The sequence below is a fragment of the Neoarius graeffei genome, chromosome 26 (genome assembly GCF_027579695.1).
Source record: "Neoarius graeffei isolate fNeoGra1 chromosome 26, fNeoGra1.pri, whole genome shotgun sequence".
Classification (NCBI taxonomy): Eukaryota; Metazoa; Chordata; class Actinopteri; order Siluriformes; family Ariidae; genus Neoarius; species Neoarius graeffei.
The window spans coordinates 50,051,494-50,195,672 of NC_083594.1; the positions used below are offsets into that span (position 1 = coordinate 50,051,494).

Consider the following 144,179-nt stretch of genomic DNA (forward strand, 5'->3'; position numbering starts at 1 on the left):
ATAAAAAAAACAGCGGAAAAAAACGAAAATGAGACGTACCCTGCGACTGATAGAACATAAAACGAAAAATAAAATAAAATTTTAAATTTAATATGTGATTAAAAAAATCAAATCACAAAAATAAGCACATAAAACAACTGAACAGAATGTGTGAGGTATTTAGGAATAAAACGAAACAAACACACAGACACCATTTATTTTCAGATTTTTTTTTTGTCGATATTTTCTGTATTTCTAATTTCCGGATCAGTGCTTTTTATTTTTATTTTTAGTGATTTAATAATTATTTTTAAATGACCAAATACCATCCAGTTTGTGGGCTTCATTTACAAAACTCCCAGAATTTTGGTGATGGCTAATAGTAAGCATCATCTTGACCTGAAGTAAACATTTCCTCCAATAAACATGTGTAAAAGCATCAAATATTAAATATCGAAAGAGAAAACTTTTTTCATGGATCATTTCCAAAAAAAAATCTAATTCAGACTCCAAAATCTTCATTTCTTCTCGGTTCTGTCAGTGCTCTCATAGACCTGATGCCTTTATTTCTATGATGTCGTCGTTTTTCAGGTTTTTAAAACCCCAGTATGGTTAATAAACTCCAGACGACATGCTGAAGGGTTCTTTATACTGTCCTACATTCTCACCTTCACACTCTCTGAACACACGTCATTTTGTGATCAAACTCCATTAAAGGAATATTCCAGCGTTTTCCAACCTCATCCCGATCCACTGCACCTGTACTGTATGTTTGATTCTCAATTACGGCGAACACGAATTTCAACCCGTATTGAGAAAAGATATGAAAAACCGTTGACTGATATAATGGACAAAATTAAACGGAACTGGAACTACTTTTTACTGATTTACTTAAAGCGAGACAGCCGTTCGATTTCATAAAATCGGTGAAATTTAGTTCCCTCCGAAATGTGGTCATTGTGATATATGTTTATTTCTGTAATATCTTTAACCCCCCCCCCCCCCCCCCCCCCCCAAAAAAAAAAAACAGGCCATTCTGTGGCTGGGAAGTTATTTAATTTGAGAGGATTAAAGCAAATAATGTGCATGAAATCGCTCGCTTCGTGCAGTCAAGCAGACAGAGGAAGTCCGTGTGTGTGTGTGTGTGTGTGTGTGCGTGCGTGTGTGCGTGCGCATGCGCAGGTTTACATTTGCCCGTGCACTGACAGTTCCATCATTCTGTCGCTAAACGCACAGCTGATCACACCGAGGTGCTCGCTGAGCGCCCATATTTATTAGTTTGGTCCTGCGTTTCCTTTCTTTCGTATATAACATCACGTCTTTCCTTCTCGCTTTCTTTCCATTCCTGTAGTCGGTCTTTCACGTTTCATTCACACACTCACGTCCTCCATTTTTCTCTCCTGTTTCTAATTTGTATCCCACAATGCCTTGAGCGAACGGGGAAAGCCCACCTCGTGATGCATGACGTAGTATCTTGTATTGAGTCATGGTGAAGCAGGAAAAAATAGCGGAGAATTTAGGGCCATGTGGCCTTAAATTCATTAATTGTTCTATTTAAAAAAAATAATAAAATTGGAAGTCTGTAATTCGAATTCAGTAGCTTTCGGTCCACTGAACAAAAATAATTGGGTGTCGGGGAAAATTCTTTTTAGGCCCGACACTTAATCTGAAAGGCAGTCTAGCTAGGAAAGTTGAATAAAACTCCATAAGCACACCTTCGCAAAGACTTTCTTCACTTTCGTCTTACTGTTAACATTTTAATTGTTGTATTTTTTTAATGGGAGAATAAATGATTGAAACGTTTATTGACGGAATCCAACATCTGCCTTTAGACTTCTATAAGAAGTATGAACATTAAGTTTTTAGTTTTTTTTTCTCAGTACTGGGAATGATTTTTTTTTTGTCTGTCGTATTAACACATTCACTACAGATGTGGTGAGGAGAGATGAGGATGAGACACACTGGAGTATTCCTTTAATATACCCCCCACACACACTACCTTTCACTGTCGACACTATTCCATGCCATTTTTCCTCTCAGACTCCCGTTAACATTTGTATTCTGTTAATTTGTTCAGAATCCAGGATGTTACACGGTCACTGCGAAGTCTTGCCAACCTTTATCATTGTGTACAGCCAATCACTACTTCCTCTCGCTGCTTTATTCTCGAGAATTATCCTGAGTTTCCATTTTGCCTCCACTAACTTAAGCCTGTGTGATTTCAGTGGTCCTTTAAGATTAGTACTTGTCACACAGACTATTAGATGCTCCCAAAAATCTTCGCTGAATTCTATAACCGATTGTATGATGAAAACATATTCTCTTCATGTCATATTACAGTATATGATAAAGATCCTCTTGCGATAGACCTGTGATTAAAGAAAGCTACATTCTGCTGAAGTCATTGATCAGCAAGATCTGGTTCTCGACCCCTCCAGAACTTTGTCTTTGTGATTTTTTTTTTTTTGTCTGTGACAGTGTAAAGCCGGCTTAAACTGAGCTAGGAAAACATGACTTCCTTTCTACAAGACTCACAAATTCAACAAGTCCTCTTCAACATCCACAGGTCGTATGTATGACACCAACATGAAAGCGTAAGAGGTAAATACTTTTCCCATGTGTGTGTGTGTGTGGTTTTTTTTTTAGCTGCTGGTTTCTTAACGTCCTACCTATCTTGACTCAAGACAGTTTTTTCAATAAAGAAAAACACTGCACTTATTATAAAACCCAAAACTCGGCACGACATGCGAGACAAAACCACAATCCGTACATCGATGAAGGACGTGACATCTTTTGTTATGACTGTACATGAACAAATAGCCTGCGTTTTGAACAGGCGCCAATCCACAAATGGCTTTATTTGCTTTTTAAATACTTGTACAAAAATAAATGTGGAATATAATAAATAATTCAACACGTTTTGTACATTAGATATGATGTACATATCAGCTGATATTTACAAACATACAGCAGGAAGTCGGGTGATGGACGAGGGACGTTTCTTCATCGTCTTTGTTGTCTTTAGCACCACGTGGACAGAAGAACTCCAGGAGAAGAGAACGTCCTGAGGAAAAATCAGCCATGAAAATATGATGCGTTTGGATGTAAGCATATTTGTGAGAACATAAGCAAAATGATGAGTTATAAATCTTAAAAGTTTACTTTCAAGGTTGATGTCACTTCAGCACCCTTATTATACCGTATACATGAGGTTTACAATTTGGTACGATCTCAGCTGCATAATCCCAGGCCCGAAAAGATACAGACAGGTGTCAAATTAAAGGAAAAATTAAGGTCGTGATGCACAAGAGCTCACTAAATGGTTTTATGAGGATCAAAAAATGATGTAAAATCAAATGCTATGGCCTTTACATTCTTTTGGAAGAACAGTGATCATTTCGACAGTACAATTCTTGTCTCGAGACTTGTACAATCATAACCAGTGTGCAGTGTTGGATTTTTCCTTTAATTTGTCACGCAAATGTGTAGAAGAATGATGAATGTAAGTCGGGACCTGTAAGAAGGTTGAGACTCATGTAACTTGGATGAGAAGGCCTGAACTGGAGGCCGGAGTGCATTTGCCACAATAGCCACCACACATTCCTGTCACTCTACTGCCATCCTGTGAAACAAGAACAACACTGCATGTCACTGTTCCTGTATTTACAAAGCACATAAAACATGGAATATTTAACAATTATTCCACGAAATCAAGTCATACATGAGCTGTAAGCCATGTACAATGTGATTGAGTGGAATAACTGTTTTATTCTATCCACAGTCACTGGATTTTGAGAAACAGAGCAATTATTATTATTATTATTATTATTATTATTATTATTATTATTATTATTATTATCAAATCCGATAAAAAAAAAACTTGAAACAAAACCTCCGCCCAAATAATTTACTTCTGAAAAACCTATTGATGGCTGCACGAAGTGACTTTAGTGTTGCCATCTTGCTGTCGTGCCGAGGTATAGAATAGCTTTAGACATTTATTTAATTCTTCCTTGGACATTTCAGTTCTGGAATTTTCAAACTTCTTTGAGCTTTTGAACCAGTCTAAAAAAAAATTCAACAAATTTTAATGCTTAAAGGTGAAGAATGTAAACAAACCGGCGAAATGACAGGAGCAGTTTGTGAAAAATGTGATAATAATAATAATCTCATCTCATTCATCTCATTATCTCTAGCCGCTTTATCCTGTTCTACAGGGTCACAGGCAAGCTGGAGCCTATCCCAGCTGACTACGGGCGAAAGGCGGGGTACACCCTGGACAAGTCGCCAGGTCATCAGAGGGCTGACACATAGACACAGACAACCATTCACACTCACACCTACACTCAATTTAGAGTCACCAGTTAACCAAACCTGCATGTCTTTGGACTGTGGGGGAAACCGGAGCACCCGGAGGAAACCCACACGGACACGGGGAGAACATGCAAACTCCACACAGAAAGGCCCTTGCCGGCCATGGGGCTCAAACCCAGGACCTTGTTGCTGTGAGGCGACAGCACTAACCACTACACCACCGTGCTGCCATAATAATAATAATAATTCTTGAAAAAGAAAAGCTACGTTCTTACCATCAAATACTTTCATTCCAAATTTTGTTGCTTTTTTGTTGGTTTTGTTTTCGAGTAGAGATTTTATTTCGTCCTCGGTTGGTTCAGCAACACGCATCGCCATTTTGCTTTTCTCTACTCACGGTATATGAGGTGATATCCTAGTAGTAGAGTAGCCAATCAGAGCGCACGATTGCTCATATCCAGTGAATGTCTCTCATCTCATTATCTGTAGCCGCTTTATCCTGTTCCACAGGGTCGCAGGCAAGCTGGAGCCTATCCCAGCTGACTATGGGCGAAAGGCGGGGTACACCCTGGACAAGTCGCCAGGTCATCACAGGGCTGACACATAGACACAGACAACCATTCACACTCACATTCACACCTACGCTCAATTTAGAGTCACCAGTTAACCTAACCTGCATGTCTTTGGACTGTGGGGGAAACCGGAGCACCCGGAGGAAACCCACGCGGACACGGGGAGAACATGCAAACTCCACACAGAAAGGCCCTCGCCGGCCACGGGGCTCGAACCCGGACCTTCTTGCTGTGAGGCGACAGCGCTAACCACTACACCACCGTGCCGCCCCATCCAGTGAATGTGGATAGAATAATAAAGATTGTCTGGTCAGAAGCTCAAAAGTTTCAATTCAAATGATTTCCATTCATGCGCTCCTTCGAATACATTATTAGACCTATGTGTTAGCACTATCGTACACATGATCACTCTATCATCGAAATAAAAGAATGAAAAGAGTTTGGGTGGGAAGAGTAACTCTGCTTGGCATCACTCAAAGCTGTATAACATGAACAAATAACAATGAGAGACATGAAGTCCAGGAAACAGCATCACGCGAGAAATAGGCAGGCTTTCATCGGCATAATGATCCTATCAGTAGGGTTCTCTGCAGCTCTCGACTTCCTACAACAGATTTGCTGTCCTCTTTCCTCTGCATGTGGAGCGCTTTTCATTTCAAACCTTTTCACTCCCTGCCAAAAAAGGCGCCCCTGACTGACTTCAATTACAAGCACAGAAATGGAGGTCTTCTTGTGGCAAATGCTCAATAGTGCTCCCTGGCTGTGCACTTGAGGCACCAGAAGACGGAGAGAAATGAGGAAATGAGTACTTGCATGGAGAGAAGAAGTGCGTTCAGGTCAGGGAGGGTATGAATTGATAAGGTGTATGAAGAGATGTCAAGAACTCGAAAGTGAAGATTTGGGAAATGACAGAAGGTCATAGCGGGGCTTTCCACAAAGCGTGGACACATGGCACTCCACCGCACTGTGTAACATCAGCTCCGCACTGTCACTTGCACACCAAAAAACAAATCAATACCATAAACTGAACAATGTAGAGTACTTTCAGCACCTAAATATCTCCTATTCCCTTCTGAAAATGAGTAATAACTAGAGAAATAGGAATATATTGTAATATATAAGTCTAGATGATCCTGGTACTCAACCTAGACGTGAAAACCTTGACCTGCCTGATCCATCCTGGTGCCTTGTGTCTGGTTGGGGTCTCATCGCATCGCTCCTGTGGAGGACGGCCCCATGTGGACAGTTGGGGGTCGCGCCTGGAGGACGCTCTGGACTCTTGCAGTGGTGCTTTTGTGGCTGGGGACTGCAGTTGACTTGCTGACTTTGGGACTATGGTTGTCGTGAACGGTTTTGTGCTCGGGTTTCCGTCGGTGGGGGTTTATAGCATCAACGAATCTGACTTTGTTAGGACTGTTAATGTTATAGTCATGTTGTCTGTTGTTGCCCGGATGGGGATGGGTTCCCTTTTGAGTCTGGTTCCTCTCAAAGTTTCTTCCTCATGTCATCTGAGGGAGTTTTTCTTTGCCACCGTCACCACAGGTGTGTTCATTGGGGATAGATTAGGAATAAAATTAGCCCATGTTTTAAGTCGTTCAAATTCTGTAAAGCTGCTTTGCGACAATATTTATTGTTAAAAGAGCTATACAAATAAACTTGACTTGACTTGAAAATAAAGGGTTTCGCTGTGTGCACTGACTGCCATTTGCAACCATACATAAAACCACGTTCGAGGTGCTGGTCGCTCGATGGCACTGTTACATGATTTGACCTCAATTCTGTTCCTGGCATCCTGAAATTGGAAAATAAAGAGGCGTGCTACAAAGTGTTTTCATTTAAAATCTAATTTTGCCCTTTAACTTTGCCCCTTGTATATTTGACAAGGTAAAAAACAGCAAATTTAATAATGTTGAATTGTGCCTAAATCAGACCTAGATGCCACCAGAATGCACCATTTAAAGTCTCTAATTTAAAAAATTCCCAGGGAAGCATGCCCCCAGCCCCCTTTGGGGCCCTCCCAGCCAGGCCGCATCAGTAGCACCGCTCTGATATTTTTTTCTGGGGAAAGCCCTGTCATAGGAAAATGATTTGGTTCAACACAAGAGCAGATTCATGGATTGTTAGCATGTTCGCTTGGTACTTTTGTGCCATTATGAATGATGTACCTGGGATTTGTGGATGTCCGCCACGGCGTAGTTCCCTTGGGAAACCCACTGGGTACTCTCAGCCACCTGGAAGCCTGTTCCTGAGAGGTTGATTCTGAAGCGGCCCTGAAGATCCATAACAGAAATACATTCAATAAGCAGAACTTCAAACAGGACTGATGTTAGAGGTGTCTTTTTTACAGAAATAGTCAGCCATTAGTGAATATTTTTCATTGTGATGGTATTGTGAAATATAAAGGACATAACTATCGGATCCAAGGTTGTTTCTCAACCTGTGAGGGACTTGAAAATTGCTGTTTACGATTGGTCTCTGACAAATTTTAAGTAATTTTACCAAGAAGAATGGGCAAAAAACATCCAAATCCAGATGTCCAACTCAAATAGAGACATATCCTAGCTGTAATTACGGCCAAAGGTGGTTCGACCAATTATTGACCCAGGGTGGTGAATACTTACACAGCCATTCAACATTTTTGTTTAATGTGTCCTACATTTTTATGGGTCCCCCTGCTGGCTGACGAGTCCTAAGTGACTCCGAGAAACAGCCCTGGTAGTACCCACTAAAAATGAATAAGAATGAATGAATGAATAATGAATAAATGAATGAACTGCTGGCTCGAAATAACTAAAAGACTGAATTCAAGAATTTTAATTCACAGAAATACATTGGTACTGTTTGAATGGGATGCAGTGACAAGCTCCAAGCGATGCTTCCTCTCCAGTGACACGGGTAAAGGAAAAGAGGATGAAAGAAAGTCTGTTTCAGAATGTTTTCTCTCAGCTCTGGGGACCTGAGAGACGAAGGAACATGATCAAGAAGAGAAAAAGAGCGAGTGTGGTAAAGCACGAGAAAGAACACGAATATCAAAATATAGGACGCTTGAAAGAGTTGAGAAGTGAGTGCCAGATGTCAAATAGATCTCATTCTCATCTCATTCTCATTAGCCGCTTTATCCTTCTACAGGGTCGCAGGCAAGCTGGAGCCTATCCCAGCTGACTACGGGCGAAAGGCGGGGTACACCCTGGACAAGTCGCCAGGTCATCACAGGGCTGACACATAGAGACACACAACCATTCACACTCACATTCACACCTACGGTCAATTTAGAGTCACCAGTTAACCTAACCTGCATGTCTTTGGACTGTGGGGGAAACCGGAGCACCCAGAGGAAACCCACGCGGACACGGGGAGAACATGCAAACTCCACACAGAAAGGCCCTCGCCGGCCCCGGGGCTCAAACCCAGGACCTTCTTGCTGTGAGGTGACAGCGCTAACCACTACACCACCGTGCCACCCCTCAAATAGATCTCTGGTTTTAAATTTGATCAGGTGGGACTTGCAATAAATGCACACACACATTCCTCTTAAACTCCATACATTTCTCATGTCTTACGAGCTTCTTTAATCACCCGTTTCCAGCCAGTGCCACCCACATGAGTTTTATTCACTGCATGCCAACAAAGCCTTGATCAAATCTCAAGTAGCTTTCTATTACATTCCCAGAATGCCTAATTATCCAGAGAAGTCATTCCCACCTGTGGACAGCGGGCGGCGCTGTAGCAGTCTCCTGCTGTGGCGAAAGGAACCTTATGACCTTCTCGAGTGTATGAGTACTTCCAGTCTGTGGCTAAAGAGAGAGAGAGAGAGAGAGAGAGAGAGAAACAGAGGAAGAACTTATCCAGCAAGAATTAGAGTGTGTGTGTGTGGCTTAGTTGCTGTATCTGCTGTATTTATAACACTTAGTTAAGCTTGTAGTCCAGTTATTTTAGAGCTCGTGGATTATAAATAGTCCCAAATCTGACCACTTTTCCTCTCAGAGGTTGCCACCTATGGTATAATCAGGATAAGTGATATATAAGTGAAACATAATGCGAGGGCAATTTGAACCAATCAAGCCCTTGCCTTGTAATCATGAGCTTTTTAGCAAGCACAAACTGCGATCTTGAAACCATTAACCCCTTCACACTTTGTCCTAATTGAATCCTGGGCAAGCGCAGGCAAAGGTTAGCGCAGCAGGGCAGGCTACGTGTGTTTTAACGCTAATCTTAGGGCACTACGTCTGCCAATTCACTGACATTAGACAGAGCTGTAATTAACCACCATGTTTATTCTGGATTTGCTCATGACCCCACTTTCCAAACAATTCCTCCGCTGAGGAGAAGATTAGTGTCATTAACCTCTCCAGATGCCAGGCTAGCATTCTCTGACTTAAATAGGTCACATGGTGGGAATACGGAATACGCCCATTCACACACCCAGCTCTTTTTACCTTCAGGCTTTGACTGGTCTCCTAAAATTCTCTTATTTTTCTCTCTTTTTTTGATGAGAAGAAAGAGCTCTTCTGTTTAGATTATTTGAAGTTGGAAGAAATTTTGAAACTAAGATTTCACAAAAATATGGCCATGTCGTCATAGTAGCATCTAGAAAAATGTGCTTGTACCATCATCCTACTATCACTGCAGTACCCAAAAACTTTTAGCTCAACCAATATGATAGTGTCCAAAAACAACCATTCTACCATCTTCAAAGTAATGGTTCTATCATGATGATACAAAAAAATGGCCATGGAATTACCTTCATGGTAGTCTTCAAATATTCATGGTATGACTATCATGGTTGTTTAAAACGCCAAGGTTCTACCAGATAGTAAAACTGTCGTGGGAGTTACCAACATCATGGCTCTGCCATGATACTACCACCTTGGTTGTGTCAAAAAACATGGTTCTACCATCATGGTAGCATCTACAAATTAATTGTCACACCATCATGGTGATATCAGAAAGGTCAGAGGACAACAATCCTGGTTGTGTGCAAAACACCATGGTAATACCATCATGGTTATCTCCAAAAGACTATGCTACCATAATGGTTATGCCCAATGGGCCATGGATCTACCTTGGGACTAACATCATGGTTGTGTCCAATAATTCATGGTACTACAATTATAGTTGTGTGTAAAAAAAAACCCCACCATGGTAGTACATCATAGTTATATTCAAAAGACAATTGGCACTACCATAATGGTTTTGCCCAATGGGCCATGGTTGTACCTTGGTACTAACATCATGGTTGTGTCCAAGAATTCATTGAAACATTATCATGGTAGTGTTCAAAAGGTCATGGTATATTATAGTTGTGTGCAAAATACCAATGGTAGTACCATCATGGTAATCTCCAAAAGACCATGGTACAACCACAATGGTTATGCCCAGTGGGCCATGGTTATATCTTGGTACTAACATCATGGTTGTGTCCAAGAATTAACTGCAACACCATCATGGTTATGTCCAAAAGACCATGGTACTACAATTATAGTTGTGTGCAAAACACCAATGGTAGTAGCATCATGGTAATCTCCAAAGGGTCATCATACAACCATAATGGTTATGCCCAATGGGCCATGGTTGTACCTTGGTACTCACATCATGGCTGTGTCCAAGAATTCACAGTAACATTATCACTGTATTGTACAATAAGTCATGGTACTACCATCATGATTATGTCCAAAAGGTCATGGCACTACAGTCACAGTTGTGTGCAAAACACCATGGTAGTACCATCATGGTAATATCCAAAGGGCCATAATACTACCATAATGGTTTTGTCCAAAAGGCCATGGTTCTACCCTGATACTAACATCATGGTTGTGTCCAAGAATTCATGGTAACATTATCACAGTAGTGTCTAAAAGGTGATGGTACGACCATCATGGTTGTTTGCAAAACACCATGGTACTATCATGGTTATCTTCAAAAGGCCATGGTACTAACATCATGGTTGTGTCCAAGAATTCATGATCACATTGTCATGGTAGTGTCCAAAAGGTCATGGTACTACAATCATGGTTATGTGAAAAACACCCCAAAACATGCCCAAAAGGTCATGGTTCTACTACCAATGTATTGTCCAAAAAACCTATAGTCCTACTATCTTGGTGGTGTCCAAAAGGCTGTGGTTGTGTCATCTTGGTAGAGTTCAACAGGCCACGGTTCAACCATAATAAAACTATCATGGCAATGTCCAATAAGTAATGGTACCAAAAAACCCACTTATTTTGTAAGGGAATGCGCTGGTGTTTGTTAGCATGGATCTTTAACACTGCTTATTTTAAACTCACCTCCTGTATTCTATATTAGCTATTTCTATAGGTATAATCTTCCAGGTTATTTTGTAATTTCCAGTATAAGTAAATCAAGGTGACGACTTATGGTTTGGCATGCTTAGTATTTCCCATCGCATGTGTTTGTCTATAAAATATCAGCTATGAAGCCAGAAGCACTGCCACTCAACACGGCCTTTCTATAATCTCTGTTATTTCCTGTTCTTCTCATGGAACACGAGCCATATGTTTTGCTTTCGCAGTACATCCCTGTCTCGGCCATCCAATCGCAAGTGGAGTGACGAGAGGGTCCGTTAAGAGCTATTCCATTTCATAACTTTGTGACTACGACGCATGTGCGAAAAGGCACTTACGCCATGGCTGTCCCTCAGGGAGACGTTCTGGATTAGCACCACTGCTTATAAAACGTATTCTAATGTTATGTATGTTGCAGAAACTGCAATACTCGTTTGAAATGGTTCAGCATGGAAAAAAAACCCTTTTGTGTTGATGACAAAGCTATTAGTTGAGTCAATTTGACTGGATACAAAAGGCGTCTGTCATATTTCTGCTTTAAAACTCCTGCGAAGGCAGAGTAGTCATCTCGCCAGCCCGTGGGATGAGGCACAGCAAGAGGTTTCACGTTTTATTTGTAGGGTAGAGAAGTTCAGACGTACTCTTTCCTCCAGATGTGCACTGTGGTGTGCGGCTTTCCAGATCAGCTGTGTGTGTGTGTGTTTGTGCAGTCTGTCAGAGCTGGACGAAAGCAGATACAGCTGTTGGAGAATAATAGTGCACTTATAATCAGAGTTCACATGGTGCGAGAAATGAACCTAAGGGCAAAATCTGGTGCTGTAGCAATACTTGCATTAATAATGCTTATATTGAACAACAGGACTGAGTTGTATATGCTGATAAGTTCGGAATAAACACTTTGGGATGCGTGCTATAATAGGAAAATAATCAATGTGTAATGGGGCTCGATGCTAAGAGGATTTCCTGACACTGGAGCTACTTCCACAACTGTTTCCAGCTGCTTTAGTGTAAGTGATAACAGGAACTAACTACGTCTCGGACATTCTGCAATATGAAATGTAACTCATCTCATCTCATTATCTCTAGCCACTTTATCCTGTCCTACAGGGTCGCAGACAAGCTGGAGCCTATCCCAGCTGACTACGGGCGAAAGGCGGGGTACACCCTGGACAAGTCGCCAGGTCATCACAGGGCTGACAGACACAGACAACCATTCACACTCACATTCACACCTACGCTCAATTTAGAGTCACCAGTTAACCTAACCTGCATGTCTTTGGACTGTGGGGGAAACCGGAGCACCCGGAGGAAACCCACGCGGAAACGGGGAGAACATGAAAACTCCACACAGAAAGGCCCTTGCCGGCCATGGGGCTCGAACCCGGACCTTCTTGCTGTGAGGCGACAGTGCTAACCACTACACCACCGTGCCGCCCCTGAAATGTAACTATAAACGGATAAAAATTATGATGCGTCAATTCTTTAATTAATAAGCACTGTAATTCCTGGTTAATTCCTGTTTGAGGCATGTGTGTAAATTTGACTTCTTTTACTCAACCATTGTTTAAGCTACTGCAGCATCTGTGTGTGTGAGAAGGAGCATTTGACTCACTGATGATGGTCATCTTGCTCAGGTCCACTCGGACCCGGGTGAAAGTGGACAAGCCAGTGGCCGTGTAGTCTCTCCGGCACTGGCACTCCTCTCTGTGGATCAGATTTGACGGACACTGCGTGGGATCCATCAGCCTGGACGATAAATATAACAAGCAGCACAGTGAAATAGTTTTACTGATACAATCATGAATTGTAGCAGTAGAAACAGCAATAAAACTATGTTAAAATGCTTAAAGAGCAAATGCAAAGTTCAGATTAAGGCTTTGTCGTGTTTGTTTGTGAAGGTTCTCAGTCATCCAGGTCATCGTAAACCGTAGGTGCTAAAGAAGGCAACTGGACTTGCTTGAAATCCTTGAAGACGTTTCACCTCTCATCCGAAAGGCTTCTTCAGTTCTGTCTGACTAGTCAGGAGTTTCAGGTATTTATCCTCGAGTGGACCAAAAGCAACCCAAAGAGGGTCGGTGAGGTCACATGGGCTGTTGACCCTCTCAATCATCCTGTAGGTGATAGGGTCACTGGAGGCTGGGCGTGAACGGTGTTAGCACCCTAGAGAGTTGTTATGGTGATCTGTGGGTCAATGGCTCTCTCTGCCATCATGTGAGTCACTGAAGTCAGCTGAGTCTTGGTGTGGACCCATGTGACCTCAATGACTCTCTTTAAGGTTGCTTTTGGTCCACTAGAGGATAAATACCTGGAACTCCCGACTAGTCAGATAGAGCTGAAGAAGCCTTTCGGATGAGAGGTGAAACGTCTTCAAGGATTTCAAGCAAGTCCAGTTGCCTTCTTTAGCACCAATGGTTTGTCATGTTGTCAGAACATTAACACTTCATAACAGCCAAGTTTATGAGCTGCATTTCAGGGGATTACAATTTTAAAATGATGTTTTATCGAACACCATCTATCGTCTTCCTATTTTTCCATTTCTTGGAAATCCAACGATCCGGTTTTTACCTGTATGCAAAAACCTCGGAGAAGTTTTCACCCTCTCCGGTTGTGAGAGTGATGTATTCTTTTGGGCTTTCCGTCTGCATCTCTGAACAGTAGATCTAGAGAGAGAGAGAGAGAGAGAGAGAGAGAGAGAGAGAGAGAGGGATGATCTGGGATGTACAGTAACTGGATGAGTTTGAGGAAATGAGTTTATGGTGAACGAGTCTCACATTGCGTGCTTTGCCCTGTACACTGAGAAGCTGCTCTCCATCAGATACAACACCATTCTGTATCTGCACATCCCTGCAACTCAATGGCAATTCACCTGCGAGAGAGAGAGAGAGAGAGAGAGAGAGAGAGATGGATGCTTGGTCAGCACTGTACTTGCATTACGTTTCTAATCCAGATGACTGTAATCCAAGCCAGTCCTTAAACATGCAGGTTAAGTCAACTGGCTACTTAACAGTTATTCCACAAAATTGAGTCTATATCTTTATATTAACATCTGGTTAATTATTCATAAGATCCTGGTATCCAATAGCAGCTCATTATCTCTGTCTATATAATATTATTCTATCCACATTCACTGGGTATGAGCAATCACGTGCTCTGATTGGCTACTCGACTACGAGGATATCAGCTCATATACCGTGAGTAGAGAAAAACAAAATGGCGGAGCGTGTTGCTGAACCAACCGAGGACGAAATAAAAACTCTACTTGAAAACAAAACCCCAAAAATTGTCATCAAGTGTTGTAAAAGAAACAGAAATAACTAAAATAATATAGTTTTTTGGTTTGTATTTTTATTTCCAGGCAGCACAGTGGTGTAGTGGTTAGCGCTGTTGCCTCACAGCAAGAAGGTCCGGGTTCGAGCCCCGTGGCCGGCGAGGGCCTTTCTGTGCGGAGTTTGCATGTTCTCCCCGTGTCCGCATGGGTTTCCTCCGGGTGCTCCGGTTTCCCCCACAGTCCAAAGACATGCAGGTTAGGTTAACTGGTGACTCTAAATTGAGCGTAGGTGTGAATGTGAGTGTGAATGGTTGTCTGTGTCTATGTGTCAGCCCTGTGATGACCTGGCGACTTGTCCAGGGTGTACCCCGCCTTTCGCCCGTAGTCAGCTGGGATAGGCTCCAGCTTGCCTGCGACCCTGTAGAACAGGATAAAGCGGCTAGAGATAATGAGATGAGAGATTTTTATTTCCCCAATATCTCCTGTTCCACACTCCAGCCCAGTCAGTGGTGGTAATGCACCTTTAAGTTGGTTTGCCAACCGACAAAAAACCCAAAAGAAGAAGAATAAGAAGAAACCCCAAAATACAAAAAAGCAATAAAATATGGAATAATAGTATTTGATGGTGAGAACATGTTTTTTTTAATTTTTCAAGAATTATTATTATTATCGCATTTTTTCACAAATCGCTCCTGTTATTTCGCCAGTTGGTTTACATTCCAAGCGGAAATGATTTTGTAAAGATTTTATTTATGGAATTTGCAAAAAATTTAAATAAAAATGCATGAATGTGGATAGAATAAAACAGTTATTCCACTCAATCTCGCTGTACATGGCTTATAGCACCTCGTCGGCTATCAACTCATGTACGACGAGATTGAGTGGAATAACTGTTTTATTCTATCCACGTTCACTGGATTTTGAGAAACGGAACATTTTTATTTTTATTTTTTGCAAATTCGATCAATACAATTTTAGACAAAACTTCCAACAAAATCATTTCTGCTTAGAATGTAAACAAACCGGCGAAATGACAGGAGCAATTTGTGAAAAATGCAATAATAATAATAATAATAATTCTTGAAAAATAAAAAAATATGTTCTTCCCATCAAATACTTTTATTCCATATTTCGTTGCTTTTTTTTGTAGTTTTTGGGGTTTTGTTTTTGCTCTGCCATTTTGTTTTTCTCTACTCATGGTATATGAGCTGATATCCTCATAGTAGAGTAGCCAATCAGAGCGCACGATTGCTCATATCCAGTGAATGTGGATAGAATAAACTCAAGCACCTATAGGTGTGAATGTGAGTGTGAATGGCTGTGTGTCTCTCAGGATTAGCCCTGCGATTAGTTGCGACTGCCGACCTGTCTAGGGTGTACCCCGGTTCTCGCCCGCTCACCCGTGACCCGTAATGGATATATAGAATGGATGGATGGATAAATATACACAGTGAGGGTGTGATTTCCACTCACAGTTTGGGTTAGTGCAGGATCTCCTACTGTCTGGCTTCGAGCTGGGGTCACACTCATCACTGAGCTCCCCTTCTTCTGAATAACACTGCACCATACGCTCCATCCAGCCATCAGCGCAGCTCACTGAACACTGTCCACACACACACACACACACACACACACACACACACACACACACACACACACGAGACAGTCGATAAATAATATGAACTAGTAAATTAGACATCAGAGCTACAGAAGGATCTCAAATCTGAGTCCACAGCGAAGACATGTTTTTATTTCATAAGCTATGAAATCAACATTTCAACATAAAGCAATAGACTAAATGTTCAATACATGATCAATTCTCGATCAAATTCTGAGAGGATTTTTTCCTCAGTAATATGCATCACTTGTGCAGGAGTTGTGACGCATCTGAGTTGTGACCCGTGCGTCATCTCTGGCTATTATTAAGAAGTAAAAGCACTCACAGGTCCCCAGATGCCCACTCTCCAGCTGTACACATGACTTGAAGGGCACGCAAGGAGTCTGCACGCTTGGTAGCTCTCAGGAGGTGCCCCCGGGCAGTTGGATGACCCCTGGTGGCTGTATTCATAATTCTCGTTCCCAGAATGCACTTCACTACAGAAGACTCGCCTCCTCTGGTAGCCCTGACCACAGGTGACAGAACACTGAGAAGGAAAACAGAGGAAAAAAAAACCCATCAGCACTACAATTGAATAGATACACGACACGATCACCATCATCACTGGCTATGAGTGAGGCCTCAGTGTTGCCTCACTCGAATAACCCTTTTTTGTTTTGTTTTTTTACCTCCTCCCAGTTCCCAGTGATCCAGATGAATTCACAGGGTTGAGTGTTACATGACTCGCTGTGGTTTGGTCTCTTCTGTGCTGAACAGTGCGAGTCATGGATCTCATCCCCATTCCGATTCACACACACCACAGTGCGACTCCTCCGGCCAGAACCACACGTCACGCTACACTGTAACAACAAGAGAAATAAAACGGCTCATAACTAAATGTTAGGAAATGTCCAGATGATCATGCATAACAAAAAATATCATTGTCATCATCGGCTGTCCATCGCTAGCGATGATGACTGCTTCATTAGGATGTGCAGAAATGAAGATGGGCCACGAGGCCCACACCAGAGCTCCTCTCCTAACAAAGCACCTTGCACAGTAAGGTAAGACAAACCATGTTGTACCCCCATCGTGTTGTCTCTCTGGACCTCCAGACCTGATGCCAAGTGGTGCACAAAAGTGCTACAGACCTGACGGGTATAGAAGTTGCCCTGCAGTGACGACTGACTTGCCAAGTGATGCCATCCATTGGCCATTTGAGTGGCTCTTCCACATGCCATCTGGTGGTGCACCATTGACCCTGTTGGGCTCATCTGCCACACTGCACTGAAAAGCGCCCTGCTGCCAGCGCCTTATTGGTGATGGACTATTGAACTCATAGCTAGAATCCAGGCAGGTGCTACCACTCCGGGTCAGAGCGGACCTGGGAGCAATGGTGATTAACAGGGAACTCCACTTTCCCCAATACTCAACTCTTCCTGGACCTGAGACTCACCACCAGTTGCAGTTTAAAGTCACACCCAGGATTATAAAATATCGTGATTGGTTACAAGGCTAATTTGCATATTGTGACCTTTTGAAAGCTGATAATTTCTGGTAAAAGGTCGTTTCTGAGCCGAGCACAGAAGCACACGTCAACTTGTCTTGTTCAATTCCACCCAAGAAGCGGAATGAAGCAAAATACACTTTGATGAAGCAAAGTAAGGGTGTAAATCATGAACGTTTCAGAGCCATCCACTAAAAAGCTTACATCTGCGTGTAGAAAGATGAAGAAAACAACAAGAACTAACATTACATAATCAAGCAGTGATACTTTTATATGGTGTGTGTGTGTGAGAGATTTATGCCCTGGAGCTGGACTGATTATTCTAGCTGTGTTTTGTGGGACGATGCCTGCTCTCACATGTCACACACCGTAAAACACTTCAGCTCTGATGAATACGAAACGAATACAACATCTGCTCTTTCTCCAACTTCTCATCACCTCCAGGAGCCTCCAGTACATCGAGCTGGGAATCAGCAAACTCAGACTCTCAGGACATGACTGCGATTATTTCAACAATCAAATCAGATATCACGATACCTCCTGAACCCCGTCCAGTAATTTAATCAGAAATGTATAATTTGGGCGAATGCAACAATCAGTCATGTCTCCATATAGTAGCAGGGGTCTGTTCATAAGCAGAGGAATTCAACATGATGAGCGACGTTGTGAGAGGAAAATAATCAACAACCGGATGGGGTTATGGAGCCTGAGCTACTGTTACAGTTCTGATTATTATTCTCTAACAGCACTGTATATGACTGTGGTGTTTTATTTCTCTTATACGACAGGATTATTATTTTCACGCTGTTACATGTGAATATGAGTTTCCCAAATGGTGTAACAGAAGCGTTCGCCCCATCAGCAGATCACAAGTTCGAATCCCGATAACGCCACAGCCATCCAAGGAAGCAAAACTGGCCATGCTGTCAGGGTGGGAAGGGCATACAGACACATGGACACTCACCAATCAAAGGCATCTCTGAGATCATGTATGTGTAAGAGGGCAGAGAGCAAATAAAATAAAAATGCCCTCGCTTCAAATAGATCTGTGGTGTTTTATATCACAGATAAGTGACAACACATACAAACCTCAGACTTCTGATTGGTCGAGGGACTGAATAACAAAACACATCATTGGTCAAAACCATGGGACTGCTGTTTATAGGACAACTACAGTGGGGCAAAAAAGTATTTAGTCAGCCACCAATTGTGCAAGTTCTCCCACTTAAAAAGATGAGAAAGGCCTGTAATTTTCATCATAGGTACAATTCAACTATGAGAGACAGAATGGGGGGAAAGAATCCAGGAAATCACATTGTAGGATTTTTAATGAATTAATTGGTAAATTCCTCAGTAAAATAAGTATTTGGTCACCTACAAACAAGCAAGATTTCTGGCTCTCACAGACCTGTAACTTCTTCTTTAAGAGGCTCCTCTGTCCTCCACTCGTTACCTGTATTAATGGCACGTGTTTGAACTCGTTATCAGTATAAAAGACACCTGTCCACAACCTCAAACAGTCACACTCCAAACTCCACTATGGCCAAGACCAAAGAGCTGTCAAAGGACACCAGAAACAAAATTGTAGACCTGCACCAGGCTGGGAAGACTGAATCTGCAATAGGTAAGCAGCTTGGTGTGAAGAAATCAACTGTGGGAGCAATTATTAGAAAATGGAAGACATACAAGACCACTGATAATCTCCCTCGATCTGGGGCTCCACCCAAGATCTCACCCCGTGGGGTCAAAATGATCACAAGAATGGTGAGCAAAAATCCCAGAACCACACGGGGGGACCTAGTGAATGACCTGCAGAGAGCTGGGACCAAAGTAACAAAGGCTACCATCAGTAACACACTACGCCGCCAGGGACTCAAATCCTGCAGTACCAGACGTGTCCCCCTGCTAAAGCCAGTACATGTCCAGGCCCGTCTGAAGTTTGCTAGAGAGCATTCGGATGATCCAGAAGAGGATTGGGAGAATGTCATATGGTCAGATGAAACCAAAATAGAACTTTTTGGTAAAAATTCAACTTGTCATGTTTGGAGGAGAAAGAATGCTGAGTTGCATCCAAAGAACACCATACCTACTGTGAAGCATGGGGGTGGAGACATCATGCTTTGGGCTGTTTTTCTGCAAAGGGACCAGGACGACTGATCCGTGTAAAGGAAAGAATGAATGGGGCCATGTATCATGAGATTTACTTCTTTCTTTCTTTCTTTCTTTCTTTCTTTCTTTCTTTCTTTCTTTCTTTCTTTCTTTTACCTCTGCTAAGGAGGTTATGTTTCTGGTGTGGTTTGTTGGCTTGTTTATTTGACTGTAAGCAAGATGATGCAAAACATATGAACCTGATTTACATGAAGTCTGGTGGAAGGGTGGAGCATGGGCCAAGATAGAACCGATTACATTTTGGATCAGATATGAGTCACGGGGCGGATCTACGAAGCTATTTTCACTTTTGCTAACATTGTGTGATACGGCATTTGACTTTTTCAGAAATCTGCGCTCTGCAATGCCATCGATTTTAAAATCCAGTAGATGGCAGTAAAGTTAAAAAACATAGTCAGTGTAGAAATACGATGTATTTCATGTGGACCAGTAATCCGTGACACGTGTCGTCACATAATTCTAATAGTTTTGGAGATCTATCCAGACAGATAAAGTGCAGATCATAGAAGAGTCGACTGTTCTCTTGGTGGAGATCTGCGCTGTCTGAGTGACCGAGCTGACTTTTAAACCATGATGCTAGGAAGGGCTTTGCGATCCGAATCATGGGCGCCGCCAGGGGGGGAAAGGTTAGAACAATTCTAGGGGCCCAGCACTGCCATGGGGCCCTTTAAGGGGCTGATAATATGCTTTTAATGATTTTAATAAGACTTTTGAAATAATAACAATGCAATATTCCATCTGGTAAAATGAGCTAATTGAACAAGGTTGTCTATTTCTTGAGTTCTTCAACATATTGTCATTTAACCCTCCCCCTTTTGCGAAATGGTACAGTCCAGTTCTGGTAGACGCGCGATGCGTTAAATCTGTGTGCTGATCAGTGCAATGCAGCCAGCCAGCCAGCAGTGGAGTGCGTACAGTCTATGATCACTAAATATGAAGAGTGGCTGTCAAAAATGTAAAGAAAGGCAGCTGAAAGCTGAGAGGGACCGGAGAGGCAGGCAACTGGTCACTCAGTTTTTCCCAAAGAAAGGTAGCTATCGCTCACATGTGTGTTCAAAATATTAGCGAATGGTAAATGAACAGTATGAACGTGGTTGGATTAGCCTATCAAGAGAACACTTTTACAGTTTGTACAGTGACATTTTTTTCCATTTTAATAACTGAACTGACTTGTGCGATAAACAAGACGAAATATTACGTTATGCTGGTGCTAATAACTAGTGCTAATAACCAGTTTCATAACTAATGGGGTGCCCTAAATATGCACAGATTCAGCCTCGGGGGACCTCCGCCCTACCAAACCACTGAACCCCCCTTTGGAGAAGGAGGTAAGCAGCAATACAACCCATACATGCTTTAGGATTGAAGTTTTTAATGAGCGAGCGCCATATACAGTTTGCTAGATTAAAGTGTTGCTAATAACGGACACCAGTCAAGTGTTTGACATGGTTACATGTGTGGAATGTTCACACGTTCTAAACCATTGGTTTCAAATTGAGGAGCTGGAGAAAGCGCAGCACACATTAAAGAGGGATAGAGATTACAACATATGAAGAAATACGTACGTAATTGATCAAATTGAAATGTCACTCTGTGTCACTTTGAAATAAATTTATAATAAGATGTTTCCTTGCGGGCGACACGGTGGTGTAGTGGTTAGCGCTGTCGCCTCACAGCAAGAAGGTCCTGGGTTCGAGCCCCGGGGCCGGCGAGGGCCTTTCTGTGCGGAGTTTGCATGTTCTCCCCGTGTCCGCGTGGGTTTCCTCCGGGTGCTCCGGTTTCCCCCACAGTCCAAAGACATGCAGGTTAGGTTAACTGGTGACTCTAAATTGACCGTAGGTGTGAATGGTTGTCTGTGTCTATGTGTCAGCCCTGTGATGACCTGGCGACTTGTCCAGGGTGTACCCCGCCTTTCGCCCGTAGTCAGCTGGGATAGGCTCCAGCTTGCCTGCGACCCTGTAGAACAGGATAAAGCGGCTAGAGATGATGAGATGAGATGTTTCCTTGCAATTGTGACGAGGGTGGGCAAAGTTGGGGGGCCCAAAATTCTAATCTTTCATGGGGCCCAAAATTTCTGGCGGCGCCCCTGATCCGAATTATTATTTTTTGACATCCTATTAAGCCATGGATCTCTGCAACACGATGCAAGCCAACAAAACAAGATTCGTTCAGAATTAGAAACTGCAACACTCGTAATGTCTTCGGCTGAGAGTCTTAAACTCAGATCTGTGGAGTAAAATAGAATCCTTTGTGAAAATCTGTGAGTGATTTGCGAATGTAAAAATCTTTGAACCAGTACACGCTCTCAGAATAAAGACTTTTTCGAAGTGTTTCCTCTGTTGTGTCAGCATGAGTGTCATCTCTGATAAATATGAAAATCATGATTTAAAAAAGGTGCCATTTCTTTATGTGTGTGTGTGTGTGTTGAGAGGTCCGTGGGAAAAGTACCTGCAGCTAGGAATCCGATCACATGTTGTAAGTAAAAAGCTTCTTTTTTTTCTGCTCTAATGAACTCCAGCTGCTCCTCATTCTCAGTGCCAGGCCAGCAGGAGACACGTTTCCCAAAGCAACGCTCCTCTCCGCTAATTAGACCTTTCTTCTGTGTACTCTGATTTCACACTGCTAGCTGACCTAGATCGGAAAGCATCTGATCCTCAATTTCTTCGTTCCAAGAATTTCGCCATGGAATCTGCCCGACTGAGATAATGATTCGTGTTATTATCATGTTATACGCCGTAAAACAACACGGTTCCTGCTAACTCTTGTTATCGCAGCTCCATCACCAACATCTTTTTATTCTTCTCTTAAAGTTAGAAAGACAGAAAAGTTTTCCTGAAGCTGTCCTTTCCGAGAAATCACTGACTCTGGAGACTCCTTCCGTCAATGTTCATTAAACATTCTCCTTACAGAAAACGTCACCATGTCAACGATGATAGGCTTTTCTTTGTTCAATTAAAACACGTTCTCATCTGGTTGTTATTTGTTTTCGATGATGTCATATGTACGCCAGTCCTTGTGCCAACTGTAAGTCTGGAAATGCAAATACATAGAACAGATAATTAATCAGCAGCTTTTGAGCAATCAGAATGAAGAATTCAGCAGCACCTCGAATGAAGAAATGAGTCGTCATCTTTATTTTGTGGAAAGCTGGAGCTGTTTATGATCCATCAGGGATTATATCAGAGCTGTTTATTTCAACAAGTGTGAGCGTATGAGCTCACGGCTTCCCTTTGAGTCTCGAGCATTTCCATGTTGGGGGAAAAAAACAAAACCACAAAGGCATATGATTTTCATCAGAGCATGATCTCCTGTTACCCCTGTCCAGAGTCCTCTCTCTCTCTCTCTCTCTCTCTGTTTCTCATGAAACCTCTCTCTGCTGCACCACGATCCAACAGGAGGCCAAACTCTCTGGATTCTGGAGACGGGGTAAGTTCTTAGCACCTTTTTTTGCTACCGTTCTGAAAGTCTAAAATGATAGAGTGCAAAATGAATGGTCACTTTGACAAAATTAGTCATTCGTGAGTCAGGAAGTTGAAGTAATTACTTAAAAAAAATTCAGGTAAGTAACAGGATGGCATGAGCTAAACTTTGAATATATCGTGCTTCTATTCCCTTTCTAAATGTGACCATACTGAGAGACACTATGGAGTGAATAAAGTGCATTTAAAAAAAAAAAAATGACACGACTACACAGTGATCATCCTTCTTTATCATCTCAGACCTGTCTGGATTTTTATTTCAATAATACTCTTTATACTCTTAAAAAAAACAAAACCATGTTCTTATATTGATCCCAAGGTTTGTTCAGATCCACAGATTGTTTCAAGACTTTTGCTCACACGATGCTCATGTCGTTACGGGGAACAAAACAATCAGCTTTTAACTTGCATTCTGCACAAAGGTGACATAAATACAATCCGATTGCTGTTGAAACGTGCGGCTGATCCTGCAGCTGCTTCAGTAAATCCCTCTTTATCGTGCCGCATTATTGCTTTAATCATGTCACTGAAAGTCCATTCTGAAAAATGATAGATATTTCTCTCGCACTGTCGCAGTAATATTGAATATGACACAACTGTGCGTTCTCATTGTTCCTCTGACTGGAGCAATTATCCACAAGACGATGTGAGAAAATTCTTTGATGTTGAAAGAACACTAACTCGAGCCATTTGTTTTTGGGGTTCTTTAAAGAACACATATGAAAAAGGATCAGGAAAATCTCCAGTGAATAAAGTGTCTATTATTAGCTCACTGTGGGGTTGTACGGTACTTGAATTCTCAAATCTGATTGGTCTGAAGGTGTTGAGTCGTTTTCGGTAACAGCATCTCTGGCGTAGTATGCGATCAGTTGATGATGTCACTAGGTATGTTTACATGTACAACAAGTGTTGCCAGGCAAAACAAACCTCGCCCGGTAGCACTTATGACGAATATGAAGGAAGATATCGCGAAAAAAATAAGTACCCTATGGGTACATGTGGCTACTGCTTATAAATTAAATAAATAAATAAATAAAATAGTTTTCTGATCCCATGTCCATACAGTAAATATCGCATATATATTTACTCTATGAGGCAGTAGCCACAAAAATGAAGCACAATCCAAAAATGAACAATTTAAAAATCACAGAAATAAAATATACCAAGTGTCTGTACTTTATATTATTCTACTCTTACCTCTTACAGTTTCCGAAACTGAAAACTCTGAACCGAGGCTGACATACACACGCTGTTGCCATGACCCAAACTCTTATTTTCCAGAAATGGCCCGGCGCTAGAGCTCAGTGGAACACACTTTCCCTCTGTAATAAGCATAAACATGTCTGAAAGCAGTTTCTTTAGTTTAGTCCAGGGCTTTTCAACGTGTGGGGCGCGCCTCACCTAGGGGGCGCCAGAGTTCTTCGGGGGGGCGCAACTTGAGGAAAAATAAACCAGAATAAGTTACTATTGCGGACATTTAGCGAACTTCAGCTAGCCTTTGCCAGAGACAAAATGGATCGATTTTTAGTACCTAAAGCGACAGTGAGTGAGGAGACAGAGTCTGGGCCAAGCAAAAAAAGAAGGAAGTATGACCACGATTATTTAAAGTTTGGATTTTCATGGACTGGATCTGAAGATGCTCCACTGCCACAGTGTGTTGTCTGCCAAGAGGTGCTAGCTAACGATGCTATGAGATGTTTAAAATGTGTAAAACAAGATGTTTTTTAAAAAAAAAGCACAGATGTTTAAAATGTGTAAAAAAAAAAGATGTTTTTAAAAAGCACAGATGTTTAAAATGTGTAAAAAAGAGGTTTTAAAAAAGCACAGATGTTTAAAATGTGTTAAAAAAGATGTTTTAATAAAGCTCATATATTTTAAGTGTGTAAAAAAAGATGTTTTCAAAAAGCACAGATGTTTAAAATGTGTAAAAAAGAGGTTTTAAAAAAGCACAGATGTTTTAAATGTGTAAAAAAAGATGTTTTCAAAAAGCACAGATGTTTAAAATGTGTAAAAGAAAAAAAATAAATGTGTACAACAACCATTTTTTTTAAAAATACAAATGGAACATTAAGTATAGCAACAACAAAAATTGTAAGGGGGGGCGCTGTTGTTTATTTGCTCTCTGGGGGGGGGGGCCTGACTCTCCCACACTTTGAAAACCCCTGGTTTAGTCCATTTATTTTGAATGGTGAACCGAATTGTATACACTCAATGGCCATTTTAATTGGAACATGTGTATGTGTATGTACATGCACAGTGCACAATTGTTACACTCTTACATTCTTACAGCATGATGACGTAGTGGCTAGCGCCTCTATATGAGGCAGTAGCCACAACAAAAACGATTTTGACGTTTTTGGTGACCTTGACTGGATGACCCTCAAAATGTTGGAGGTTCTATTTGAGACCAATGCCCATCTATCCTGAAAGTTTCATGAAGATTGATCCAACCATTTTCCCGTAATATCGTTAACAAAAAACAAAGAAACCCAACCAAAAACAATACCTCGCCCCCTGGTGGACTCCGTTCCAGGCAAGGTAATAATAGTCCACTATTATCCTGAATATGACAATATCCTGAATTTGGGATTTGGTATGGATCATGTAAACAGCATATTCCGATAGGATATTCTGAATTCGGCCTTATTCTGATTAAGACATATGCTGATATTATTCAGGTTTTCGGAGCATTCTTTAGACATGGATACTGTGAGTTGGCCTAGTGGTTAGCGTGTTTGCCTCTTGATCAGGCGATCACAAGTTCTACTCACGGTCGGGTCATACCAAAAACCATCATAAAAATGGTACCTACTCACATCTGGCAAGGCACGCTGCAATGCAGATGCGAGTGGGGAGTCAAACTCTTGTGGTTACCAGAAGACTAGCCCCCCACTGTAACCCTAGCTGTATAGGCAAGAGGCTGAGAGCTATGGAGATTGGTTTTCAGACATGGACACAGTGCAGAGATTTTACAGGAGTTTGTCACACATGGTCTCCTGCCTATTTACAGGAATGTTTTATGTTAATTGGAGTAAGGATGGCTGCGTGTAAACTGGAATATTAGTGGAATATTCATTTTCATTCGCCATGTAAACAGCTGAGTAGCAATATTGTCTTTTTGGGAATAAAGGCAAAAACTGGAATATTTTGTGCATGTCATTGCTTCTATAGTAATAATTCGTTCATGTATGCCTGAATTCTCCATCTAATTTATAAAATATTTATTGAACAACTATTCAATTCGAAGGGCATTCAGTTGAGTGCATACCTCCGCCAAGCCATAGATTTGGATTTGTGTCAAAATCTAATCAATTGTTCCTTAACCCATTTCTTCATAATTTAATCAAAATCTGTTCACTACTTTTTGAGTTCCATTGGGAAAAGCAAAAAAAAATCCCAGATCCGCAAACATATCTAGATCCTGGATCCACAAACATATTTTACTAGTTGATTTGCATCAAAATATAACCAGTTGTTCCTTGGCCCATGGTCCACCTTTCCACTAAATTTCATCCAAATCCGTTCACAACTTTTTGAATTACATTGGAAAGCAGACAAACAAATGGAGACGAAAACATTACCTCCTCCAACAAAGTTGACAGAGGAAATAATATCATGACGTTTTCTGTAAGGAGATGTTTATTTCACATTTTTGGAAGGAGTCTCCAGTGTCAGGAGTTTTCACGGACATTCTGCAAGCATTAAATGTAACTGTAATGCGATTAAAAAATAAAACTTGTCATTCTTTAATGAATAGAAAACCATAGCTGTGTGTAAATATCTGTGGTTTAAAAGGATTAAAACTTTTTAGGACATGCTGTTACAGGAAGATAATCAACTTCAAAATGGTACCACTAACTTTGTTTTGCATCAACTCACATAATACCGCTCCGTCGTTGATTATTTTCCATTAACAACATCCCCCGAAATGTTTTAGAAGAGGCTGAATGAATGGTGAAAAGTCATTCCAGTGCAGGAGATTCAACAAAATACATTTTGCGTTGAGGAGAAAGATCTGCTTTCCCCTCGCTCGAGCTCAGGCAGAGTTTGTACGCCTGTGCGTGTTCAGTCTCGACATTAATAAGCAACAGACGACAGCTGGAGTCACGCCAGAACACAAGCACGGGGTGAAGGAGTTCTCGCTTCTCCCTGACTGATGGACAGACTCTGATGGAATGTGAAAGGTCAAAGAAGTTCTGAGACTGTCCAGATTTTACTGAATAACAGAGTCGAACATCAAGGTTCTATAACAATTAACCAAAGTACACAGACAGACAGATGGAGAGATAGATGGGTGATGGATTGACAGATGGACATGGAGTTTTATGAATATGGTTATGATTAATGGATGGAGGGATGGCTGAATGAATAATACACTCGAGATTAGATGGATGTGACTGATCAGATGGATGAGTGGATGGATGGACATGGGTGGATGATAAATTGACAGACTAGCATACAGCTACATGAGTGAAATAATAGACAGATGAATGGATAGATGAAAGGATAAATACATGACAGTTTAGACAGATGGATGGACAGGTACAGAGAGAGAGGAATAGGATAGATCAGATGGACAGACTGATGGATCGATGGAACATAAATAGACTCCAGCTTAGATGGACAAATGGGCAGATTGATACAGTAGACAGAAAGACAAGTAGATGGATAGGACAATAGAAATAGACTCCAGCTCAAATAGAATGATAGACATGATAAATAATTGGATAGATAGATAGATAGATAGATAGATAGATAGATAGATAGATAGATAGATAGATAGATAGATAGATAGATAGATTTTGGCAAGGTATTCAGATGGATGGATGGATGGACAGATGAATATGATAGATAGATAGATAGATAGATAGATAGATAGATAGATAGATAGATAGATAGATAGATAGATAGATAGATAGATAGATAGATAGATAGATAGATAGATAGATAGACTCCAGCACAGACAGAATGATAGACATGATAAATCAATGTATAGACAGACGTATAGGCATATGGAGACCAACTCAGACAAACAGATAGATAGATAGATAGATAGATAAACAGACAGATAGACAAACAGATGGATGGATGGATAGAACAGATAAATAGACTCCAGCTCAGATAGATGGATGGATGGACAGGTAAATAAAGTCCAGCTCAGGCAAACAGATAGATGGATGGAGGCTGCATAGACAGACAGACAGACAGACAGACAGACAGACAGACAGATGGACAGAAAGGATGGATGGAACATATAAATAGACTCCAGCTCAGATAGATGGACGGATGGACAGGTAAATAAAGTCCAGCTCTGGCAAACAGATAGATGGATGGAGGCTGCACAGATAGATAGATAGATAGATAGATAGATAGATAGATAGATAGATAGATAGATAGATAGATAGATAGATAGATAGATAGAGACCAGCTCAGGCAAGTAGATAGATAGATAGATAGATAGATAGATAGATAGATAGATAGATAGATAGATAGATAGATAGATAGATAGATAGATAGATAGATAGATAGACTCCAGCACAGACAGAATGATAGACATGATAAATCAATGTATGGACAGATGTATAGGCATATGGAGACCAACTCAGACAAACAGATAGATAGACAAACAGACAAACAGATGGACGGATGGACAGAACAGATAGACTCCAGCTCAGATAGATAGATAGATAGACTGCATAGACAGACAGACAGATGGAACATATAAATAGACTCCAGCTCAGATAGATGGATGGATGGACAGGTAAATAAAGTCCAGCTCAGGCAAACAGATAGATGGATGGAGGCTGCATAGACAGACAGACAGACAGATGGACAGAATGGATGGATGGAACATATAAATAGACTCCAGCTCAGATAGATGGACGGATGGACAGGTAAATAAAGTCCAGCTCAGGCAAACAGATAGATGGATGGAGGCTGCATAGACAGACAGACAGATGGACAGAATGGAACATATAAATAGACTCCAGCTCAGATAGATGGACAGGTAAATAAAGTCCAGCTCTGGCAAACAGATAGATGGATGGATGGATGGATGGATGGATGGGTGGGTGGGTGGATGGATGGGTGGGTAGGTAGGTAGGTAAATAAAGTCCAGCTCAAGCAAATTGATAAATGGATTGAGGCTGTATAGACAGACAGACATATGGAATGGATAGAATAGATAAATAGATTCCAGCTCAGATCAATAGATGGATGGACAGGTAAATAAAATCCAGCTCAGGCAAATAGACAGATGGATGGAGGCTGCATAGATAAATTGACGGACGGACGGACGGACGGACGGACGGGTAAATAAAGTCCAGCTCAGGCAAACAGACATATGGATGGAGGCTGCATAGACAGACAGACAGACAGACAGACAGACAGACAGATACATAGACAGAGAGACAGGTATACTGTATGGTTGGCTGTGTGTTCATATGGATAGATGGATGGATGCATGGATGGATGGATGGATGAATGGATAGGGCAGACATTCAGTACAACTCAGATGAACAGATGGATGTATAAAGAGAGAGACAGATGCATGCATGGACAGAGATGCCTCCAGATCAAAGACATAAACATTCAGTAATTGATCAGTCCCTGATCGGTCACATGACTCCTCATGCTAATGAACTCAGAAGTAACTGAACGTGTCCAACATGTGAACAGAGAGGTTTACATTTTCCCCCTGTGTGTAAAGTTCCTTCCATCCCAGTGTAAAACTACATCCTGTTTATTTCATGGAGCGCTCCGTCTCACTGCCAGCTCGAGTGAACTCACACATCCATTACCTAATGAGTGCACACTTTCAGAGGGGAGTGTTTATGAGGCGAAGGTGCAGCACTGTGAAGCTGTGGATCGTTACACATTGCTCTACAACTTGTTAAATGCTTTAATTTGGGTGTCACAATCTGGGTGCAGTCTGGCATATGAGAGAAAGAGAGAGAGAGAGAGAGAGAGAGAAGCCTGAAAATGTGAAGAATTGATTGTGTGCACTGAACAGATTTATTTCAAGAAATTCAAATCCTGAAGCACGAACACGGAAAGGGTACTTCAGGAAATATTTAGATTTTTGTTCTTAAAGTTTCTTCTTTTTTAGCTGAAACAAAATTAATAAAATAAAAACTCAATCCTGACATTTACACGGAATTGACATATTTGTCCTATTTAAAAAACAACAGAAAAAATGACTGTCAGTATTTCAAACATATTGTTGATCATCACTGTTTCCATCACTTATGTAAGGAATAAAACATCTGCTGGTATGCTGTAGTCTGAAAATAATCAACGACGGGGTGGTGCGATGCAGCCCGACATGCAGCGAGTTACTTTGATGAAGCGAGTTGATACATTTCCTATAACAGCACAACCTGAAGTGTTTTATTCCAATTATATCACAGTTCGCCCATTTTTATCCTCATTAAATAATGATACATCGTATTATTTTATCCATTTATAACTATTTATTGTGGAATGTCTGCTATGGTTACTATAGAAACCATAACGTAGGAGAACGAACAGATGCATACTGTATAATCCTGTGATTTGTTTTCCAGGCTGAACATCTGTCAGAGCTCCTGTTATGGAAAATGAATCAACCTTCTGAACAATCAGAACTGAGAACACAACAGCGTGGGGGTGTAAATCATAAATATAAAATATTTCCAAAAATCCCTCAGATTGTTGAAAGAAACGTCGAATGTGTATGATAACATGAGCTGACGCATGGACAGCATGTCTGCGATGTGAACACGTACACATACGGCTGAGGTGTGCGCGCCAGATGTGTGCACTTCCCAGTGCTCAGGGAGAGATGAAGAGAATTAGTGCTCTCCAGATGTTCAGATCTATTTTGGGAAAGGAAAGAAAGGTGCTGTCTTTCTTGTCTGATGCTGTCTCTACCTCTCGTTCTCTCTCTCTCTCTCTCTCTCTCTCTCTATCTCTCTGTCTTTCAGGATCAGTCTGATGTTCAGCACTGACACAAGAAGACGAGAAAGAAGTGAAGGAGGCTGAAGCAGGGATCTTATTTCTTGTATAATCTGTTCCTGTTTTGAAATTATCCAAAATTTGATCTTATGTGAAATACAAGTGAAGGACGAATGAATATGGGTGACACCACAGCGCTTGATTCTGATTGGTCAGAAGGTGTTGATTCATTTTCTGCACTCGTTACAACTTACACAAGGACTTGGTTAGCTGAGGTGCTAATTAATCATATTAATCTTGTATATCATCGATGTAAGGAGTCTCCAGTGTCAGCGCTTTGAACAGATGCAAAATAAACACCAGAGCTGCTGTTATAGAATAAATCGACGCCTTCTGACCAATCACGTTCAAGCAGTCAACAGTTCTGTGTTTTGTGGCTGTAAAACAGTATATTTAACAGTTATTCCACGAAATCGAGTCGTACATGAACTGATCGCTGATGATGCACGTAGCACCAAGTTGTACGACAAGATTGAGTGGAATAACTGATTTATTCTATCCACGTTCACTGGATTTGGAGAAACGGAGCATTTTTATTTTTTGCAAATTCTATAAATTAAAACTTTATACAAAACGTCCGACAAAATCATTTCCGCTTAGAATGTAAACAAACCGGCGAATTGACAGGAGCAATTTGTGAACAATGTGATAATAATAATAATAATTCTTGAAAAAAAAAAAATAAGCTATGTTCTTACCATCAAATACTTTTATTCCATATTTTGTTTCTTTTTTTTTTGTATTTTTGGGTTTTTCTCGTCTTCTTCTTCTTTAGGTTTTTTTTGGCTGTTGGCAAACCAACTTAAAGGTGCATTACTGCCACCAACTGGCCTGGAGTGTGGAACAGGCGATATTTGGGGAAAAAAATACCAAACAAAAAACTATTTTCTGTGAGCTATTTCTGTTTCTTTTAAATACTCGATAACAATTTTTGGGGTTTTGTTTTCGAGTAGTTTTTATTTCGTCCTCGGTTGGTTCAGCAGCATGCTCCGCCATTTTGTTTTTCTCTACTCACCCTATATGAGCTGATATCCTACTAGTAGAGTAGCCAATCAGAGCGCACGATTGCTCATATCCAGTGAATGTGGATAGAATAATATTATACAAAGGTAATGAGCTGCTATTGGACACCAGGGTCTTATGAATAATTAACCAGGTGTTTAGACAGTATAAAGATATTATCACATGGTGCTTGAGTTATTTTTCAGGCCGATTATCCATGAACACCAGGCACCCTTAAACCCAACACTAATCCTGCTGACACACTCAAATCCATGAGCATATACACTTTACACACTGCAACATTCTGGAAATGCCATCAGAACCGTCAGTATGTTTGGAATGATGGAGTGTGTGTGTGAAACCTTACCTCTCCCCAGATACTCGTCCTCCACTTGGGGCACTTCCCACTTTTGCAGGACTTCTCCTTCCGGGGGCGGGGCAGATGCAAGCAATTCTCTTCTGCCGTTGGTTGGCCGGAGCGTCTGACGCAGGTCACGTTGCGGCGCCTGAAGCCCTTCCCACATGAGGTGGAGCACTACGTTGAAACAAAACGAGAGAAAGAAAGAAAGCCATGCAAGGAAACAATTAGTCATGCTGATAAGAATTGTGCTGGTTGGTTGGAATTAAGGGTCGCTCGGGATACAGACAAATGAAGCTGTGATTTGGTAGAACAGATTTAGGTAATATCTGTCTTTTGGAAAGACTGACATAGAAAGGAGGTTATTTGAGAAATAAACCATTTGAGAAATTGTGCATTTTATGATAGATGAGATGAGAAACATGATGTGAATCTAGTCTGGTCTGATCTTGAAGCTATTTCCAAAGAATTGGAAAAAATGAAAGAAAAAAAGCAAAAATAGAAAGGTGATGAATAAACTTCCGAGACACCAAGTCTCGATGAAAAATATTATCTATGACATGGCCTTGCAAGATTTATTTATTTTTTTAATCCTCCAGGTTCAGTGAACATGGCGTCGTAAACCCCGCCTCCCGTGACATCGACGTATCTCCATGTAGAGCCGACAGATCCAGCAGCGAATCAAAGGCGCCGCTCTGATGGTGGATGAATGTGATGCGACAGGTCTACGAGGTCTACAAATGCACCGCACAGCGAGAGCAAGAACCGGCTGAACTCCGACCTATTTATGGAGGTCAAATTTATCATGGGGCGGGAGGGGCGGGGTGGTGGGCTGGATCTGATCTTTCACTGAGGCGGATCCAAGCAGAGGAGCGTGCAGGTACCTGCATCACGTTCGTTCTGGTTTTGTTTAATGCACTCTTTGATGGGGTTTTGAAATTGGCCCAGAAGCAGGTTTGAGGTTTTGGCAGTCGGATAGATTTGGAGATTTTTCCTACATTTGATTCCAATGAAACACGTCTATGCAGATTGAATCTATATATTTATATACATATGCAGATATATTTTTTAAAAAGTGACATTGAAATCTTTACATTAGCATGACATTACAGTGTACCTTTCATTGCGGTGAGTAATAAATCTTTGTACAAAGCCTGGCAGTCTTTCTACATCACCAGACACATCATCAGAAGGTTTAACAGCAGCGTAAGATCTGTGCCTGCTGTCCATATGCATTACACATGAATGTGTGTGTGAGAGAGAGGAACTGCACCACTGATGAGCGTATATATGGTCTGCACCATTTCACAAGTGTCACATTTGATATTATGAACAATAACTTTGATGATAACAAAGTTGTTGCTTTTCTCTGTGATTTTTTTTCCCTGTATAATATTTAATTAACTCCATCATGTCATATAAAAATAAAATGAAATTGAAAAAAATGTTAAAAACAAGAATAAGAAATGACAAGGTTGCATCATACAGGGAAAAATTCAAGACAATGACATCATTCGTTTCGAGACACGAGTCTCACTTGTACCACTTTTTCCATTCAAAACTCCTTTAAATTAGATTTTAAATTCTTTCTGAAGTTTTTTTTTCCCCCTCAGAACTGTAGAATAACTTTTCAAATACAAATGCATATTCTGGTTGGTGTGTTTGGTGTTACAAAATCCAGCACCTTAATTTTTTTTTTTTTAAGTAAACCTCTGGTGTTTAACGAAACGGTGTTTTTTTTTAAAGTTCAATTAAGAACTATTGTACATCTCATCTCATCTCATTATCTCTAGCCGCTTTATCCTGTTCTACAGGGTCGCAGGCGAGCTGGAGCCTATCCCAGCTGACTATGGGCGAAAGGCGGGGTACACCCTGGACAAGTCGCCAGGTCATCACAGGGCTGACACATAGACACAGACAACCATTCACACTCACATTCACACCTACGCTCAATTTAGAGTCACCAGTTAACCTAACCTGCATGTCTTTGGACTGTGGGGGAAACCGGAACACCCGGAGGAAACCCACACGGACACGGGGAGAACATGCAAACTCCGCACAGAAAGGCCCTCGCCGGCCACGGGGCTCGAACCCGGACCTTCTTGCTGTGAGGCGACAGCGCTAACCACTACACCACCGTGCCACCCACTATTGTACATATATAAATGATTTTTTTTCTCAAAAGATTGATTCTTGAAGGTTTGACCTTGAATTTTTGAGTCACCTCATTAACTAGGACTTACAGCACACGTTTGTGACACACACTAATAACACGACTTTACTTAAAGGTGGCATTCATAAATAAATACGCCCGTCATGACCGACATGTTATTCAACTCCAAATAAAAAAGTTAAAAGTATTCTATAAGACAGTACGCTTGTCATTCGTAACAGCGGAAACAGTTTGCTTAAGGGCGAAGTTCAAAGGGCGACATAAACCCTTCATGACTGACATAAAGCGATATAACCATTATAAAGGTTCATTCCAACAACTGTCAGTTGTCATAAATATTTTTTTGTCATCAGTCATGATGTAAAGTTCAAAGGACAAGTGTTATGACCTGATATCAAGCAAAATGTCAGATGGATTCAGGTGTTATGTCAGCTTGACATTACAATGGACGAAAGTATTCTATAAGACAACCGGTTCGTTTCATGATCTAAGAACTTGACTTCAGGGTGGCGTTTAAAGGGTGAGGATTGACCTAAACTGATATTAAGCTTCATAACTGTTTCGTCTGATGAGCGTCATCTGTCATCAAGGCTTTTTGTCAATCTTTATGTCAAGATGACATAACACATGAACACATGAGTCAAGGGTTATGATGACTTTTATGAATAAATCAGTGCATATTTTTTAAATCAATTTTCCAATTAACCTGAGTTACAGTGTCAGTTGTTATAACGTTCGAATGCATGGAAAGTGTCAACCTTATGCCAAACAGAATCTTATAAGCCATGAGCGTTATGTCAAGCTCAAAATAGAGAAAAGACAGTGTGTGTGTGTGTTGTTTTTTCTTCTTTTTTATTTTTGATTGACATAAGAGCGGTTTTCCAAGGACTCCACAGTTACCGTGACGCAACTGACATCAAGCTACATTATAAACATTTATAAAGGTTTATTCCAACACACATCAGTTTGTCATACAGACCGCTTTTGCGAATATATCACGATAACTCTGAGATAACACTGTAGCTCGGGATACTGTATTTATTTCTGGTCAGCTGTTATAATATTTGAATGTACATCAGCCTGGAAGGAGTTATAACGACCTTATGTCAACTGAAATCTCAAAAAGACTCCAGTGTGACAGTATGTCTAATATAACACCTCAATCAATGGACAGAAGTACTGTATTATTTACAACAACTTGTAGTAACACGTTTATGTCAATTGTCATGAAGGGCTTATGTAGCTTTTATGTCACGTTATGACCAATGAGTTGGACGTCAAGGTTACTGCATCATCTGGAAGAGTTTTGTTCCTGTGTAACATGGTGGGAAGCCATGACCTAATGGTTAGTGATGCAGCTTTGGGACCAAAAGGTCACCGGTTTGATTCCCTATACCAGTAGGAATGGCTGAATTACCCTTGAGCAAGGCATCGAACCCCCAACTGCTCCCCAGGCTACTCTGGGTATGATGTATGTCACTCTGGATAAGAGTGTCTGCTAAATGCCTGTAATGTCATGCCACATTTTAAGGTTGTATTTTCCAGTGAAGGTTGACAGAAGGTTGTCAAATGTCAGATCATTATTCAGCCTTATAAATGAACTCTGGAGGCATTTTAACTTGCATAAATCATGGCTATTTTTAAACTCCAAGTTAAAGTACCTTTCACTTCCTCTCATCTATAAACCATAAACTATGCCCAGGCTCAAGGTCTGGTATGTAATAGCTTTAAAACTGTACTGCCTTTCAGATTTTTCAAGTGTAGGTCATAAAAAGAATTTTCCCAACACCAAAATTATTTTTGTTTAGCGGACCGAGAGCTACTGAATTCGAATCAGACTTCAAATTTTTTTTTTTTTTTTAAATAGAACAATTAATGAATTTATCTCCACGTGGCCCAAAATTCTCTGGTATTTTTTCCTGCTTCACCATGACGCAATACAAGATACTACGTCATGCATCATGTGGTGGGCTTTCCCCGTTCGCACAAGGCATTGTGGGATACAAATTAGAAACAGGAGAGAAAAATGGAGGACGTGAGTTTGCGAATGAAACGTGAAAGACCAACTACAGTAACGGAAAGAAAGCGAGAAGAAGAAGAAAAGACGTTATGTTATATACGAAGGAAAGGAAACGCAGGACCAAACTAATAAATATCGGCGCTCAGCGAGCACCTTGGTGTGGTCAGCTGTTCGTTTAGCGACAGAACTGTCAGTGCATGCTCAAAGGTAAACCTGCGCATGTACACACACACACACTTCCTCTGTCTGCTTGACTGTGTGAAGCGGGCGATTTTTCATGCACATTATTTGCTTTAATCCCCTCAAATTAAATAACTTCCCAGCCACAGAATGGCTTGATATATATATATTTTTTAGATATTACAGAAATAAACATATATCACAATGACCACATTTCAGAGAAAACTAAATTTCACTGATTTTATGAAATAGAAAGGCCGTCTAGTTTTAAGATTTGGGTCAATAAGCTGCGTATACAGTGATACAGTAGGGTACAATGGATGGAAAACAAATCTTACAAGTGAATTCAAAGAAATGTTGCATTCTGAGGTAAGAGTCTTGGGTTTATTCACCTTTCATGAACAAATATGCAAAAAAAAAAAGTCCATCAGTCCAAGGGAAATCCTAGTTCACGCTGCATTCTGACAGAAAACAAGCGAAGGGGCCTCCATCAACCGAGAGAACTTTTTCCCATCGAGCACACAAACACAAAGCATTTTCTGAGAAGTGCATCCATACTGATTACACATGTGAGAAGGCACAGGAAGGGGCCCTCCTCCGGATCAAAGGTCACCTCTGACCCCACCCACGTGACCTCCTTAACCCTTGTCATTGTTCTGGCACAGTATTCGTTGGAGTGATTGTCAGCGCCACACCAGCATTGTACCACATTCAGAGAGGCAGAATCACCACAGAAATCCCTCTCGCTTGGAATGAGAGCAGTTTGAAACTGATTCTCCTTGCTTGAGACAAATTTTGGTTGGATGAATCGAGGCTTCAGAGAACTGCAGCCTGGGAATTTAAACCTTTTATCGGACACCTTTTCGAGTGATGGTCACGCATTTTATATATATATATATATATATGAGTGATTCCACGCTTATGGGTACTGAAATGGGGACATGAACTTATTTTTAAAAATTCACCTAAAACCATTTCTTTTTTTACCATCAGGTCACAAAACATGTAATCTTTAATGAATGATATGTTAAAAGATAACTTTAATTTTCTGAGATGTAATAAAAACATATTTATATGCCAAAGTCAAGCCTATGAGTTCCAAAATGATGTCTGTTACATTACTTCTGTTACGATTGTCCATCTCGCGTCTGTTACAAATTAATTACAATCTAGCTCTATACCATGTTAATCTTATTGAAAGAATGTGTATGTTTATTCTACTACACATGTTTATTAATTATATTTGCTAAAACATCACCTTCCTATGTTTCAAAAAGTAATTCTACATTGTTAAAATTGAGAATATATATGTCCACAACACTTCTGTTACGTTCTGACTTTGGCATATAAATATGTTTTTATTACATCTCAGAAAATGAAAGTTATCTTTTAACATATCATTCATTAAAGATTACATGTTTTGTGACCTGATGGTAAAAAAAGAAATGGTTTTAGGTGAATTTTTAAAAATAAGTTCATGTCCCCATTTCAGTACCCATAAGCGTGGAATCACTCATATATATATATATATATATATATATATATATATATATATATATATATATATATACACATACACACACACACACACACACACACACACAGTTGTGGTCAGAAGTTTACATACAGTGACATGAATGTCATCTTGGATATGAATGTCATGGCAATATTCGGGCTTTCAGTCATTTCTTTGAACTGTTCTTTTTCTGTGGCAGAATGATTGTACAGCATACAGCTTTAATGAAAAAAAAAAACCCACTTGAATTTGGTGCACAAGTTTTAAGTTTCTTTGGGTTTTCTGAAATCAACACAGGGTCAAAATGATACATACAGGGTCAAAAATTTACATACGCTCACTTCGATTATTAATTCAGAGGTGCTGAAACTTCCAAAACGTCTCTTATCTTGCCAAGGCCGAGGTCTCTTAACTTCCTGTTAGTGATCATGATTTACTCCAGCTGGTAGCTTCTCTGTGCCTTCATAAAAAGGGTTTGTTTACAGCATTCACTGGATTGACCAACACACAGTAAAATGGGAAAGTCCAAGGAGCTCAGTGCAGATCTGAGAAAGAGGATCGCAGATATACACAACTCCGGAAAGTCTCTTGGAGCCATTTCTAAACAACTGCAAATTCCAAGATCAGTTCAAACAATTGTATGTAAGTTATTGTGAGGTGTAGTCACTTTGCCAAGCCACTTTGCTTCAAGAAAGCCCAAACTGTCACCCTCAGCTGAAAGGAAATTGGTTTGGATGGTCAGGAACAACCTGGGAACCACCATGGCACAGCCCTGCCATGAACTGGAAGCTGATGGATCGCTGTCTACAGTTCAGGTCACCATGGACTAAGAGGCTGCTATCCAAGAAATAACCCCCTTCTCCAAAATTGACACCTTCAAGCTTAACTAACGTTGGAAGCTGACCACACGGACAAAGAAAAAGCCTTCTGAAGGAAAGCTGTATGGTCAGATGAGACAAAGATTGAGTTGTTTGGCCACAATGACTACCATGTACAGAGGGACACTGTACCAGCTGGCGGTGGTGGTAGGATTATCATGTTCTGGGGCTGTTTTACTGCCAGTGGAACTGGTTCATTGCACAAAGTGGATGGAATAATGAAGGAGGACTACCTCAGAATTCTTCAGCATAAACCATCAGAAACTTGAACATGACTTGGGATTTGGGAGTTACAACAGGACAATGAACCCAAACACACATCAGAGCTGGTTGTGGAGGATAAAGCAGACTAATATTAAGCTTAAAACAAGTCCTGACTTCAACCCTGTTGAAAATATATGGACCGTGCTTATAAGTCGAGTCCATGTCAAGAAAAAAACAAATTTAATTGAACTCTACCAAATTCTACCACGAAGAGTCGTGAAATATCCAACCAGAATTCTGCCAGAAGCTTGTTCATGGGAAACAAAAATGTTTGGTCAAGGTGAATCTTGCGAAGAGACATTTTACCTAAATATTAGGTGTGTTGTATGTATAATTTTGACCCTGTGTTGATTTCAGAAAAATCCAAAGAAAATTAAAACTTGTGCACCAAATTCTAGTGTTGTTTTTTTTTTATTAAAGCTGTACAATCATTCTGCCACAGAAAAAGAACAGTTCAAAGAAATTACTGAAAGCCCAAATATTGCCATGACATTCATATCCAAGATGACATTGACGTCATTGTATGTAAACTTCTGACCACAACTATATATATATATATATATATATATATATATATATATATATATGAGCTAGTTTTCAACATAGATATATCTCGACAAGAACTGCAAGCATGCGTTCATCCATTGACATCTTCAGCATTATTTTAATAGACAGATTTAAAAAATAAAAAATAAAAATAATGCAGCACTTCATAGACAGCAGACTTTATCGACATGCTCTCCAAGATCTACACCAGGCTTACGTTAATGGATATGGGATGGATATGTTGTGGAAAAAATACCTTGAAAGAAGTTTCAGACATTGAAAAAGAAAACCAAATGACATTTACATGGAAAGGCTTCGTGCATAAAAATTAAATATGGACAATCGAATGAATACACTGAGCAGTAGAAATAAATACAAAGTACTTACAAAAATAAACAGATTTCACCTGACACAACATTGTGTATTACTGCCATCAAGTTTGTCACTTTTCAACTCACAATATGAGGAAAAATACCAGAAATTTGGCACGCGTCTCATGTTCGTATGAAACGACAAGATCATGATCAAAGTCAGAGAATTGACTTCAAGTGATGATGAGCTATTTGTTTAGCACTAAAAATGAAGATGCGCTGAAAGTCAATGTCGTGTAATCCTAAATGGCAGAAATGGCACAAATATTGGTTCATGCGTCAAGGTTTTCAATTTCAAATGTTCATCTACATCATTATGTACAGCTTTTTCAAGAAAGTTGGAAAATACCAGAGGTAATGATCTTAATACAGCATTTCAGGAGGAAAAAAAAAAAAGAACAGTTTGAGTAAAGGTGATAAAGTTTGGTAACAGCCAGCAAAATGAAATGATGTTAGTGGATTAAAAACATGGCTCTTTCACGCCAAATCATTTTCAAACAAATTTCTACCTCAAATCAAATCGAGAAAACCACATCTGGCAAAGCTAAAGAGGCAAAATTTAGACACTTGGTTAATTGACTGCATTTTTGTTTGAATGTGTGTAAAAGAAATCAGGAAAATTATTATTATTATTAATTTTTTACCCCAAATTTGAACCATTCCTCTTCAGGGAATGACGAAAAGGCTGGAGGATGAGTGCGGGGCTTGTGTACATGATAATGAGGTAGATACTGATCACTGGCCATGAAAGAGAATAAAACCTCGGGGACACACAGTACCAGTCCAAAGTTAGGACACACCTTCTAATTCAGTGTTTTTTCTTTATTTTTTTAATTAAAAGACACTTCGTCATATCTTTAAGCAATGATGGACGTTGTTTCTCTTTACTTAGTTGAGCGGTGGGTGACACAGTGGTGTAGTGGTTAGCACTGTCGCCTCACAGCAAGAAGGTTCTGGGTTTGAGCCCTGTGGCCGGCGAGGGCCTTTCTGTGCGGAGTTTGCATGTTCTCCCCGTGTCCGCGTGGGTTTCCTCCGGGTGCTCCGGTTTCCCCCACAGTCCAAAGACATGCAGGTTAGGTTAACTGGTGACTCTAAATTGACCGTAGGTGTGAATGTGAGTGTGAATGGTTGTCTGTGTCTATGTGTCAGCCTGTGATGACCTGGCGTCTTGTCCAGCGTGTACCCTGCCTTTCGCCCGTAGTCAGCTGGGATAGGCTCCAGCTTGCTTGCAACCCTGCACAGGATAAGCAGCTACAGATAATGGATAGTTGAACAGTTCTTGACATAATTAACAGTTATTCCACGAAATCGAGTCGTCCATGAGCTAATAGCTATAAGCTGTGTATGACAAGATTGAGTAGAATAACTGTTTTATTCTATCAACATTCACTGGATTTTGAGAAATGGAGCATTTTTATTTTTTGCCAATTCAATAAATAACAAGAGTGCTCTCTGAGAGCACAATATCCCCTGCTGGTAACTATATCTATGCCATAAGTGCTTAATACACCCTCATGAAATTGTCAAAGTACAAGTTTGGTAATCAAGGGCTGTAACATTGGTAAAATGCGACTGAATTGAATGAAATTGCAATCTGCGTATTACCGACATATAACAAAGAATCCTGCCAAGTTTTGTGAAATTCCTCCAAGAATTGTGAGAGGAGTTGATTTCAGAAGGCGAGTACCCTTCCCAGGACAGATGGACATCACTACAACATAATCCCCCTTCAGGCCTTTCAGCCATCGGGGGCTAAAAACTTTATCCAAAATGTCCGACAAAATAATTTCCACTTCGAATGTAAACAAACCGGCGAAATGACAGTAGCAATTTGTGAAAAATGTGGTGATAATAATTTTTGAAGAAAAAAAAAGATAATATTCTTAACATCAAATACTTTTATTCCATATTTTGTTGCTTTTTTGTATTTTTTGGGGTTTTGTTTTCAAGTAGAGTTTTTATTTCGTCCTCGATTGGTTCAGCAACACACTCTGCCATTTTGTTTTTCTTCTTTAGGGTTTTTTGGTGGTTGGCAGACCAACTTAAAGGTGCATTAGCGCCACCGACTGGGCTGGAGTGTAGAACAGGTGATGTGTGTGTGTGAGGGGGGGAACCCTATATTATTTTAGCTATTTCTGTTTCTTTTAAATACTTGAGAACAAAGTGATATCTGACTCGATGCACTCCGCCATTCTGTTTTTCTCTACTCACGGTATATGAGCTGATATCCTCGTAGTAGAGTAGCCAATCAGAGTGCGAGATTGCTCATAATTCAGTGGATGTGCATAGAATAATATGGATTACAACAGTTGTAGATGGAATAGGGCTTTTTATTATTGGGTATTTTTATGATGTACTATTTACTGTTTGATGATTTCAAACGCATTAAGAAGGCAAGAAACTTGTCTACTAATTAACTTTTGACGAGACACAGCTGTTAATTGAAAAGCGTTCCAGGTGACTACCTCATGAAGCTGGTTAAGATAATGCCAATAGTGTGTAAAGCGTCATCAGGGTAAACAGTGGCTACGCTGAATAATTTAAAATATGAAACTTTTTGGGGTTTTTTTAACACTTTTTTTAGTTTACTGCATAATTCCATATATGTTCCAGATGTTATTTCATTGTTTTGGTGTCTTCAGTATTGTTCTTCAATGTAGAAAATAGAGAAAAACCTATGAGTAGGGGTGTACAAACTTTTGACTGGTACTGTATATGTACTAATCTCTGGAAAACTTTCCTTTTATATGTTTTCCTGACACTTCAAAAAATAAAAATAATTTTTGATTCTAAAAAATCAAGCACAAAAAAACCCTGCTACAATCAAAATTAACAATAAACATAGAACTTATTAAATGTACAACTATTAATAATACAGTATACAGGATATGACCGCTATCTATGAGTTTTAGATATAATCAGAAATCTATCTGTTTAATATGCAATATAATGTTTGTAATATACAAAAATAAATATGAAAAAAAAACAACAACACCAGGGTGAAGTGTCCCTTGTTTTGTGAAAGCACCATGATATGAGATTCAGAGTTGAATGGCGAACTGAGGTATGGTCGTGAGCGGAGAGTCGAGCAGATATGGCGATCGGATCACTTACAATAAAATACAGACGATAACACAGAAATAAAGCTCTCAGTATTTTTATATTAAGCACCGCTTGTGAAATGTGCCAGAGATGCTGGCAGTGTGTAATAATAATAATAATAATAATAATAATAATAATATACGACAGCAAAATGTGACTGTAAACCCACACCAGACTGCTGTTTGGTCACGAATTAGACGTTTAAGTTCATAACTGCTAAGCTATACTATATCTATTTCATACAGCAAGTATTAAGCCACATTACAGCTTATTAGTGCTTTATTTATTGTTCTTATATTCTTACATTGTATGTTAGGTGTTAAGCTGCACACCTGAAAATTGGAAAGGAGTAGGTCATAGGCATGGAACGATATATCGTATGATGATAAATCGCGACACAAATTTACGACGATTTGAATCAATGGAATAATAAATGAATCATGATTCTTATCAGGCTGCGTAATCGCTTAGTTTTTCCTCACTGTAATTGCCTTGTTCAGACAGCAGAAGGTGCAATAACGTACAATAGCGGGAATGCATGTGACTTCATCGTAGGCGGAAGTAACACAGCTCTAATGGTGTGAAAACGCACAAAAACAGATCGGAAATGCCAACGCGCTGTTGTGTCATTGACTACAAATATATTTAATAAGAAATCAGGGCTCTCTTTTTACTGGAAGTCATTCACTTTTTTCAGTTTTAATGAAAGGAATAATTTGGTTAATTGGCTATTATATTTTATGCCAACCTTTACAACTGTGGGTAAATAATTATTGTTGGTTATTAAGAAAATGAAACAAAAGTTTTTTTTTTAATTTAACAAAACAAGTATTCAAGTTCATGAAGAATAGAAAAATAGTCGATGAATTTTTTGGTCATAAAATTTTCTTCATTTTCTCTCTCTCTTTTTTTATTTTAAATATCATGAGAAAATCAAATCGTGAACCCAATATCGTGAATCGAATTGTTACATTCCTCATGTAAAGGCTTTCTGGACCATGCCAAAAGCAGTGTGCCATTTTTCATAAAAAATAATGCTAATTAATCTATATTCTGCCACAGACATCCATGGCATATCGAATATTTGACAGTTATTCCATGAAATCAAGTCGTACATAAGCTGATAGTTGACGAGGCACGTAGCACCGAATCGGCTATCAGCTCATGTACAATGAGATTGAGTGGAATAACTGTTTTATTCTATCCACATTCACTGGATTTTGAGAAACAGAGCATTTTTATTTTTATCTTTTGCAAATTTGAGAAATAAAAACTTGATATAAAACCTCCAACAAAATCATTTCCGCTTATAATGTAAACAAACCGGCGAAATGACAGGAGCAGTTTGTGAAAAATGCGATCATAATAATTCTTCAAAAATTAAAAAAAATACATTCTTACCATCAAATACTTTCATTCCATATTTTGCTGCGCTTCTTTTGTATTTTTTGGGGTTTTGTTTTCGAGTAGAGTTTTTATTTCATCCTCGGTTGGTTCAGCAACACGCGCCACCATTTTGTTTTTCTCTACTCACGGTATATGAGCTGATATCTTTGTAGTAGAGTAGCCAATCAGAATGCGTGACTGCTCATATCCAGTGAATGTGGATAGAATAAAATATATTATTATACATACAGGACATTTTTCCGATGGAATAAAAACGTGTTCTATTCCCTTCTAGCGGATTTCATTCATTTGGTTTGATAGGATACAATACTGTTAGCATATCGCTTATCCTACGTGTATTATGTCACTCTACCCAATGGAGAATGAGCGTTGAATATAATTTACGATATTGCATGGTTGTCAAGACAACATAACGTCACACGTCGGAGACGCAAAACTTCCGCGCTAGCGAGTGAGCGACTGTGACAATTTGTAAACAAACATGGCCGCCAGGTTTGCTTCGTTAAATACGGAAGATTTGAGAGAATTTTGAAAGAGAAAGACGCGTTGAACACCCGAAAGGAATGTGCATGAATAATAATAATAATAATAATAATAATAATAATAATAATAATATTGGCTGGCTTTTTATCGTGGTCTATCAGATATATTCCATTCAGCTACTCGTCTTCGACTCGTTCAATATCATTCTAGCTGAATAGAATATATCTGATAGACCAAGAAAAAAAGCCAGCCAATATTATTTAAATATAACATAATATGAGTCTGACTTATGTAGAATAATTTATCCCTTAATGCTTGGCCCCCTAAATGCTGCGAGCCTTTATACTATTTCCAGAAACAGTAAGAATTTGTGAACACTAAAAAAAAGCACTAAGAATCTTCCCACTGTCGCCAGATAACTGCTGTATTCTCTACATGTTGGTACATATTCAACATGTCACTGATTATTTCTGAAACACAGCTGTATTCGATCTGCCTCACATCAGGATTCTGCGAAAAAATGAAAACGGGAAGGAAAATGAAAAAAAAAAGATGGAATATAAGAATATGACAAGACATCTTCATTAACCGACTTCTATACAAAACTAATTTTTACACCTTTTCATCATTTCCTGGATTTTGTTGTTGTTTTTTCTTTCTTTTTTTTTTGTGGATGGAGTTCATGACGAGGTCATGATGAAAAGTCCTCCTATACAAAAACAAATAGTCTATGCTCCGTAACTATGTGTACAATGTTTGAAGAGAGTGATGTCATGTGCTATACACTTTCCAAAATCTTATATAATAAATTAAAAACAAAAATAAACAGGCACAAAACTTGACTGAATCTTGGCCTACTTTGGTATTTCTTTAAGAAGCAGTCATCACGGGCTAAGCAGCGATTCTGACACATACGTACTGTAAATCTCACACCCTCGTTCTGTTTGGCCCTTTTTCGTACTCAGTGAGAACTTTAGCGACTGTGTGTTTGGGGTTAGGATGGGTAAAGGACAGGATGGACAGAGACGGGAGGAGTGTTATTACGGGCGTACCGAGCTCCACGGGTCGGCTCTCCAGTGAGAGCACGGCTGCATGTTGCACTGCTCTCGATCGGGCGGTTTGTCCAGAATGTCGCAGCTCTGATCGCTAAAGCGTTCGCCGCTGGGCCGCTGACAAACCACGAGGCGCGTCTTTATTCCGCCGCCACAGGGTTTCGAACACTACAGACACAGAGAAATAAAGGTTTATTTTATTTCTTCAGTAGATCCTCACTCAGATATTCATTTAATCTGGTCATGTGACCGTCCAGGAAGATCAAGTTGTTGTCTCGTTACGTGGCTAAGAAGCCTAATCAAGTCAGTTTGTAATCTGATACCGGCTTATCAAATGTCTGTGAGCCTCAATATTTAAATTCACGAACTATATAGTGAAGAAAATCTCAAAATCAACCGATATCAAGGGTTTTCCCAGGTTGCCATATGGATTCAGAAATGTATCATGGTTAAAAAAAATGCTGAAGTCATTTTATCATGATACTCGACCAATACAGTGTGTGTGTGTGTGCGCCCACATGTGTGTGTCGTACCTTGCCCCATTCGCCGTACACCCACTGTGGACACGGTCCAGACTCACAGGCGCGCTGTTCTACAGGTCGAACGCTCTCATCACAGCTGTTGGCTGGGTAACCGTTCTCATCCTGGCACACCACTGCCCGCCTCTGGAATCCTCCAGCACACGTACTCGAGCACTGAGGAGACCAAGTCAGAAATATCAACACACACACAATCACAGTATTGAACATACAGTTAGGTCCATATATATTTGGACACTGACACAAATTTTGTTTTTTACCTGTTTACTGAAACATATTCAAGTTATAGTTATATAATGGACATGGACATAAAGTCCAGACTTTCAGCTTTTATTTGAGGGTATCCACATTAAAATTGGATGAAGGGTTTAGGAGTTTCAGCTCCTTAACATGTGCCACCCTGTTTTTAAAGGGACCAAAAGTAATTGGACAATTGACTCAAAGGCTATTTCATGGGCAGGTGTGGGCAATTCCTTCGTTATGTCAGTCTCAATTAAGCAGATAAAAGGCCTGGAGTTGATTTGCGGTGTGGTGCTTGCATTTGGAAGATTTTGCTGTGAAGAAAACATGCGGTCAAAGGAGCTCTCCATGCAGGTGAAACAAGCCATCCTTAAGCTGCGAAAACAGAAAAAAAAACATCCGAGAAATTGCTACAATATTAGGAGTGGCAAAATCTACAGTTTGGTACATCCTGAGAAAGAAAGAAAGAAAGAAAGAAAGAAAGAAAGAAAGAAAGAAAGAAAGAAAGAAAGAAAGAAAGAAAGCACTGGTGAACTCATCAGTGCAAAAAGACCTGGACGCCCACAGAAGACAACAGTGGTGGATGATCGCAGAATTATTTCCATGGTGAAGAGAAACCCCTTCACAACAGCCAACCAAGTGAACAACACTCTCCAGGAGGTAGGCGTATCAATATCCAAATCTACCATAAAGAGAAGACTGCATGAAAGTAAATACAGAGGGTTCACTGCACGGTGCAAGCCACTCATAAGCCTCAAGAATAAAAAGGCTGGATTGGACTTTGCTAAAAAAACATCTAAAAAAGCCAGCACAGTTCTGGAAGAACATTCTTTGGACAGATGAAACCAAGATCAACCTCTACCAGAATGATGGAAAGAAAAAAGTATGGCGAAGGCGTGGTACAGCTCATGATCCAAAGCATACCACATCATCTGTAAAACACGGCGGAGGCAGTGTGATGGCTTGGGCATGCATGGCTGCCAGTGGCACTGGGTCACTAGTGTTTATTGATGATGTGACACAGGACAGAAGCAGCCGGATGAATTCTGAGGTATTCAGAGACATACTGTGTGCTCAAATCCAGCCAAATGCAGCCAAACTGATTGGTCGGCGTTTCATAATACAGATGGACAACGACCCAAAACATAAAGCCAAAGCAACCCAGGAGTTTATTAAAGCAAAGAAGTGGAATATTCTTGAATGGCCAAGTCAGTCACCTGATCTCAACCCAATTGAGCATGCATTTCACTTGTTAAAGACTAAACTTCAGACAGAAAGGCCCACAAACAAACAGCAACTGAAAACCGCTGCAGTAAAGGCCTGGCAGAGCATTAAAAAGGAGGAAATGCAGCGTCTGGCGATGTCCATGAGTTCAAGACTTCAGGCAGTCATTGCCAACAAAGGGTTTTCAACCAAGTATTAGAAATGAACATTTTATTTACAATTATTTAATTTGTCCAATTACTTTTGAGCCCCTGAAATGAAGGGATCGTATTTAAAAAATGCTTTAGTTCCTCACATTTTTATGCAATCATTTTGTTCAACCCACTGAATTAAAGCTGAAAGTCTGAACTTCAACTGCATCTGAATTGTTTTGTTCAAAATTCATCGTGGTAATGTACAGAACCAAAATTAGAAAAATGTTGTCTCTGTCCAAATATTTATGGACCTAACTGTATACTATACCATACTTAAATAATATTGGCTGGCTTTTTTCATGGTATATCAGATATATTCCATTCAGCTAGCATGATACTGAACGAGTCGAAGACGAGTAGCTGAATGGAATATATCTAATATACCACGAAAAAAGTCAGCCAATATTATTATTATTATTGCTATACAGACACATTCCTTTTAGGTGTTAAACACGTCTTTCTCTTTCAAATTTCCCTCAAAATCTTCTGTATTTAACAAAGCAAACCTGGCGGCCATGTTTGTTTACAAAATTGTCACAGGCTGTCTGAAATCACTCACTCGTTCACTACTCCCTACTCACTATATAGGGAATTACTATATCGAGGACTATCTAGTGAGCTCATTGGTAAAATGAAAAAACACTTTCAGACACTGTTATTTCCGCCATTACTGTCGCACAATTAAAACGTGCCGGATTAGTCGGCTGGTGGGTTTTCAAAATAATAAACGCATGCATGTATTTTTGTCATAAACCCATATTATACTGAGCGTATTTCCCACATTAATAAATACAAAATACTTTGTGTCTGTTGCATCTTTCAGTTCTTTTAAAGGAACAGTCCACCGTACTTCCATAATGAAATATGCTCTTATCTGAATTGAGACGAGCTGCTCCGTACCTCTCCGAGCTTTGCGCGACCTCCCAGTCAGTCAGACGCAGTCAGACGCGCTGTCACTCCTGTTAGCAATGTAGCTAGGCTCAGTATGGCCAATGGTATTTTTTGGGGCTGTAGTTAGATGCGACCAAACTCTTCCACGTTTTTCCTGTTTACATGGGTTTATATGACCAGTGACATGAAACAAGTTCAGTTACACAAATTGAAACGTAGCGATTTTCTATGCTATGGAAAGTCCGCACTATAATGGCAGGCGTACTAACACCTTCTGCGCGCTTCGGCAGCGCATTGATACGGAGCTCAGATATCAACGCGCTGCCGAAGCGCGCAGAAGGTGTTAGTATGCCTGTCGTTATATTGCGGACATTCCATAGCATAGAAAATCGCCACGTTTCAATTTGTGTAACTGAACTTGTTTCATATCACTGGTCATATAAACCTATGTAAACAGGAAAAATGTGGAAGAGTTTGGTCGCATCTAACTACAGCCCCAAAAAATACCATTGGCCATACTGAGCCTAGCTACATTGCTAACAGGAGTGACAGCGCGTCTGACTGCATCTGACTGACTGGGAGGTCGCGCAAAGCTCGGAGAGGTACGGAGCAGCTCGTCTCAATTCAGATAAGAGCATATTTCATTATGGAAGTACGGTGGACTGTTCCTTTAAATCCAGGCTGAACACTTTTTCTTCTTCACTGCTGCCTTTTATTCAATCAAATTTGACGCTTTTGATTAATTCCTCGCTCTTCACTCTAATTTTTATTCTTGTTTTTTATCTGTCTAATTCTATTTTAGCTTTTTTCTATTCTCTTATTATTTTTAAATGGACTTGAATGTCCATTTATAATGTGTTTCTTCCTCCGTCCATTCACCCCAACACACTTTATTTTTCTTTCAGCGCGACCACAATGCATGATATTGCTTGGTTAGCGCCCATCGGTTGTACACTACTTTTCACGATGCATTATGGGATACTATGAGTGCACTATATAGGGTGTAATAATTCTCACTATACATTCAGACAGCACTACAAAATGGCGAACTCACTACATAGTCCACTATAGAGTGAGTCGTGTGAGATTTCGGACACAGCGACAGTCGCTCACTCTCGAGCGTGGAAGTTTTACGGTACATCTCCGACATGTGACGTCATGTTGTCTTGACAACCATGCAATATTGTAAACCATATTCAATGCTCATTCTCCATTGGGTTGAGTGATGTAATACACGATAAGTGATATGCTAACAATATTGCATGCTATCGAAGGAAATGAACGAAACTCGCTAGAAGAGAATAGAGCACGTTTTTATTCCATCGAAAAAGTGTCCTGTATGTATAATTATATACTATATGTCTGTAAATCATAAGAAATTTCTACATTCTCTCATCCTCGGTAACCATGAAGGAAGGGATTTACTCTTTGTGAGACACACCCACCTACCCACACACACGTTCTTCTTACAGTATTAAGAGGAAGCGCCTTCAGAAGTGCATCAAAAACATATCGTCATGCGAGTATCAATAAATCAAAGGATACGATCAAGCTCGAACCCTGTTAGTGAGGAGTTCGTACTCTCTTGTTGGTACTCTCGGTACCGTTTTAGTGACTGTGTTCGAATTAAATGCAGTTGGGTGAAATACAAACACCGCATTCCTCCATATTCTCAGCTGTCCATCTTGGCATCTTCATGCGCTTTATTATACCGGACTGTTTAATGAATACTAAAGTCTTTTTTCATCACTTAAGTGATCCATCTTCAAATGTCCGAGAAGTGAACCTGCATCAACAGTGCAAACTTCCTGCAGGTCTGTAATCTCTGTATGCTCAAGACAGGCATTTTATCTTATGCTTTTGGTGTATTGGGCAAAAAAACAAACATTTCCAGACGCTTTTGATTGGATCTGGTCTAATAACGTGCCATGAACTTCCTGTGTGTGGTCGAAAGTTTGAGGTTGTAATCACACTTACAGATCACATATACCTACATGCGTGTGCATACATGTCAACCTATACGGAATGTCCGTATTTTATCTCATCTCATCTCATTATCTCTAGCCACTTTATCCTGTTCTACAGGGTCGCAGGCAAGCTGGAGCCTATCCCAGCTGACTACGGGCGAAAGGCGGGGTACACCCTGGACAAGTCGCCAGGTCATCACAGGGCTGACACATAGACACAGACAACCATTCACACTCACATTCACACCTACGCTCAATTTAGAGTCACCAGTTAACCTAACCTGCATGTCTTTGGACTGTGGGGGAAACCGGAGCACCCGGAGGAAACCCACGTGGACACGGGGAGAACATGCAAACTCCGCACAGAAAGGCCCTCGCCGGCCACGGGGCTCGAACCCGGACCTTCTCGCTGTGAGGCGACAGCGCTAACCACTACACCACCGTGCCGTTCCATATTTTATACGGATTTGATTTAATAAACGTAGTATACGGGCGTACAAATAAAGTTATACGGATTCTTTAAAAAAAACTTCAATATTTATTTAGAGCTATAATCAATTCCCACGATGATTAAAGAGTGCATAACATTTACAAACGTACTGTACACCACAGACAGCCAGTAAAGAGTCTTATGAAATCGCACGTTATCTTGTGGTAGCGAGACTTCGTTCCACTTTTGATCATGCGCACACTGCATTGCGAGAATCCCGCCAACCGGGAAGTAACATTTTGTTTAAAACGTGTATTTCCACCTGAGCGACTTTCACTAGCGACTGAAAAGATTCTGAATGGGCAGTCCGGCAAGATCAACACAGACACTTGCTGTGACATGCAGCCTAGTGAGGTATTGGTGCAGAGCACTAAAAAAGCTGTCATGGAGTACAATTCAGAACATTAGAGTGACACTTTGTGTTTTTGTCAAACATTGGAGCTTTGTATTCATTCTGAAGGTTTATTGTTATTAATATTGAATAAAAAGTAACTGGGATATATCATTGTTCATTATCATTCAAATTTTAGGTAAATTATTTTAATTTGCATCTTATAAGGATTTTATAAGGGAAATACGGATTTTGGAGGTTGGTTATACAGGTTTGATTGACCAAAGGTTGACATGTATGCGTGTGGGTGTGAAATAGAGAGAGAGAGAGAGAGAGAGAGAGAATACACCAGGAACATGAACCAAAATAATATTTCTAAATCCGGTGTTTGCAGCATCCTTTAAAACAAGGACGACTTCAAGGAGGCAAAGTTTTTTTTTATTTTATTTTTGGCTTCTTTAAATATCTTCGACGGACGTATTTATAGATCAAAATGTCAACTCATTAGGAACACAATGGTCTTTATTTGTAAAGAGGAAATGCTGATGATTCACACAGCCCAAGTCTGTTTCAAGTCCTGCAAAAATGTTCGACAACCAATATATTTTCCTCTCGATGTGAAAAACTGAACTGAACTGGTTTGTTTTTTATGCATCGGATTTATTTATTTATTTTTTTGGTCATGTCTCAAAGCTCTAAGCAGGTCCATCTCCATTGCTGACACTCACCGCTCCCCACGGTCCAAACCTCCATTGCGATTGCGGACGCGCCCCTCGGATACGATCCGCCCTGCCAGCGGGTGCGGCTTTTTTATGGGGGTCTTGGTCGGGAGGGAAGGCGGCGTGGTTATTGGGGCGAGACGGGCACTGGGGCATGGCACACTCCTGCTCAGTCGCTGGCCGATCGTCTGGGTCGCACTCGCTCAGGTCCACGACCTGATCGCTGAAGTTCACACAGTGAACCTGACGAAGAGCTTTACCCTGACCGCAGGAAACCGAGCACTGTGGATATAAACACACACACATCAAATTAGTACACAGGCAGAGTGCATTAATGTAAATATTTCAGCCGCAACACCTTGCTCTATTCTCAGTTCAGTTAAAGCGAGACGGCCTTTCGATTTCATAAAATCTGTGAAATTCATTTTTCTCTGAAATGTGGTCATTGTGATATCTGTTTATTTCTGTAATATCTCACAAAATATCAGGCCATTCTGTGGCTGGGAAGTTATTTAATTTGAGGGGATTAAAGCAAATAATGTGCATGAAATCGCTCGCCTCATGCAGTCAAGCAGACAGAGGAAGTCCGTGTGTGTGTGCGCGCATGCACAGGTTTACCTTTGAGCGTGCGCTGACAGTTCCATCATTCTGTCCCTAAACGAACAGCTGATCACACCGAGGTGCTCGCTGAGCGCCGATATTTATTAATTTGGTCCTGCGTTTCCTTTCCTTCGTATATAACATAACGTCTTTTCTTCTCGCTTTCTTTCCGTTATTGTAGTCGCTCTTTCACGTTTCATTCGCACACTCACGTCCTCCATTTTGCTCTCCTGTTTCTAATTTGTATCCCACAATGCCTTGCGTGAACGGGGAAAGCACACCACGTGATGCATGATGTAGTATCTTGTATTGCGTCATGGTGAAGCAGGAAAAAATAGCGGAGAATTTAGGGCCACGTGGCCTGAAATTCATTAATTGTTCTGTTTAAAAAAAACGAATTAAATTTGGAAGTCCGTGATTCGAATTCAGGAGCTTTCGGTCACTAAACAAAAATAATTGGGTGTCGGGGAAAATTCTTTTTACGACTTTCACTTGGAAAATCTGAAAGGCCGTCTCCCTTTAAGTTGCTTAAATGTAAAAAGTACACAGATATTGATGTTGGAGAGAATCAGTGGTCATTTTTAAGCGAGATGTTTGGCGTTTCATACGGTATCTCCATTCCTGCCGCAGTGATACATCTGGGTGAGTGGGGTGGGGGGTGGGGTGGGTATTTGAGAAGCAAAGTCTGATTCGAGTTTTCAAAAGTGTGTAATTAACTTCAGTTTCATGACGTTTGCTTATTTAACATGGGGGCTTATTATTTTGCTTACACCAGCACTCTTTAGTCCAAAGAGGCCGTGCTGAATCATTAGAAAGCTTTGTGACACGGAGGAAATGTGTGTGTGTGTGTGTGTGTGTGCTGTGTTTACAGATGTTTCCCATCAGGAGAGCATGCTGATACTCCCACACTCTCTCTCTCTCTCTCTCTCTCTCTTTCTCTCTCTCTCACACACACACACACATGCAGAGAGGCCAGAGGAGGGTCTGTGTGTTATTTATGTCAGAGATACTTAGCATAGTGCTCCAGGAAGACATTCATTCCTGGGCTACAATCACATACACACTTCCAGCTACAATACCTCCCTTACTCTTCTTTCAGTGCCCTAATTGCAGCCTAGCAGTGATTAATATCGAAGCGATGCTCTTCTGTTCATGTCTCGACTAAGGCTACATCCACACGACAACAGCAACGAGATGTTATTTAAAAATATATCGCGTCCAAATGGGCAACGATCAGTAAAATATCAGGTCCATATGGCAACGCAACGCTTGCTGAAAACGATGCAATACACATGCCACACCTCTAGGGGCGCTGTAAGACGGTCCCTTCGGAGACACCAGAACAATAGAAGTAGTAAGGATGCATGTGCATAAACTATTATGCGCGAGACTTCATATTAGCCACAAAGTCAGGAAAATCTGTTCGTAAAATTACATTATAATGACCAAATACAATGAAAAGTATTTTTCCAGTCTCACCTGTGAAAGGTAATCCCATGTGATCTCGTTTGGACGACAAACCTGTTGGTACAGTTAAACGCAGCTAATCTTTATTCTCTGCTTTGACCTATCCAATATGGCGGCGAGGATGACGTATGATTCTACGCGGAAGGTGGCGTCTTTAATGGTCCGGAATAAATTGAATACTACACGTTGATGGATTAATTTGTTGTTTCTCACCTGTGAAAGGTAATCCCATGTGATCTCGTTTGGACGGTAAACCTGTTGGTACAGTTAAACGCAGCGCATGAATCTTTATTCTCCGCTTTGACCTATCCAATATGGCGGTGAGGATGACGTATGATTCTACGCGGAAGGCGGCGTCTTTAATGGTCCGGAATAAATTGAATGCTACACGTTGATGGATTAATTTGCTCCTCTACGCCCTTTTTGAGGAATGTATTGTCGGACTTAAACCAACATCTGAGGTGAGATCGCTCCTTTTTTTCCCTATTTTTGCTGGCGGGATTGACTCTGCCCTAAGGGCAGAGTCTCTCTCTCTCTCACTTTGCACCATTACACAATAAATATTCACAGTGAAAATATTTTGTAAGCGCGTTTCATGAACCAAGTTATAGGATTTGTTGACAATTCGCATCGCATCGCAATGAGAAGATCATTGGCACTACTGGTGTTAAGAATCAGACCATTTCATAAATGAATATTTTGCTGTAGAGCTGCAGTGTTTGTACAATTGCATGTTTTTGCTTCACTATTACTGTCACTATTCTGCTTCTTGCATTACTACTGTGAACTAACACTGAACATAATAATAATAATAATAATAATATCCAAGCTCGTGTTTCACTCTCACTAGTGCTCTGTAAGGCTTTTTCCTGGTGATATCCTGGTGATATTCGTTACACTTCTACCCGGCGTGAAGCACTCACAGTCATGTGGTTGTGACGTCATCGTAAACAAATCCGTTCTACTCATCCAGAAGACTTCACAACGGCAACGTTGCCAGATCTTTCCACTCTGGAACCCGTTCTCAAAAAGATTGCGTTTTGGGCACCCAAAATGCCGGTGCCGTGTGGACGCCAGGCCTAAACGATAAGCAATTGTATCGGAGTCACCTGAATCCGTTGCCGTGTGGACAGGGCCTAAGACGTGATATCAGCAGTCAGAGTCCTAACATTGTGCAGCACAGGTTTGTACAGGTTTCACACTAATCACACTCATTACCATGTCAGGGACGATTACTGTACATCGAATTCACGTCGGTAGCAAAAGCACAACAGCATCAATCCCCCGAAATCATATATTTGTCTGTCTGCTTCGAGAAAAATAAAATCGTAACATGTACGTCCTGCATTTCTCAGAGAGGTTCGTGGTGGACGTTCCATCTAAACTCCGCCTAGTGTTTTATTCATGTCTTGTTATTCAATGCAAAAATGTATCATGGTGAAATTCTCTGTAAGGATATTGTATTTATTTATGTAACATGAATCGAAGGAATCTTGAATGTGAGTGCTTTGTGACAAGACGTTTTCCACCATGGGAAAGTCTTCAAGATTTTCTTGTACTTTCCAGTAGCTCAGTAATTGGAATGAAAACCAAGCTCGTTTTTGCTTGTTACCATCAACAGAGAGGAAATGTACAAAGATGATGGTGATGGAATGAGTGTCTGTAGTTGTTTGAATGTATATTTAACAGTTATTCCACAAAATCAAGTCGTGCATGAGCTGGGAGCTATAATCCATGTACGACCAGATTGAGTGGAATAACTGTTTTATTCTATCCACATTCACTGGATTTTGAGAAACAGAGCATTTTTATTTTTATTTCTTGCAAATTCCATAAACGAAAACTTGATACAAAACGTCCGACAGAATCATTTCCGCTTAGAATGTAAATAACCCGGCGAAATGACAGGAACAATTTGTGAAAAATGCGATAATAATAATTCTTGAAAAATAAAAATAAAAAGATACATTCTTACCATTAAATACTTTTATTCCATATTTTGTTGCTTTTTTTTGGTATTTTTTGGGTTTTGTTTTCAAGTTGAGTTTTTATTTCATCCTCGGTTGGTTCACCAACATGCTCCGCCATTTTGTTTTTCTCTACTCGCGGTATCTGAGCTGATATCCGAGTAGTAGAGTAGCCAATCAGAGCGCGTGACTGCTCATATCCAGTGATTGTCGATAGAATAAAATCCCTTGTTTTGTGGGTGTTCCAAAATCATGAAATGTAACTTCAAACTAGGCATGTAACAATATATCGTGTGATGATAAATCGCAATACAAATTTATGACAATTTGAATCAATGAATTAAAAAATGAATCATAATTATCATCAGGCTGTGTAACCTCTTAGTTTTTTTGAGCTATAATTGTTTTGTTTTTGACAGCAGGGAGTGGAATAATGTAAAATACTGGCAATGCACATGACTTCATCATAGGTGGAAGTAACACAACACTAATGTTGCGAAAACACAGAGAAAAACTGATCTAAAATGGGAAAGAGCTGTTGTGTGATTGACTTTACAAATAGATTTAACAAGAAATCAGAGCGCTGTTTTTACAGAAAAGAGAAGCAGATGGAGGAAGTACAAATGTTCAGAAATGTTGTTATTCAGTTTTTCATTTTTAATAAAAGGAATAGTTTCGTTAATAGGTGATAACATTTTACTCCGACCTTTACAAATGTGGGGAAATAATTATTGTTGATTATTAAGAAAATGAAAAAGGAAAAGGTTTTTTTTTTAATTTAGCAAAATAGATATTTAAGTTGATAAAAATAGGAAAATAAAATGTTCTAATATTTTTGGGACTAAAATTCTGGTTAAAAAAAAAATCAAATCGTGAATCACAGGATCATGAATCAAATCAAATAGAAAAAAATACTGTTGGAATATTGCTGTGGTGTAAAAGGAATAAAACACTTCCGGATGCGCCGTTCCTGGAAAATAATCAGCTTCATGTTGGTATCAGTAACTCTGCTTCATATCATATCTCACAATCCGTCATTCATTGTTTTTGCATCTCAGTGAACCGGCAAGTGTTTTATTCCTTACAATAATCATATAATGCTAGTACGGTGTCTTGTCTAGTCCTAATTCACATCCCAACAGCCTCTACTGTCAAATATATCCAGTCGTCAAGGGTCAAAACTGAGATGTTACCAAGAAATAGAGCAGATAAAGACCAGTAGAGGATGATGTTGTCCTACCTGAGTCCATTCCAGCACCTTCCACTGACCGCAGGCCAACACAGAGCACACATCTGTAGCAGGAGGTTTGGGGAGATGAGCACACCAGGAATCCTCCGCCACGCCACCCTGAGTGTCACGACAGCTGACATAGCGCATGCGTATTCCCTTCCCACAGGTGGCGCTACACTGTAGCAGAATGAAAGACACAATGAGCACTTCAATCAAAAATATATGAACAAAAAAAATACCAGTAATCGCAAGTTGGACATTGAAGTCTCGATTCTGATTGGTCAAAAGTTAATATTCATGGACTCACTCTCATGCATTATTGTTTCTCCAGTCTCAGCTCAGTCGCAGGGACTTGTATGATTAAAGAACGTGGAATCGTTGCTATGGTGATGCTTATTTAGTGTTTACAGACGGAGTCTCCAGTGTCTGAGGAGTTTTTCCAGGAGATTATTTGGAAAGATGACAACATTTTCTGTTTCTTAATATGTAAATACTGTACGTGTAAATTGGTAATGCTTGGTTCACGCACTGGCGTATCAGGATACGTGGCAGTAAGAAAGGAACATCACAGCATCGCCAGCTTACGTAGCTAATACTCTAAGATGCGTCACACCATCTCCTTGTACGCCAGGGTGCGTAAGTCCGCGCTTAAAAATCCGTAGCAGGTTTGATACATCGCGTGTACGCCATAAAAGCGAAAGCTACGCAGCAGTGACGCAGTGGAAATGTTGATCAAACACCTATTACGCCGCGCGAACGCTTTAGTTTGCATGTGTCTGATGAAGGTGGCTCCAGGGCTGGCTGGGTGGATGTGGCTGATGTCTTCCCTCTTCCTTTTGCCCTTCTTGGGTCCTGACTTCTTTGCTGGCATAATGCTTTCTTGACTGTGACGAATGACAACGAACGCAGCGTGAACGCCACAGATATGCCACAGGTACGCAGCAGCAACGCCACATGTAAGAACGAAACGCCACACCAACAAAAGGAACGAAACAGTTACGCTGCGGCAGAACATCATACGCCACGCATACGCCTCAGTACGCTATAACTTTACGTCCCTTGAACCCCAAACAAACCCCAGATACACCACAGAAACGTCACACATACGCCGTGTACGTCATTTGGACAAAATACGCCTCATTTCTTGGGATCACATGCCGCTTACGTGGCAAGATACGAGACAGTGTGATAGTAGCCGAAATTGCTGTGGTATAAGTGGAATAAAACACTTCACGATGCAAGAAGAAAATAATCAACTTCTGGGCGATAACACCAAGTCATCTTGGTGTGTCACACCAAAGATGCTTACACACCACCCAACTCCTAATTTGTAAGATTTATTTATGATAATAAAATGCACCTTAATTGTGTATAAAGGAAGTGAAGGTTGTAATGTTGTACCTGAGTCCATGATCCAAAGCGCCACTGGGTTTTGTGGCCTGGATGAGGAACCAGCTGCTTGGTCTCTGGAGAAACAGGATGGGTGACGGGGCATGGAGAGACCTCACAGTCCTGCAAAGGGGAAATGAACACATCTGCTGTTTAGATATAAGATTAATATTTAGCTGAGAATGCAAACACTCATTTCTGAATATATATCCGATTATCAATGACTCTGTCCCTGTCTCTCACTCTCTCACACACACACACACATCTCCAGGAGTGCAGTGTTCAGGGTGGGCTGCTGTGTTCCAGACTTCACGCCTGACTGGCCGGCATCACACAGCCCGACTCGCTCCGGGTCACCGCCTCTGACGCAGTCATTCAGAAATGAAACGCGAACCTCACTGCTTCTCTGTATCTCTCTCCACTTTACTCCGTCCCTGTTTTCTGATCCAACCTTTCACTCCTTGCTTTAATTCCTGCTTTAACACTTTTCTTTTCTGCCCCTAATTCAATATCGTCTTGTGTAAATCCGTTCCCAAAACTCTCACAGATCCAGGGCTGGTGTCTCATTTCAACCATTACACTGTAAATGCCACTTTTGCCCTTTTCACACATTCAAGAAGAAGAAATGTTACATTTCGAACAGGAGCTAGGACGTACCAGGTCAGCAGGTTTGACCAATTTGCACTATAGTGTTCTGAAAGTGCACAAGAAAGAAAGAAATCACTTGGGAGTTGTGGGGGTGCTCATACAGGAAAATAATCAACAATGGGCGAGTGTAATGGCCTGGAGTGATTTCTTCCTTTTACACCACACCACGATTGTCTGACGATTATTATTTTTATTTCATAAAGAACAGAACATGATACTGTACATCGAACAAGTACTTTTTATCCATTTATAGTTACATCCAGCGTTGTGGTACGTCTACGAACATCTTGTTTTATCGTTATCTGGAAAACTATCATCATTAATTATTCTTCCATTTTTTAATTAGTCTTCCACTTAAGCAAGAGTTCCTGGTTCATGGAAAAACGTATCTAAACTAGTTCCTGGAGTCGGCTCTGGAATCGTGGGAACATGGCTGAATCAGTAACTTTATAAGCCACTTAACTTATCAGTAACACACACTGAATCAGTAACTTTATAAGCTACTTAACAATGAAAATGTTTCTGAAACACGTCTCAATTTCATTTTAACAAAGGTTTAAATCCAAACCAGCATGTACTGACATGAACTTTGCGTGTGTGTGTGTGTGTGTGTGTGTGTGTGTGTGAGAGAGAGAGAGATTCTCGTGCTTCTCTTTCCCTCGGTCACATTTTAAATATAAATCCTCTCAGCACGCACACACACAAAAGTGGATGATTGTCTCACCTGTGTGTCAGTAGGGCGTGTCGCTGCGTTACAGTCAGTATCATCCCTGACCGAGCCAGACGAGCTGACAACACACTTCACGACTCTTCTCTGATAGCCTGGGCCACAGGAGGTGGTGCACTAAACACACACACACACAAAACAGACGACAGACGGAAAGAAGCGTTATTGAGGGACAACAGTCAACAGTTATAGCCTCCATCCATGAGCAACAAAATGCAACGAGCATTCACTCTCTCTATCTTCCTCTCGTTCCTTTTCTGCCTCATTGACATCAATGAAATGAGGTCAGGCCTGAACTGCGTCGTTTTTCCGTCCAGCTCCATTTAATGTCTTCAAACGTACGTTTCAAGTGATGGCTCAATCTGCGCTACAGAAAAGTCTGATCTCCATCAAACTCATGGACTTGAATGGAATTTTTCGACTCCTTTTTTAGGTTGTGTGTGTTTAGGGTTTGAGGAAATATTTCTTGCACTGGTTGCTCTAGCTGAGGTTTTTGCATACAGATATAAACTGCTTATGTTTGCAGCATGCATGTAACACACACACACGAGTGCTGTATACAATCAGTGACTGATGGGTTTTGTTTTGTGTGTGTCTACAAAAACCAGATATATTTACTGTGAGAGATAGTGTGTGTGTGTCCTCACCGGGGCCCAGGAGCCAAACTGCCAAGATGCACATTCCTGCTGCTGACATGCCTGCACCGACTCCGGTTTGGCTGAGTTGCAAAACCGCTCGTCTAGCCGCTCGTCTCCGAACTGACACCACGTCTGACGGTGTTTGTAGCCCTTCCCACACGTCACCAGGCACTGCACAAACGCCCCAGTCACATCAACACATTCATTTGTGCATTATGTTCATTATAGGCAAGTGACATGAATGTATACATTACAAATAAAGTGGCCACATTCATATATATATATACACATGAGCACCTCCAAGGCACTTAATCTCATGTTCTTCTATGTAAGAGCACCTATAGGGCGGTTGATCTCATTTTCTCATATGTCAGAGGACTTACACGGCACTTCATCTAATTTTCCCAGATGACGGAGCACCTTTTGGATACTTTATCAAATGTTCTTGTATGTGGAAGCGCCGAGAGGGTACATCTTCTTATTTTCTTGTATGTAGGAGCCTAAGGACCTCTAGGGTACTTTATCAAATTTTCTCATTTGTAGGAGCACTTACAGGGCACTGTATCTCATTTTCTCAGATGTAAGCGCACCAACAGGGTGGTTCATCTCATTTTCTCATACGTAAAAGCACCTAGAGAGCACTTCATCTCATCTTCTTGGATGTAAGGGCACCTATAGGGTACTTAATGTCATTTTCTCATATATAGGAGCACCTATAGGGCACTTCATCTCATTTTCTTGCGTATAAGAGCACCTAAAGGGCATGTCATCTCATTTTCTTAGAGGTAGAAGCACCTAGAGGGTACTTCATCTCATTTTCTTGTATGTAGGAGCACCTATAGGGCACTTCATCTCATTTTTCTTGTGTATAAGAGCACCTAAAGGGCATGTCATCTCATTTTCTCATAGGTCAGAGTACATCCAAGGCACTTCATCTCATGTTCTTGTATGGAAGAGCACCTATAGGGCAGTTCCTCTCATTTTCTCATATGTCAGAGCACTTACAGGGCACTTAGTCTCATTTTCTCAGATGATGGAGCACCTTTTGGGTACTTCATCAAATTTTCTCGTATGTGGAAGCACCTAGAGGGTACATCTTATTTTCTTGTATGTAGGAGCCTAAGGACCTCAAGGGTACTTAATCAAATGTTCTTATTTGTAGGAGCACTTACAGGGCACTTTATCTCATTTTCTTGGATGTTGGAGCACCTAGAGGGCATCTCATCTCATTTTCTCATATGTAAGAGCACCAACAGGGTGGTTCACCTCATTTTCTCAAAGGTAGAGGCACCTAGAGGGCATGTCACCTCATTTTCTTGGATCTAAGAGCACCTATAGGGTACTTCTGCTCATTTTCTCATATGCAGGCACACCTACAGGGCACTTCATCTCATTTTCTTGTGTGTAAGAGCACCTTAAGGGCATGTAATCTCGTTTTCTCATTGGTCAGAGCACTTCCAGGGCATTTCCTCTCATTTTCTCAGATGTAAGAGCACCAGCAGGGATGTTCATCTCATTTTCTCATAGGTAGAAGCACCTAGAGGGCACTTCATCTCATTTTCTTGGATGTAACAGAACTAACAGGGTTGTTCATCTCATTTTCTCATAGGTAGGAGCACCTAGAGGGCACTTCATCTCATTTTCTTGTGTGTAAGGGTACCTAAAGGGCATGCTATCTCATTTTCTCATAGGTAAAAGCACCTAGAGGGCATTTCATCTCATTTTCTTGTATGTAGGAGCACCTACAGGGCACATCATCTCATTTTCTTGTGTGTAAGAGTACCTAATGGGCATGTCATCTCATTTTCTCATTGGTAAGAGCACTTCCAGGGCACTTCCTCTCATCCTCTTGTATGTAGGAGCACCTACAGGACACTTCCTCTCATATTTTTTTTTTGCATGTAAGCCTTTAGGGCAGGGGTGTCCAAACTGATCCATAAAGGGTCGTGTGGCTGCAGGTTTTCATTCCAGCCATGCAGCAGCATACCTGATTTGGCTTATTCAATCAACTGACACACCCACCCTTTAATCAAGGGTGGGTGTGGCTGCAAGTATTTGACTGTGTGAAGACAGTTCAGTTGATTGAATGAGCCAAGTCAGGTGTGCTGCTGCATGGCTGGAATGAAAACCTGCAGCCACACAGCCCTTTATGGATCAGTTTGGACACCCCTGCTTTAGGGCACTGCATCTCTTTGCTGGAAGGGCACCCTAGGGGACACATCATGTTTTCTCATATGTAGGGGTACCTTAGAAGGCATTTCATCATGCTTTCTCATTTATAGGAGCACCTTAGATGGTACTTCATCATGTTTTCTCATATGTAGGAGTACCCTAGAGGGCACTTCATCCATTTGAAGGACAGCCAATAGGGAACTTTATCATGTTTTCTTCACTCTGAGGGCAGCCCAGTGGGCATTCTATGATCATGTATCTATTGTAGGGCACTTTTGTTGCATTTTTTTTTCGACCATGGGGACACCAGGGAGGCAATTAGGTACTGTACTTTGGTGTACCACAATCTCCTAAATATACAGTGTAAAAATGCACAGGTGAATAAATGTGATGTTGACTGACTACACAGATTTCCCGAAAGCATATTGCCATCAGATCTGTGATATTTCCAAAATTTTTCTTCCAAGTAGTTAAACTGGTTATTAAGATTAAGATGTCAGAACTGGGGTGGCACGGTGGTGTAGTGGTTAGCGCTGTCGCCTCACAGCAAGAAGGTCTGGGTTCGAGCCCCGTGGCCGGCGAGGGCCTTTCTGTGCGGAGTTTGCATGTTCTCCCCGTGTCCGCGTGGGTTTCCTCCGGGTGCTCCGGTTTCCCCCACAGTCCAAAGACATGCAGGTTAGGTTAACTGGTGACTCTAAATTGAGCGTAGGTGTGAATGTGAGTGTGAATGGTTGTCTGTGTCTATGTGTCAGCCCTGTGATGACCTGGCGACTTGTCCAGGGTGTACCCCGCCTTTTGCCCGTAGTCAGCTGGGATAGGCTCCAGCTTGCCTGCGACCCTGTAGAACAGGATAAAGCGGCTACAGATAATGAGATGAGATGTCAGAACTGAGTATCATCTGATAATCATGTGTTCATCTGAATTGAAAGTTTGTTAATTAATTCAAGGTTTAAAGTCTGTACCTCTGACCACTCGCCAGTCCTCCAATGTGGACACTGGAACTCGTTGCAGGGCTGGACGACGAGTTTGTCCCTCGTGTTGCATTTACTCTCGTCGTTCTCAGGCGACTTGCACACGGCGCTCCGACGGCGCGTTCCCCCTCCACAACTTTTCGAGCACTACCCAAAGCAAGCAAACAGAACATACTGATGCTTTAATGTAGTAATTTATTAACATTATAGTTATACTAACACTCATGAGCAGAATTGTGATGTCAACTGATTTCATCCTCACCTCTGACCAGGGTGAGTACTCCCACACACCGGGGTTACAGTCGCCACGGCAAACCTCCTTATTGTCTGGTTTGTTTTGGTGGCTGCAGTTGCGGTCGTCAACTCTCTGGGTTTTGCCGTCATTTCGGTTGTATTTAGCGCAGTAGATTTCCAGCGTGCGGTAACCCAGTCCACATGTAGCCGTGCACTCACTCTTACGGGCCACGTGCCACCTGAGAAATAATGATCAAATGACACTTTCCATTGAACTGAAATGATCCAAGTGACAGTTTGAAGTCTCAGTGGTTTCAATAGTTAAAGGAGAACTGAAGGCAAATTTTTTATTCTCAAAATTCTATTTCTCTCATTTTATTAAATATAGGAATGCATTTTTGCTAGCTATTTTGTCACTGCTATAGCACGTTATGAGTGTTTGAAATATGCTCTGTAATAGATCAGTCCAGGGGCGGCACGGTGGTGTAGTGGTTAGCGCTGTCGCCTCACAGCAAGAAGGTCCTGGGTTCGAGCCCCAGGGCCGGCGAGGGCCTTTCTGTGTGGAGTTTGCATGTTCTCCCCGTGTCCGCGTGGGTCCCCTCCGGGTGCTCCGGTTTCCCCCACAGACATGCAGGTTAGGTTGACTGGTGACTCTAAATTGAGCGTAGGTGTGAGTGTGAATGGTTGTCTGTGTCTATGTGTCAGCCCTGTGATGACCTGGCGACTTGTCCAGGGTGTACCCTGCCTTTCGCCCATAGTCAGCTGGGATAGGCTCCAGCTTGCCTGCGACCCTGTAGAAGGATAAAGCGGCTAGAGATAATGAGATGAGATAATGAGATGAGATATATCAGTCCATATGTCAAAGTACATATGTCATATGTAGACAAGATTCGTGGAGACCTGTGCGAGACGTCATAGGACGGAAGTAAAACGTACAGCGGAAATCAAAGTGACCGACATCTGCCTACATCGTCAAAAGACTCGCGCACCCTTTTTCGAATGCTGATGTGATCAAGCCGGAAGTTTTGTTTGTTTTGATAGCAATCAGGAAAGTTTGAAAAAAGTAGGCAGTAATCGTCATTTAAACTCGTTTTTGTGCAACACTTCGTTTGGAAAACAGTTTTCAAAATGGCGGCGCTGACACCTGGCTGACGCTTCACATTTCGAAGTCTCGCACAAGTCTCATGAAGATCGCGCGGATAAGCGACGCCTGCCGTGGACCAAACGAACTAAATTCAACACGGCTAAAAACCGAATAGGCCGATAAGTATAATATTTAATTGCAATTAGTTGCCAATATGAGTCACGATATAAGGTTACTAAAATCGAAAACGTAATTGAATAACACGTTAATTAAGAAATAAAGCAAGTTTAAAAATGACTTTAGTTCTCCTTTAAGCCAAGATATGTGTACAGAATAAAGGTTTTGGATGAGAAGAACTTTTATTGAAATATTGAATCCATTAACAGCTCATAACTATAGCAGATAAAGAAGTGGCAGCAACTGTAAAAACCTATTGTGTCTATTTCCTTTAATCCTGTTTACTCGTGACACCATCAGCATTGCTTCCTTGTTCAGATATTTTGGTGACACGGCTTCCTAAATTTAAGCAGGTTCCAAGACGACAGTGGCCACTCCAGGGATTTGAACCAATGCACTTTCAGTTACTAGGACACAACCTTATCCACTGACCTACCACTAGTCCATTACTGTAACTCCAAACCTGGTTAACTAGCTGAATACCTCAGTTCACAGTCTGTGTTGCAGGGTTCTGTGATGGCTGTGGGTCGAGGTGAGGCGTGGCACCTTTGATCTGAAACCACCATGTGATCCGACTCACGATTGCACTGGATTTTCCTCTTACGCTCCCCTGAGTGATGGAACAACAAACAGAAACATGATCATGGGGCATCGTAGCTCAGGTGGATAAGGCGCCATACCATAAATCCAGGGACCCGGGTTCGATTGCGACCCGAGGTCGTTTCCCAATCTCTCCTGCTCATTTCCTGTCTCTACACTGTCCTATCCAATAAAGGTGAAAAAAGCCCAAAAATATCTTTAAAAAAAGAAACATGATCATATTTCAGACATACTAAGATATACCCAAATACAGTAGTATACACACACAATCTGATCTGTAAAAATCATTGCATTCTTGGAGAAAAAAAAAAGCTTCAACTCCTCTGACTTGAAGACTTCCCCATATTGGGAAATAAAAAAATACCAGATTTACTGTTGCAAAGTGCTGACACTCGAGACTCCTTCACCATATTACAGGTAATTACAGAAAGCTGTGATTTCCTCTGTGATACCGTGACACAAAATGAGTCAATGCCTGAACTGATAGTTCAACTGTGCTGTTCAGTGCTGTGCCAGTTTCTGAATCTTCAAAGCAGTTTCTTTTTTTCTTTTCAGGGTATCCAAAGATCAGCTCCTACGTGACAGATTTGCGATCTTGGCATATTCTGGACCATTACATTTCCAGCACTGGGCTTGAAGACTGTGTGAAGGCGGGACAGAGATCCGAATGCAAAATTGAAACCCAGATGTTTGGACTGTATGTGTGATCTCAGTGCCTTACTGTTTTTAATGGCCTCATTGACCTCACCAATAAATTCCTCTTGGTAGCCTTCCAAGTCATGTTCGGAAATCAGACACAGTCTCAGCGTTTAAGTCTCGGCTGAAAACGTATCTGTTTAGTCAAGCCTTTTGTTAATAGTGTTTATGAGGGAAAGGAGTAGATCTGGAGGGTCCTCAGACATAGAGTGTTTTGGTAAACTGGGATGTATGGATGCTGTCAGTCCCCACTCGCTTGCTCACTCGAGTTTGTTGACGGTGTAGTGGCTGCTGCTTTATGTCCCAGGGCTCCCTCATGCCTGTGTTACCTTCTGGCTCTCCCCTTTTAGTTATGCTGTCATAGTTAGTATTGCCGGAGTCCCTGCTTGTACTCAGCGCAAAATGTATACTGTTCCTACTTATTCAGGTGACATTGGGCATACCTAACAACCTGTGTTTTCTCCCCCCCAAATCTGTCCCTCTGAGTTACATGTTAATGCTGAGATCGAGATCCTGACCTCTTCTGCTCCTCGGACCTGCCTGATCCATCCTGATGCCCTATGTCTGGTCAGAGTCTCATCACATTGCTCCTGTGGAGGAGGACGGCCCCATATGGACAGTTGAAACTCACACTTGGAAGACGCTCTGGACTCTTACAGTAATGCTTTTATGGCTGACGACTACAGTTGACTTGCTAACTTCAGGACTGCGGTTGTCATGAACAGTTTTGCACTTAAGTTTCCATCAGTGAAGAGTTTATAAGATCAACGAAACTGACTTCATGTTCAAACTGTTAATGTTATAGTCACGTTGTCTGTTGCTACCCAAATGAGGATGGGTTCCCTTTTGAGTTTGGTTCTTTTCGAGGTTTCTTCCTCATGTCGTCTGAGGGAGTTTTTCCTTGCCACCGTTACCACAGGCTTGCTCATTGGGGATAGATTAGGGGTAAAATTAGCTCATGTTTAAAGTCATTCAAATTCTGTAAAGCTGTTTTGCGACAATGCTTATTGTTAAAAGCGCTATACAAATAAACTTGACTCCCTCACAGGAGACGCTGAAAAGATTTTAACAGCAGAAATGCTGCAGAATCCCGACGTAAACAGACTTATCTCTCTTCCCAACTGTAAATTTAGTATTGCCAAGGTCGGTTCTTTGTCCTAGTTCTCACAAACTTAAGCGTTGTAATACAATAGCAGCAAACGATTCACAATTATATCTTAATAATAATAAAGAGTAAAAAGAGTGTTTTTCGCCACAAAGAACATTGCTCAAAATAAATAAATAAATAAATAAATAAATAAACCCTCCTCACCTTGGCACAGACGGCTACACTCCTGCCACGGGCCGTATGTGTCCCAGATAAAGTGCTGAGTCATGTCTTCAATGGGGATGTTATAGGAATATCTGACATCTGGATTGAACAGGTTACCGACAGACAGAACCTGTGAGATAAGACAAACATATTACACTAATGGAATACATTTTAATAATACAAATTTAACCTCAAAGTAACAAAGTAGTGGTACTGCGAATACTCACAATACATCCAGAAAATTATTCTTATTATTTTTATCATTTCTACAGGAACAAGTTACACAGGGACTTGTATGATGGACAGCACACATAAATAGATCATCTGTGATTGTTAATGTTTATTAACGGTTTTGTAACGGTCAGATTTTAAAGTGTAAAGTTCAAATTTAAAACCACTGAAAATGTTCAGGACGGAGGAGTTTCCGCTTTATTGCATTACATTGTATGAATTAATAATTATTCACTGAAGGTAAAGTGAAGATCGGTGAATAATAACAGAGATGAAGTCGAGGTTATTCACAGATATTCACTGAGCCTGAGGCGGATAATTGTTTTAGTATAAATACACAGGTGATTATTTTAAAAATTATTTTAAAAATCATTTATTTCAATCTTCAAAAGCACAGACTCGTGTCACGTATCTATGCCGAGTCAAATAAAATACTTTGCTTTGAAATTGATGAAATAAATCACAATGCCACCTTACCTTTGAATAGTTTTAGACCAAACTTCGTAGCATCTTTAGTGCTTTTAGGAACAGCATTTTCTTTCATCATTTGTAATTCTTCCTCACTTACGGTGATGACGCAACTGGCCACCATTTTGCTGAGTCACTCGAGGTGATTATTGAGAAATAGTTTGACCAATCAGAGTGCATGTTTTCCTATAATCACCTGCATATTTATGCTAAAAATACAGTGGTGCTTGAAAGTTTGTGAACCCTTTAGAATTTTCTATATTTCTGCATAAACATCATCAGATTTTCACACAAGTCCTAAAAGTAGATAAAGAGAACCCAGTTAAACAAATGAGACAAAAATATTATACTTAGTCATTTATTTATTGAGGAAAATGATCCAATATTACATATCTGTGCGTGGCAAAAGTATGTGAACCTCTAGGATTAGCAGTTAATTTGAAGGTGAAATTAGAGTCAGGTGTTTTCAATCAATGGGACGACAATCATGTGTGAGTGGGCGCCCTGTTTTATTTAAAGAACAGGGATCTATCAAAGTCTGATCTTCACAACACGTTTGTGGAAGTGTATCATGGCACGAACAAAGGAGATTTCTGAGGACCTCAGAAATAGCGTTGATGCTCATCAGGCTGGAAAAGGTGACAAAACCATCTCTAAAGAGTTTGGACTCCACCAATCCACAGTCAGACAGATTGTGTACAAATGGAGGAAATTCAAGACCATTGTTACCCTCCCCAGGAGTGGTCGACCAACAAAGATCACTCCAAAAGCAAGGCGTGTAATAGTCGGCGAGGTCACAAAGGACCCCAGGGTAACTTCTAAGCAACTGAAGGCCTCTCTCACATTGGCTAATGTTAATGTTCATGAGTCCACCATCAGGAGAACACTGAACAACAATGGGTGTGCATGGCAGGGTTGCAAGGAGAAAGCCACTGCTCTCCAAAAAGAACACTGCTGCTCGTCTGCAGTTTGCTAAAGATCACGTGGACAAGCCAGAAGGATATTGGAAAAATGTTTTGTGGACGGATGAGACCAAAATTGAACTTTTTGGTTAAAATGAGAAGTGTTATATTTGGAGAAAGGAAAACAATGCATTCCAGCATAAGAACCTTATCCCATCTGTGAAACATGGTGGTGGTAGTATCATGGTTGGGGCCTGTTTTGCTACATCTGGGCCAGAACGGCTTGCCGAAATTGATTGAACAATGAATTCTGAACTATCCCAGCGAATTCTAAAGGAAAATGTCAGGACATCTGCCCATGAACTGAATCTCAAGAGAAGGTGGATCCTGCAGCAAGACAACGACCCTAAGCTCACAAGTTGTTCTACCAAAGAATGGTTAAAGAAGAATAAAGCTAATGTTTTGGAATGGCCAAGTCAAAGTCCTGACCTTAATCCAATGGAAATGTTGTGGAAGGACCTGAAGCGAGCAGTTCATGTAAGGAAACCCACCAACATCCCAGAGTTGAAGCTGTTCTGTACGGAGGAACGGGCTAAAATTCCTCCAAGCCGGTGTGCAGGACTGATCAACAGTTACCGCAAACGTTTAGTTGCCATTATTGCTGCACAAGGGGGTCACACCAGATACTGAAAGCAACGGTTCACATACTTTTGCCACTCATAGATATGTAATATTGGATCATTTTTCTCAATAAATAAATTACCAAGTATAATATTTTTTGTCTCATTTGTTTAACTGGGTTCTCTTTATCTACTTTTAGGACTTGTGTGAAAATCTGATGATGTTTTAGGTCATATTTATGCAGAAATATAGAAAATTCTAAAGGGTTCACAAATTTTCAAGCACCACTGTATTTAGCAGACATTGCTATCCAGAGCGATGTACAACAAGCTCACAGGGCCTGGGGTTAGATGCCTTGCTCAAAGCCATGGATTCTTCCTGCTGGTCCAGGGACTCAAACCAGCAACCCTAAGCACCCAAGGTTTCTTCTCTAACCTTTCCGCCACGGCTACTGCTCAAAGCCTTTATGTTTACAACTTGAAGAACTCAATAATGTGTATAAGTATAATGAGACTACTACAACAGTGGAACCGTCTCAGCGTGTACCTGGATGACGATCTCCTCCTCGATGCGGTCAGTACAGTTGAGTCTCTCGACGATGTGATCGGAGCCGCTGTACTCGAGGACGGCTCGCCCCACTTTAACTTCCCTTTTAAACATGCTGACCACAAAATCTCCGTTGAGTAAATATTCTCCACGACTGTTGGCCACGGCTGGGAAGGAAACAAAGGGGGAAGAAAAAAAAGAAATGTCAATTCAAAAGTGGGTTTCGGGATTTGGCATTATGATTTGGCAAGTTGTCTCGATCCAAGGCAGTGGTTAATACACGTCTGGAAGACTTAACATGTGCGAGTCTCATAAAGTCTCATAACATATACAGATATTTCAGTTTTATTCGTCTATTTTTATATTTATCCAGGATGTTTGATGTAAAGTCTGCAACTACAGGAGATTTTCATTCAAGTTTTGATCGCACTGAAAGAAAACGTGTCAAGAAAGTGTTATTGTGTCATAAGATATAAGAGCCAGTTGCGCTCCAGTATGCAAATACAGCACAAGCAGCATCAGTTTACTAAGAAAAGGGGAGGAGCATGTAAGATTTTCAATATATATGTTCATAAAATCATGACAAGGGCAAAGGTTTAGATGCTTTTATGCATTTTTTGCAAGACAAATCATAGGTTTATTTTCATGCTGTCATTCTAATATGATTTTGTGTCTATAGTAACATCATACTGAGAGACTTTATTGAGTTTATTTCGCATTTATGGGAGGAGTCTCCAGCTTCAGTGCCCATTCACAACCAGTTAAAGGTGTAACTTGAACATTTTTGACCACAGAAATGTCCTCAGTACGGAGGGTTTTCATTCATCTCATTATCTCTAGCCGCTTTATCCTGTTCTACAGGGTCGCAGGCAAGCTGGAGCCTAGCCCAGCTGACTACGGGCAAAAGGCAGGGTACACCCTGGACAAGTCGCCAGGTCATCACAGGGATGACACATAGACGCAGACAACCATTCACACCTACAGTCAATTTAGAGTCACCAGTTAACCTAACCTGCATGTCTTTGGGGGAAACCCACATGGACAACATGCAAACTCTGCACAGAAAGGCCCTCGCCGGCCACGGGGCTCGAACCCGGACCTTCTTGCTGTGAGGCGACAGCGCTAACCGCTACGCCACCGTGTCGCCCCACAGAGGGTTTTGTAAAAGGAAAAAAAAAGCAAACAAAACAAGATGTGTTGTTCTATCTGATGAACTTCCAGACAGAGACAGAGAGAAAAGCGAGGCTGGTGAGAGAATGAGCGTTTATCGCTGCTATAATATAACTGTGAAGAGAAACTGACTTGTTTTTGGCTGTACCACACCATTAAACGTAACCATAAATGGATAAAAAGTCTGATAAAATGTATCGCTCCTTCATAAATTTAAAAAGAAATGGTAGTTCTGGAGGGCACGGTGGTGTAGTGGTTAGCACTGTCGCCTCACAGCAAGAAGGTCCTGGGTTTGAGCCCAGCGGCCAACGAGGGCCTTTCTGTGTGGAGTTTGCATGTTGTCCGCATGGGTTTCCTTCAGGTCCTCCGGTTTCCCCCAAAGACATGCAGGTTAGGCTAATTGGTGGCTCTCAATTGACCGTACCGTAGGTGTGAATGGTTGTCTGTGTCTATGTGTTAGCCCTGCGATGATCTGGTGACTTGTCCAGGGTGTACCCTGCCTCTTGCCCATAGTTAGCTGGGATAGGCTCCAGCTTGTCTGCGACCCTGTAGGACAGGATAAGTGGCTACAGATAATGGATGGATGGTAGTTCTGGAAACTGCTTTGGAATAAAAGGAATAAAGCATTTTGTGATGTGCTGTGATTGGAAAAGAACTCCGTTTCAGCACTCCAAACCATCGTAAATTATTTTCCGATAAGAGCACATGGTCATTGTTTTATGCCTCACCTCATGTATAGATACGTTTGAAAAGGTCTTGCTCCATCACTTAGCTACATTATGGCATGTTTGCATCGAAATGTTGAGGATAAATGAAGCTAATTGGGTTAAAGTAGTTTGGCATTCCTCGGAAGAGCCGTCTACTCCTTTAATGCACACATTCACATCCACTAATGAGATTATGTCGCTTATTTCCTGCATTACTTTCCTCACCATTTCACACATCACAGATCCCACAGCCTTTGCGCAACCCGTAGATAATACACACACACACACACACACTCACTCTGTTATCATCTCCAGGGCACAGCGACCGACTCGTGCTCCAAGCTGAGAACAAGATTTATTTTCTCCTAAGGCTCACAGAAAGTTCCGGCCTGTTAAATTGTGAGCATGAGCTCAGCACGCGAATTGCACACAAGACAGCAGGCTGGAATCCGACTTCCTCAAAATCAAGGCTCTCTCTGATCAATCACACTCAGCTGACTGACTCATGGACCCTCTCGTGCCACACGATGGCATGCTGGATTGTCACATTGACCATGAGGATTTTTTTTTCCCATAAAAAGACACTCGCCAGTCCACTTACACAATAATACTGGACCCTGTTTGAGCCACAGCACAAGTGAAAGCAAAGATCACGCTTGCTTTCAACATAAAAAATAGTTCTGAGGTGGAAAATGGATGCAAAAATACTCCTGGACTGTTTTAGAAGATGCCTTTTTCATGTTTCTTGTTGGAAAGTAAATAATCACACGGCAGATGGGAAAAGGGATTTTTTCCTCCATACGAGAAGTAATTATGGTTGATGGAAGTAATAATGGAGCAGACTGGAAATTACTTTTTATCTGGTTCCAAACCAAACCAAATCCAGGATTAACATGCTTCTAGTTTACGCTAGTTTCGCTTAATTGAGTTTCCTGATCAAATGTTTTTCAGTTTCTTTTTATTTCATTTTATATTACAAAAACGTTCCATCCAGCACTCAAAAGCACCCAGTTAGTAGAACCTCTTAAGAAACCAGAACCACCCAAAGGTCATCATGACGTGCTTTCAGACTGGAGGAACTCTTTCATAGTTCTTAGAACTGTTGGAGGAAGTTCCTCCTCTTTGGCGTGTCCATGATATAGGACCTGAGGACGATCTTAGTTCTTAGAACGCCATTTTGAGGGACTTTTTTAGCTCCTACTTCAGGGTCGGTTCTCTCCCAGCACAAGAAGAACCCTGAGTGACATCAGTGTAGTGATTGGTACATTGATTGTTAGAACACGAGAACAGTAAAGCACCATCAACCGCCATTTTAAAAAATCTGTGCAAAACATTATCTGTGGAAATAACAGCTCTTAATATGAGTGTTAATGTTCTCCCCAGTGGCTCATCCCTCTCAAAAAAATCCCTCGAACTGTTTGGTCTGAAAGCGTGTACTATCAGTGCAAGAGACATAACAAAAAAGTACACTTTTAGTGGTAAAACAAAGAGTTCCTAAAGGTTCTTCAAGGAGGTGTTCCCTTTTAAAACAGGTTCCAAATCATCCCAAATCATTAACCATCCAAAGAACCCTTTTGTCTGAGAGGGTACACTTTAACTACAATTAATGTCGCAGTGAAAAAGAAGTAGACTTTTTGAAAGAAAAAAGTGCTCCTTTTGGTTCTTTGGACAGTCAGCGGGTTCTTCATATCACATAAGAAAATTGGAACTTGGAACCTCTTTGATAAGGTTGTAGCTTCTACATATAAGAAGGTCACACAGAAACCATTTACAGTCCAAGATTTTAAAGTTTCTTTGAAAGACTGTTTCGTACAGCAAATCAAGAAACCCTCAATGAAGGTTCTTCAGTTGGTCCCTCTTGGGGAAGCCTTGAAGGTTCTATCCAGGACATGGTTTCTTTATCAAGCCGAGCTCCAAGTCCAAGTTACACCACTTCTGAAAGTGAGGTATCCAAAGAACCTGAAGGAACTCCTATGAGTGTGTTATTTGGAATGATCTGTGGCACTAATTAATGGTCATTCCATGAAATCGAGTTGTACATGAGCTGATAGCCGACGAGACACGTAGCAACAAGTTGGCTATAAGCCATGTACGACGAGATTCAGTGGAATAACTGTTTTATTCCATCCACATTCACTAGATTTGAGAAACAGAACATTTTTATTTTTATTTTTTGCAAATTCTATAAATAAAAACTTTGTCTAAAATGTCCGACAAAATCATTTGCGCTTTGGCGAACTTTTTAAAAACCTATCAATGGGTGCATGAATTGACTTTCGTGTTGTTTTTTTGTAGAAAGTGCCAAGGTATAGAACAGCTTTAGACATTTATTTAATTCTTCCCTGGACATTTCAGTTCTGTAATTTTCAAACTTCTTTGAGCTTTTGAACCAGTCTAAAAAAATTCAACAAATTTTAATACTTAAACGTGAAGAATGTGAACAAACCATGAGAAGTTATTCAGTAATACAGTATTTCCATTATTACCATTCTCATTTTGGCATTTTACAAATTTTATTTCTGCTATCCTGCTCAGTGAAACAATAAACAATAATGAATTTGCCATAAAATACAATAATGGAATGAAAAATAAATTAAAGGGGCAGTCTGTAAAATTTTAAAATCTTACTAAACCTGTAATAGTCATATAATTTCAAACATACAGGATAAAAACTTTGATTCGTGATATTTAACAGTTATTCCACGAAATCAAGTCGTACATGACGTGATCGCTGATGAGGCGCGTATAAGCCATGTACGATGAGATTGAGTGGAATAACTGTTTTATTCGATCCACATTCACTGGATTTTGAGAAACAGAGCATTTTTATTTTTTGCAAATTTGATAAATAAAAACTTTAAACAAAACATCCGGCAAAATCATTTCCGCTTAGAATGTAAACAAACCGGCGACATGACATTAGCAATTTGTGAAAAATGCTATAATAATGATAATTCTTGAAAAATAGGAAAAGTTATATTTGTACCATCAAATACTTTCATTCCATATCTTGTTGCTTTTTTTTTGGTTTTGTTTTCGAGTAGAGTTTTTATTTCGTCCTCGGTTGGTTCAGCAACACACTCCGCCATTTTGTTTTTCTCTACTCACGATATATGAGCTGACAGCCTAGTAGTAGAGTATCCAATCAGAGCGCACAATTGCTCATATCCAGTGAATGTGAATAGAATAATAGTAGAGAACCTTTATAGAGGGTTTACATCGCAGGAAGCTCAGATCTATGAACTATCTGCATGTAGGTTGACTTTGAAGTCAGATCATTATGATATTTTCTCTAAAGCCAGAAAACTTTGGGGGGCGTCATGGCTCAGGTGGATAAGGCGCCATACCATAAATCCAGGGACCCGGGCTCGATTCCAGCCTGAGGTCATTTCCCAATCCCTCCCTGTCTCTCTCTCCTGCTCATTTCCTGTCTCTACACTGTCCTATCCAAAAATAAAGGTGAAAAAAATCCCAAAAAAAATCTTTAAAAAAAAAAAAAGCCAGAAAACTTTGCAAATTCACGGCATTACTGTATGTGCTAGCTACGCAATTTAATTTCTGGCAAATATGTGTTTTGCCCTACAAATGTTTGTTTATCAAGACTGTATTGAAATTGATAATATACAAACAATCATATTTATTTTAAATCTCATTGTACTTGTATAATGACAATAAAGGCTTTCTATTCTATTCTATCAACTCCTACATCTACTTCTTCGACTTCCTTAAAAATGTCATCATGCCCAAGGCTAATTTTAAAAGAAATGCAAAATGATGCTAACTCATGTGTTGTACCCCTTTAAGAAAGCTCTATGTAGATCGTAGCCCATCTACATTACCTCCTCGTCATCTAATTTTGTTCCTGTTTCCTTTTTTCCTCTGAACTCGGACGTCTCTGTGTCATGTACTATCTCAGTATTCAATCCGTCACGTGGAGGAAAAGGACATTTCCCTGTGTTTGGAGTGGGGGTGAAAAAGGATATATCATTGTCTCCTTTGAGGAAGAGAACTGTATTGTTTGGGGACACTCACGCACGACCATTACAAAGGAAATCCACTGAGTTTCCATAAATAGATGTTTATTAGCCTTGAGGCTGCATACACGCTAATTATACCGTCGTTTCTTCATGTTTTCCAACCTCATGAACCTTTTCTGAGAACTTCAACAAGTCTGGATTGACTAAACACAAAGTGAGTAAAGGTGTGTATTTCTTTGAACTCGACTCACCGAGGTAGTTATCATCCTCTGGTTTAGCTGAGTAGCTGTGCTGTCGCACGTCGATATTTGTAGCACCACTGGGGATTCGCACGACAAGATTGTAGCCTATAAAAGAGTTTAGGGCAGAAAAATGGAAAAAAAACATCTCTGAGTGAGTGAGTGAGTGAGTGAGTGAGTGAGTGAAAGAAAGAAAGAAAGAAAGAAAGAAAGAAAGAAAGAAAGAAAGAAAGAAAGAAAGAAAGAAAGAAAGAAAGAAAGAAAGAAAGAGTGAGTAAGAAAGTGAGTGAATGAGTGAGTGAGTGAAAGAAAGAAAGAGTGAGTAAGAGAGTGAGTGAAAGACAGTCAGTGAATGAGTGAATAAGAGAGTGAGTAACTGCAGGAAAGAGTGTGTGAATGAGTGAGTGCTTGAATGAATGAATGAATGAATGAATGAATGAATGATGGAGTCAGTGAGTGAATGAGTGAGTGAAAGAAAGAGCAAGTAAGATAGTGAGTTAATGAAAGAGTGAGTGAGTTAGTAACTGCAGGAAAGAGTGAGTGAGTGAGTGAGTGAGTGAGTGAGTGAGTGAGTGAGTGAAAGAAAGAAAGAAAGAAAGAAAGAAAGAAAGAAAGAAAGAAAGAGCAAGTGAGTGAGTGAGTGAGTGAGTGAGTGAGTGAGTGAGTGAGTGAAAGACAGTGAGTGAGTGAGTGAGTGAGTGAGTGAGTGAGTAACTGCAGGAAAGAGTGAGTGAGTGAGTGAGTGAGTGAGTGAGTGAGTGAGTGAGTGAGTGAGTGAGTGAGTGAGAATGAATATGTGTGAGTGAGTGAGTGAGTGAGTGAGTGAGTGAGTGAGTGAGTGAAAGAAAGAGCAAGAGAGTGAGTGAATGAATGAAAGACAGTGAGTGAGTGAGTGAGTGAGTGAAAGAAAGAAAGAAAGAAAGAAAGAAAGAAAGAAAGAAAGAAAGAAAGAAAGAAAGAAAGAAAGAAAGAAAGAAAGAGCAAGTAAGAGAGTGAGTGAAAGAAAGAGTGAGTGAGTTAGTAACTGCAGGAAAGAGTGAGTGAGTGAGTGAGTGAGTGAGTGAGTGAGTGACAATGAATAAGTGTGTGTGTGAATGAGTAAGAGAGTGAGTGAGTAACTGCAGGAAAGAGTGAGTGAGTGAATGGCTGAATGAATAAGAGAGTGTGTGAATGCGTACAAGGGTGACTGAAAAAGAGTGAGTGAATGAGTGAACAAGAGAATGAGTGAATGAAAGTGAGTGAGTAAGAGAATGAGTGGGTGAAAGCATGAGTGAGTGAGTAAGAGAGTGAATAAGTGGAAAAAGTGAGTGAAAGTGTGAATGGGTGAGTAAGAGAATGAGTGAAATACAGTGAGTGAATGAGTGCACAAGAGAGTGAATGAGTGAAAAAGTGAGTGAGTGAGTGAGTGAGTGAGTGAGTGAGTGCAGGAAAAGGTGAGTCAATGAGTGAGTGAGTGAGTGAGTGAGTGAGTGAGTGAAAGACAGTGAGTGAGTGAGTGAGTGAGTGAGTGAGTGAGTAACTGCAGGAAAGAGTGAGTGAGTGAGTGAGTGAGTGAGTGAGTGAGTGAGAATGAATATGTGTGAGTGAGTGAGTGAGTGAGTGAGTGAGTGAGTGAAAGAAAGAGCAAGAGAGTGAGTGAATGAATGAAAGACAGTGAGTGAGTGAGTGAGTGAGTGAGTGAGTGAAAGAAAGAAAGAAAGAAAGAAAGAAAGAAAGAAAGAGCAAGTAAGAGAGTGAGTGAAAGAAAGAGTGTGAGTTAGTAACTGCAGGAAAGAGTGAGTGAGTGAGTGAGTGAGTGAGTGAGTGAGTGAGTGACAATGAATAAGTGTGTGTGTGAATGAGTAAGAGAGTGAGTGAGTAACTGCAGGAAAGAGTGAGTGAGTGAATGGCTGAATGAATAAGAGAGTGTGTGAATGCGTACAAGGGTGACTGAAAAAGAGTGAGTGAATGAGTGAACAAGAGAATGAGTGAATGAAAGAGTGAGTGAGTAAGAGAATGAGTGGGTGAAAGCATGAGTGAGTGAGTAAGAGAGTGAATAAGTGGAAAAAGTGAGTGAAAGTGTGAATGGGTGAGTAAGAGAATGAGTGAAATACAGTGAGTGAATGAGTGCACAAGAGAGTGAATGAGTGAAAAAGTGAGTGAGTGAGTGAGTGAGTGAGTGAGTGAGTGAGTGAGTGAGTGAGTCAATGAGTGAGTGAGTGAGTGAGTGAGTGAGTGAGTGCAGGAAAAGGTGAGTCAGTGAGTGAGTGAGTGAGTGAGTGAGTGAGTAAAAAAATAGAGAGTGAGTGGGTGAATGAGTGACAGTCAGTGACATTTACTCACTTTCCTTCATTCACTCACTCACTGGGTCCAAAAGAGTCAGAGAACGAGGGAGTTTTCTGAGGTTGTAATGGAACGTACCGTAGTGCACTGTATTTAATGTCCCTGCCACTGTCTTACAGGACGAGTTGTCTCCCCCACACACTCCACATTTATCTCTCCTGGCCTTGGAGTTTAAAATATGGTCACAACCCGCTTGCTGCAGAAACACAGTGCAAATATGGAAGAGAACTCAGTTCCAAAGCAGAATGAATTACAGTCTGTGGTGGAACTTTAGAAACATAAACTCAAGCAACATCCAGTGGAACACTATCCTCAACAAACAAGAGGAATGGAGATGGATTCATGGAGTATAAAAAGGTGAGTACTAATCACCACTGGAGAACATGTCAAACTAATCATGATGGAGTGATGCTACATCGTAAAAAAAAAAAAAACACTCACCCTGCACAGGCCTTGCACACAGATGTCGCTGGTGTCGGGGCCACACGGCGTGCCATCAATCACTCGATCCTTGAGCTGATAGTAGGCTGTGTTTCCTGCCACTCTGCAGAAGAGCTTGCAGCGGTCCTTCATGAGAACTTCGGAGAAAGAAATAAAATCCAAGAAAATACAGGAACATCAGATTGAGAGAGAGGTGAAATGGAGCCACTGCATTGTGCTGGGAAATAATGTCTTATTTTTACTGATAGACCGATATACTCGGATATCCTACTTAAATCATAAGCTTGCATTATTTAGATCTAGACATAAATAAATAAACACTCCGCCTCAAGTTCCTGAGCTCCTTACAAAATCAAACACTTCCTACAAGTTGTGGAACTGCATCGATCAGAGACCATGCCGTTAAATCTGTCTCCAATTAGCACAATGACAGGGAACAGCCAACGAGGACTACTTACTCCTACTGGAAAAACGCTCACAAAATAAAGGTCTTACTTCCGCTATACTTGGGCACCCAGCGCACGTTCGGAGGTAGACTGTTGATGTTAAAATGGCGGCCATCGAAAGCAGAGCACTGCTCCTCTCGGAAGTCTCTTTGCAGTTTCGAACATGGCTCAGAGTTGCAGGAGCGAAACTTCATCCTACGTCCCACGCAGTACTTCCCCCCATTCCTCGGTCTGCAAAAAACCCATGCACACATTACCAAAAAGAATTAAAAAGAATAAAATCATGAGTGATCTTTTGATTAAAAAATTTGTTCTTATAAAGATGTCCTAATCTGACATTTTATTTCTATTTTCCAGGCTGGAAAAAAACCCATAAACAGAAGCCCAGCACACTGTAAAGGAACTAAGAAGATACAGAACATGATTCTATCCACATTCACTGGATATGAGCAATCACGCACATTGATTGGCTACTCTACTACAACGATATTAGCTCATATACTGTGAGTACAGAAAAACAAAATGGCAGAGCGTATTGCTGAACCAGCCGAGGACGAAATAAAAACTCTACTCGAAAACAAAACCCCAAAAAATACAAAAAAAAAAGCAACAAAATATGGAATGAAAGTATTTCATGGTAAGAACGTATCTTTTTTTTCAAGAATTATTATTATTATTGCATTTTTCACAAATTGCTGCTTTGTTTGCATCCTAAGCGGAAAAGATTTTGTCGGACGTTTTGTATAAAGTTTTTATTGATCGAATTTGAAAAAAATAAAAATAAAAATGCTCTGTTTCTCAAAATCCAGTGCATGTGGATAGAATAAAACAGTTATTCCATTCAATCTCGTCGTACATGGATTATAGCTGGCTTATAGCCGACTCAGTGCCCTGCGCATCATCAGCGATCACCTCACGTATGACTCGATTTCATGGAATAACTGTTAAATATAATAAATAAATAAATAAATTGTTAAATAAACTGTTAAATAACTGATCATGAATCAAAGTTTTTATCCTGTATGTTTGAAATTTTATGACCATTACAGGTTTAGGAAGACTTGAAAATTTTACAGACTGCCCCTTTAATTTATTTTTCATTCCATTATTGTATTTTGTGCCAAATTCATTATTGTTTATTGTTCCACCGAGCAGGATAGCGGAAATAAAATTCATAAAAACTTCAAAATGAGAATGGCAGTAATGGAAATACTGTATTTCTGAATAACTTCTCATGGTTTATGCGACAGTTACCAAGGCAACCAAAATGAAGCATTAAAAAAAAAAAAAAAAAGCATTCATCTCGAAACTGGATAACGAGAACTCAACAATCTACAGTGCTTACGCAGGTCTGTTGCAGTCCCGGTTGGCGATCTTGATACCCCCTCCACATGTGCGTGAGCAGGAGCCGAAGGGACTCCACATGCCCCACTCTCCATCCACCGGCCTCGAGTCATGCTCCTTCGGGATGCAAACACCATGCTTACAGTGCTGTTTAAAGAAAGACTGGGGTGAGAGACTGACGGCAGATTAATTTAAGCTTGATATACTACTCTGTACAGTCACTTTAGTTTCAAACTGAAGGGATTTGAACAAAACAAACATTAGAATCCTATTGTTACACTACCGTTCAAAAGTTTGGGGTCACCCAGACAATTTTCTGTTTTCCATGAAAAGTCACACTTTTATTTACCACCATAAGTTGTAAAATGAATAGAAAATATAGTCAAGACATTTTCCTGGCCATTTTGAGCATTTAATCGACCCCACAAATGTGATGCTCCAGAAACTCAATCTGCTCAAAGGAAGGTCAGTTTTATAGCTTCTCTAAAGAGCTCAACTGTTTTCAGCTGTGCTAACATGATTGTACAAGGGTTTTCTAATCATCCATTAGCCTTCTGAGGCAATGAGCAAACACATTGTACCATTAGAACACTGGAGTGAGAGTTGCTGGAAATGGGCCTCTATACACCTATGGAGATATTGCACCAAAAACCACACATTTGCAGCTAGAATAGTCATTTACCACATTAGCAATGTATAGAGTGGATTTCTGATTAGTTTAAAGTGATCTTCATTGAAAAGAACAGTGCTTTTCTTTCAAAAATAAGGACATTTCAAAGTGACCCCAAACTTTTGAACGGTAGTGTATTTCTCAGAGTTATTTAACAGTTATTCCATGAAATTGAGTTGTACATGAGCTGATAGCCTATAATCCATGTACGACGAGAATGAGTGGAATAACTGTTTTATTCTATCCACATTCACTGGATTTTGAGAAACGGAGCATTTTTATTTGTATTTTTTGCAAATTTGATCAATAAAAACTTGATATAAAACCTCCAACAAAATCATTTCTGCTGAGAATGTAGACAAACCGGCGAAATGACAGCAGCAATTTGTGAAAAATACTATAATAATAATAAATCTCATCTCATTATCTCTAGCCGCTTTATCCTTCTACAGGGTCGCAGGCAAGCTGGAGCCTATCCCAGCTGACTACGGGCGAAAGGCGGGGTACACCCTGGACAAGTCGCCAGGTCATCACAGGGCTGACACAGAGACACAGACAACCATTCACACTCACATTCACACCTACGCTCAATTTAGAGTCACCAGTTAACCTAACCTGCATGTCTTTGGACTGTGGGGGAAACCGGAGCACCCGGAGGAAACCCACGCGGACACGGGGAGAACATGCAAACTCCGCACAGAAAGGCCCTCGCCGGCCACGGGGCTCGAACCCAGGACCTTCTTGCTGTGAGGCGACAGCGCTAACCACTACACCACCGTGCCGCCCAATAATAATAATAATAATAATAATTCTTTAAAAATTAATAAAAAAGATACGTTCTTACCATGCTTTTTTTTTTGGGGGGGGGTTGTTTTTGAGTAGAGTTTTTATTTCGTCCTTGGTTGTTTCAGCAACACGGTCCACCATTTTGTTTTTTCTCTACTCACAGTATATGAGCTAATATCATTGTAGTGGAGTAGCCAGTCAGAGTGCACGATTGCTCATATCCAGTGAATGTGGATAGAATAAAGCTGGATGTAACTGCAGTTGACTTGCTGATTTTGGGACTGCGGTTGTCGTGAACGGTTTTGCGCTCGGGTTTCCGTCGGTGGGGGGTTTATAGCATCAACGAAGCTGACTTTATGTTAGGACTGTTAACGTTATAGTCATGTTGTCACCCAAATGAGGATGGGTTCCCTTTTGGGTCTGGTTCCTCTCAAGGTTTCTTCCTCATGTCGTCTGAGGGAGTTTTTCCTTGCCACCATCGCCACAGGCGTGCTCGTTGGGGATAGATTCGGGATAAAATTAGCTCGTATTTTAAGTCGTTCAAATTCTGTAAAGCTGCTTTGCGACAATGTTTATTGTTAAAAGCGCTATACAGATAAACTTGACTTGACTTGATGTCTGTTATCTTTTGATTAAATCCATACTCAAGCGCAAACTCTACTCCGAGTTCAGGGGTGTTCCGCGCAGATGTACAGCATCATTGTAAACGATGCCGACGAGCCTCTAACATGTGAGGATTAGTGACTGCTGGAGCTCAACTTCCACTAACTGGAAGAACGAGGAGGAGATTGAGTTCTAAGAGAACAGCAGGACATCTGTATTACGGGCTCAGTTTCCTAATCAGGAGGTTGTACTTGTTTGGAGCTTTCGTGTAAACTGTTAAAGTATGATGTAGAAATTTTGGTTGACGGTTTGTATTTTTGTGTGCTTGTGTAACTTGAATACTTGCCCTTCCGTGGCCACAGTCAGTGCCGTCAGCCCAGGGCATGTGCTGGGTTCGGCAGCCACGCTGAGCTCCTTCTGGACTCGTGCACCAAAGCCGTCGACACTGCATCTGGAGAAAACACACACACACATACATACACAAACTGTTAACCCTCAGTACCACCCCCTCACAAACATTCACAACACACACACACACACACAGTGTAACTATCCCTCTCTCACAGGGCTCACCCTTTAAACAAACACTTTAAATGCCACTAACTCAATGTACTACACTGTGCTGTTTAACAATGTTATGTAACTACTACTAAGAACTGGAACCTAAAATAGCTCTTCTCCATTCCTCTGTTTGTGCATGTCCATGTAGAGAGCAAAACTCAAGACAGTGAATCATTACAGCAGCAACAGAAATATGCTTAATCTGCATTTCATTCCAGTGCCTTGCTAGAAAAGGTGGCACTCGGTCATTAAACAAATCGGTAATGTTGCATACGACTGCTGTGTCCATATGGATCAATCTGGCTATGGAACATCAACTTATGGTTGACGCGAGCTCGAATTACAGTGTAATTTTTCTGATACAGAGCCTTTTTTTTAACCAATTTATCAACACATCTTGCGGTTATGACTGTGTGCGGTAGTACACATCTGATGAACATGAATTTTGCTTAAAGAATGAATTTATTAGTTTGGTGACAGAATTTTCATCGTACGGAGACTTTTCTTATGAATTTACCAACATAACTGAGAAAAATTGATATTCCTAACAGTTTGATGTAGCTTTCACGACATGTGCGAACTGCTGTATAATTAACAGCTATTCCACGAAATCGAGTCATACGTGAGCTGATCGCTGACGAGGCGCGTAGCACCGAGTCGTCTATAATCCATGTACAACGAGATTGAGTGGAATAACTGTTTTATTCTATCCACATTCACTGGATTTTGAGAAACAGAGCATTTTTATTTTTATTTCTTGCAAATTCGATCAATCAAAACTTTATACAAAACGTCCGACCAAATCATTTCCGCTTAGAATGTAATTTTTTTTAAAAAGATACGTTCTTACAATCAAATACATTAATTCCATATTCTGTTGCTTTTTTTTGTATTTTGTTTTTTTTCTTCTTCTTTCAGGTTTTTGGCAGCTGGCAAACCAACTTAAAAGGTGCATTACCACCACCAACTGGGCTGGAGTGTGGAACAGGAGATATGGGGGGGGAACTATATTCTTTATGCTATTTCTCATCTCATCTCATTATCTCTAGCCGCTTTATCCTGTTCTACAGGGTCACAGGCAAGCTGGATCCTATCCCAGCTGACTACGGGCGAAAGGCGGGGTACACCCTGGACAAGTCGCCAGGTCATCACAGGGCTGACACATAGACACAGACAACCATTCACATTCACACCTACGGTCAATTTACCGTAGAGTCACCAGTTAACCTAACCTGCATGTCTTTGGACTGTGGGGGAAACCGGAGCACCCGGAGGAAACCCACGTGGACACGGGGAGAACATGCAAACTCCGCACAGAAAGGCCCTCGCCGGCCACGGGGCTCAAACCCGGACCTTCTTGCTGTGAGGCGACAGCGCAAACCACTACACCACCGTGCCGGCCTCAGCTATTTCTGTTTCTTTTAAATACTTCATAACAATTTTTGGGGTTTTGTTTTAGAATAGAATAGCTTTACACATTTATTTAATTGTTCCTTGGACATTTCAGTGCTGTAATTTTCAAACTTCTTTGAGCTTTTGAACCAGTCGAAAAAAATTCAAGAAATTTTACTGCTTAAAGATAAAAAATGTAAACAAACCATGATCAGTTATTCAGTAATAAAGTATTTCCATGATTACCATTCTCATTCTGGCATTTTTACAAATTTTATTTCTGCTATCCTGCTCAGTGAAACAATAAACAATAAAGAATTTGCCATAAAATACAACAATGGAATGAAAAATAAATTAAAGGGGCAGTCTGCAAAAATTTAAAGCCTTCCTAAACCTGTAATAGTCATATAATTTCAAACACACAGGATAAAAACTTTGATTCGTGATATTTAACAGCTATTCCACGAAATCGAGTCGTACATGAGCTGATAGCCGACGAGGCACGTAGCACCGAGTCGGCTATAAGCCATGTACGACGAGATTGAGTGGAATAACTGTTTTATTCAATCCACATTCACTGAATTTTAAGAAACAGAGCATTTTTATTTTTATTTTTTGCAAATTCGATAAATAAAAACTTTACACAAAACGTCCAACAAAATAATTTCTGCTTAGAATGTAAACAAACCGGCAAAATGACAGGAGCAATTTGTGAAAAATGAGATAATAATAATAATTCTTGAAAAATAACAAAAGATACGTTCTTACCATCAAATACTTTCATTCCATATTCTGTTGCTTTTTTTGTATTTTTTGGGGTTTTGTTTTCGAGTCAAGTTTTTATTTCGTCCTCGGTTGATTCAGCAACACGCTCCGCCATTTTGTTTTTCTCTTCTCATGGTATATGAGCTGATAGCCTGGTTGCAGAGTAGCCAATCAGAGTGTGCGACTGCTCATATCCAGTGAATGTGGATAGAATAAAAAACATTAACATTATTACGAAGGATCTTTCATTGCTGTGGTGGATTTCTTTGTGATGTTGGAAGTGTTGAAAGTGAGGAATAAATCACTTGAATATTTAATATTGAATTCAACTCAGCCATGCAGCAGTCATGGCCTGAAGGATAGAGAAGCAGTCTTGGGTCCAGCAGGTTGCTGGTTCAGTTTCCGGAACCGGCAGGAAAATGTGAGGGGAGTTGAGTTAACGAATAGCACTTTCCCCTTCCTGTGTATCATGGCTGAAGTGCCCTTGAACAAGGCACCTGACTATTCCACAACTGCTCCCTGAGTGCTGTTGCATTGCTGCCTACTGCTCTGGGTGTGTGTGTGTGTGTGCTGCTTCGGATGGGTTCAATGCAGAGGAGGAATTTTGCTGTGCTTAAGTGTGCATGTGACAAGTAAAGGCTTCTTCTTCTTTTTGAATATTCCTGTCAATGCGAACAGTTTTATCTTCACTTTTAAATATTAAACACTTCTTTGTGGCGGCACGGTGGTGTAGTGGTTAGCGCTGTCGCCTCACAGCAAGAAGGTCCGGGTTTGAGCCCCGGGGCCGGCGAGGGCCTTTCTGTGCGGAGTTTGCATGTTCTCCCCGTGTCCGCGTGGGTTTCCTCCGGGTGCTCCGGTTTCCCCCACAGTCCAAAGACATGCAGGTTAGGTTAACTGGTGACTCTAAATTGACCGTAGGTGTGAATGTGAGTGTGAATGGTTGTGTGTCTCTATGTGTCAGCCCTGTGATGACCTGGCGACTTGTCCAGGGTGTACCCCGCCTTTCACCTGTAGTCAGCTGGGATAGGCTCCAGCTTGCCTGCGACCCTGTAGAAGGATAAAGTGGCTACAGATAATGAGATGAGATGAGATGAGATGAGATGAGATGAGAAACACTTCTTTGTCATCCCATGTCAAAAAGACAATTTCACAAATTCCTCTGAAATACAGTGATAATCATATAACGTAAGCAGATTTACTAACAAAGAGTTTAAAAGACCAAAATCAGATCATAATCAGTGCAATACAGTGTTGACTTACCATATATGGGCAGACCTGTGTCCCCGGTCCAAATATGAGTTCACATTGTTGATTGACACTGTATATGCGCCCGGGGAGCTGCTGGGGAAGGGGGTACGGCCTGGACACGGGCTCGTCGAGCAAGCACTCTCCATACCCTGTGCTGATAAGAGATGATAAAAAAGACTTCAAGAAGAAAACAAAACAAACAAGAGAAAAACAAGACACACACACACACACACACACAAAAATGCCTTGAGTGTGTGTTGATGGCCCTGAATGTAGTTTAATTCAAAGATTTGGAGGACTGGAGCTGATTGAACTAACTTGGTGAAAAAGATTACTTTTAAAACGTGCATTGAACCGTCTCTTGAACATGTCTCATTATTCTGCACAGAGTATGAGCTTATGACTGTGTAGAATTCACAGAAAGCCACCATAATTTGCAGTACGTACTCGAGGAACTCTGTGATGTATTTTCGGCTGCATTTGGACCACATCCAGGGGTTGGTGTAGTAGTTGAGTGTGGGGGCCATGACATGCTGCTGAATCTTAACACCGTCCTCTTTGCACTTATTACTGTCATCATGGGGCATGTTGAACCTGCAGAACACAATGTACACATGCATACACATGCATCAGTGACTCTTTCGATCAATTTATAGATTCCCAATATTTCCTTTCTACATTTGGACTTGAACAGCACTTCAACGACCCAGTAGCCAGAGCGGTATCAATGCTGTTTGTGAAGCTGAGTGGTTGAAAGGAGGTCATGCAGGGAATGGAGAGGGCGGGAGCGAGGTGTGATGCGTACAGCTTTGCACCTTATAGCGCCAGGAGCTCAATCCCCTGCTCAGCCTACAGCAGTGAGGTCACAGCCCTCCACCGGATAAGAAAAGAATTCCAAAATCCCATCTTGTGCACGCAATGGAAATAAATGAATGATTACAGTGCAAAAAGCTTCAGTGAGGAAAAAAAAAGCTGCATATCTGTAGCCTACTTCTGTAATCTCTGGGTGTTCAAGAATAAAATACTTGAGCATTCACAAAAAAAAAGTGAGTTCCTGATGTTATACATCCCAAATTGTTCATCAAGATAATTTTGGTATTCTGAAGTGGTAGAACTAGTTACGTGTTCAATGATCCATGACTCGGATTCAAAGAAATTCAAAGCATATTTTGCCTTGATATATATCCGGGCGGGGCGGCACAGTGGTGTAGTGGTTAGCGCTGTCGCCTCACAGCAAGAAGGTCCTGGGTTCGAGCCCCGGGGCCGGCAAGGGCCTTTCTGTGCGGAGTTTGCATGTTCTCCCCGTGTCCGAGTGGGTTTCCTCCGGGTGCTCCGGTTTCCCCCACAGTCCAAAGACATGCAGGTTAGGTTAACTGGTGACTCTAAATTGAGCGTAGGTGTGAATGTGAGTGTGAATGGTTGTCTGTGTCTATGTGTCAGCCCTGTGATGACCTGGCGACTTGTCCAGGGTGTACCCCGCCTTTCACCCGTAGTCAGCTGGGATAGGCTCCAGCTTGCCTGCGACCCTGTAGAAGGATAAAGCGGCTACAGATAATGAGATGAGATATATCCGGGCAAGAAGGACAAAATGTCTTTCTTCCCTGTTGGTCAGAGCGAAGATAGAGGGTATGTGTTTCAGACGAATCACACAATATGTTAGCCTTCATTGTTTCAGGTTGACAGTGATGGCATCATGGTGTGATCATAAGGTATCAACTGTCATCCTGATAAGCAAACCCTCATGAACATATGTTGCAATTTATTTTGTCTGGTAGATGTGATATCGTTTTTGCAACTGAAAAACATTGAACCTTATCTTAGTCTTCTGAGTGATGGATAGAGGAGGCTGACAAGCAGGAGGGAATGGGCTACGACGATCTAGAAGGAAGAGTTTGGAAGAATGAACACAGCAGGTGAAATACAGTCCCACTTTATGTTATTTTACAGCCAATGTGAAGATGGAAAAAACAATAATCCAAAGTCATCAATCTGCCCATCACCCAAAGGACTCAGCTCATATCCATGAGTGTTTGCAACCTGAGATAGTCTTGGGTTTGGAGGTGAACACATGATTCATCTGACACACATATCATCTCTCTGATCAACAGGGAAGAAAGAAACAGCATCCTTCCTTGTCATATATCAAGACAAAAGATGCTATCTTTGAATCCTAGCCATGGATTGCTGATCGTGGAACACTCAAAGGCTCAATGTTTTTCCATTTGCCTCCAACTTACATTGCAACCGGTAGACTCAACAAATTACAACACATATATGTTCATGAGGGTTTGCTTATCAAGCATAGACAGAGTTTATAGCTTATTATCATGGTATGATCAAGGGTTCACCAAAATATTTCAATGATCCAACATCTGTGCATTTGAGTTATTGTGTTGATTGGAGAAAATTGGAGAAAAGGGTAAAAAATTTGGACCAGGGTCGAGGACTGGTGGCCACTGGCGAACGCCTGGGACATGGAAAGTAAAGCAGGAACCAAGAAGGAAGACTGCAATGAAGAATGCCATGGACTAGTGAAGAAAATATGGGATCAAACAATAACACAAGGGACCAGAATAGAAGACTGGACTAGGACACTAGTAGAAGTAGAAGATTGTAGATCAGGGAGGCATTCTGTAACCAAGATAGTGTGTAAGGAACAGGGGAAATTATGAGGTGCCAGGAGAGAACACTGGAAATTAGAAATAAATTTGAAGAAGTGAATAAGCATCGAAGGTTTTGTACCAGCGGAGAACAAATGCTGAAGACCAGAGATCAGTCAACATGACTGAAGACCAGGATAGAAGGATAAAGCCCAAGAAAGAAGTTTGGGGACCAGCAAAAAAGATCTAAACCAGAGAAGATCAATCTCATCTCATCTCATCTCATTATCTCTAGCCGCTTTATCCTTCTACAGGGTCGCAGGCAAGCTGGAGCCTATCCCAGCTGACTATGGGCAAAAAGTGGGGTACACCCTGGACAAGTCGCCAGGTCATCACAGGGCTGACACATAGACACAGACAACCATTCACACTCACAGTCAATTTAGAGTCACCAGTTAACCTAACCTGCATGTCTTTGGACTGTGGGGGAAACCGGAGCACCCGGAGGAAACCCACATGGACACGGGGAGAACATGCAAACTCCACACAGAAAGGCCCTTGCTGGCCCCAGGGCTCGAACCCAGGACCTTCTTGCTGTTAGGCGACAGCGCTAACCACTACACCACCGTGCCGCCCCAGAGAAGGTCAATGAAAACCATTAAAGAAGAGGATGAAGCACAGGAAAAGACTCTTGACCAGTCTAGATGATTTTAGGGAATGGAAAAAACAGAAGCTAGCAAAGACTGTACATCTAGCTAAATGTATCGCACTTAAGATTAAAGCTTGTGGATCAATGGAGACCAAACACTCATGAAAACAGAAATTTGAGGTAATTCTGAAGGAGTGAATAAGGCTGGAGAAAAGAGAAGATTTTGGACTGGTAGAGAACATTTGGGCCCTGAAAAGAAACTGAACAAGTCAAAATTACAGCAACCAAAGGGGAAGATTGTGAATGAATGGAGAAGCGCAAAGACCACTCAAAAAGACTGAAGACCAGGATGGAAGGTTAAAGACCAAGAAAGATGAGAGATCAGTGCAAAAGACTTGGCGTAAGCAAGATAAGGAAGAACAGGAAAAGGCTCTAGACCAGTGTAGACAATTCTGGATGAAGGAAGAAAAATGGAGACTAGTATATAGATCTAGTTAAATCTAAAATTCTTAAGATTAAAGATCAGAAACCAAAGACCTGTGAAAAAGAATGATGACCAGGGTAGAAGGTTAAAGGCCAGGAAAGAAAACTGGGAACCAGTGGAAAACATGTGGACCAAAGAAAAGGATGAGAAACCAGTAAAGAAGACTCGGCAGCAAAAGAAAAGAGTCAAGAACTGTGGAGAAGATTTGGGGACAAAGAAAAAGGCTGGAGATGAGTATGTACCGTACGTGGAGTTAAGGGTTAAATTGGAACACCTGAAGGTTGTCTCTCCATGGAAAGCCTACAACATGGTTTTACCCTCTGAGAGCAGGTTCCAAGTAGAACTATCCAAACATCCAGCAACAAAACCCATTTGCTATGAGCGTAAGACTGACAATCAGTGGTAGCAGGTAGTGGAAAGGGTCACTTACACATGGCCGAGCTCATGAGCAATAGTGAAAGCGGTACTCAGGCCGCTATCTTCACTGATGCTGCAGCTCCTGTATGGATCACACACTGTGCCCAACTCTGCAAGACCTGGCAAAGCACAGAATAACTGGTATTACTGAAGTCGTAACTGTTATTCATAGGAATAGTACTATTAATCAAAAATAATCACCACTATGCTCATTATATTATGGATATTTAAAAAAAAAAAAAAAAATTACCTAAAGTGTCGCACTTGTCTTTTGCTCGACAGATATCCTGCCTGTAGAAGTACACTCAGGTTACATTTATACAACACATACACACACCTGAGCTGTTTTATACAATTCTACAACAACCAATTGGCCACTGGGATCCAGATTTAAACCCCCCAGTTTTGTAATGGTATACTTGATTATGGCACTTGAGTATTCAAATTTAATTTGCTCTGTAGCCACTGTGTTGAGTTATGCTAACTGTTGACATGTATGCCCTAGTTAGCCATGTTAGCATTTTGGCTAACCTTTCCTTCTAAGAGGAAGTAAAAGCTGCGGGACCTGGTGATGAGGATAGCAGTGTCGTAGTGGTCATGGTGTTCGTCGTCGAGGTTGTTCTGATCCAGCTGCCAGACACAGAAGTTCTTTAAAGTGGCTTGTGCATTGAAAGAGATAACTGGACCCTTCTGCGTAGAAAGAGAGAGAAGTGTATGACATGATCGAAGACTATCCGGACTACAAGGTAATCAGTAAGCTAATGACTGTAAGACGTTTTAGCAACAGTACAGTAGGCTTTGATTATAAAAAACAATGGATGATGAAACTATCTGAATGCTTTGACTCAGATAACGGACATGCTTTGTCTTGGATAAAGATGCAGGGCAGTGAAAACTTGTAAACGGCCAGCTGCGATAGCTGAGACTACGCAACCATGTACAATGTATGAGAATGCCGAGAGACTGTTATCTTACCAGCTCATTGTTTATTATGACTAGCTTCACAATAACAATGTTGATCAGATTGCCAATGCTGGGATCCTTATAGATTGAGGAAACCTGGATGAAGACAAAGCAAAACAGGCTCGTGTTGGTGACGAAATACCATTTTGCAAAAGTGTGTGGTTAGGAATGAAGTGGTTGGATTTGGTTTTGATGCTTGCAATGGGACATGAACAGAGCAATATTACGGTACCTTTTTCAAAATGATCCCCTGAGAAATGCTTTGGAAAAAAAAAAATCTGAACACCCTCCTGATGTGTGCACACACATTTCAAACGTTCTTTTACAAAGTTTCAGATTAAAATGTTGGCAAGAAGAAAAAATAAGATAACATGCATGACATTGACCTCCACGGATTTATAATTCTACGTCTGAAAGCCATTTTATCCTCAGATAACTCTAATTAATGCAGCTGCGTGGAGCTAAGATTCTCAAGGAGGACTCGCACAGCAGTTCTATTTATAATACAGTTGGTCAACTGCAGCAGAAATATTTCTCGGCTGTTGAGAAAGTTGATTGCACTCCCAGAAACCTGCAGAGAATGCAGCCTGTGCCAAGACAGAATTAGGTCAACTTCAGCTCCCTGGAAGCCATGCCAAAAAGCATGCATTTTATGTGACCATTCCTGATTTTATTCTTCATTTTTCACATTCATCATATCAGTCAGAAGAGTTTGTGTTGAAGGATTGGAGTTCGTTCTTGGGCGAATACTTGATCTATGCATAAAGTAACAGCATGCAAGAAAATCAAGGCCAGATGCCATACATCAGACAGAACTTACAATCGACATTAATGTTAGAATGTAGTGCTGGAGGTTGTTCCTGTGATGTTCCACCATCTTGTAGTCGGCAACAACCATGACTTCCACGAAGCGTGGGTAGGAGAGGAAACGCTTTGCTCTCCTGTGAGGTCCTGAGTCACTGCTGCTGTTGTTCGCTGATGGCTGCTTGTCATCTGTTGAGGGTAAAGAGCTGGAGAGAACCCTAGCACTGAGGCTCTCCAGATCAGACAACAAGCTCCCAGACACCATGTTTTTCTCAGCAGCTGCTTTATGACCTGGCATATGAACACAAACAACAAACATGACCACATTACAAATCAGCTCTGGACTCATTATGGAAAGCAAATTTTCGAGTAAAAAGAATTGAGCAGAAGGGCATGATTGGACAAAAACATTTAACAGTTATTCCACAAAATCAAGTCGTACATGAGCTGATAGCCGACGAAGTGCATAGCACCGAATTAGCTGTAAACCATGTATGACGAGATTGAGTGGAATAACTATTTTATTCTATCTGCATTCACTGGATTTTGAGAAACAGAGCATTATTTTTATTTCTTGCAAATTCGATAAATAAAAACTTTATCCACAGTGTCTGACAAAATAATTTCCGTTGAGACTGTAAACAAACCGGTGAAATGACAGAAGCAATTTGTGGAAAATGCTATCGTAATAATTCTTGAAAAATAAAAAAAGATACGTTCTTACCATTAAATACTTTCATTCCATATTCTGTTGGTTTTTTTGTATTTTTGGGTTTTTCTTCTTATTCTTCTTGAGGTTTTTTTTTTTTGGCGGTTGGCAAACCAACTTAAAGATGCATTACCGCCACCGACCGGGCTGGAGTGTGGAACAGGAAATTTTGGTGGGGGGGGGGGGGGGGGGGATTATATTCTTTTCGCCATTTCTGTTTCTTTGACATACTTGATAAATTTTGGGGTTTTGTTTTCGACTAGAGTTTTTATTTCATCCTCAGTTGGTTCAGCTACACGCGCCGCCATTTTGTTTTTCTCTATTCACGGTATATGAGCTGATAGCCTAGTAGTAGAGTAGCCAATCAGAGCATGCGGTTCCTCATATCCAGTGAATGTGGAGATCCACTATCCACTATCGTCCAAACAAAAACAAGCCCTCTAGCATCCTAAAGGGTTAAGTTTGTCTCTCTGCGAAAAAACCCCCTGAAGGTTCACTATAGAACTCTACAAGAGAGGGTTTACTGTTCCGAAAATACTCTGAGGAGAACTCTTTTAGAAAGCTAGAACACTGGCTTTTCTCCATCACGTCCTCATGAATAAGCGCAAAGCTTGAACCATTAAACATCTAAAGAATCCTTGAGGAACATTTTTCTGAGTCTTCGAGGAAAATCCATCCTGAAAGACTTGCAGATCAATCACTGTATTTTGCTGTGCAAAAGATTTATTTTATGATTCAATTCCAAGTTGACGTTTTTGGTTCAAACATCTTTTATTTACTTGGTCTGTTTTTACTTTGGTGAACAGCTTCCTACGTTACCTATAATACCATTTGAATACCAGCTGAATGTGGTACAGACTAACTTAGCCATCGTTTCATCTCCACGTAAAGAGAGTGATGCAGCGGCGTTTTAGTCCTCTGCTCAAACAGATCAGCTTCCAAAGCTTCAACTTTCAACACCACTGCGCCCGTTATCTCGTAGCTTGCTAACTCACCAAGCGCAACGGCATCGTATAGCTGCATTGCATTCTGGAACACTGAATCCAATGTTTGCAAATTGGATCCATTGTCAATGTTGATGGGAAATGGTGAGCAAGAAACAGAACTTCTTTTCTTTAGTCTTTAGGAGCTAACAACGAAACCTGACGGTTATCACTCACGTCCGAGATCGTCGAAATATTTTCATGGTATAAAAATGCCATTGGAACTGTGCTGGCAATAACAATGTTAGAATAGGGCACAACCACTAACTTCTCATAGGAATAACAAATTAAAAAAAAATTAGCATCAGAGTCATGAAACATATGAGAAATATTTCAGTATCAGCATATTTCATGAGTTTCGGGGTGGAGCATTTGTTGAAGAGATCAGCACCAGGCTTGAAGAATGCACATGGCACCAATTTATTTCTACATTGTTGTGAATCTGTTGTTTAGCCAAACAGTCTAATACTGTCGCCTTGCATTGGATGAATCCTCAGCTGTGTGGCATTTGAAAGACCGCAGACACAAAAAACAGGCATCAGCTTTTTGGGAAAGTCTTTATCATTGTTATTTGTGGCTAAGTTTGAAGTTTCATCTGCTACAAGGCTAAATATGATGTCAGGTTCGTTCTAGGTGAAGTTGGCATCTTGCCATCATTTGGCCACTGCAGCTCTGGGATACAAGAACAGTTTTATACTTTGCTAAAAGTATGATACAATATACAGTATGTCCGAATGACGACTGTCGAGAAAAAGCAGTTTTCCCTTTCGCAAAACAAGGGAACCAAATCCCATATTCTTGTAACATCACACCAACACCCCAAAAATGAGACAAGCACAAAAGTCAACTTTTTTTTTTTTTTGCTGCCTATGATTGAAGACAATGAAACATATCCTCCTGCTAAAAAAACAGATACCACAATAGGCCTTTCATAAACCTACCAGTTATCACAGGTGTACCCTGGTGCATTTTGGGAAGTTTGGGCAAATATATATATATATATATATATATATATCATCTCGTTATCTCTAGCTGCTTTATCCTGTTCTACAGGGTCACAGGCAAGCTGGAGCCTATCCCAGCTGACTACGGGCGAAAAGCAGGGTACACCCTGGACAAGTCATCACAGGGCTGACACATAGACAACCATTCACACTCAATTTAGAGTCACCAGTTAACCTAACCTGCATGTCTTTGGACTGTGGGGGAAACCGGAGCACCCGGAGGAAACCCACACGGACACAGGGAGAACATGCAAACTCCGCACAGAAAGGCCCTCGCCGGCCACGGGGCTCGAACCCGAACCTTCTTGCTGTGAGGCGACAGCGCGAACCACTACACCACCATGCCACCCATACAGAGTACTGTGCAGAAGTCTCAGGCGCCCTATTTTTCCACATAGATTTCTATTTTATGACTTCTACATTATCGAGTCAGTACAAAAACATTTTAGAGTCCAAATGTTACAGAAAATAAAAATGTTTGTACGGTATCTGAGCAGCACATTCCATAAATGAGCACTTTTCAGATTAAAAAAGAAAACATAATGAAGGCTACTGGGTTTTGGTGCAAACTGAAGAAGCGTGTGTGACAGTCAAAGTGTCCAGAAGAACTGTGGCTGGTTCTGCGAGATGCTCAGTAAAACCTACAGCTCATTTCCGCATAAAACTGCACTCACTGTACCGGAGACTACTATTTTTTTTTTTAAAGCAAAGGCTCGTCTCACACCAAATCTTGACTTTGTTTCATTTATTATGGCTTACTGATTACTGTTTATAGTATTTTTTAATGTTGAAACATTTCATTTCATTATTTTTAAGCCATTTTTGGTCGACAGCATTTCTTTACATGCGTGTTCTTTATATGTATACGTATATGTCATGTATTTCTTTGACATATCACACTATCACAGGGATTTAGCTGCCAACACAAAAGGCCCTGTTCAGGTTGATGAAGAAACGGCAGCGTCTTGCCCTTCTGCACAACATTACACACAATTAAAATTTATTTTCATAGCGATAGATTTGCAAACACTTTGGACTGTTCAGCACTTCACCTCAGAGCCGCTTGCTGTGGTGCGGGTGGTATTGTGCCTATCAGGTTCTCTTATCTGCAGGCCACAGGAAGTGCAAGAGTCAACAGCATTCTGTGGCAATAAACTGAGATGGAAGACGATACCAGAAACATTTGGAATGATTCTTTCCTGCTGCACTAAACCAAAAAAAAAGGCTTTTCCAGCGTTCTGCATTTGGGGACATTCTTTTGAAAATAGCAATGAAATAGGCCATAAATAGGACCAGAATTTTTTTGAACCAGTTTCTCTAAACATTACAGATCTGTGAGGAGGAAAGAAACTATTACACAAGAAGCATAAATAACTGGTATATGAGCAGATAAAAGTGAACACTCCACTCTGTCTTTCGACTGTTTATTATTATTATTATTATTATTATTATTATTATTATTATTATTATTATTATCACCCTTTTTGATTTTCTAAATCTTTTTGCAGAATTTGGCAAAAAAAAAACAACACAATTTTTTACCCAATTTGACTGTAGAAAAAACTCACTGAACAAAGGTTGTATCAAAGCCAAGCTAATAAATGTGCTAACTTGGCAAGGTTACAGGTGAGATCACAAATTCAGGATGAACTGAGTGAACTGAGGTCTTGAAAATTAATGCTAAAGCGTGAGTAGAGCTGATGGAGGTCATGATGCTTAACTTAGTGAACTAAGCAAATGAAAGTTATAACAATATTTGTGCTCTAAATTTTTGTTTTTTTTATTTTGGTTAAGATTTGGGGATTTTTTTTCTACTTTTTTTATTCAAATGAAGATGCTAACTTTGCAGGCTGAAAGAATGGAAGAAGAAGATCAGAAGACCAACGCGAGCTGAGTGAGCTGATGAAATAAATACTGTGGTGATAACTGAGTGTGTAACGCTAACAAAGTTGCTAATGTGGCACAATAAGCTAACGAAGATTAGTGCTAATCGAGTGAGCTGAGGTAACTAAGGTGAACACTCGCTGAGTGGGAAGAGCTAATGAGGCACTAACTTAGGATTTCATTACTTTTTTTTCATCCATTTTACTGTAAGAACATATTCATTTAACAAACACTTCTGCAAAACTAAACAGGTGCTAAATTGTCAAGCCAAGGTAATGAAGACTAACGCTAACTGAGCAAGCTGAGCTAACTGAGTGATCTGAGGTAATGAAGACTAACGCTAACTGAGCAAGCTGAGCTGAGTGATCTGAGGTAATGAAGACTAACGCTAACTGAGTGATCTGAGGTAATGAAGACTAATGCTGAGTGATCTGAGGTAATGAAGATTAACGCTAGCTGAGCAAGCTGAGCTAACTGAGTGATCTGAGGTAATGAAGACTAATGCTAACTGAGTGATCTGAGGTAATGAAGACTAACACTAGCTGAATAAACTGAGGTAATGAAGACTAACGCTAACTGAGTGATCTGAGGTAATGAAGACTAACGCTAACTGACAAGCTGAGCTAACTGAGTGATCTGAGGTCATGAAGACTAACCAACAAGGTTATGGGAACGATATGGAAACATTGAGGGAACAAACATGACATGAACAAGGATAAAGGGATGGTGTGAGAACGGTGAAGGAACCAAATGGGAACCACATGAGTAACGTTCTGGGAACCAAAATTAAACTTTCCTGCCAACCAAGTGACAACCTAAACAGAACCAAAAATGACTTTCAGGGAACGTAGCCGGAACCAAACTGGAACCAAAGGCTTGTGTTCCAGGAACGTTCTGGGAACCAAAAATTGTTAGTAGGGTAATGCTAATTGAGCAAGCTGAGTTAACTGAGTGAGCTGAGATAATGAAGACTAACGCTAACTGAGCAAGCTGAGCTAATTGATTGAGCTGAGGTAATGAAGACTAATGCTGAGTAAACTGAGGTAATGAAGACTAACGCTAACTGAGCAAGCTGAGCTAACTGAGTGATCTGAGGTAATGAAGACTAATGCTGAGTAAACTGAGGTAATGAAGACTAACGCTAACTGAGTGATCTGAGGTAATGAAGACTAATGCTGAGTGATCTGAGGTAATGAAGACTGAAGACTAACGCTAACTGAGCAAGCTGAGCTAACTGAGTGATCTGAGATAATGAAGACTAATGCTAACTGAGCAAGCTGAGCTAACTGAGTGATCTGAGGTAATGAAGACTAACGCTAACTGAGCAAGCTGAGCTAACTGAGTGAGCTGAGATAATGAAGACTAATGCTGAGTGATCTGCGGTAATGAAGACTAATGCTAACTGAGTGATCTGAGGTAATGAAGACTAATGCTGAGTAAACTGAGGTAATGAAGACTAACGCTAACTGAGTGATCTGAGGTAATGAAGACTAATGCTGAGTGATCTGAGGTAATGAAGACTAACGCTAGCTGAGCTAACTGAGTGAGCTGAGGTAATGAAGACTAATGCTGAGTGATCTGAGGTAATGAAGACTAACGCTAACTGAGCAAGCTGAGCTAACTGAGTGATCTGAGGTAATGAAGACTAACGCTAACTGAGCAAGCTGAGCTAACTGAGTGATCTGAGGTAATGAAGACTAATGCTAATTGAGCAAGCTGAGCTAACTGAGTGATCTGAGGTAATGAAGACTAACGCTAACTGAGCAAACTGAGCTAACTGAGTGATCTGAGGTAATGAAGACTAATGCTAATTGAGCAAGCTGAGCTAACTGAGTGATCTGAGGTAATGAAGACTAACGCTAACTGAGCAAGCTGAGCTAACTGAGTGATCTGAGGTAATGAAGACTAACGCTAACTGAGCAAGCTGAGCTAACTGAGTGAGCTGAGATAATGAAGACTAATGCTGAGTGATCTGCGGTAATGAAGACTAACGCTAACTGAGCAAGCTGAGCTAACTGAGTGATCTGAGGTAATGAAGACTAATGCTAACTGAGCAAGCTGAGCTAACTGAGTGATCTGAGGTAATGAAGACTAACGCTAACTGAGCAAGCTGAGCTAACTGAGTGAGCTGAGGTAATGAAGACTAACGCTAACTGAGCAAGCTGAGCTAACTGAGTGAGCTGAGGTAATGAAGACTAATGCTGAGTGATCTGCGGTAATGAAGACTAACGCTAACTAAGCAAGCTGAGCTAACTGAGTGATCTGAGGTAATGAAGACTAATGCTAATTGAGCAAGCTGAGCTAACTGAGTGATCTGAGGTAATGAAGACTAACGCTAACTGAGCAAACTGAGCTAACTGAGTGATCTGAGGTAATGAAGACTAATGCTAATTGAGCAAGCTGAGCTAACTGAGTGAGCTGAGGTAATGAAGACTAACGCTAACTGAGTGATCTGAGGTAATGAAGACTAACGCTAACTGAGTGATCTGAGGTAATGAAGACTAACGGTAACTGAGTGACCTGAGGTAATGAAGACTAATGCTAATTGAGCAAGCTGAGTTAACTGAGTGAGCTGAGGTAATGAAGACTAACACTAACTGAGTGATCTGAGGTAATGAAGACTAATGCTAATTGAGTAAGCTGAGCTAACTGAGTGATCTAAGGTAATGAAGACTAACGCTAACTGAGTGACCTGAGGTAATGAAGACTAACACTAACTGAGTGATCTGAGGTAATGAAGACTAATGCTAATTGAGCAAGCTGAGCTAACTGAGTGATCTGAGGTAATGAAGACTAACGCTAACTGAGTGATCTGAGGTAATGAAGACTAACGGTAACTGAGTGACCTGAGGTAATGAAGACTAATGCTAACTGAGCAAGCTGAGTTAACTGAGTGAGCTGAGGTAATGAAGACTAACACTAACTGAGCAAGCTGAGCTGAGTGAGCTGAGGTAATGAAGACTAACGCTAACTGAGCAAGCTGAGCTAACTGAGTGAGCTGAGGTAATGAAGACTAACGCTAACTGAGCAAGCTGAGCTAACTGAGTGATCTGAGGTAATGAAGACTAACGCTAACTGACTGAGCTGAGCTAACTGAGTGATCTGAGGTAATGAAGACTAATGCTAACTAAGCAAGCTGAGCTAACTGAGTGATCTGAGGTAATGAAGACTAACGCTAACTGAGTAAGCTGAGCTAACTGAGCGATCTGAGGTAATGAAGACTAACGCTAGCTGAGCAAGCTTAGCTAACTGAGTGATCTGAGGTAATGAAGACTAACGCTAGCTGAGTGATTTGAGGTAATGAAGACTAACGCTAGCTGAGCAAGCTGAGCTAACTGAGTGGTCTGAGGTAATGAAGACTAACGCTAACTGAGTGATCTGAGGTAATGAAGACTAATGCTAGCTGAGCAAGCTGAGCTAACTGAGTGATCTGAGGTAATGAAGACTAATGCTAACTGAGTGATCTGAGGTAATGAAGACTAACACTAGCTGAATAAACTGAGGTAATGAAGACTAACGCTAACTGAGTGATCTGAGGTAATGAAGACTAACGCTAACTGACAAGCTGAGCTAACTGAGTGATCTGAGGTCATGAAGACTAACGCTAACTGACAAGCTGAGCTAACTGAGTGATCTGAGGTAATGAAGACTAATGCTAGCTGAGCAAGCTGAGCTAACTGAGTGAGCTGAGGTAATGAACACTAACGCTAACTGAGCAAGCTGAGCTAACTGAGTGATCTGAGGTAATGAACACTAACACTAACTGAGCAAGCTGAGCTAACTGACTGAGCTGAGGTAATGAAGACTAACGCTAACTGAGCAAGCTGAGCTAACTGAGTGATCTGAGGTAATGAACACTAACACTAACTGAGCAAGCTGAGCTAACTGACTGAGCTGAGGTAATGAAGACTAACGCTAACTGAGTGAGCTGAGGTAATGAAGGCTAATGCTATCTGAAAGATTTGAGGTAATGAAGAGCTAAAAAAGTTGCTAATGTGGCACAATAAGCTAATGAATATTAATACTAATCATATGAGCTGAGGTAACAAATACTAACACGAATTGAGTGGGTAGAGCTAATGAAGGCTATGGCGCTAACTTAGGATTTGGGGACTTTTTTATCCATTTTACTGAAAGAACACATTCATGTCACAAACGGTTTTGCAAAGCTAAGGTAATGAAGGTGCTAAATTGGCAAGCTGAGGTAATGAAACTAACGTGAGCTGAATGATCTGAGGTAATGAAGATGAACACTAAATGTGCCATTTAATGGAATGAAGACTAGTGATAACTGAGTGAGCTGAGGTAATTAATGAAGGCGCTAACTTCGCAAGCTAAGGTAATAAAAACAATTAAATACCATTGTAGTTGTGCTATTAACGTCCCTCTGTGACGTCAGTGCAGCACATAACTATTAACTTCTCACAGAAATAATGAAAACACAACACAAACCAACAAATCAGAAAAAACCTTGAGAAGCACATCACAAATATTTTGATATATATATGTTATTTACCAGCTGGGAGGTCTGTATCGTGAAATACCATGACCGAGGTCTTGAAAGTACTGAGTGAGGCCCTCTGGGCCGAGGTCACGGTATTTCACCATACGGCCCGACCTTAAGCTGGTAAATAATATATTTATTTTTTTCTTTACCAAATTCTAACAGAAAACGAGAGCGCCCAAAAGGGAAAACCGAGCCGAGCCACCATTTTGAATCCTCATTCACGGCTATAATGCAAATTGCTTCCTCCTCGGTATACAAGTGCACTTCCATGGCAGGAAAAAAACTACATTTTGCCACCTATGTAGTCCCCTATTTATACAAAATTGAGTCATTCAGGATTCAGCCATGTTTTTGCTCGGTGTTAGCAAGTTACAGGTTTTTAGCTTTCTCCTGAAATGTTTTCTTTTATTTTGTCTTCCTCGGGGTAGTAAAATTCGCTTTCGCTCTGAACACTGTCGTTATCGCTATCCATGATGTAAAATTAATGTTATTCTCCTGAGAAATGCTGGCAAAAATTTATAAGATTTTTGATAATCTTATAATTAAATCTTATAAAAAAAGATAAATGTTGACAAAAAATTCTACGATGTTTGTTGTTGTTGTGAACGAGTAAGTCGCCAGAGGTCCATAACCGGGGTCCGTAACTGGGGTCCGTATCGTAGGATACGGACCCGCTCGCCAGCCAATCAGAGCGCAGGATTTGATGGAAACCGGACAGCGAAAAAAATAAATATACTTATTTAAAGTGCTTCAAGCTGTCTGTTAAGTTCATTAAATACAGCAATACGTGTCGTTGCAGTTGTAACCGTATTGCCATTCGAGACATGTTGGTAAAGTCGGCAAAGTTCATTTGAGAAACTTGAGCAAGACTCCTGCAAAATGTCTAGCCTTTATGTTGAAATCCAGTGTGTGGTGTCTTCACAAAGATAATACATTCTTTAAAAAAAAGAAAGAAAGTGCAAGAGAGAAAGAGAGAGAGAGGACTTCAATGAAACTTTCTTACCTGCTGTATCACATGATAGCGTGTCTTCTTTGGCCTTCTTGTGTGCATCTTTTCTGTACATAATATGAGGTTTGATGTGTTCTTCTTCATAATGTTCACCATTGTAGATGTGAAGAGGCTCCACAAAATATTCCCCTTCCGACGACCTGAAAGTGCCAAGCTGGCAAAAACAGCACCAGTTCAAATGGAGCGTGCCCACAGAGGTGCATACAAACATTTCACGGGTTGCCGTTAATTGCCCTTGTCTGTTACCCCCGAAACAATATGTCCTGCATAAATGATGTAGCAATTATAAAATGGGTACATACTGTACATTGCATCCACATCAACAAACTAATCTTCAGAGAATAGCAAATGCAAGCGATGATTATCAGGAAATTATGGTGTAGTGCGATTATTTATGTTGTGAAAACTGATGAGGGGGAAAAGCGCTGCCGCTGCAGATGTAAGGCCTGCATTCCTTTATAAGAAGTGTGGCTTCTCGTACCATGAAGAAAGCAAGAGCCACCAAGAAAGCGGAAATCCTCAAGAAGACTGCAATAGTTGAAAACGGTTTGCGTAATTATAATAATAATACCTCATCTCAAATGCATATCAGAGTAAATGTACAGAAATTCAGACCAATGTTTTGGCAGATTGTGCTTGGGCTTGTAGAATTTGTGGGATGACGAGCAAGTACGATTCATTTAAAAAGCACATGGGTGACAACGCATGTTGGAAAGAGTGCTATACATCAAATAAAGTGGTACAAGAAATAAAATAAAATAGCATAAGGAAAAAACCCAACAATAAAACAAGCCATACAAATTATGCAAAACAAAAAAAATAATGAATAAACGTGTCAGACTATCACCTGTCGACCATCATAAAACACGAGAGGTCACAAGTAGGTTTTTTTAATTGACATCTGACTCCAGTAATGAAGGTGACTTTTTGAGTTGGAGCTGATGCCCAGTCTCTCTTGAGGTTTTTTTTTTTTTGCTTCCCCCCCATCCAGTTATTTGCCAATTCCCTCCCACCAGCCAGCCCTTTCCAATTTCACAATAGCTTCCAATCAACATGTGAATCCACAGTATCGTTTCAGCTCTCATGCTGCATTACAGCTAAACACTTGTAGGGAAGCACTGTCTACCCTCTTCTGCATACCTAAGCTCACAGATACCTTCAGACAGCTCGATACTCCTAGCTATGGATGGCTGTAGCATTGTCAGGACTTGAACTCAAGATATCCCAACGATAAGATATGGTCAAGACTTTTCTGTTGCGCCACTCAAGAGCCCTCATCCTGAAGCTTTCATGGTGACCTTGGACCAGCCAACAGATATTGTGAAAAAGATCTTGATTCCTATCTTTTTTATAAAACGGTTGACGGGTATAATCTCAACTTTTCACTAAAGATCCCAACAATAGCATTACGAGTCTGTGTTATGCAAAATCAATTCACTGTCATTGGAAATGCAGACTCATGTTTGCTCCAAGAAGTCCTTTCAATTTAATCGCTCTCACTTCCCTAAGTGCATGTGTAAAGAACGTCCAACAGCGCTGGTCTTTCTAAGAACCTGAGCAAAAGACCAGGAAGCTGTGAGGAACGTTCCAACAATAACAGTGCTCTGGAGAGCATTAAATCCCATGTCAAAACACACTTCTTCTGTGTTTCTTACTCAGCAAATATGGCCATGATCCCAGTCCACTTTGCCATTTTGCCAGCGCTAATAAACCTGGTCTTTAAGTAATCAGAGTGATCACTGGTTAAATAAGTGGGGTGGTCTTAATTTCACCTTAGAGAACTACAATTAGACACACTTGAGATACATTATAATGGATTTTTATGTTCTTTGGAAAACTCTCCTTGGTGGGTCTCACTGAAAAGTGCATGAGGAACACTTTCAACGAAGGCCACATGTATAGCTCATTAGGTTGCACACGCATCAAGACGGTCCATGATGTTTTAACAAGTAAATCAGTGCTAAAACATTTCCTTTACTTGTGTACATCATGGACAGCTACATGATGTATAACACCTTATAAATTGGAAGCAGCATGAGATATAATTCACTTTTATGAAGTGGGGTTGGATTTGTTTGCTATTGATAATATATGGTGGTGTAGTGGTTAGCACTGTGGCCTCACGGCAAGAAGGTTCTGGGTTCGAGCCCAGTGGCTGACGGGGGCCTTTCTGTGTGGAGTTTGCATGTTCTCCCCGTGGGTTTGCTCCGGTTTCCCCCACAGTCCAAAGACATGCGGGTTTGGTTAATTGGTGATTTTAAATTAACGTAGGTGTGAATATGAGTGTAAATGGTTGTTTGTCTCCATGTGTCAGCCCTGCCATGATTTGGTGACTTGCCCAGGGTGTACCCCGCCTCTCGCCCATAGTCAGCTGGGATAGGCTCCAGCTTGCCCACGACCCTGCACAGGATAAGCGGTTACAGATACTGGATGGATGAAATACATTGTGTTACCAACACGACTAATTAAAAATTGATAATGCATTTGAAAAGTTTGCTCCAAAATGTCATGCATGTTCAGGAACAATTAGAACAATGTGTAGAATCCCTTATGAATATGTTATAATCTGTTATGAATGTGTATCGAGGCCATTAGAGATATGGATTTTATAAAAACTTGTTGAGAGAACATTCTCCAGATTCAGCTTTTTTAAAGAGCCAGAAACATGCACAGCTACGGTATATACTATATACACTACTATTCACTACAGTTCACCATTCATTCACTTTTTTCCTGGTCAGGGCCAGAGGCTACCCCTGGGAACACTGGGCTAACCCAGAGCACATGCACATCTCACCAGCGTTGGCACAATTTGCATAAATTGTGCATAAATTAGTGCATCTTGAATATGTTGTTTTTGATGCATATTATTATTAATAGACTGCTTTTTATAGCAAGTTAGAATTAATTTCCTGGCTGGAGTATGTTACAGCTGAAACAACACCACAGAAAAAAAAATATTTCAATTAAATATGAAAGGGAAGTTGTGTGAACGTGCTTGTCACATGGTGAGAGCTTGGATATTAAAGAAATCAACTAAATCACCTGCTGTGTCCTGATATCTACCCTTATAGGCCAAAACGAGGTCATTTGCATGTCAGTGAGATGTAAATTGCACGTATTGTGCTGACGTATGCATGCATATCTGCGAACGCTGTACCCTTGAGTATTGTCCTTAACTAACCTTCAGCTGCTCAGTTCTGTGTGTAGATTGTGTCATGAGTGAATTGCAATCTGCACTTAATTAAGAGTCCAGCAGTCAAAAAAAAAAAAACATAAATGCTTTTGTGTGTGTGTGTTTAGCATGCTTTTTGGTACAACTGCTAAAAAAATGGAGGTGTGTTTCCTCGGTTCATGGTTTAACCAAATGCTCACTCAGTGTGTTTAGAAAGGGACAAGTGATGATCCCAGATGATGCTGAAGAACGTCCCAAGATAAAGTTTTGGTTATAAGGATGGGTACACACTCAGAAAGCAAAGTACATTATACTTTTCAGGGTGCAATGGCTTGACCCTCTAAGGTACTGATTTGTACCATTTATATACTGCTTGGGAACATATATGGACATCTTTTTACCTTAAAAAGGTACACATACGGTAGATACACTGTAAAAAATGATTTATTGTTTTAACTTAAAAAAGTTAGTACCTGGCTGCCTTAAAATTTTGAGTTCATTGAAATTAATATAGTAAGTTAACACAACGAGGTGAACAATTTAACTTACTATATGAATTTCAGGTGGCACGGTGGTGTAGTGGTTAGCGCTGTCGCCTCACAGCAAGAAGGTCCGGGTTTGAGCCCCGTGGCCGGCGAGGGCCTTTCTGTACGGAGTTTGCATGTTGTCCGTGTGGGGGTGCTCTGGTTTCGTCCAAAGACATGCAGGTTAGGTTAACTGGTGACTCTAAATTGAGCGTAGGTGTGAATGTGAGTGTGAATGGTTGTCTGTGTCTATGTGTCAGCCCTGTGATGACTTGGTGACTTGTCCAGGGTGTACCCCGCCTTTCGCCTGTAGTTAGCTGCGATAGGCTCCAGCTTGCCCGCGACCCTGTAGGACAGGATAAAGCGGCTCGAGATGATGAGATATGAACTCAAAATTTTAAGGCAGCCCAGGTACCAACTTTTTTTTAAGTTAAAACAACAAATCATTTTTACAGTGTACTGTGAAGTCCAATAATGAGCCCTGGGGGGTACATTAATGTAGATTGTACCTTAGGGGACAGAAATGGCCTCCTACAGTACCCCTATTTCTGACAGTGTAGGCTGCATATGAGGATGTGATTAGGGCTGTCAGTACAACAGCCAGGGTCTCCTGACAGGTTAATAATGGACAAGTGTATTTCCCCTAACCCTATTTCCCTCATGTACCCACCTTCCTACCCTTTACACACCCCTGGTTGAGGCTGATGAACAGCAGGTAGCCATTGTTGCCGCCTTGTATCTCCACACTTCCTGGTTTGATCCTGAGCTCAGGTGTGTGTCTGTGAGTTTCCCATGTTCTCTCATCTCTCATCTCATTATCTCTCGCTGCTTTATCCTGTTCTACAGGGTCGCAGGCAAGCTGGAGTCTATCCCAGCTGACTACGGGCGAAAGGCAGGGTACACCCTGGACAAGTCGCCAGGTCATCACAGGGCTGACACATAGACACAGACAACCATTCACACTCACATTCACACCTACGCTCAATTTAGAGTCACCAGTTAACCTAACCTGCATGTCTTTGGACTGTGGGGGAAACCGGAGCACCCGGAGGAAACCCACGCGGACACGGGGAGAACATGCAAACTCCGCACAGAAAGGCCCTCGCCGGCCACGGGGCTCGAACCCGGACCTTCTTGCTGTGAGGCGACAGCGCTAACCACGACACCACCGTGCCGCCCCATGTTCTCTCTATGTCCCAAAATCATGCAAGTATGTGGATATGTGATTCTAAATAGTCCCTGTGTGTGTGCATGGTGTGTGCACTATGATGGACTGTTGCCCCATCTTGGATGTGTTCCCAGGATGGGCTCTGATCCCATGCGACCCTGAACAGGATAAAGCACTTCCTGAAGATCAGTGAATGAATGAATGAATATTTCAGTTTGTTTCTTCACCTTGATGTCACACACTTTCATATGCAAATGATCACACTGCGTCCTTCAGTCATTTTCAGCACCTGTTTGTTTGTTTGTTTGTTTGTTTGTTTGTTTTTGCGCACGCGCATTACCAAACAGGAAAAAGGTTTTTGGCACTCACCAGGCCGGAACAGAGGCTGATAACAGCGGCGTGCTCCGTTTCTCCGTTCACGTGTCCTTTATAAAAACAGTGCCGGTACACCGTTTCGTCCTCCTCCTCCTCCTCGCGCGTTCGGTTCCTCGTTCCAAGGACGGTTACGGTATAAAGCGGCGCAATAAATCCCGCCTCGAGCGTCAGGTTCAGGTGATAATCCCGACCGAAGGCGGACAGTCTGTAATGCACGTGCTCGGATTCCCAGTGTCCCGGTTCCGTGTCCTGATCGGCGCTCCGCGTCCTGCGTTTGAAGTGCGCGCTCACGGGCAACGCGTCCCCGGCCTCGGTCACTCTGATGGGCGTCACGATCTCGTGCGCTCCGGTGTGCTCCAGTGATCTGGCTGTGGATGAGTGCAGATGTTATGCTTTCTTTCATAACCATACTTATGCAAGATAGAACGCATGCACAATCACGCATAATCACTTTGGGGTCTGAGTGAAACTTTTCGCACCCCTATTGTAAAAAAAAATAAAATAAGTTGAGACTAAAGTCTACCTTTCCTTGTCTCTGGAGTGCATGTACGGTAGATTACACTGGGTATGTTCTAGGTACATTTATATCGTGTAACTTGAAAGCTGAAGAATACTTGCAGGAGAACTGTCAATTCGTCTTTGATAATCGATATCGCGATATTTGTCATTGATGCAGATCGAACCTGTGTAGAAGAGCTCAGGGATAAATACCGGACTGTTTCATGTCGTGCGTCCTGATGTTGAATTGAATATTCGGTGATGATACCGTGAATACCGTGATCATAATCGTTCTGCATCAAATAGCGCAGAATTCTTGTCTGAAACGGAACCGTTGTCAAACCGGTCCGAAGTTTTCACGTGCACGAGTAGAAATTCATTCATTCATTCTCTCCGAGGTGGAGCGCGCGATCTAACGGGAAGCCGAGAATGAATGACATGACAACTTGTTCGGGGGTAAAAAAAAAAAAAAAGTTTTCCTTACCTTTTCTCGAGCGTCCCGGATCTCTCCGGGTCCCATTCACAAAGTCGGGATTTAGGATGATGAATAAACCCAGACCCCAAAGAAAAGCGCGCATGATTAATCGGCAAAATGAAAAGTGCGTAAACAGCGCGCGCAAATCCACGAATCCGCGTGGGTTTTCTTTTCCGGCGCGCGCGCGGCTCGTCTCGCGTGTGCTGCTGCTGCGCTCAGGGGCGGATTACATGGTCGCGAGCGTGCGCCGGGGTCCGCGAGCTCTGTCCGAGTTCTTCGTAAACTTCAATAATGTAGCCTGTTAAAGGGTGGGAGAGGAAGGAGGGAGGAAGGGAGGGAGAGGATGAAGGAGGAGGAGGAGGAGGAGGGTGTGGATGGGAGTTGAGTCACGGTGGCCGAGGTGGGCTCCGGTGTCCCGGTTCTGAGAAGTTTCAGATCAACGGGGCGGGGTCGAGGAAAAGGCCAGACCAAGGTGTGTGAGGAAGAAGATTCTGGTGCGCAGGCGGAGCTTGGGCTTCTCCATGCAGCACACCACGGATCGAGATCATAACAGCACCACACCTCAATTTAGATATCAGGATTAAAGTGTTAACACGTGCACGGTGCTCTGACAGATATGGGCACAACATCAGTGCATACACATCCATCCATCCATCCATCCAAGTTTTCCTTCCATTCTTCTTCCACAAACTGCTCGGAATCCAGTTAGACAGCATAAAGTTACTGAGTTAACAGCTTTCGGTGACAAGACAGCCCAAGTTACTGTTGATTACAACATCTGAGAGCTTTAATTCTGATCATTATAATGATATATGGTTTATATGGATTCCATAAAATCCCGAAAGGTGATAAAAAAACAAACTTGTACACACAAGATAATTATAATCACAAGATAGTAACTTGTTCCGACAAGTAATTTACATGGGTAGATTACCTTATTTTATTTTTCTTGTGTGAACAAATTATTATCTTGTGCACACAAGATAATAAGTTACAAGTTATTATCTTGTGGGAACAAGTTATCTTTTGGGCACAAGATAATAACCCAGAAGATAACTTGCATCAGTGCATACACATCCATCCATCCATCCATCCATCCATCCATCCATCCATCCATCCATCCAAGTTTTCCTTCCAATCTTCTGTCCACAAACTGCTTGGAATCCAGTTAGACAGCATAAAGTTACTGAGTTAACAGCTTTCAGTGACAAGACAGCCCAAGTTACTGTTGATTACAACACAAGATAATTATAATCACAAGATAGTAACTTGTTCCGACAAGTAATTTACACAGGTAGATTACCTTATTTTATTTATCTTGTGTGAACAAATTATTATCTTGTGCACACAAGATCTCATCTCATCTCATTATCTCTAGCCGCTTTATCCTTCTACAGGGTCGCAGGCAAGCTGGAGCCTATCCCAGCTGACTACGGGCGAAAGGCGGGGTACACCCTGGACAAGTCGCCAGGTCATCACAGGGCTGACACATAGACACAGACAACCATTCACACTCACATTCACACCTACGGTCAATTTAGAGTCACCAGTTAACCCCCTCCTAGAACTGCCACCTTATTGTGGTGGAGGGGTTTGTGTGCTTGAATGATCCTAGGAGCTATGTTGTCGGGGGCATTATGCCCCTGTTAGGGTTTCCCAAGGCAGACAGGTCCTAGGTGACAGGCCAGACCAAGAGCAGTTCACCAAAAAACCCCTATGGAGAAAAAATCCAGGACCGTGACGTCGCCCGGTAGGACGCAGCCGGGGCCCCACCCTGGAGCCAGGCCCGGGGTTGGGGCTCGTATGCGAGCGCTTGGTGGTCGGGCCTTTGCCCATGGGGCCCGGCCGGGCTCAGCCCGAAGAGGCGACGTGGGCCCGACCTCCTGTGGGTTCACCACCCACAGAGGTAGCAGTAGGGGTTTGGTGCAGTGTGGATTGGGTGGCAGTCGAAGGCAGGGGCCTCGACGACCTGACCCCCGGACACAGCGGCTGGCTGTTGGGACATGGAATGTCACTTCGCTGGGGGGGAAGGAGCCTGAGCTTGTGCGGGAGGTTGAGAGGTACCGGCTAGAGATAGTCGGGCTCACCTCCACGCACAGCTTGGGCTCTGGAACCCAGCTCCTCGAGAGGGGCTGGACTTTCCACTTCTCTGGAGTCGCCCATGGTGAGCGGCGGCGGGCTGGTGTGGGCTTCCTTATAGCTCCCCAGCTCAGCCGCCATGTGTTGGAGTTTACCCCAGTGAACGAGAGGGTCGCCTCTCTGCGCCTTCGGATTGGGGAGAGGGCTCTTGCTGTTGTTTGTGCCTACGGGCCAAATAGCAGTATAGAGTATCCGGCCTTCTTGGAGTCCCTGGGAGAGGTACTGAGGGGTGCTCAGACTGGGGACTCCATTGTGCTACTGGGGGACTTCAATGCTCACGTGGGCGATGACAGTGACACCTGGAGGGGCGTGGTTGGGAGGAACGGCCTCCCCGATCTGAACCCGAGTGGTGTTTTGTTATTGGACTTCTGTGCTAGTCACAGTTTGTCCATAACGAACACCATGTTCGAGCATAGGAGTGTCCATAAGTGCACGTGGCACCAGGACACCTTAGGTCGGAGGTCGATGATCGACTTTGTAGTCGTGTCATCTGATCTCCGACCCTATGTCTTGGACACTCGGGTGAAGAGAGGGGCTGAGTTGTCAACTGATCACCACCTGGTGGTGAGTTGGATCCGCTGGCGGAGGAGGAAGCTGGACAGACCTGGCAGGCCCAAACGTATGGTGAGGGTCTGCTGGGAACGTCTGGCCGAGCACTCTGTTGGGGAGGTCTTTAACTCCCACCTCCGGGAGAGCTTTTCCCAGCTTCCGAGGGAGGCGGGGGACATTGAGTCTGAGTGGACCATGTTCTCTACCTCCATTGTGGACGCAGCTGTTCGGAGCTGTGGCCGCAAGGTCTCCGGTGCCTGTCGTGGCGGCAATCCCCGAACCCGGTGGTGGACACCGGAAGTAAGGGATGCCGTCAAGCTGAAGAAGGAGTCCTATCGGGCCATGTTGACCTCCGGGACTCCTGAGGCAGCCGACGGGTATCGGCAGGCCAGGCGTGCTGCAGCTCGGGCAGTTGCGGAGGCAAAAACTCGGAACTGGGAGGAGTTCGGGGAGGCCATGGAGAAGGACTATCGGTCGGCCTCGAAGAAATTCTGGCAAACCGTCCGGCGCCTCAGGAGGGGGAAGCAGTACTCTGCCAACACTGTTTACAGTGCGGGTGGGGAGCTGTTGACCTCGACTGGGGACATTGTCGGGCGGTGGAAGGAATACTTTGAGGATCTCCTCAATCCCACCGTCATGTCTTCCACTGAGGAGACTGAGGCTGATGACTCAGAGGTGGACTCGTCCATTACCCAAGCCGAAGTCACTGAGGTGGTTTGCAAGCTCCTCGGTGGCAAGGCACCGGGGGTGGATGAGATCCGCCCTGAGTATCTCAAGTCTCTGGATGTTGTGGGGCTGTCTTGGTTGACACGCCTCTGCAACATCGCGTGGCGGTCGGGGACAGTGCCTCTGGAGTGGCAGACTGGGGTGGTGGTCCCTCTTTTTAAGAAAGGGGACCGGAGAGTGTGCTCCAATTATAGGGGAATCACACTTCTCAGCCTCCCAGGGAAAGTTTACTCCAGGGTACTGGAGAGGAGAATTCGACCGATAGTCGAACCTCGGATCCAGGAGGAACAATGCGGTTTTCGTCCTGGTCGCGGAACACTGGACCAGCTCTATACCCTTCATAGGGTGCTCGAGGGTTCATGGGAGTTTGCCCAACCAGTCCACATGTGCTTTGTGGATCTGGAGAAGGCATTCGACCGTGTCCCCCGTGGTATTCTGTGGGGGGTGCTTCGGGAGTATGGGGTTCGGGGCTCTTTGCTAAGGGCTGTCCGGTCCCTGTACGAACGGAGCAGGAGTCTGGTTCGCATTGCCGGCAGTAAGTCAGACCTGTTCCCAGTGCATGTTGGACTCCGTCAGGGCTGCCCTTTGTCACCGGTTCTGTTCATAATTTTTATGGACAGAATTTCTAGGCGCAGCCAGGGGCCGGAAGGAATCCTGTTTGGGAACCACAGGATTTCATCTCTGCTTTTTGCGGATGATGTTGTCCTGTTGGCTTCTTCAAACCAGGACCTTCAGCATGCACTGGGGCGGTTTGCAGTCGAGTGTGAAGCGGCTGGGATGAGAATCAGCACCTCCAAGTCCGAGGCCATGGTTCTCGACCGGAAAAGGGTGGCTTGCCCTCTCCAGGTTGGTGGAGAAGTCCTGCCTCAAGTGGAGGAGTTTAAGTATCTCGGGATCTTGTTCACGAGTGAGGGAAGGATGGAGCGTGAGATCGACAGGCGGATCGGTGCAGCCTCCGCAGTGATGCGGTCGCTTTACCGGTCCGTCGTGGTGAAGAAGGAGCTGAGCCAAAAGGCGAAGCTCTCAATTTACCGGTCGATCTACGTTCCGACTCTCACCTATGGTCATGAGCTTTGGGTAATGACAGAAAGAACAAGATCGCGGATACAAGCGGCTGAAATGAGTTTCCTTCGCAGGGTGGCTGGGCGCTCCCTTAGAGATAGGGTGAGAAGCACAGTCACTCGGGAGGAGCTCGGAGTAGAGCCGCTGCTCCTCCACATCGAGAGGAACCAGCTGAGGTGGCTCGGGCATCTTTTTCGGATGCCTCCTGGACGCCTCCCTGGGGAGGTGTTCCAGGCATGTCCCCCCGGGAGGAGGCCCCGGGGAAGACCCAGGACACGCTGGAGGGACTATGTCTCTCGGCTGGCCTGGGAACGCCTCGGTGTTCTTCCCGAGGAGCTGGCCGAGGTGTCTGGGGAAAGGGAAGTTTGGGCTTCCATGCTTAGACTGCTGCCTCCGCGACCCGGTCCTGGATAAGCGGAAGAAGACGAGACGAGACGAGACGAGACAGTTAACCTAACCTGCATGTCTTTGGACTGTGGGGGAAACCGGAGCACCCGGAGGAAACCCACGTGGACACGGGGAGAACATGCAAACTCCGCACAGAAAGGCCCTCGCCAGCCACGGGGCTCGAACCCGGACCTTCTTGCTGTGAGGTGACAGCACTAACCACTACACCACCGTGCCGCCCGATTACAACATCTGAGAGCTTTAATTCTGATCATTATAATGATATATGGTTCATATGGATTCCATAAAATCCTGAAAGGTGATAAAAAACAAACTTGTACACACAAAATTATAATCACAAGATAGTAACTTGTTCCGACAAGTAATTTACACAGGTAGATTACCTTATTTTATTTATCTTGTGTGAACAAATTATTATCTTGTGCACACAAGATAATAAGTTATTATCTTGTGGGAACAAGTTATCTTTTGGGCACAAGATAATAACTTGCTCCCATGAGATAATCACTCTACCTGATTTTATATATCTTGTGTGTACAAGTTATTATCTTGTGAGAACAAGATAATACAACCCCGATTCCAAAAAAAGTTGGGACAAAGTACAAATTGTAAATAAAAATGGAATGCAATAATTTACAAATCTCAAAAACTGATATTGTATTCACAATAGAACACAGACAACATATCAAATGTCGAAAGTGAGACACTTTGAAATTTCATGCCAAATATTGGCTCATTTGAAATTTCATGACAGCAACACATCTCAAAAAAGTTGGGACGGGGCAATAAGAGGCTGGAAAAGTTAAAGGTACAAAAAAGGAACAGCTGGAGGACCAAATTGCAACTCATTAGGTCAATTGGCAATAGGTCATTAACATGACTGGGTATAAAAAGAGCATCTTGGAGTGGCAGTGGCTCTCAGAAGTAAAGATGGGAAGAGGATCACCAATCCCCCTAATTCTGCGCCGACAAATAGTGGAGCAATATCAGAAAGGAGTTCGACAGTGTAAAATTGCAAAGAGTTTGAACATATCATCATCTACAGTGCATAATATCATCAAAAGATTCAGAGAATCTGGAAGAATCTCTGTGCGTAAGGGTCAAGGCTGGAAAACCATACTGGGTGCCCGTGATCTTCGGGCCCTTAGATGGCACTGCATCACATACAGGCATGCTTCTGTATTGGAAATCACAAAATGGGCTCAGGAATATTTCCAGAGAACGTTATCTGTGAACACAATTCACCGTGCCATCCGCCGTTGCTAGCTAAAACTCTATAGTTCAAAGAAGAAGCCGTATCTAAACATGATCCAGAAGCGCAGACGTCTTCTCTGGGCCAAGGCTCATTTAAAATGGACTGTGGCAAAGTGGAAAACTGTTCTGTGGTCAGACGAATCAAAATTTGAAGTTCTTTATGGAAATCAGGGACGCTGTGTCATTTGGACTAAAGAGGAGAAGGACGACCCAAGTTGTTATCAGCACTCAGTTCAGAAGCCTGCATCTCTGATGGTATGGGGTTGCATTAGTGCGTGTGGCATGGGCAGCTTACACATCTGGAAAGACACCATCAATGCTGAAAGGTATATCCAGGTTCTAGAGCAACATATGCTCCCATCCAGACGACGGCTCTTTCAGGGAAGACCTTGCATTTTCCAACATGACAATGCCAAACCACATACTGCATCAATTACAGCATCATGGCTGCGTAGAAGAAGGGTCCAGATACTGAACTGGCCAGCCTGCAGTCCAGATCTTTCACCCATAGAAAACATTTGGCGCATCATAAAATGGAAGATACGACAAAAAAGCCCTAAGACAGTTGAGCAACTAGAATCCTACATTAGACAAGAATGGGTTAACATTCCTATCCCTAAACTTGAGCAACTTGTCTCCTCAGTCCCCAGACGTTTACAGACTGTTGTAAAGAGAAAAGGGGATGTCTCACAGTGGTAAACATGGCCTTGTCCCAACTTTTTTGAGATGTGTTGTTGTCATGAAATTTAAAATCGCCTAATTTTTCTCTTTAAATGATACATTTTCTCAGTTTAAACATTTGATATGTCATCTATGCTCTATTCTGAATAAAATATGGAATTTTGAAACTTCCACATCACTGCATTCTGTTTTTATTTACAATTTGTACTTTGTCCCAACATTTTTGGAATTGGGGTTTTAAGTTACAAGTTGTTATCTTGTGGGAGCAAGTTATATTTTGCACAAAAGATAATTATCTTGTGAACACAAGATAATAACTTGCTCCCACAAGATAATAACTTTACCTTACCTTAGTTATCTTGTGAAACAAGATGATTTAAGTGTTATTATCTTGTGGGAACAAGTTATCTTTTTGCGCAAAAAATAATTATCTTTTGTACACAAGATAATAACTTGTGTACACAAGATAACTTGCTCTCACAAGATAATAACTTCACCTTATTTTATTTATCTTGAATGCACAAGTTATTACCTCATGGGAACAAGTTATCTCTTGCACACAAGATTTTTTTTTTAAGTATCACCTTTCAGGACTTTAGGAGCTCCTTGGTTTATTATTTTTTTAATCTAAATGTAACCTTTTTTAATCTTAGCTTTATTTTTTCTTGCATATTTTTTCCCCGCAGTGATTTTACAGGCTGTGAAAAAACAACACACTGTTAAAACAATAAAAGTGAATGATAGAACTGAGATGTTCATTGTTTTGGAGGATTTAATAGTTAATATTTCTATAAAAATGTATTGTTCTCATTGATCAAACTCATTCAAAACCAACATTGTATAATAGGAAAAGGCTTCAGTAGACTAATTATGTGCATTCAAACTTTTCTAGTGTCTGTACATTATCCAAGTGCCTGGTGTTTACCGTAAAACCCTGTATATACACTCAAAATACAACAAAATTCCAAACACTTTTCATAATTTATATTTTTGGACTCTAATTCTCAAAAAGTTGAATCCATTTCATGTATCCATGACGACGGATGATACCACTGACAGGCGGAATAGGGGTAGCTAAAAGAGTGCACAAAGATTATTTGGGAAAATAGCTGGCCTAGTTGTTCCCAAGACTTATAATGAGTTGTTTATGAGATGTCTATTATACGCGTCACAGCTTTATAAAATAGCGCATTATTTTTGTGTTCATGTAAAAGGTAAATACTGTACATGGTTTTCCAGATGGGAAAGCGAGGAAATTGGCAACAGCCAAAAGGATGTGTCTAATTTGACCACGTGATTGAGAAGTCGCTAATTATTTCCAATTACACCGCTGTGCTAAATTGAAGTTGTTTGTTTCTAACGGCGGAGTGGTAAACACAATGGTTTCTGATTGTAAACATCAAAACATGGAGGTCTGAAGAGAAAAACGAAAAGAACTGGAGAATGAAAAACTCCAAATGTCGGGATGGGATGTGGTGAACTTATGACTAGTTTTAGTCAAATCTAATTAACATGATAATTATTTCGAGAACAGCTGTGCTTATGATGTTTTGCTTGTTTGCCTTTTTCTCGTGGATTTAAATGCCATAAATCTCTTCAGCAGTTCGTAGAGTGGTGTGACTCTTCCTGCCTGGAGTTGAATGTTAGTGAAACTAAGGAGATGGTGGTGACCTTCTCCAGCAGCCAAAGGGAACTGGCGGCGGCTGTCACCACTATGGTCCACGGTTTTCCGGTCGAGACAGTTGAGGAATATAAATACCTGGGAACCATTCTGGACTGCCAACTGAGGTTCTCTTCCAACACAGAAGGGATCCTGAGGAAGTGCCACCAGAGGATGGACCTACTAAGGAAACTGTCAGTCAGAACATCTTGTTGACATTCTATTATACATTCATTGAAAGTGTTTTAGCTTTTTCTATATGCTGTTGGTATTACTCCATTATTGTACAGGATAGGAACCGCCTGCATAATATTGTCAAGGTGTGTTCTAAGATTATTGGACTTCCTGCTCGCCACCTGAATACTGTGTACGAGCAGCAGGCTAGCGGCCTGGCTCGTCGAATCCTTAAGGACTCGACTCATGCTTTGTTCCCGGCATTTGAGCAGCTGCCATCTGGTCGCAGGTTCCGCTGTCCGGCCTGTAAGACCCAGAGGAGGAGAGCAACCTTTGTTCCAAGTGTTATTCTCCTCCTGAACTCTAAGAAGTCTAAGACAGTTACAATAACTTAAGGCTTCTGTACAATACTCTTGTGCAATATCACATGTCCTGAAGTGCAATATTACAATATCACCTTGTCACTTTAACTACAATGTCACTCTAATCATATTGTCATTTTAATTTTATCCACGCGTCATTTTATTTATTTGCCATATTTTATCTGCTGCCTTTTTTAAATTAATTTATTTATTTTTTCTTTTACTTTGTTACTGGCAACAGGCCTGCCATTGTATATTGTACATAATACGTTTTTTTCCCCACCCATTTTTGTGATTTTATTTTCTTGCTCTTTTAATGTACCGCTCTTCGCCCTTCTAATTGCCCTTCAGAGATAAATAAAGTTTTGTCTAAGTCTAAGTCTATAATTTTCTAAATGGAAATAGCATTAAAACAAAAGAGTAAGGAACCAGTGCTTGTGCTCTGACTTTTATAATTTTGAGCCAAAATAGTAAAAGTTAGAACCACACAAATACTTATGCTTGTAAAGAGCCAAACAAAATAATCATTTGTATCAAGGTAGCATTTTTAAATACCACATTGTTGTTAGATTCTCAAATCTACTTCATCAGAAGATGTTGATTCGTGTTCTGTAACTGCAGCTTTGACAGTAGTTTCAAGTCCGTGTTTATATTAATGCACTTGTTCTCATCTTCTCATTTCTGTTGTAATAACTTACTGAGAGATTTGTGTGATAGAAATACCACATAAACATGTTTAAAAAGTGTGGAATTGTCGGCATGGTGGAGTTTTGTAGAAGGAGCTGATTAGCTACCATTTATGGAAGGAGTCTCCAGTGTCAGAGCTTAACACAGGGAAAGTCTTCAAGCTGGAGCAAGTTTGTGCTTTGAACTTTAACCATAAATTGATTTTTTTTTTAAAAAGTACAACATACATTTTTTTAACGCATAAAAAAGTCAACGTTTGCAAATTGCTGCAGTGTGAGAGGAATAAAACACTTTGGGATGTGTGGTTATTGGAAAAGAATCAAGTTTGCACACCTGTAGTGCATCAGCTCAGTTTTTAGCAAGAAAACATTCATATCAATTTGCACATCAGTAGTGCTTGAGACTGCCATGGCTTGTGACATGGCAGATATGTAACCTTTTTGTTTTTTTGAATAATAATGTGACTGGTGGCGGGACGGTGGTGTAGTGGTTAGCGCTGTCGCCTCACAGCAAGAAGGTCCGGGTTCGAGCCCCGTGGCTGGTGAGGGACTTTCTGTGTGGAGTTTGCATGTTCTCCCCGTGTCCGCGTGGGTTTCCTCCGGGTGCTCCGGTTTCCCCCACAGTCCAAAGACATGCAGGTTAGGTTAACTGGTGACTCTAAATTGAGCGTAGGTGTGAATGTGAGTGTGAATGGTTGTCTGTGTCTATGTGTCAGCCCTGTGATGACCTGGCGACTTGTCCAGGGTGTACCCCGCCTTTCGCCCGTAGTCAGCTGGGATAGGCTCCAGCTTGCCTGCGACCCTGTAGAACAGGATAAAGCGGCTAGAGATAATGAGATGAGATGAGATGAGATGTGACTGGTTTAACACACTGCCTTGACTCAGTAAAATAACCACATCGCTGAATGTTTTTGAATGATATCGTCGGTTTAATAATCAGGCCGAAAAGAGGAGTGCCACTTTACCTTTTTGTGAATGTACTCTTGCAGTTGCCGGCTTGTGAATTAGCAGATCTTCCACATGGCCACTAAAAGAAAAAAAAAACTGTTCACAAGCTTCGAGGAATTTGTAACTTTTAAACTCAGGCAAAGTGTATGCACTCGGTCCAAAAATGAGTCCGGGTATGCGAGTGGACACTCTGTAATCCAATCTTCCACTGTTTAGTGTTTGGCATTGCGATTCAGCTTTCACAACATGCTGACACACAAAATGGAAACCGCAAATCCACATTTCTGTGGACTCCAGAAGTTTCTGTCAATTCCAGTGACCCATTTGCTTCTCTTTTCTTTCGTTTATGGCAGTCTGAGCTCAGAGGCTAATGTGTATGTAGCTGCCAGCAACGCATGATGACTTCTCTCATTTTGGATTGAGGGCAGACTGGACACTAGAGGTCTGCATGGGACAGAATTTTCAGTCCCGCTCCCGCCCGCTCCCGCATTGTGCAGTCCCGCTCCCGCCCGCTCCCGCAAAGAATTATGATTTTCATAATTGAGGCTTTACAGAGATACCCATTGTGAGCTTCACTAGAGGAGCTCTGCTCTTCTGCCATGATCGGAGATCTCAAACACGGAAAAGCGGAAAGGAATCGGAAACGTACGCGAGATTAGACCATGTCCACAAATTTAGGCATCTTAAAATGTTTTTATTAATGCCAAATAAAATATCCAGCACAAATTATATATGATAGACATAAATTAATAACTTATAAATTTTATTTTAAACATGTTTTTAGTTAGCGGGACTGCAGCTTATCACCTCTCCCGCCCGCTCCCACATTGTGCACTCTCCCTCCCGCCCGCGCCCGCGATGAGCTTTCAAAATTTGTCCCGCGCCGCACTGCTTTGCGTCAGGTCCCGCGGGTCCCGCGGGACTCCTGCGGGAGTGCAGGGCTCTACTGGACACCACAGTGACTCACCATCACCTCTTGAGGTACAAAGTAGTATTATGAGATGGACAGTGCATCCTGTCTCAGGGCTAGCTGGTTAGCATGCTAATTTCAATAGCTATCCCTACGTACATGTCTTGAAAAAAAATATCAAAGCTGTTATTTCTTGACATTCTGTTGATAATTTTGAGTCATTTTTTAACGTTTTAACCAAACATTTTACAAATTCTTACACAGAGGACCTTTAAGCACTCATCAAGTTGTTTTATTCCGAAAAGATCATAAGCGTGTAGGTCTAATCAACGGATCAACCAATAGCCGACAATTCAGGAGATTATTTTAATCATTGAAACATGTACAAACATATTTAAGTTTACAGAATGGACAAAAAAGCCCTGAGTGACTTGAAAAAGGCATGTCTGGTCTATCGGTAATTATGAAGGAAGGAGCGTATACGCGACGCAAAACAAGCTGAGAAAGCACATGTTCGAAAAAAAATGCACGTGTGATTTCTGCCATTTGTCCCTCAGCCACATAAAACAGCAAAATGTTTTCACATGTGAAGGCCGTTGCTAACAGTCTCCCATATAAACGCACACTCATTTAGAGACCCCAGTGCGGTTTTGTGCAGGTGTGCAACTAAGAACAATCGCATCATGGGACATACTTTTGCCCTGAGGAATCCACTTTGATATTGGCATACGAGGACACTACACACACTGCGCACACAGCCATAAAATTTCCCAGAGTTGCCTCTTTACCCTCATTATCTGCTGGGTAATGTATGATGCACTCAAACCATAGGCTTACATCAAAGACGGTTCCTTTAACAGCTGTATAGTTGGAAAAATTAGAAACACTGTAAGACAGAGGAGGATGGAGACGTCTTCATGCAGTAGAAATGGAAATTGTGATCAAAATTGCTGAACTGTGAAACGTGTAATGACTATGTTCTTGTACAACCCCGATTCCAAAAAGTTGGGACAAAGTACAAATTGTAAATAAAAACGGAATCCAATAGTTTACAAATCTCAAAAACTGATATTGTATTCACAATAGAACATAGACAGCATATCAAATGTCGAAAGTGAGACATTTTGAAATTTCATGCCAAATATTGGCTCATTTGAAATTTCATGACAGCAACACATCTCAAAAAAGTTGGGACGGGGCAATAAGAGGTTGGAAAAGTTAAAGGTACAAAAAAGGAACAGCTGGAGAACCAAATTGCAACTCATTAGGTCAATTGGCAATAGGTCATTAACATGACTGGGTATAAAAAGAGCATCTAGAGTGGCAGCGGCTCTCAGAAGTAAAGATGGGAAGAGGATCACCAATCCCCCTAATTCTGCACCGACAAATAGTGGAGCAATATCAGAAAGGAGTTCGACAGTGTAAAATTGCAAAGAGTTTGAATATATCATCATCTACAGTGCATAATATCATCAAAAGATTCAGAGAATCTGGAAGAATCGCTGTGCGTAAGGGTCAAGGCCGGAAAACCATACTGGGTGCCCGTGATCTTCGGGCCTTAGACGGCACTGCATCACATACAGGCATGCTTCTGCATTGAAAATCACAAAATGGCTCAGGAATATTTCCAGAGAACATTGTCTGTGAACACAATTCACCGTGCCATCCGCCGTTGCCAGCTAAAACTCTATAGTTCAAAGAAGAAGCCGTATCTAAACATGATCCAGAAGCGCAGACGTCTTCTCTGGGCCAAGGCTCATTTAAAATGGACTGTGGCAAAGTGGAAAACTGTTCTGTGGTCAGATGAATCAAAATTTGAAGTTCTTCATGGAAATCAGGGACGCCGTGTCATTCAGACTAAAGAGGAGAAGGACGACCCGAGTTGTTATCAGCGCTCAGTTCAGAAGCCTGCATCTCTGATGGTATGGGGTTGCATTAGTGCGTGTGGCATGGGCAGCTTACACATCTGGAAAGACACCATCAATGCTGAAAGGTCTATCCAGGTTCTAGAGCAACATATGCTCCCATCCAGACGACGTCTCTTTCAGGGAAGACCTTGCATTTTCCGATATGACAAATGCCAAACCACATACTGCATCAATTACAGCATCATGGCTGCGTAGAAGAAGGGTCCGGGTACTGAACTGGCCAGCCTGCAGTCCAGATCTTTCACCCATAGAAAACATTTAGCGCGTCATAAAACGGAAGATACGACAAAAAAGACCTAAGACAGTTGAGCAACTAGAATCCTACATTAGACAAGAATGGGTTAACATTCCTATCCCTAAACTTGAGCAACTTGTCTCCTCAGTCCCCAGACGTTTACAGACTGTTGTAAAGAGAAAAGGGGATGTCTCACAGTGGTAAATATGGCCTTGTCCCAACTTTTTTGAGATGTGTTGTTGTCATGAAATTTAAAATCACCTAGTTTTTCTCTTTAAATGATACATTTTCTCAGTTTAAACATTTGATATGTCATCTATGTTCTATCCTGAATAAAATATGGAATTTTGAAACTTCCACATCACTGCATTCCGTTTTTATTTACAATTTGTACTTTATCCCAACTTTTTTGGAATCGGGGTTGTAGAAAATCAAGACTCGATGCACCTGACTGTATAACTTTGTGCACTCAGGAGACGTTTCACTGCATTCCCATCATCCGTTTAATGGGTTCTGGTTCTCATTCAGATTTGTGTTGAATGAGGGAGTTTTGGGAGGCTTTGATGCTCTTCAAAGGTTCGAGCAAGTGACACACATGGCGCAGGACATGTGGGAACTCCTTTAGGTAGCATCCAGGTCAACACCAGATAACAGGAGCCAACTTGTTTTTTCAGACATTTCACAACATTAACTATAAATGGGTAAAAATTAACACATTAGAAGTTCTTCAATAAATATATAAAAATTCTGTGTTATGAAAAGAATAAAATGCAATGAAAAATGTGTGATTTGTTGACGTGAAGGTTTCTGGAGGTGAAGGAGGCACTGATTTAGCATTTATGGAACAGGTCTCAAGTGTTGCTTTGTAAAGGTCTTGAGAACTGACAACTTTGTGCTTTCCAATTTCTTAGTAACATGACAAGCTAATGTTTTTGTTTTGTTAATAATACTGTAGTACAAGAGGAATAAAACATTTGTGTGCTGTTATGGGAAAATATTCGACTTTTGGGTTCGAAAAGTAACACTTTTTCAATTTCAGTATTTTCCAGTTTGATTTTTGATGAGGGCGGCACGGTGGTGTAGTGGTTAGCGCTGTCGCCTCACAGCAAGAAGGTCCGGGTTCGAGCCCCGTGGCCGGCGAGGGCCTTTCTGTGTGGAGTTTGCATGTTCTCCCCGTGTCCGCGTGGGTTTCCTCTGGGTGCTCCGGTTTCCCCCACAGTCCAAAGACATGCAGGTTAGGTTAACTGGTGACTCTAAATTGAGCGTAGGTGTGAATGTGAGTGTGAATGGTTGTCTGTGTCTATGTGTCAGCCCTGTGATGACCTGGCGACTTGTCCAGGGTGTACCCCGCCTTTCGCCCGTAGTCAGCTGGGATAGGCTCCAGCTTGCCTGCGACCCTGTAGAACAGGATAAAGCGGCTAGAGATAATGAATGAGAATGATTTTTGATGAGGGGCTTTGCATTGCAGTCCCTGAGAACCCCAAAGTACCAAATAACATCTAAAGGTAGTACATGGAACTTGTGTTAAGCGTATCAGATGCTCGCTGGCTGTGCTGTGAAAATTGTGCATGCAGACACTCATCAAAGTTTCCAAATCTGTCACTGTTTAACTCTTGAACATTTTCGATCATGAATACTATAATTAAGAAGCTTATAATCGCTCCTTTCCAAAGAAATGTATCTCATTAAGATCTGTTCAGTACTTTGGGAGTAATGGCAGGTTGAAGTTGGTACAACAGAGTAAATTCTCTGCTTGCGTGACGTCAGGAAACCGCCGGTGCTTTTTGAGTCACGGGAAAGCGGTCAGGCTCTCTCTCTCTCTCTCTCTCTCCTGATCAGTTTCCGACTGGATTACTCATGAATATCAATCAGATAACTTTTATATGAATGTTCTCTCGCTCTCACTGTTTCTGATGAAGCATTCAGCAAAATGTTCCATCTACTAGTTTTGATGTTCTGCTTCACAGGAGACTTTGAAATCAGTTTTCATAACTTTACTGACTTATTTTTTCAAATCAAACCGATTCATGTAAATAAATAACTATTTTAGAATATAACTGGAGTTGTTTTGATGGAAAATATTGAGATCTTAGTGGTTGGAATGATATTTTAAAAAACTGGAAGTCAGAAATGTGAGTGTCGATTTCAGTTCAGTTAATTGGAGTTGATTATTGGATGTGGATCAGACAGTTTTTTTGAGGTTCGCCTTGAAAGCTGTGAATATCTCATCTCATTATCTCTAGCCGCTTTATCCTGTTCTACAGAGTTGCAGGCAAGCTGGCGCCTATCCCAGCTGACTACGGGCAAAAGGCGGGGTACACCCTGGACAAGTCGCCAGGTCATCACAGGGCTGACACATAGACACAGACAACCATTCACACTCACATTCACACCTACGGTCAATTTAGAGTCACCAGTTAACCTAACCTGCATGTCTTTGGACTGTGGGGGAAACCGGAGCACCCGGAGGAAACCCACGCGGACACGGGGAGAACATGCAAACTCCGCACAGAAAGGCCCTCGCCGGCCATGGGGCTCGAACCCGGACCTTCTTGCTGTGAGGCGACAGCACTAACCACTACACCACCGTGCCGCCAGCTGTGAATATTATCATTTATATTCTTTCATATAAACACTAGTAGGCCCTATTTTTGAGAAATGCAAAGGCCTACAGAGGACAAAGAGGGGATTAGAAATAATCTTTTTGATTGAGTGTAACTTTTTTTTTACGTAATTAACATAATTAATATGAATAAAATACTAATTTGCACAATTGGTTTTTACTACTTTTTCAAACTTTGTATTCGGTATGCAACCATCTATGTTCCTGCCAATTTCCATGTAAATATCTTGAAAAATAGAAAAGTTATTAAGAAAAAACATTTGATCTCATTGGTGAATGAGGCCCATTTTGGACCATGTGATCCTCATACAGCATATTACAGCATTTTTCTAAAAATTAAGCCATTTTTTTTCAATCTTTGATTTGTAATATCTCAAGAACAGATAAGCATTTTAATTCTGTAAAAAGTATGTTGTTCTGCATTCAGTCCTGAATTCAATAAGAGCATGTTCAAGCAGTTTGGACTGAATTTGAATTTTCACCTGATATGTCTACTTGGATGGTGCTTGCTGTGCCACATGAGCCCCATTTATTCCACATTGTACCTCAGAATGTTGATTGGCATTGTATCTGCAATCCCAAAGTGAGGAGTGGTTGGTGACTCTTAGAGGCTTGACTCTGGTTTTGATCATGTATCCCGAGTGACCTCACGTCTGTGTAAACTTTACTTCCCCTCAAGTCTGATGACGGTAGATAAGGAGCAGTAAGCTTGAACTCTGCAAGTTGGCCCATATTTTCAAAGCACAGAGGGGCAATTTGCCAAGCTTTTAAAGCGCTGATGCCCTAAAGCGTTCCTTGGAGTCACCCTGCGAATTCTCAAAGACCAAACCCTCATCATGTAATCACGATTTTTGAAATGGGACTGTGCGTCAGAGAAGGGCTGGTTGTAGTTAACACTGAGGAAAGGACATAATTGTGTTTGTTGATGGCTTGACTTGATTTAATGCTCAATGGATTGGCAGTATAACTTCATTGAGACACATTTTACTTCAACCCACACCAGACTTTATGGACACACGAGTGTCTTTTCAAGAGATATTTCAAATCAGAGTTATGGGGCTACGCTTCTCCCAAGAGTGGACATGCATTCAAAACTCCAGATCTTGGCCATTAATGTCTTGGGTGGTCTGTTCAATAGGGTAAATTCACAGACTAATTAAAAGGTCCTTTTTCCAGGATCAAATCCTAAAAACAGATGGCTAAAGTTTGTAGGAAGACATTTCAAGGAAAGTACTTGTCCTTGGAAGACAGTGTTGCCTTTGTCTAAGGGTAAAGGGTGAATGGGTGTGTCTGGGTTTGGGAAACAGTGCATGTGTGATTGGCATGATAGAGGCTAATCCTGTTCCTGCTGACTTGATAACTCGGTCTGAGAACGATCTCTGACCCATTTCATTGCAATCAGGCCAACACAAACTTATAAACAATAATTGGAACAAGCACCAGCATTGGCCAATTGGTCTGAACAAGAATTTCACCCTTCAGTAAAAAATTTAGGCAACAACAACAAAAAAAAGGAGGTAAGAATTATGAGGCATGATACCCAATGCATTACGATGCATAGTAGTTTTGTCACCTCCAGGATCTGTCTCCAGTTCCAAGGTCTGCGGTTCGAGTTGGAGTTCGGTTTACTGGTCTGTGCAGAGTTTTACATGTTCTCACCATCTCTGTGTGGGTTTCCTCACACATCCCCAAAACATACATGCTTGTGGCTGGATTGGTGATGCCAAGTTGGTGCCACTGGCATATTCCTGCATTGTATTTCCTGGGGATGGGATTTGGCTCTGCTTGAACCCTGACCAGGATAAATCACTGTAAATGAATTGGGGTTTCCATTTTTTCCCAATGAAGAGCTCATGTGATTGCAGGTATTCATGTTAGTCAAAGAGGAGCCACATCTAATAATCATTTGCAAAGCAAGATACATTGATGAAATGAGTAGAATGAGGTGTGGCTCCTTCTTGGATGGGATGAAAAACTGACCAAATCTTATAAATGAATGAAGACTGAAAACCACTGGTTTAGAAATGCAACTTTGTCTTTTGGGTTCAACGTTATACTTTTTCTACCACTTTCATGCTGGGATGGTTTTAAGAAACAGGTTTGGGAACCGAAACTTAATTCCAAATTGGAACCGAATCCAAAATGCCAAGTACTGGGTCCCTGGAAAAAAAAAATTAGGTTCTGCTTATTTGTTTTGTGATAACCCTTTTTGTTATTGCAAACAAAGTCTACATCTCTGCAAGGATGTGTGTGGCTATCTGCCAGTCCATTTGTTGAAATAAGAGCTAGCATGCATGGCTAATGTCAAAACAGTGTGAGACTGCAGTAAATGGTCAAAAGTTATGTTTTGACCTTTTTTCTTTAAATCATTTTAGAACTGAAACAGGGAATTTATAAGACCAGGACTCGATAAGCAAAATCAGAATCAAGAAATTTCAAATGATCCCCAACCCTATATAACATCTTAAAATTGCCTTGGTGAAGAAGCACAATGTTTCTTCTATACTCAACCACTGATCATGGATTCTGGGTCAACAGTGTGTCTCTGAACACTACACAACCCAGCTGTTTGTGGTCTTTTCCAAAGGCAGACACATCTCAAATCTCCCCACCCTCCACTCTCTGGAATGGTACAATTTAGTCGAACAGGGTTCTGTCAAGATTTATACACAAAGATTAGAGTGAGGACATCCTAACTCGCAAATGAGTGTGAGGTTTCAAATGATAACCTTCAAATTCTTGCTTTCTCAAACCGTGCACCGCCTTCTCACAGGATGTTTCTTATTGCACGTCTGCCTCCGTGGAAGCTGTCGGTCCTTCTTCGAATCCGACAAAAATATTTATGTATACTTTAGGGCTAGGCTCGGGCTGACGAGAGCTAATCACTCTGCACTTAGCCAGGTTTTAGAGGGTACAGTATGTGTTTAAAATGAAAGACTGGTTGGGGGAGTATGAGTGATATGCTGAGGAAATTTAATGAACGAAGACATCTCTGATGAGGATGAAATCGTGATGATGGTCTTGAAGGAAAGTAGTACAAAGACTAGTAAGAGAAGTCAAATCACAAGATAACCAATGAATCAAATCATGCTTGGTTGATAACGAAAGCAAGAGCAAAGGGTATTGTGGTTTTATGCACCAGACATGTAGAGGAAAGATCAATCCTGTCCAACACCACCATTGCATTCTCCCAAACCCTTCACATGACACCTAATAACTTCACTTTAATGCAGTCTTTAAAGACCCTTCTTAGGGAACACCTGGGATATGATGGAAATACAGTATAACCTCTTTTTATTTTATTCCACACAGATTCTTTAACACATCAGCACTACAGTAGAAGACCCTTTATTTGTTTCTGTTTGTTCCCCACAGACTAATCCTTCTTTTATTCTTGGCAGTCTTACGGATCATCAGGAAGGGTTTTTTTAGCCTTACAGATGCTGTCGTGATACTCTGAGATGTGTCTCTTCTGCAGTGTACATGATGCAAGACAGCTCCACTACCAAACACTAGCAGTGATGCAAATCTCACCTCGTCCAACTGGCAAAGGACGTGGTGGATGAGTAATTTCTGCCCTGTTCCAGCTGCTGCTCAAGTTCTGACCCTAGTCACGATATCAAGTTCAATCTTCTGGGTCAAGAATCCCATTCTGTGGCTGTGGATGAGCCTGACCCAAGAAATTGCAGCCTAAAAGGAAGAGAGAGTGAGCTGGGAGAGAAATGGAAAGGTAATTGAGAGGGTGAATGAGGGAAGAGATTTGTTGAGTCTCATGAAAACGATTCTCATGAATTAAGAGCAGGGGCAGTTGCATTTTATATCGTGAACCTGCAAGAAATTCGACTGATACTAACTACCCCCTCTTTTAATCTGGACCCCAGTGTTGTAGTCGAGTCACTAAACCTCGAGTCCTAGTCCAGTCTCGAGTCCCCAGTGTTCAAATCCAAGTCATTAAAAAAAATTTGAGTCAGGTCCACTATTAATCTGAATCGAGTCCGAGTCGAGTCCAACACTCCAACCGCACCATTTGACAGTGGCTGTTTCAGCACCATTAACATTAGTTTGTTCCTGAACATGACGTATGAACAGGTGAATGTGCTTCTTTTTGTCATGGAGTGTGAAGTATTCTGTCAGAGATGGTTGGGAGATGGATGTAAGTGCAGAAGGTGTGTTTATTAATACAAGTGAAGACAAGTAAACAATCCAGAACGGCAGGCAAAATCGTAAAACAGTGAAACAGGCAACAGGTCGGGCGAGGCAAAAACAGGCCATCGTAGACTCAGCAGAATCAAAGACAAGAACCAGGAAATCGGAGAACAGGAAACCAAACAAGGAAATAAGGCTCAGTAGTGTGTCAGCAACGCAACTCAGTACTTTGCAAAGTGTATTTTCACAGTTTTTATAAAGGTGCGCTGATTGCACCTTAATCCTGTGCAGGTGCGAGTCGTTTATGGCGTGCGCAAGAGTCCACTTGGCGTACGTGCTGTCCAGAGCACACCCGAGAGTCTATCTGATGCATGAGGAAAGGCACGCAGGTGTGACACTCTTGCACGAAATTAATACAAAATTAATGCAGATATAAATACCTTATGCCAAATTATTATGGCATGTTACAAAAAATAAAGAAAAAATCAGAGTCCTCGTCTCCAATTTACGAGTCCTAATGCAGTTAATGCACAAGTCCGAGTCGTCAGTGCTCAAGTCCAAGTCGAGTCATGAGTCCTTGAAATTAGGGCACGAGTCGGACTCGAGTCCAAGCCCTGCACTCAAGTACTACAAGCCTGCTGGACCCTGGTCAGTTTTCATAGAAGGTGGTTCTTGTAAACATCTTTCTTGCTCTTTTGAATCCCCTTAGTGGATTGAGACCATGTATACTTACATAAGTGGGTGGCTATGCCACCAGGAGCTTAATGCTCCCCGTCTGGCCAGCCTTGGTGAACAGAGCTGAACGAAAAAGGTTGGATAAAGAGCGTTCCAAAAATTTCCTGTCAAATTTTCACCATTGCCAATTCCCACCCACAAATGGAGTCACATACTCCTGTTATTGGCTCGTGTTTCTTATTCAACAAGGAAAAGAGTAAAACCATTCTTCCCACCCAGAGAGCAGGGCGAGTTTTGCTTTCCCAGACTCCCGATGACAGATGGCATGCCACATTGGGCAAAACTTGTAATCTCCAAACAACACGAGAAACACTTAGATCCAATATTAGCTTGATCTCTTGGGAGGGAATTCTTAAAACTGAAAATTCTATGTTGGAGAGGATGAGAGGGAGCCAATGAAAGAAACAGTGAAATGGAGCAAGAGATGCAGTGAGCCAGAAAAGAATCATAAAAAAATCCATCCCATCTTCCTCCGTCTAACCCCGTAGTGACTATCATATGACTCCAGAGGGATCAGAGAGTCTTGGCCAAGCTGCTAAACTATAGCTCAAAAATTCAGCTGTGGACTTTGCACAATATTTCAATTATGAACATCATCCCGACATGCTTTATTTTATATCACAGAGCCTTATAGTGGGGAAAAACAGTATTAACTTCATGCAGAAATGATGGCTTTTATTTGTTTAATGAATTTGTAAATATTTGTGCATCAACCTTGGTACATGAGTGGAATCCAAAAATGGTCATTTTTGGTTTCGTTGCTTTTCAGGTATAAAGTAACAATGGAGTCGACTCTCTGGAGTGAACTTGTCAGTAATATATTCCTGGGTGGCACGGTCATGCCTCACAGCTCCAGGGTCATCGGTTTGATGCTGAACATGGTTTACTACCTGATTTTACAGCGATTTTTGCTTGTTCCTCTGTGTCAGCAGGGGTGTCCTTTGGGTTCTCCAGTTTCTTCCCATCTCCTAAATATTTGCCAGTAGGTGGATTGACTACTCTAAATTGCCAGTCAATGGGAAAGTGTCAATGAAGGTTGCCCTGTGATGGACTGGTATACCATTCAGGGTGTTTTCCTTTCTCATGACCATTGTTACTGGGATAGGCTTAGGATCCACCAATGCTTGCCTTATGAAACACAAATTTGGGCCACTTGTACAACTCAATACTAATCCATTTCATATTTTCTATGATTGTATGTTGTACGCTCAATAAACTGCATTTTCTAAGCCTCTGTTTTTGTGCTGATGAAGCAAGAACAGAAATGTGATTTCTTGCTCTGTCCAGCTGGCAGAGGAAAGGACTACAGTGAATTGATGCTGAAACGACAGCTGTGAGAATGAAGAAATTCAGTCTGGTGGCTTTCTTTCTCTCTGTACCTCCCTAAGGCATTGACATTATAGCCACAGAATGTCTGCTGCAAACATTTCTGTTGCCGAATAGAACAATGGTAGAAACATCAAAACCCCTGTTGCCGTCTACCCGCAATTCCCTACTGTTCAGCTAGAGGTTTGGACAAAAGTGTATTTATTTAGTTCCTTTTGTTATTTTGCTATTTGGGAGAAGGTAATGCTGAAGAAACAATGTTGTACATGTCTGCAAAAAAGGGGACCTTGAAATGTCTGAAAAAGGAAATCTCTGTTGGATGGTTCCATGCAGAACCTTTAAGAGTTCTCACTGAAGAACAACCAGGTCTCCAGGGTGCTACATTGACACCCCCCCCCCAAAAAAAAAAAAAAACCGTAAACCAAAGTTAATGACCAAGTATGTTGGATGAAAAATGGCCTATATGTAGAAAATATAATGTTGACGCTAGAATCCTGAGGGGTTTGCCTACTTGTCTTTCTGGGGAAACATTTATCGGAAAGTGCATTTACGGGCAAGTGTGTGAGCTATTTCGAGGATGTCTATGTGAATTCTAGATTTCAGAAGCAGCAGGGTCAGTCAGGGTCAGAGGTCAGCTTAGTGTGAAAGTCTGTGGCCAGAGGTTTAGGGGAAGGCCACGTAGCAAAGAGTATTTGTGGAGCATCAGCAGTCCCAAAGCAGGAGCAATAAAAGCTGAAGTTATGCAGTTCGTGTACTACACATGGAGTTGTTTTTCATATGTGGGTCATAAGCTAATGGTGTTAACACCCAAATTAGATCTCAGACATCTAGGAGAACTAGAATCACAAAACACCAGTTTAGGACCACCAGTGATCTCTATAGTTTGTACTGTGCTTTTGAAACATTCACTTAGTGTTGTAGGACTTGAGATTGGTCTTGGTCTCAAGACCACCTTTTGAAGGTCTCGGTTTCTTCTCAGAATCGACCACATTTTTACTCAGTCTTTTCTCTTTCTCGGACAACGAGGACTTGAGAAATTTTATTTTAAGACCTGTCAAGACCACAACTGTAGGGATATCACTAAATAGCCTGTGCATTGTCTGATTTATTTGTTAACATCGTTACTGTGATTGGATGTAAAACTTCCTGGTTCAAATGCAACCTATAATGTGATCTCTTTGCGAATTGGAAATTTTTCTTACTGTTAATGGTGGTCACTTGACCACGGGCGCAAATAGAGGGGGGGACAGGGGGATTCGTCCCACCCAGATTTAAATTCACCTTGTTCGGTCCCCCCCACTTATAGGGAGGAAAAAACGTCTATGCTGTCTTTCTTTGCATAAGGCAAACCTCACGGAAAAATCAAAAGACTAATTACCATTCGGTTTATTGAGGTGCACAGCAGTACATTTTTTTTAATTGATTTATTTCACAATAGAAACATATACATAACATGTGAACATATAAATATAAATATTGTGGAGGATAACACAAAAAGTAAAAATACTTATTTCCATTGTGGTCCTCGAAATACATACATAGTTGCAACTGCACAGACTGCACAGGTTGCGAGCTCGAGCTTGGTTGCTATGGTTACCCACAACAAGTTTGACAGGTATATCGGGGACAGCTCCTGCTAGTTCAGGACCCCAACACGGCATGATGAAGGGTGCCAAAAGGCAGAAAACGATTGCATCGTTTTTTCAAAAAACAACGACTGTAAGGCAGCTGGGCCATAGAAGGTTCACGCTGCACGCTGCATGCTGCACACTACACGCTACATGCGTGTAAAGAAAAGTGGACAAACGTAGCATGACTTGCTCTGGGCCATAGAATGGCGTTCACGTTGCACGCTGCACGCTGCACACTTCACGCGTGAAGCGTGAAATGAACATGCACACTTTTTTCTAGGCGTGAAGATGGAAATTCCAGTCAATGCATGCGGTCACCGCCGCGCCAGCCAATCAGAACGGGTCTAGGGAGATAACTCTATGCTTTCAGGGGAAAACTTCAGAAAAAATATAATTGAATGGTATAATTGAAAAATAGTTCTTCATCGGGATTGTCAAGCAGATTATAGAATGTTCGGTGAAATTCACCACGGGTTTCTCTCAGAAGGAAGTGTTCTCGGCTCCAAATTCTGTTCCTTTTTCTCTTCCTCTGTCTCAGTAAAAGCAGAATGAGGCAATCGTCGTCATCCGAAGAGTCCATATTGTTGGTTACTCGGTCAAAGTAGAACAGACGCAACACGTGAACATCCAAGCATGAAGTTTAATGGCCCAGGGTCCGGTTCTTCACGTGAACGTGTAGCGTGTAGCGTGCAGCATGCAGCGTGCAGCGTGAACCTTCTATGGCCCAGCTGCCTTAGTAAACTGTGCCTTACTTTATCATATCACCTTGCAATTTTTTGATAGTCTGTTCAAAGTAATGTCGTAGTGAAAGTAAAATCGTACGGAGTAGAGATGCCTTTCTGGTAGCCTCCTTCTTTCGGTGGTAGCCTGTAGATACAGTGCTCAGAAGGCAGTTTTAATGTTTAATCTGGCGTTCCCTGCCATAATTTCAGCGAGCATATTGTTTCATAAGGAAACTTTGCGAAGAGTTGTTGACTGACTGCTGCTCACGCAACACACAGGCATAGTTAGAAAGTCAGGATGCACTGGTTTACACTTTACACACACACACGTAGCCCAGCCTCTCGCTATGTTTAACAGTTGGAACTTAGCGGTTTTAAAACTAGTTTTGCAGTTTTGCAATTTCTGTGCGTGATGGTAATGTGTAAACTTTGGATTTCCATAGGCTATGTTAAAATGTTATCATTGTCCTGGCCTGCAGGTAGTTCCTGGTGATGGCAGTGAGGGAGGTGAAATAACATGTATACACACTACCGTTCAAAAGTTTGGGGTCACCCAGACAATTTTGTGTTTTCCATGAAAAGTCACAATTTTATTTACCACCATAAGTTGTAAAATGAATAGAAAATATAGTCAAGACATTTTTCTGGCCATTTTGAGCATTTAATCGACCCCACAAATGTGATGCTCCAGAAACTCAATCTGCTCAAAGGAAGGTCAGTTTTATAGCGTCTCTAAAGAGCTAAACTGTTTTCAGCTGTGCTAACATGATTGTACAAGGGTTTTCTAATCATCCATTAGCCTTCTGAGGCAATGAGCAAACACATTGTACCATTAGAACACTGGAGTGAGAGTTGCTGGAAATGGGCCTCTATACACCTATGGAGATATTGCACCAAAAACCAGACATTTGCAGCTAGAATAGTCATTTACCACATTAGCAATGTATAGAGTGGATTTCTGATTAGTGATCTTCATTGATAAGAACAGTGCTTTTCTTTCAAAAATAAGAACATTTCAAAGTGCCCCCAAACTTAGTGTGTGTATATATATTACACACAAAATGGAATCATTTGCTGACAGCTCAGTCCCCCCCAGTTCAAAAATCCTATCTGCGCCCCTGGTCACTTCTCCCTGTCCCTCCTCACACTCACTGGTCTGGTCTTGGCCTTGACTTGGTCTCAAAAACCTCAAAGTCTTGGCCATGCCTTGGTCATCATTTATTTCTAAATGATAATACAATAGCTCAACACCACAATTCATTCACGTTAATGGCTTTGAAAGATTGAGAGAGCCAAGATTATTTTTGCTGAACATTTTTAACGAGTTGATTTTTCTTTTCTCAGTGGTTTGAGAAACAGAGCAGTGAGTGACGGTGAGATATTACAATGATGCCAAAGTTTCTGGCCTTTATGCTGCCATCAGTTTCAATTCACTGGGAAAGTCCACTTGCACTGGGAAACAAGGCTTGTTACTTTACTCAAAAATGTTACTTTACTCAAATGAAAGTATCTGATATCCTGAGACATCAGGTTTGGACTCGATAATTATGTGCTTGGATTTGTCCCTCTAGGGGAAAATTTCAGGTTCTATGTTATTTTAGGGTCTAAAAATAACATAGCATAAATAACGTAAAAAAAGCTTCTTGGAGAAGCTTTGGTTTTATTTTATTTATTTTTATTTATTTATTTTGAGGATAACCCCTTGAGATGTGGCATCTCATTTTCAAGGGGGTCCTAATGACAATACAAAAAAAGAAAAACAGGACTTGAATACACACACTAAACATATACACAATAGACATATACACATAAACACACTCACACACTTACCAACGTTGCTCTCCAAACTACCCCACTACCCCCACCCAGCATACTACAATAATGTCATTTATATACGGTATCATACAGTATCAGCACAACTAATCCAAGAAAGAGAGGAAAAACAAAAACAAACAAGCAAAAAACATTCAGAAACAGGAGCAGGATGTTTGAAAATGAGTGATTAGAGATGATCTGAAAATATGAAAGGAAGAAATGGACCTGAGTGTTGAAGGAAGACTGTTCCAGTCTGATGGTGCTTTAAACTCAGGCCCTGTCCACACGGCAACGGATTCAGGTGACTCCGATACAATTGCTTATCGTTTAGGCCTGGCGTCCACACGGCACCGGTGTTTTGGGTGCCCAAAACGCAATCTTTTTGAGAACGGGTTCCAGAGTGGAAAGATCTGGCAATGTTGCCATTGTGAAGTCGTCTGGATGAGTAGAATGGATTTGTTTACGATGACATCACAACCACATGACTATGAGTGCTTCACGCCGGGTAGAAGTGTAACGAACTCGATGCGAGTTGTCAACAAATCCTATAACTTGGTTCATGAAACGCGCTTACAAAATATTTTCACTGTGAATATTTATTGTGTAATGGTGCAAAGTGAGAGAGAGACTCTGCCCTTAGGGCAGAGTCAATCCCGCCAGCAAAAATAGGGAAAAAAAGGAGTGATCTCACCTCTTCAGATGATGGTTTAAGTCCTACAATACATTCCTCAAAAAGGGCGTAGAAGAAGAGCAAATTAATCCATCAACGTGTAGCATTCAATTTATTCCGGACCATTAAAGACGCCGCCTTCCGTGTAGAATCATACGTCATCCTTGCCGCCATATTGGATAGGTCAAAGCGGAGAATAAAGATTCATGTGCTGTGTTTAACTGTACCAACAGGTTTACCGTCCAAACAAGATCACATGGGATTACCTTTCACAGGTGAGAAACAACAAATTAATCCATCAACGTGTAGCATTCAATTTATTCCGGACCATTAAAGACGCCGCCTTCCGCGTAGAATCATACGTCATCCTTGCCGCCATATTGGATAGGTCAAAGCAGAGAATAAAGATTAGCTGCGTTTAACTGTACCAACAGGTTTACCGTCCAAACGAGATCACATGGGATTACCTTTCACAGGTGAGACTGGAAAAATACTTTTCATTGAATTTGGTCATTATAATGTAATTTTACAAACAGATTTTCCTGACTTTGTGGCTAATATGAAGTCTCGCGCATAATAGTTTATGCGCATGCGTCCTTATTTCTTCTATTGTTCTGGTGTCTTCAAAGGGACCGTCTTACAGCGCCCCTAGAGGTGTGGCATGTGTATTGCTTCATTTTCAGCAAGCGTTGCGTTGCCATATGGACCTGATATTTTACTGATCGTTGCCCATTTGGACGCGATATATTTTTAAATAACATCTCGTTGCCGTTGTCGTGTGGATGCAGCCTTAAATGCACGACGACCAATTTCTTTGCGAATTCTAGGTGTAACTAGAAACAAATGGTCAATGTGCCGTAAACTGTAATGAGAGCTTAGAGGAGTTAATAACTGTTTCAAGTAAGGAGGAGCCTTTAAGTGAATACATTTGAAAATTAGGGTTGACCAATGGAGCTGCAGCTGGCCAGTCCAAAGTTTCATACATCACACAGTGATGTGTCCTATACGGACATCTAAGTACAAATCTACAAAGACTGTTATATAGTACATTGAGAGGGCGAAGATGTGTTTCAAAGGTGTTGCCATAGACAACATCCGCATAATCAAATATTGGAAGAATTAACTGGGTTACAATTCTTTTCCGGACTTCTTGTGAAAAGCAGTCTACTGAACGATAAAGAGATTTTAAACAACCGGTTATTTTTTTGGAGATTGCATTAATATGGGGTTTGAAGGATAGCTGAGAGTCAAGCCAGACACCCATTTAAACTCCTCCACTCTTTCAAGTAGTGTTCCATCAAGAAGAGTGATTGACCAATTAGTCAATGACAGAGAGCCAGGTCGAGTACAAAAAAGCATACTGTACGATTTTTCCTTATTCAGGAGAAGTTTATTTGAAAGAAACCACTGTTGCACTTTGTTGAAGTCTGATTGGAGAGAATGCTGAATTTGAGAAATACTGGCACCGGAAGAGTACAATACAGTGTCATCGGCATATAAATGAATTTGACTATCAGAGCATATTTGAGGCAGATCATTAATAAAAATTGAAAACAAAAGCGGACCCAACGATGAACCTTGAGGAACACCCTTGTCAATTAATTTAAATTTGGATTCACTACCCTAAAAGGAAACACACTGAGTTCTATTATGAAAAAATGAATTAAAAAATAATAAAGACTTGTTGGAGAGGCCAATAGCATATAACTTATCTAATAAAAGGTAGTGGTCGACCATGTCAAACACCTTAGAAAAGTCAATAAATATGGCCCCGGTAGTCATGTTGCTGTCTGCCGCTGACATTATATCATTAGATAATTTTAGGAGAGCAGTGGTGGTTGAGTAGCCAGGAAGCCTGATTGATGTTGCGATAGTATGTTGTGGTCTGTGAGATATGTGGATAGCTGATCGAATATTAGCTTTTCAAATATTTTTGATATACTATTAATTATTGAAATTGGTCTGTAATTATTCATGTCAGAAGTGGTACCGCCCTTATGAAGAGGGATTACTCTAATGCTTTTCCATGAGGAAGGTATTTCACATGTTAAGGATAAATTAAATAAATCAGCTAAAGGGAATGACAAAACATGAGAGGCCATTTTAAAGAACCTTATATCCAGGTCATCTGGGCCAGCACTACATCCAGATCTTATGCTATCAATGACCCGCTGGACGTCAATTGGAGATATAGAATTAAAGCAGAAGGAACTGCTACTCCTACCTTGTGTCAGGGTTGACCCACGATTGGGGTTAACTGACATAGAGCGGCCTATTGTAGCAAAGTGATGACTGAATGGTTTGTTACTCAAAGGGAAACCTGAAGGACTTTATGGAGAACCCTTGAGAAACCTTTTTTTTTTTTAAATATCTTAAAAGCATAACTATTACATGTAGTTAGTCAACTAATCAAGAAATGTACAACAAAGGGGTCAAATAACTTTGTGAGGAACCTTTGGTTTGTTCAAGAGGAACCCTTGAAGATTCCATGCAGAACTCTATATCAGAAGGTCCAGAAAGGGTTCTGAATAGAACTGGTTACCATCATAAGAATGCTTGAGGAATGCTTTTTTTCTAAGATTATAACCAAGATCTTGTTTGTTGACTAATCTCAAACTCCACAACAAAAGGGTACAAGTAAAACCTTTTTTAGATGGTTTTAGTTTGGGAACCCTTAAAGATTCCATACAAAATGCTACATCAGTGGATTTCCCCATTCATAAAAAGTTGATCTGGTAATCATCGAAAAACTTTTTTGAGGAATCTTTTTTTTTTTCTAACATGACACAATTCAATTTTTTTTTTAAACTATTGAAGTCCTTGATGAAGAGTCTTCGGTCTTCATTCAGACAGACAGTCATTTGAAGATGGCCAATGAGTGAGCTGTTCAGACAGCCTGGGAATGAAGGGTTATTTGTACAGATAACCCTTCTTTTCTAAGAGCATAACCACAAGATCATGTATTTTGTCAACTACGCTTGAAAAGGAAACATTAAAAAAAGTTAATTATCAGCCACTTAAGCTTGAATAAAATTCCACAATCAAGTAATGATGCTTTAATGACAGAAAAAAAAATCTGCTACACAGCTGCCTTCTGATAAAATGACCCACCATTAGGAAGTGGTTTCTTTTTATATGTGCAGTACAATGAATCTCGTAGTTATATGACGGGTAGAGTGTCTGATTTTTATAATGAAATTGCCTGTTTCTATTGAGATGCTCCTTCTGTCATCCAGTCCCCAGATTTCCAGCCAACGGCAGCAGAATCTCTCCTGAATCAGACTCGGGGTTCAGACTTTATTTTCGTCTCTTTCACAAGACCACACTCTTCCTTTGTAGTTTGTATACCAAATGCTGCCTTACATCTCTTTTGCGTCTGCGGTTTCCTGCACCCATCCATCTGCCCAAGCTTTTCAACAGCCACTAAAGACACACAGACTGATACAGGGTACATTTTACGTTTCCACAAGAAATGTTGGTTTCTGCCTGAATCAACACGTCATTTGTCAAATGAACAAATGGGTCTGCGTCACACACAAAGCTGAAATTGGAGCAGTTTTCCCTCCAGTGCATGACAAATCTTGAAGGATTTTAATCTTGTTGGCTGACTTGTGCTGTTGTGGATGGTCCTACATGGATACCTTGAAGGCAAAAGTCATTGAACACATGCTTCAAGGGATGGTCTCATCTGGATGCTGTAGATTTGCTCCAAAGAACTGCTGCTGTGATCATAAAGACTCCTTCCTGGGATGAGAACAGTTTCCAACATTGTGAGTTCAGCTGTCTTTTAAGGTTATTAGCTCATACGGATGATGAGCTATGCTATCATGTGTTGTCCATCGTCTGTTCGGCGTCGTCCACATTTCACAAAAAACACTTCTTCTCTCTCAGTTCTTCACTGATTTTTATTCTTTTTGGCAGGAAGGTGGGTCTGCCTGGGGTGCTTCTATCCAAATTTGCATAATTCCAATTAATAATGAAGATATGGAGTAATGAAGCCCTAGCGAGCAGTTTCCACACAAATTGCTTCTTCTCTCTCAAGTCTTCACCGACTTTTATTCTTCTTGGCAGGAAGGTAGGGGTACCTAGGATGCATATAACTTCTACCCAGATTTGCTGAATTACAGTTTTTAATGAACTTATGGACAAATTAAGCCTTAATGAGCAGTTCAACAAAAATCGCTTCTTCTCGGTCAATTCCTCGTTGTTTTGGATTCTTTCTGGCGAATAGGTCGGTATTCCTAGGGTGGATAATATACAAGTAATAGAAATCGCTTCTAATAGATAGCTTGTGTATATAGCTTGCAACATTTATTGTGCAAGGTGTCCCACTTCAGATCGTTCCTTCTGGACTAGACAGGACAAGAGTGAGCTACGCCATCATTGACAGTCTCGTTACTTGTCGTAATGTGATGATCTAAATAAAATCTTTTCCAAAGTCGGGAACATGACATGAGATAATGGGGGCTGTGCATGTTAGATTATACGATGAAGATCCTCAAATGAGCAATTAAAGCAGACCTGGGCATTTTCCGTCCCGCGGGCCGCATCCGGCCCTTTGGTTCATTCTGACCGGCCCGCGTAAGGTTAATTAGAAATTACAAAATAAACGTATTTTCTAATTTTACCTCATGCATGGACTGAATGTGCATTGCTTTTATTTTGAAGTTGTGTTCAACAAAAACGCAATGCGCGCGACATGAACATGACATGAAATCCCACGAAACCTAATCCCGCGATAACTACTTCCGTAATTTGTCCAGACCAACCACAAACTTGCACGTCATCCTTCAAACGGTCCAGCCAATCACATAGTGTGACGTCACCAGCAGGCGCCGGAGCCCGAGCCGATCTGTAGATCTGATTCCTACTTTTTGGTGAATAATCTCATTATTTTTACAAAATATTACATATACAAGTGTCGATATGCCAAATCCCCCCCTTCATGGCCTGCTCTTAAGAATGAACTGTCCTTGTTACAAAAATGTCTGAAATATATAAACAATCCTCATGCAAATATACTGTACACATTCATAGCACAAGTTAACCTTTCATAAACCCCTTGTTTTTTTGTTTGTTTTTTTTCCATTTTACATATATTGTATATATATATATATATATATATATATATATATATATATATATATATATATATATGTATGTATTTGATAAGTTTTCTTTTTAGATTATATTTTCAGAGGAGATGTTATTTTATGTTGTAATATAAAATAATTCTGTTTATGTTTGAATTCAATAAAAAAAAGATCTGATTCCTACACCGAATCGACTCTGTCAGCTGTGCTTCGCATCTCCACCTCAGACATTCAACCTGACTCTGATGCACTCGTTAAAGACCAACAGAGACTAGATTTCTCTCACTGAACAAATAAACTGAAAAACCCCAAATGAGGTGATTAGACTACAAATGTGGGCATCATTATTATAATATGATGTATCTTGCTTGATATTTGGAGTCGAAAGACAATATTGTGATGTCTTTATTGTGTTTTGGGGTGAATGTGACTGAAAAAAAATGGTACAAACGTTCACATTTTGTTAACCATTGTTTTGGGAAATTTGATTGAATAAATGACATTTTTTGTAAGGCAACCTCGTTTTTTCCAGACTCTTACCAGTCTTAGCTGTTTTTACAAGCTATGTTATTTACTGCTTTATATAAAGAAATACAATTAATATTATGCAGAATTTAGTTCAGCCTTTTGGTCCGGCCCTCCACAAAATTTTCTGTTTCTCATGTGGCCCCATGGAAAAAATAATTGCCCACCCCTGAATTAAAGGAAATTATGTTCTGCTTACATCAGTGAAATCTCCAGTTGTGCAGAAAACTAGAGCCAAGCCCTCGCTATAACAATAGCAACAGTTTATGCCTTGAGAAAACAACAAACTGGTGTTCTTTTAAATCTCGCATTTCATTTACATTTTGATTACTGTGTGTGTAGCCGCCCCGTGAGTATTGCATAAATCTGTGCCTCCTTTTATTGCCAAATGATAGCAGTGCTCACACTGCGGGTTGAATCAGAATGGAAGAGACTGCACACGGGCATGTCTATGATTCTTGA

The 144,179-nt window shown here is 41.3% G+C and overlaps 1 protein-coding gene across 3 annotated transcripts; it reads right to left on the reverse strand.

The window, feature by feature from the left end:
* Positions 1–1,018: 1,018 nt before the first annotated feature.
* LOC132874422 (A disintegrin and metalloproteinase with thrombospondin motifs 9-like) lies at positions 1,019–110,944 on the reverse strand. Of its 3 annotated transcripts, none has more exons than XM_060910596.1 (39): positions 110,719–110,944; positions 109,731–110,104; positions 104,489–104,648; positions 94,415–94,689; positions 93,607–93,690; positions 93,197–93,261; positions 92,882–92,922; positions 92,645–92,750; positions 88,929–89,075; positions 88,494–88,635; positions 84,862–84,966; positions 82,458–82,603; positions 81,162–81,343; positions 80,667–80,803; positions 80,304–80,421; positions 77,916–78,011; positions 71,811–71,977; positions 69,043–69,172; positions 66,918–67,044; positions 65,202–65,412; positions 64,931–65,086; positions 61,806–61,967; positions 61,156–61,275; positions 59,796–59,906; positions 58,404–58,571; positions 53,139–53,411; positions 47,068–47,229; positions 46,535–46,702; positions 32,552–32,719; positions 16,722–16,892; positions 16,379–16,579; positions 15,909–16,038; positions 13,939–14,033; positions 13,733–13,827; positions 12,780–12,913; positions 8,568–8,659; positions 7,031–7,135; positions 3,494–3,601; positions 1,019–3,043 (listed from the first exon to the last, which is right to left on the reverse strand). In XM_060910596.1, the coding sequence occupies exons 1-38, from the start codon at positions 110,810–110,812 to the stop codon at positions 3,512–3,514; spliced, it is 5,508 nt and encodes a 1,835-aa protein (XP_060766579.1). In that variant the 5' UTR covers positions 110,813–110,944; the 3' UTR covers positions 1,019–3,043; positions 3,494–3,511. The 3 variants fall into 3 exon arrangements, with proteins under 3 accessions (XP_060766579.1, XP_060766577.1, XP_060766580.1); XM_060910594.1 differs by having other exon boundaries at positions 93,197–93,321; XM_060910597.1 differs by lacking the exons at positions 1,019–3,043; positions 3,494–3,601; positions 7,031–7,135; ... (6 more) ...; positions 16,722–16,892; positions 32,552–32,719 and adding an exon at positions 45,662–45,992 and having other exon boundaries at positions 93,197–93,321.
* Positions 110,945–144,179: the final 33,235 nt, after the last annotated feature.

Excerpts from the sequence above, each read along its gene's own strand:
- LOC132874422 (XM_060910594.1), bottom strand. The coding sequence starts at position 110,812 with ATGCGCGCTTTTCTTTGGGGTCTGGGTTTATTCATCATCCTAAATCCC. Across the intron at positions 53,412-58,403 it reads AGGTGCTGGAATGGACTCAG|TGCTCGGTTTCCTGCGGTCA; the intron begins GTAGGACAACAT and ends TTATATCCACAG. Across the intron at positions 8,660-12,779 it reads GAGCAAGATGACCATCATCA|CCACAGACTGGAAGTACTCA; the intron begins GTGAGTCAAATG and ends CTCTCTCTTTAG.